This window comes from Arvicola amphibius, chromosome 10, assembly GCF_903992535.2.
Source record: "Arvicola amphibius chromosome 10, mArvAmp1.2, whole genome shotgun sequence".
Lineage (NCBI taxonomy): Eukaryota > Metazoa > Chordata > Mammalia > Rodentia > Cricetidae > Arvicola > Arvicola amphibius.
This window is the reverse complement of record NC_052056.1, coordinates 5,623,317-5,767,495: the sequence shown is the minus strand read 5'-3', so window position 1 is coordinate 5,767,495 and position 144,179 is coordinate 5,623,317. Positions and strand designations below refer to the sequence as shown.

Here is a 144,179-nt window from a genome sequence, read left to right as displayed (position 1 = left end):
AATATCCAATACCTGCAGCTCCGATCCTTGAACCACCAACGGTGGGGAATTGAGGCTGTTTCCTTAGGGTGTTGGAGCTAGAAGTCATTGCTACTGCATAGTAAACAACATTGTACCAAAAAGGTTCTGTCTGTTCTGTGCTTTGTACACGCATGCCGAATCTGCCTTTTATGAGCCACATACACACTCTCCCTCAGCTAAGAATATTGCTTGCACGGGAAAATGCAATTTGTTGTGTAGAAATTCTAAACTGTTGACCATTCTTGGTACACTTCCTGCCTATAATGTGTTGGGGCAGCTGGCCCAATCCCTGCGTTCAGGGGCGTGGCTGCTCCAGCGGGGTAGCATTGCCCTTTAAATAGGATTGGGGGCCGGAAGGCAGCCCGTTCTTGGCGCTCGCCCGTGTTCTCCTTCTGCTCCGTTGGACCCTCGGTTCTGTGAGTTCCCTTATCTCCCTTTGTATTAAAATTGAGTAATTATAAAAGGACTATTTTTGGTTATTTCCAATCTTCGCCGCATCATCTGGCGCCCAACGTGGGGCTCCGATAACTGGAGCCCGCACGTTTTATACTGATGCTAATAAATCAGGGAAGGCAGGCTATAAATCAGAAGACTTGAGTAAGGTGGAACAAAGTCCTTATGATTCTGTCCAAAAGGCAGAGTTATTTGCCATTCTTATGGTGCTAAGGGATTTTAAGGAACCTCTTAACATTGTTACTGACTCACAATATGCAGAAAGAGTTATCTTACATATTGAAACTGCCGAATTCATACCTGATGATACTGAACTAACCTCATTGTTTATCCAGGTACAAGAAATGATCAGGAACAGACTTTGCCCTATGTATATAACACACATCCGATCCCATACGGGTCTGCCAGGTCCTTTAGCACGTGGCAATGCAGATATTGATCAGCTATTGATTGGTAGTGTGCTGCAGGCTTCCGAATTTCATGAAAAGCATCATGTCAATAGCAAAGGCTTGAAAAAAGAGTTTTCTATTACATGGCAACAAGCTAAGGAGATTGTAAAGAAATGCCCTACTTGCTCTTTCTATAACCAAGCACCACTGCCTGCAGGGACTAATCCAAAGGGCACCAAAAGGAATGAAATTTGGCAGATGGATGTGTTCCATTTTGCAGAATTTGGAAAATTAAAATATGTACACCATACCATTGACACTTATTCAGGATTCCAATGGGCAACTGCTTTAAGCTCAGAAAAGGCCAATTCAGTAATCACTCACTTATTAGAAGTCATGGCCATCATGGGTATACCTGCGCAAATAAAGACGGATAATGGTCCAGCTTATGTCTCTAGAAAAATGAAACGGTTTTTTGCCTATTACAATATTAAGCATGTTACAGGCATACCCTACAATCCTACAGGTCAAGCAGTCATTGAAAGATCAAATAGGACGATAAAGGAAATGTTAAACAAGCAAAAGGGGGTGGAGAATACCCCCAGAAATAGATTACATAATGCTTTACTAACTTTGAATTTTCTCAACGCTAATGAAAAGGGGACAACGGCTGCAGAGAGACATTGGATAATGGAAAAGTCTGTTGAATTAAATCAACCAGTTTATTTCAAGGATGTGCTAACCTCACAATGGAAGCCAGGGGATGTGCTGCGTTGGGGAAGGGGTTTTGCTCTTGTCTCCACAGGAGAAGAAAAATCGTGGATACCATCAAAATTAATAAAGGTTCGGTTTGAAGAGGAAAAGCCCCTTGGAAAAGAAAAATAACAATTCATGCACAAGGATGGTGAACATACTGATGGTAAGAAACCTATAGTACGGGGGCAGGGTTCTTTTCTTATCCCCACAGGAAGACGCTCACCTGCAAAAGACCTGAGGGACCCTGCATACCTTGAATATTGATGAATTGGAACCAATTGCAACCCAACAAGGATCAGCATTAACATTGGGTAAGCTCGGTGAGTATAAAAAACAATTTTTGTATGTGTGTCAATATGCATTTCTTCATAGATATTCAGAGCTGGTTTCTTGGAGTTGGACTCTGGCCCAGTCCCTCTCCAATTCCAAGCTTGTTTATAAGAGATTTCTCAGAGTTTCTGTCTCAGGTTAGGAGTAAAATTATGAGACAGAATATTAATAACAATAATGTTGATAATGGTACCAATATATTTGCCTTCTTTGCCTTCATTCATATCTATGGTTGTTTTTAATGCACCTTTCATTGAAGATATGCACGTATACGTCTGTATGTGTCCTTGTAGATAATGCTTATCTCTCTCGCAACAAACGACAAAAATTTTTTTTTTCAGTAATCTTTGCAGTTTCCAGGATGAAGACGGGGCCCCGCAACATCAACTCCAACTAGTTATTATGACGTCATGTTTTAGTAGCGCTAATATTTGGCCTGTTTTTTGGTACCAATTGCACAGAACACTTTTGAATGGTGCACATTTTTGACAACGTTCTGGCCTCATTTTTCAAAAAAAAAAAAAAATTCAGAGGCTGGACACATTTTTCCTAGACGAAATGTTACCCTGGGTATTCTACCATCATTTGCTTTCACAGGAACCCCTGGGAAGAAAAGTCGCCCCTATGTCAGCTGGAAGCAATCTTGGATGACGACGCCCCCCCCCTCCCAACAAAGTTTACCCTCAGATTTAGGGACACTAATTGGTGGCTGGTATAGGGTGGTCGGGTTGTGGAAGGCTTTATATGGACTCAGGGGTATAATTTATGTGTATATCTATATGTATAAAAAAAAAGGGGGGGGGAGGGAGGGATTAACTGGTGATCTGAAGGAATAATTGATTTTTGTGAGTTATTGTTTTTCTTTTTTTTAAAAAAAAACTATATGAGTGTTGATTCTTGTATATTGATATATTGAACATTATATGAGAGTATGATACTACCTCTGTTTGAAACAATTGTTATATTGACATTGTTTACTATATTGCAATGTACATCTTTACCTCTGATATTATTTATGTAATGACATTGTTTACCATATTGCACTGTACATTTCTACCTCAGATATTATTTATGTAAGGACCCTGTTTACATTTTGGAAATCATTGTCTTCATTTTTTTTTGCACAGTTGTCTATTCTATTAGTCTTACAGTTACATAAGTGTTGAGAATTATATGTTGGTCATATTTATATTTAGGACAATCAGGTTTTTTAGACACATAGAGGTTGTATTTAGTATAGATAGCATAATCTTCAACCTCTTTGAAGAACTGTAGAACATGGCCTTTAATCTAACCTACAGTTTTGTATTTATGAGACACAATCACTCCTGGCAACAATGCTCTACTCCCGAGAGAACGTTGAGCACCAAAGACACTCCACTGGGAGTTTGTCTTCTACTTGGCAGAACTGGCCTTGGGGCAAAGAAAAGCCCATACCTCCATTACTGACTAAAGTATGAAATATCCATAAGTGGATAAAACAGAATTGTCTTATCTTGCCAAGACAGGATAGGATAGTTCTACTAAAGGTTCCTTGCCATTGTATAATGGTATGTCAGGTTTTTTCAGGCCTCAGCCAAAGTTGGTTGCCTCAACATTGCTATCAAGACTTCGTGTGGTTGCCCAGGTAGTCAATTGTCTCTGTCTTCTGTTGCACATTTTGGAAGTTTCTCGTTTGTGCTTCCTGGTTGCTTTGGTAATTTTACTCTCCTTCTCAGATCTTTGATGGGGTTGAAGATTAGATAATGGTAGCTACCTTCTAGATTATTTAGACTTCTCAAAGTAGAGTGATTAGAAAAATTCTTCGTTATATACTTCTCGCCTGATATTGTTTACTTTTTATAATTTTATATGATCTGTTCCCATTGTATATAGTTGTATTTGGTTTCTGAATCTGTCTTATTTAGACAAAAAAGGGGAGATGTTGGGGCAGCTGGCCCAATCCCTGCGTTCAGGGGCGTGGCTGCTCCAGCGGGGTAGCATTGCCCTTTAAATAGGATTGGGGGCCGGAAGGCAGCCCGTTCTTGGCGCTCGCCCGTGTTCTCCTTCTGCTCCGTTGGACCCTCGGTTCTGTGAGTTCCCTTATCTCCCTTTGTATTAAAATTGAGTAATTATAAAAGGACTATTTTTGGTTATTTCCAATCTTCGCCGCATCAATAATGCCAATCATTCCCTGTCCTGGGGCATCTCTCCAGCTTTCCCTGTGAGCATGGCTTATTAACCCCACCCCCAACTTGATTGTGTTTCTAGTTGCTGTAGGCCTGGGCATGATACTATGTCAGGTGAAGACTCATGACCCTCCAGTGACATCCCACCCTCCCACCTCCACTTCAGCCTGGCATCCTCAGCTCTGTTGATATCTTGACTTGTCCCAAGTGAGTCCCTATCTATTGCGTGGGGAGCCTTAGGAACTGCTTGTTAAGACACAGAGAAAGGAGAACAGCACCAAAAGAGGAATGAGGGAGAGAAGAAAGGGAGACAGACAGAATGAAAAGAAAGATGGAGGAGAACAGAAGAAACATGGTGGTGGGGAACACAACAAAATACCAGACTAGAGAGACAGAAGGAAAATAAAAGTAAACGGGAATGATTTTTACTAGTCTCAAGGGAAGTCATTTCTCAGCTCAAAAGAGCAGAAAGCGGGGAGTAAGGAAAGGAGTTTGGGCGTTAGCCTGACCAAGCCATGACTTGGCCAGCGTGTCCCACAGTGGGCAGCTACAGCAAGTACACACCATCTTCAGCAGATGGCGCTGTGCTGGGGTGAATGCTGTGGACTGACCCGAGCTGAGAAGACCTTCAGAGACTGGTGGTTTGGAGAGCCCCAGGGTTGGCACCACCCACAGTGGGCGGGGCCTCCCCATCAATCTCTAAGCAAGAAAACGCACTACACCTGGATCTTGCAGAGGCATTTTCTCAATTGAGGGCCCCTCCTCTCAGATAACTAGACTCTGTCAAGTTGGCATAAACTAGCCAGCACACTATTGCTGCGATGAAATGTCACAACCAAAAGCATCTTGGGGAGAAAAGGGTTCATTTGTCTTCCATATCACAGTTTACCAGGGGAGGAAGGCAGGGCAGGAACCTGGAGGCAGGAGCCATGCAGAGGCCATGGAGGGGAGCTGCTTAGTGGCTTGCTCCCTAGGACTTGTTCAGTCTGCTTTCTTACAGAACCCAGAACCACCAGCCCAAGGATGGCACCACCCACAATGGGCTGGGCCCTCCCACATTAATCACTAATTAAGAGAATGCCCAGCTGGGCTGTGGTGGTGCACACCTTCAATCCCAGCACTGGGGAGGCAGGGGCAAGCAGATCTCTGAGTTTTGGGTCAGCCTGTTCTACAGAGTGAGTTCCAGGACAACTGGGGCTACATAGAGAAATCCCATCTTGGGGAAAGAAAGAAAGGAAGAAAATGCCCTGCAGGCTTGCCTGCAGACTGACCTCAACTGAAGCTCCCTCCCCTCTGATGACTAGGGCTTGTGTCAACCTGACACAAAATTAGCCAAGACATTTCTATTTGTTTAGCTCATTCTGTTTTTAAACTCAAGTTCTTGGTTAGCATAAAAAGTCTCATTGTGGAGTTTCCCATGTGTCAACCCTGCTCCCTTTCCTCTTCCCATCTTGTCCCCCCTTTCATCCTAGAGTGTCCCCTTCTACTTGCTTATCACATGTTTGCCCTGAAGACCATTCTCCTGTGATGCTCTGCTTCCTAGCTCACGGTCCCCACACATAGCACATCTAGGCTGGGCCAAGGAGAGAACACGGTTATTTGTTTTCCTGTGCCAGGCTGATTTCTTTTGACACAATCAATTCCAGGCCTATCCACCTTTCTGCAAGTGTTGTGATTTCATTTTTCTTTACCTCAGCAAACATTCTACCGGGTACGCGTGTCACATTTCCCGTCGGTTCATCTGTTGGTGCACACGTGGACTGGTTCCATGTCCTGGCTCCTGCAAAGAGCGTAGCAATAAACACAGCTGTTCAGGTATCTCTGTGGTGTGTTGACTTCCAGTCCGTTGGGTACACAGCCGGGAGTGGTTGAGCTGGGTCACAAGGTAGTTCTATTTGCAGGCTTTTAAAGCGCCGCCATGCTGAACTCCTTAGTGGCTACACAAGTTTGCCTCCCATCATGGTCAGGGCTCCTTTCCCGTCATTCTTTTCAGGGCCCTTGTGTTTGTTCTTGATGACAGCCATTCTGACTGGACTGAGGTGAAATCGCAAAGCAGTTTGTGGGGTGGGGCTACGAAAGGCGCACAGGGGTCATGGCATGCATGTGTGGGTCAGAGGTCAAACTCGGGTGTGGGTCCTTACTTTTCACAGTCTTGTGTTCCAGAGCAGCTGGCCTGTGAGCTGGGGGTTCTCCTGCCTCCACCCCCATCCTGTAGTAGGAACACTGGGATTACAGATGCACCCCATTACATCTGGATTTGATGTGGGTTCTGGGGATTTTAACTCTAGTCCTCATGCTGTTGCTGCAAGCTTTTTTACTGAGCTGCCTTCTTAGCTTTTAAACAGTTTTCATTTGAATTTCTTTGATGACCAAGAATGTGGAGCATTTTTTTAGAAAACTGCTAATTCAGCTAGTTTTTCTTGAAAAACTATTGGGAATGATTCTGAGCTGGAAAATTTACTTTTCCAGAATTTGGAAGTCTGGGGTCAAAATCTTTTAGCTACACAGGATTAGGAAAGTCACAGACTCTGTGGATCTGTTATGCAAATGCAGATCAAGAATCTTCAGTCTGCTGGAGCTCCCGGCTAATAAGAGGGCACTGCAGATTGTGGATAACGCATTTAGCATCTTCCTTAGAGCTTAAATCAAATTGTTCATTGTGATCTTCCTAAAAATAAGACACCTCAGATGGGCTTCATGGGCTTTAGCTTGTGAGCTCAGTAATTGTTTATGAGAATATTTTTTACTGGACACAGTGATATGTGTGGCATTGGTGGGTGTCACCTTTATCCCTGGGACATAGAGCTGGCAAGGTCACGTGAGCCCAGTCATCAGAACCATGGGGGACATATACAGGGATGTTATGTGTATGTGAAATGTGTGCATATACACTCATAACGTGAATATAATAAGTAAATATTTACCATGTATATGGGCATGTGCATGAAAGCATATAGGAGCCTATATGTGTACACGCATATATCTATATATATATACATATACACACATAAACAGTAGATGCATTTTATATGCATATGCATGAAAATATAATTACAATAAATATTAATGTTATACATGAACATACATTGTATCTGTGAGTGTATAGACATGTAGAAGTAAAGGTTAATATAAAACATATAATATCTGTATGGATACACAAGTGTGTGGTATATGTATGCTTGTGTGTGGTCTGTAGGGTATGTGTGTTTTGTGGGTATATGTGTATGTGGTGTGGTGTGTATATGTGTGTGATGTATGTGTAGTGTGTGTATGTGGTGTGTGTGTGTGTGGTGTGGTGTATGTGTAGTGTGTGTATGTGGTGTATGTGGTGTGTGTGTGGTATGGTGTGATATATGTGTAGTGTGTGTATGTGGTGTGTGTGTGGTGTGATGTATGTGTAGTGTGTGTATGTGGTATGTGTGTGGTGTGATGTATGTGTAGTGTGTGTGTGTGTGTGTACTGAGTTCTAGGCAACACTTAGGAAACTGTGAATGCCAAGGCTCCACACGTGGTCCCTATTATCACTCTTCAGGGGCTGACACGTCCTTGCTTCTCCTTCATGAAGAAAGACAGGCGCAGGGAGCTGGTGCTTGGGTGAAGGCCACACAGCTGGCTAGAGAGGCGGCTGACCCCAGCTCAGGGGGCATTGTGATAAGCCATCCATGTAGCTTCCTGCGCTCTCGCAGCTGGGTGTTACGCTGTCTTGCAGGCGTTAGCTGGCCAGCCTGCTTTCCTTGGCCAGTGTGTCCTGTGGCTCCACAAGGAGAGCAAACGTTGCTGCAGAGGGCCCTGCATCCTGCCAGGGGGTCCAGAGTCCTGCCTGCCTGCAGCACGCCCCGCCAGGATGCCCTCCTTCATGTATGCAGTCTCGGGGACCTGTGCTCCATCTCCTTCAGGTCCAGCATGATCTGCAAAGGAGGGGGGTCTTACCAGCGAACCTTCCTTTTCCTGAGGTCAGTTTGGCGCACAGTGGAGGAAGCTAGGCAAAGGAGACAAAATGAAGGCTGAGAAGTCTGGTTCCAGAAATATCTCACTTCTGCATTCGAGGCCAACGGCAAGGGTCTGTCTGTCTGACCTGCTGCTGGTGTTCCAACAACCCCTGCCAGAAGAAGGACAGACAGACTCAAATGGCTCTGAGTACACAGAACACTAGCTAAATGCTAACTACACAGTGTTATCCTACGAAGGTCCTCTCTTCCCAGTTAACCTGTCGTGAGAAAAACACCTGATTTCAATTACTGTTCTCCTTTAAATTTCACCAATAAAAATGTGTGGATATACATTTTTTTGTTTTAGAAGGAATCATCTAATGTCCTTTATTTTGCTTTCTGGCCTACAACTCCTGGCTGTGTGTACGCATGCACATGTGTATGTGGGATATGTGAGTGTGTATGTTTATCTGTGTTTGGATGTGTGCATGTGTAGAGGTAAGAGAGTGTCCTCCTGTATCACTCTCTATCTTATTTATTTATTTGTTTTTTAGTTCATGTGTATGGGTGTTTAGCCTGCATGTGTGTCTGTGCACCACAGATATGCAATGCCCACAGGGCATGGAAGAGGGTCTCTATTGGAACTGGGGTTATGGGCTGTTTTGGGCCACCATGTGGGTGCTGGGAATCAAACCTGGGTCTTCTGAGAGAGCAGACAGTGTTCTTAACTGCTGAGCCATCTCTCCAGACAAATTTATTTTTGAGAGAGGGTCTCTCACTGAGCCTGGAGCTCACTAACTCCATATCTGAGACTTGTTGGCTCCTCCTGTCTCGGCCCCCACCTCCCCAGCGCTACAAGTGTGCCGCTACTACACCTGGCTTTTATACTGGTGCTGGAGATTTCCGTTCAGATACGCATGCTTGCACAGTGAGTGAGTGTGCTGAGCCATCTTCCTTCCCTCGCTTCTACAGAGCAATTTACTCACTACTCTTGGCTGTGCATTTGACCGACTGGACTGGACTGTAATGTTAAGGGTTGGCAGGACACAGACTATGACTCAGACTTGATAGGACTTGAGACCACCTGATTCCTAAGACCTAAAACTGTGAGCGACCAATGGTCCAAGGGTTTCTAGGGCCACAGAGCAAACAGTCCTCCTTGTAGGTCACTCCGGGCCCAGTGAACTCTGTGTGGCAGCAGCCTGATGACCCTCATACACAGTACTACATTCTACAATTCCCAAACAACACAGTCTTCATTGTTCAGTTAGGCAGCCCCTCCCCCACACCTTCCTTATACCCGTCAGAGTGGCTCATGGCTGGCACCAGGAATAAGGTGGTTGGCACCCTGCTACTTCCCTCATGACCGGGAGACTGGCTCACAACAGGCATCGGGAGTGAATAGTTTTAAAAATCTCACCAGGTTTGGGGAACAGGTAAGAACTGGTTCTCGGCTAGGGGAAAAACACAACAAATATTTTGGCCTGGGCCACGTGTGCTCTGTCTTGCTGGAGCTTGCAGCCTGCTTTGGAGGCTCTCAGACGGCTCTTAATTAATTGCTGGAGCCAAGTAGAGCAATCTTATGAGTGCCTCACTTTTGCTAATCTGATCCAGCCGAGCAGGGGGCGGGGACAGAGCTGGCCCTGGGTTGGGGATATAGATGCAACAGGCTGGGGCCTGTGGTTAGTGGCATGGCCCTGAAGTTTGGGACAACATTAGGAATGGCCAACCTGTTGGCCAAGTACCTGACTCTTCCTCCCAAGCAGAAAAAGTTCTCTTAGATTAGAAAGGAAGGACCCCGAGTCAAATCCTAACTTGGCTGCTAGCTACCACCTTGGGTTGATAAAGAGTTTCCGTGCCATGTTGTCACAGGCAAAGCAGATGCACTAATTCTGCATCTCAGGATTACTGAAGAAACCAAGTCAGACCCGGGTGGTGATGTTACAGGAATCCAGGTCCTGCTCCAAAGCTGCTGGGATCCAGAGGCAGTGCCGACCCTGGGCCATGGGGAAATCAAACGGGATCTCTAGGCTGCAACCCTTTCCTAGGGACTGCACAGACTCTGAGTACCGGGGGCCTGAGTGAAGCAAGGGTGCTGGAGGGCGGACCTGGGGCTGTGAGTGTCAGGGAACAAGCACATCCCTAACTCAGGTGGTAGACGATGAAGCTCCTTCCAGATAAAGCCTGGCGGAGCCACGGTTTCCACAGCTATGGAATCCACCATCAGGTGATCGAGATACCTCCCTTCCTCATCTTTCTTTTCAATCTCAAGGGTACAAGTGTGTAGTGACCATAGTCTTGGCATCGTCTCACTGTGGCCCCCTTTTATTTAGTGATTTAGAACAGTGATCAGAACAGTTACTTTATGAACAAATCCAGACTTTAAAGTGGCCAGGATGGTGTTTCATCAGGAGTGACCCTTGCAAGAGGGCAGAGTCCAGGGCCAGCAGCCTTTACTTGGAGTCCCACAGAGGTGGCTGAGCATCAAGAGAGAATGAGGGTGGGGAGAGGGCCAAGTGGGCCTCAGTGGGATCTGGATCAGTGCACCTGGGATTAGATCAGTTGGACCCGCTAGCCAGCCACTGCTGGCGCTGGACTCTTTCCTCCACAAGGGCCGGAATCTGGGCTCCGCCTTCAAGAGTTGCCTGTCACCAGGAGTAAATTTATTGTCAGCTTTGAGCTTCCCCAAGCAGGCATTCTGAGGGGCAGGATCCCCTTAGGGATGTGGCTATGAGCTATGTGTTAGTATTTGTTTCGACTTTATCGGCCAAAGCTGGGAGCTAGTGGGGAGGAGGCCTCTGAGGAGCCTGGCCACAGCTGTCGTAGGGAGAAGGACTTGGTGTCAGGAACCCTCTGATTTCCTCCATCAGCTGTGCTGTTTCCTTCATGTCCCTAATTGTCCTTCCCCTGTTGTCCTTACTCCCAGAATAAGGACAAGTCCTGATGGTCTTTGAGCTTTGCCAGGGCTGCCGTGGGTCGTCCCGTTTCAGGCCCTTTGAGTTTTCTTGTCGGCTTTCTCTGGTGGCGCATTTCAGAGGAAGAGATCAGTGAGGCCCTCTGGGCTCAGCTGGGGTGGGCTCAGCTGGGGTGGGCTCAGCTGGGGCGGGCTCAGCTGGGGCGGGCTCAGCTGGGGTGGGCGCCGGCATCCGTGTGAGGGCACTGCCTACACTACAGGCTGCGTTGGTGAGAGAAGTGAGCCGAGAGGCCCGAGCTGAGGCAGCAGCCAATCTCACCAACATGAACACACCATGGCAAATATGTGCAGCTGACATCCAGCATGCCACCAAATCCCTGCAGATGTCACAGTGTGGGCTGACTCCAGCGGGCTTGCCTCTGGGATTGGGTCCCCAGACATGCAGAACTTCCAACACTTGGGTTTTCATCTCAGTTTGGGCAGATGTCAATCAGGCCCCATGGCAAGGGTCGGCAGGTGCTGAGGTTGTTCCTTCCCTCTGAATGACCTTGATCTGGGACAGATTTGACCTTCAAAAGTATAGCTCGCCTCTTGCAAATTCAAATCCTTGCTCTCTGGCCACTGGTGGCACACACCTGTAATTCCAGGACTTGGGGGGTAGAGGAGAGAAAGTCACTAATTCAAATTTAGTCTGAGATGCATAGATACATAGGGAGATCTTGACTCACAAGAACAAACCAAAATTTACCTAAAACCCCAAAACGCACAAAGAAAATAAGTTGGCAAAACTCCAAGAAAATAACAATAAAAACATGTGATCTCCACCCCCCTTAGTCTATTGTGTACTGTTAGAACAATAGATGAAAATCTTAAGAAAGAAGTTTACCTTGGTCCGCCATGCTGGTGGCTGCAATGTCAACTCAGCATGGCCTTGGTGGTTGTTGAGGATCCTCAACAAACTTACTGTGGCATAGTGTAGGAGAAGCAGAAGGGGGCACGGTCGCATGTAGAAGGGGCCAAGCATACAGGATGACCTCACTTCACAGTGACTAACTCTCAGGAGGCCCAGCATGGCCTTGTAAGATGTGCATTCATTTTTTTCTGTGGGAAGAAGCCCCTTGTCTGAACACCCTTCCTCTAGGCCCTACCTTTGGAAGGCTTTATGACCTCGCCATCACATACTCGGGACAAAACTTCTACCACATGAACCTTATGGGGATAGAGCACAGCTTAACCCTCACAGCCTGCATGGGCCTCTGTCTGAGATCCAGAGGTTTGTTTGGGGACCCAGGAGCCGGGAACTTGACTCAGCTTCTGTATTCTATATTCTGGTTTCCCTACCCACGACCACCATGCGCTGTGAAGAGGGTTGTGGGGAGAATTAGAGGGAGATTACCTCCACCCCAGGAGTCTGACTTTGCTTTGATTTTGTGTGTTTCTTGGCCGTGGTCTTAGTTTGCCTTCTCCTACTGCGGTAAAATGTCATGAAGGGTTTGTTTCATCAGGGAAGCCAAGGCAGGGGCTGAAGCAGAGATGGTGGGAACGTTATTACTAAGCTTGCTTCCCACACATTGATCAGCAACTTTTCCTATACAACCTTTTCTGAGGTGGCACCGCCCACAGAGGGCTGGGCCCTCCCACATCAAACAGAAATCAAGGAAATGTTACCACAGACTTGCCTACAGGCCAATCTGATAGAGGCATTTTCTTTTTTTTTCTTTTCTTTTCTTTTCTTTTCTTTTTTTTTTTTTTTTTTTTTTTTTTTTTGGTTTTTCGAGACAGGGTTTCTCTGCAGCTTTTTTAGAGCCTGTCCTGGAACTAGCTCTTGTAGACCAGGCTGGCCTCGAACTCACAGAGATCTGCCTGCCTCTGCCTCCCGAGTGCTGGGATTAAAGGCGCGCGCCACCGCCGCCCGGCTAGAGGCATTTTCTTAATTGAAGTTCTCTCTTCCTGAATGACTCTGGCTTGCATCAAGTTGACAAAAACAAAACAAACAAACAACAACAAAACAACCATCACAGTAGTATGTCAATGCAGTTCAATCAAAATGTGTAGACATGATCTATATAGGGCATAGTCTCTGCCCTGATGGAGCTGACATTTGTTATAATGCAGAGAGAATAGAGACACCAGGCAAATGCCAAGTTGTGGTCCAGATATGAGTTTGAGTGCTTCTGAGGGGACAGAGAGGATGCCCAGAGAGCGTTCTTGGAGAAGGCGGGATTGGTAGCCAGCTTTGAGGGTGCTTCCTCTGGAATAGCCCCAACAACAACTAACAGGAAACACACCACTCAGCGTTGACAACACGTCACAGGCTCACACAGTGCCAGAGGACTTCTTCCTGCGGTGTGCTGCCACCCGGAAGCAGGCTTGATGGACGAGTTCCCAAGGCACCAGCTCTCCCAAGCGGTCTGCAGCTCACACTGGAGAGCAAGAGGAGAGACAGACAGTGCCCACAAGACGCTGACTAAGAGCTACAGGTGTGATTGGGGGAGCTTGACATGCGCAGCCAACAGATACATGAAGATCAGGGCAGTGCAAGCTGCCTTGTGCCGACTGTGCTGTGGACCAGAGACACGGACAGAGGGGATTGGTGAGCCAAGTCCTCCAAGTGCACCCACTCCACAGCACACTAGTTCCACATGGACAGGACTCCACTCTCCATCTCCCTCAGTCTAAGATGACCTTGAACTTCTTCTCATTCCCTTGCTTTGATATTCTGAGTGTTGGGATTCCAGGCCTGTATGATTGTTCCTGATTCACAAAATGCTGGGGATTGGACCCAGGGCTTCCACAATTTCAGCTGAGCTGGGAAACACATGCCTCCAGGTATGTGGGTACATAAAATGGGCATACGTATAAAATAACTACTGATAATGAATCATAAAGAACTTTACTTCAAAATAATTCTTTGGTTTACATATAATTTTATCATTTATTAATAATGAAACCAAATTTGCATACTAATATAGGTATACATGCTTGTCTAGCCCAATCCAATCCAAATGTATTAATTTGATAATTACATGCTGAGGACCAATCATAGTGAAAGAATAAATATTTTTGTTTCCCATAATTAAACCTCTGTGGTTTCCTTAGGAGTAGAAAACTTTATACGTACAATAAAAGCATTACAACTTATAAGGCACGACTGTCTTGAATCAGAGCCAAGACATAGGCTTTTTTTTTTTTTTTGGCATTGTATGGAGTGAAGGCACACAGAGTTGAGTGTTTCTAGAACTAAGACTGAAGTGAAGTCCCACAATGCAATTCAGGCAAGCGAGCACCACCAGAGATGAAGCAATGTCATCATGTGTTGTGTGATTTTGAATTGAGTTTTGATTCTTGCGTCTTCGGAAATCTTTAACTATTGCCATTCGTGGACTCATGATCCACTGTTTAAGAAGTTTTAACCTATTGAACTCTGCGAACTGGGAATCTTGCTGCATGCGACATAACATTCAACCGCTATTTGTTCTTACTCACTTGAGCATTTATTCATGGGCTGACTCATTCAAGACATGGGAGCTTGCTTCTCAGGGAGGCAGAACAGTATGCAGGTCATGAGCATGGGCCTGGGAAGACAGGCCCTTGATGGAAACCCTGTCCTGTTCTTCATTAGCTGGGTGACCAGAGCTGCGCATGTTGCTTAATTTCTCACAGATTAACGTGAAAATAATAATCAAACCTACAATATAACTGTTTTCAAAGTTAGATGAGAGAGATAGTCCACTTAGGGTGCTTCATAAAGGAGTAGAAACAGAGTTAGCTCTTGATATGTCTGCTGTGATGGCCGATGGAGGGGATGGGAAGTCATGCAGCATGTGCCTGTCTGATTAATGACCACAAAGAAGCTGGTTCATCTTCTGTTGCCGCTGCTGTATTAGATCAGCCCAGGTGTCCCTCCGTGCCTACTCCACAGCCATGGTGGAGCACAGGCAGGGTATGGTGGAGCACAGGCAGGGTATGGTGGAGCACAGGCAGGGTATGGTGGAGCATAGGCAGGGCAGTGGCTGGGGTAACTGGGAAGGAAGGACAGAAGCCATGGGACTGAGTGTCAGTTATTTGAGGCACCAGGCTAGGCATTGCCCAGGATATATTCTTTTGCAATAACCTGCTGAGTTGGTCTCATCTGTCCCATTCCTAGGTGAAGAAAGTGACATTTTAGTGAAATGAACTGTACCTGAACTTCACACGGATAATTTATGCAAGGCATGGCCTCTCTCTGTCCCCAGATTTGATCAACTGCAATCTTCTATGTTCTGCTTGTTATGGCCCAACGCAATCATCTGCCGTTAGGACATGAAGGGAAATACAGGGACAGTGTAGTCATGTCTGTGATCTCACCAGAGACAGCGTGGTCATGTCTGGCAGCTCACCAGGGGCAGTGTGGTCACATCTGGGAGCTCCCCAGGAGCAGCGTAGTCACGCCTGTGAGCTCATCAGGGGCAGTGTAGTGACGTCTGTGAGCTCACCAGGGGCAGTGTAGTCACGTCTGTGAGCTCATCAGGGCAGCATAGTCACGTCTGTGCGCTCATCAGGGCAGTGTAGTCACGTCTGTGAGCTCATCAGGGGCAGTGTAGTCACATCTGTGAGCTCATCAGGGCAGCATAGTCACGTCTGTGAGCTCATCAGGGCAGCATAGTCACGTCTATGAGCTCACCAGGGCAGTGTGGTCACGTCTGTGAGCTCACCAGGACAGTGAAGTCACCTGAAGGAGACCTATTAATTTGGAGTCCAAGGCAAGCAGGTGGCCATAGTTCAACAATGCTGGCTTGTTTGGCTGTCGGCTAACCTGGCTTTGAGCTGACGGCTGTATCTCCTAGAATGAGTCACTGGCATTTTCAGGATCTCATTTCTCTCCCAGGTACAAGGAGGGGCACGACGTTACGTACGTGTGCACCCCGAAGGGCAAAGTAGAGCACGGGCATGTGCTTTGTCTGTAAAACACTGGGGAATTTGATTTGGTCTGAGCTGGATGACCAAGTCTGGAGTATCAAAGTGTCACCACCTTTGAACATAGCTCCACTATTCAAATAATACAAATTCAAAAAATAAATGTGTTTTTGCTTTTGCATTGAAGTACATATGAGCACAGAAGAATGTATGTCACTCTAGTATTTAGCCTGACCTTCAGCCTCTGGCCAGGTAAGCCAGTGTAATCAAGCCCTTTTGGATACACACACAGTTTGTGAGTTCTATTGCTGGCTGCAGACACAGGCACCATGGCGCTCCATCCCTGACAGAAGGGGTGGTTTGGCGCAGGAGCATGATTTGGTGAAGTCACTGGTTGTGACACATAGTCTGTGATCATCCATGCATCTCTGAAGAGAAACATGGGCACTGAGGAACTGAGCCTTCTGCTCCTAGCCTGTGAGAGACTGACCTCAGAAGTCAGCTCTTCACCCTCAGCCAAGTGTTCACTGAATGGCCGCCCTGCTACCTCAGCAATGCTACCAGGGAGTCTAAGCTATTGCTACCCAAGAAAACTCCTGAGCTCTTTATCCTAGATACTGTGGCACATAGAAATTCTTGTTTTAAGCTGCTATGTTTTGAAGTAGTTTATTATAAAATAAAATTTAAAAGTCTAAAACATATCCATTGCCTTATTTAAAATCTTATTATTCTGTTGCTGTGTTAAAGATTAACATTCTTGGGCCCAGAGGGATGGCTCGGTAGTTAAGAGTGGATTTTGTCCTTGCAGAGGACTTGAGATTGGTTCCCAGCACCCTTGCCAGGTGAGTAACTCTCGAGGATCCAATGCCTCTGATCTCTGTGGGCCCCTGCAGTCACATGTGTGTGTGTGCGCGCGCGCGCGACACACACACACACACACATACACAACACACTTAAAAATAAGATAGAAAACAGTTTTAGTAAACTCTTTGCAGTTATTCTGGATGGCACTGTGCATCCCATGCGTTCAGACCCAATCACTGAGGGATTTTCTCACTGCTGGGCGGTGTGCACAGCATGGGCACACTCTACCCTGTTGACTTCCCGTTGCCTGGAAGCAATTTTCTCACAATTTCATTAAGCCTCACAAGACACTTAGTTCTTGACGCCATAGCACTTGCCATTCCCGTTTCTTTTCCTTGCTTCCTCCACTCTACGTCTCTACACGGAATCCTTTTTCTCCTCAGCAACATCTATTTGCGTAGATGCTCTTTCTCGAAGATCTTTTGGTGTCAAATCCGGCGACTTGCCTGAAGCCACTTTTCTTACGTCTTCGTGTGAAGATTCATTCCACTGAGTGGAGTTGAGCTTCAGTCATTTTCTGTCCTAACCCTGAAGACTCTGTTCTGCTGCTGTCTGGTTCCTCCTTCCCGTTTAGAAGCCTCTGCCCGTGTTGTGTCCTTGGAGGTGGTGTGTTGTTTTTCTCTCTCTGGCTCATTTTAAGAGTTTTTCCTGTTTTGTTCATTTCAGTTTTACTATAATATTCATAGGTGTGGCTTCCTTAGTGTTTACCCTGCGTGGTGCTTTTAGCAATTAATAAAGCTATATCTTAACTGCCTTCCATTAATTCCTTAGCAGTTAGCTCTTAGAGCATTACCTTCTACTTCCTCTTTTCTTCTCCTGGAATTTTAATTCCATTTAATAACCCATTATGCTCTTCTCTCTACATACATTCAGTGTCTATATGTAACATTCAAAATTATATTTTGCTCTATTTTTCCTGATTTGTATTCCAGTCATGAATTAACTTTTCAATCTTCCTCCCTCCCTCCCTCTCTCCCTCCCTCCCTCCCTCCCTCCCTCCTCCTCCCTCCCTCCCTCCCTCCCTCCCTCCCTCCCTCCTCCTCCCTCCCTCCCTCTTTCCCTCTCTCCCTCCTTCTCTCCCTCCTTCCTTCCCTCCCTCCCTTTCCCTTCTTCCCTTCCTCCTCCCCATTCTACCTCCCTTTCCAATGTCAGGTATTTCTTTTTTAACCCTCTTTAGTGCTACCTCTATGTGTGTGCGTGTGAGACCCTTTGCCTGAGCATGGCTGTGAACCCCTGAAGAACACCAACGTTCTGTCTCCCCGAAGTCAGCTACTAATGATAGCTCCTCAGATGTTGATGGAACTTTCTGAAGCCCTTTCATATCCATGCTGTGGTTTCTGCTGGACTGATCTTGTACGGCTCTTTGTGTAAAGTTCCAGCCACTGTGAGTCCATGTGTATAACCGTGAGCAAAATCATCCCTGGCAAATCCCCAGCACTGGGGAGGCAGAAAACAGAAGGACTGTGAGTTCAAAGCCAACCCGAGCAACATCGTGAGAGCCTGCCACAAACAAGCAATAAATGAATGAATGAATGGTAACAATCTATTTCAAATTCACCATTGCATTTAAAAATAAACTTTGAGCTAGCTTGAGTTTTTCCTACATGGACCAAGATCACCATAGAACAGACAAGAAGACAGTGTGGAGGATAAGGAAGTCAGGTGCAGAAAGCTCTGGGCTTAACCGATGTGCTCACTGAAATCCTCACATACGATTCGGCTTTCAAAGGCCTTAGACATATGCCAGGAAGCCTACTCTGAAATTAGCTAGTTATACACTTGATCTGGGACTGTCATGTTTTATAAGTTTTCTCCTTCCATAGTTGATGACAGAGATCGACACACCTACTAGGAACAATTTCTAAAACCTTCCAAAGGTGTGTGTACACATGTGTGTGCATCTATGTGTGTGCCCCCACAGTGCTGGGATTATAGGTGTGTAGCATCACCACACCCGGCCAAATGGCGAATTAAAGGATGTTGTCCAAAAGCAAAACCAAATAAACCACGGAGTAAACATGTATGGGCTGTGACCATTACACAGTGAAGCCAGGCAAGTTGGACCCCAGGCTACGCATACCTCTGAAGTCATTACATCTGCTTCTAGTCCAGGCAGCGCCGACAGGAATAGCCATGTTCTGTGGGATCTTGCTTGTGTCCTGACTTTGGGTGTTTTCTGTTGTCCGTGTGACCAAACACTTTTGAATGAAAACTGGGGCACCTTACAAATTGCACATATTCTGAGTCACACCTGTTCTTTTAAAATTGATACATTGGAAGTGGAGCTGAATATTCTCCATTAAAACTACTTATTTAGCCAACGGCAGGATGCAGTGTGGAGACAGATTTGAGGATACTAACAGACCGCGCTAGGAGAACCACCCGTTAAGTGGTAAATACAGTATGTTTTAAACTCGTGACAAATCGTGGCTGAAATGAGTCTTTGATCTTTAAAAGGCTCATAAACAGGGCCGAGCTCTCTAGCCCGCATTTATGTATTCAAGTATCGGGAGGAAATCCAAGCAGAGTCTCGGGCTGCAGGAGCTGGCGGTTTAGACAAAAAGCAGGGCGCTTGTTTGGCCTTGTTACACACGAAGCAGGCTTTCTCCCTGCCAGCCCATGAACTAGGGGCGTGGAAGGCGTTTACTGTTTATGCGACACTGCAGCCAACCATTGCGCAGATGCAGGATGTCGGCGGAAAGAAAAACCGACCACTGAAACCAAAGGAAAGAATGCTTTTGCTTCCGGGTTGCATCTGTGGTTGGTGTCCTTGTTTGCTTCGATGAGGGGCCTTTGACTGCCTCTTCGCTTCAGTGCCGCCCCCCCCCATATCCCCCTACTTTTTCATGAGCTCATGATCCACATCTCAACCGTTAATTCATGGACAGCTTGCCTCTGGCTTCTTTCTCATGTAGCAAACGGAGCAGGGGCATGGTGAGGGCTTTGGGGGCAGCGGTTGTTAAGAGGCAGTTAAAGGACTCAGATACCTAGGTGACTCACACCTGTAAATAGTTCCATGCTGCTGTTTATCTTCTTCTAATTCAAAATGATCTAATCTGTAAGAAGAAATACATTCTCCTTTGAGTGTAAGAGTCACAGAAACTAAAACAGAAACGTGACCGTGATGCCAGTGGCCGCGTTACCTTTTACCTGGTTGCCATGGCAACCACAGGTGTGTATTGGTCACATGACTGAGTGGCTTCCGAGATTCCAAAGGAATTATGGGTCAGAGCAAACTCAATGAACAAAAAAATACAACTTTTATCCTACTAGCGTTTCACTTAAACCCCGTTCTATGAATTATGATAAAATAAATGTGTGAATTTTCATCTTCTAAGCTAATTAAAAATATACTCTAGAATCCTTAATGCAGCCCTATCCCACAAACACAACCAAACATATTAGTTAATTTCTTGTTATTATACACCAGAGACTAGGTACTTTATGGAAAAAAGAAAAAAAACTGAAAGCTGAAAGTCTAAGATGGGGTGCTCTCATTGGCTGGTCTAAGATGGGGTGCTCTCATTGGTTGGTCTCTCCTTGGGTGTGCCAGGACACTGCAGACAGCATCATGACAGAATCCCATGTGACAAGAAAAGATCTCAGCCTGAGACAGGAAGCCAGAACAAGTCCAGTGAAGGGCCAGGCCCACGCTTTTATCAACTTTCTCAGGAGAACTCAGTCATGCTAGAAGGACGGTATGTCTGAAGGCCGCACCCCAGTGTCCTCTCCTCTAAGGAGCACGGTCCCTCTCCTCACCCACACCCTGGGAGGTGCTTCAAACACGTAACCCTTTGGAGGACACCCAAACTCCACTCAGACCATAACACTGAGCAGCCTCAATCAGCACCTCAGTTTCTGTCCACACCTACATGTGTGCCCCCAGAGATACACTGTCGTCTGGTTGTGCGTATTTCATATGGATAAAATCATATGCTAGGTATTCCTATTGTTGCGCGCAGTGCTCATTTTCACCCCTGTGTTCTCATCTTTCACATGAGAACGAACAACGTGTTTACCCTGTAGCTTGTCAGCCACAGACAAGCGGGTTCCCAGCTGTTACAGGAACCTGGGGCATATGTCCTGCTACGGTGAAGAGAAACTAGGAGGTTTTTATTCCCTAGTGGTGGGAGTATTTGGACTCTGTCCCAAGGTGGTTCCATAAATTTATATTCCCGAGTGTGGTGCCAGGGCTGTAACCACTCCTCGTCCTCCTCAATTACATTCCAATATTTGTTATTTGTGGCAGATAGATACACAAACCTGCAAATTTAATGATTGTTTATTGTTGTTATTTTAAGTCAGGACTTCCAGAGATATTGAATAGTTAAAGAGCAAGAAGACAAATTACAAATAAGAATGGGGCACTGGAGAGAAAGAATGAAAGAAAAAAACGTGGAGCAAGTTCCCTGAGCAACTCAGGGATGAACACAGACATTGACCATCCAGGGGCTAGAGAATGCTGCGCAGACACTGTGCTGGGCTCTCTCTAATGCCACACCATCTTCACTGCTTGGGACGCTGTGTCCCCGACCTAACCCTCACTTCTTCGTTTTAGAGAGGAGGACCAGGAAAGGGTAAAAGATAAAGATTAGAGCATTCACAGCCACACACATTTAAGAGAATTCCTGGGAGCGGCCACACCCTGATGCTTAGATAACATTGGCCAGAAACTTGTCATGGGGAGCAATAAGCCAGACAGAGGCCAGGACGTTTGGTCTTGCTTCTAAGCAGCCGTGTGCCCAAGGGGAGGCTGCTTACTGAGGTAAACAGATACCAGACGGCTGGCAGTTGTAAGGTCCCCAAAGTTCTCTAACGGAAGAAAGGTGCAGATGTTTAGCTACACGAGCCCTACTGCTCTGCAGGCTTTAACATGCAGGCCATTCTGCCCAACAATAGCGGCACCACAGTCTTGGTGAAATCCACCCTCCATTCTTAAATGCCAGCTAGTTGCGGGAGAGGGTGGTGCCAATCCACAGGCCACTGCTGAGGGTCGGGGTGCCCCAGAAATAAGGACAAAGGAAGAGAAAATGTCTCACCTGTTATATGGAAAGTAAGAGAAACACATGGAGGAGCATTTAGAGCTGCACTCTCAGAACCGGCTTCGCAAAGTGTCAGCCCGCAGTCACTAGAGGCCTTGTTGGGAGATGGACCCAAGGCATGGCCCTCCATCCGTGTTCCTACCCGCCAGTCTTAGCAAATTGCTGGTCACTGTGCTTCTGCCTAGATGGAGTCTCCAGCATTGGGTCTGGACAAACTAGCAAAGAGTGTTTAGTTCAGTCTCCCTCCTTCCTGGACCGCTAGCTTGGGGTCATGAGATAAACTCATCTCTCCTCAGACTTTCATCTTAAGAAATGGCCACTTCATCACTCTGGTTGCTCATGCTAAAGATAACCCATTTAATCCACTAGCCAACCCTCTCTACTTTCAAAGTGAGTTCAGAATCCGTCCACTTCTTACCACCTCTAATGGCAGCTTCGGACCACAAGGATGGGAGTTTGAGAATGAATGAGAATCAGAATACATCTTCCCCTACGGTCTGCAGAAAGGGCCAACTTGGTGGACACCTTGAGTTAGACTTCTCATCTCCATAAATAAGTTCCTGTCATTTAAAGTCATCATATATATTGATATATATCGATAGCCTGGCATGGGATACACTGCTCATCAGTTTATCTGTCTTATCGCTAGGAGGGAAGAATGGTCATGACCATGCCTTTGGTGGCTACTGTGGCGATGGGCAGAGAGTGGACACTACAAATACTTCCTGGAAAAGAATACAAGTTTATTCTGCTGGGCCTGGCACGGAAGGCTCTCCCTCCCACCAATGTAGACATTTTCTGCCGCATCCTCCGTCTCTCCCATCCACAGTGAGTCACTGTCCCATCTGTGGCAGAGGGGCTGCACTTAGGGCCTGACATAGTCCCAGGCTGCTGACAGCTCAGAGCCTTCCCAGGGCATCTTGCTAGGCTCTTCACTTTAGAGACGTGTTTCCCGGCTCTGGGACTAGGACTTAGAGTGCCAGTTACTCTAGGGCATTGCTGGGACGCGATGGTATTGGAATGTCCCTTCACGGACACAGAGCATCCGATAGATGGTACCTGAGTAGACCGCTAGAGAGTGTTCCTACACCGCGGGCAATGTACAAAGAGCCTCACAACAAAGTCATCCCACTTCCACAGCTTTGTAAAAGGAGGCACAAAGATATTTTGTAATTCACCCAAAGGACCCCAGGGAGGCTGCGGTCGACTCATAGTTTGATAGGGTTCAGTCTCTCTTGCTTTTCCATCTGCACAGATAGTGATGCTTAAAGGGCAACTCAGAAGGAATCCGCTGGGTGTGGTCAGATACATCTTTAGGAAGCAAGAAATCCAGGCAGAGTGTTGGAACGGTTCTCCCTGCTCTTTCCAACACATCACACGATTCTTGCTTCCGTTCTACAGATTTATCCTGTGAACTTCTTAGTGAACCTGGTCTTTTATTTGCATTCTCAGGGTACCCCGACTGATGGAGAGAGGTGCTGGGTGACAAAAGCAAGCCAGACAGGTTAAGCACCTCTGATTCAGTGGGTGGATAATCTACCCTGAACCCTGGAATTGGGAGAGCTGAGATCACACTCCTTCCCATGGGACTCTTCTTTGGGAAATAAAACAGGTGACAAACAGAATACTTAGACTCTGGCGTCAACCACGCGGCACACTCTGTGCTCTCTGCATACAGGGAGTAACAGAGGATGACGCTCACGCTCACAGGAGGCATACTCAGCTAGAGTCTCTGGGGCCCTGCTGTGGCCTTTGTTAGCCAACGGAAGGACAGTCCCATTATTTCATTCATCTTCACATGCTTTCCCTTGCCAGTATGCATGCACTTTGGGTCCATTTTCTTTTCCTTCCTTCCTTCCTTCCTTCCTTCCTTCCTTCCTTCCTTCCTTCCTTCTTTGTTTCTTTCTCCCTCCCTCCCTCCCTCCCTCCCTCCCTCCCTCCCATAATTAGGACTGGATAAGAGGACCTCTGTCCTGCATCAGAAGTTCATCTTCACCAGATCCAGAGCAGCCTCCTTTCCCAGCTAGGTCACACCCCGAGGTGCTGAGAGTTGGAACGTCAACACTGTGGTTGAAGAGAGAACACCATTCAGCCCATCCCAGGGTCATGTCTGTGTGTCTGCTGTTGATCACACTGCCTTGGACTATGGCTGAGACAGCGGCCTGAAGCCGGAATGCAATGTGAGGCCCTGGGATGGACTAGAGCAAAGCCTGGGCTTCCACAGGAATTTAAATCCTCAATTTGTCATTTTAACCTAGCACATCCAATGGCTCAGATGACCTTGGTTGTCCTAGTCTGGGGCTCTGAGCGGCTGACCCATGGGCCTGTGTGTGCATGTGTGCACACATGTGTGTGTTGTGTGCACATATAAACGTGTGCACTTAGTGTTGATAACTGTCTCTTCATTGCCTTTCAGATACAATCCTCCTCCTTTCATTTCTCCTAAAAACTTTTTTTCCAATAATACATTCTGGTTATGGTCTCCCCTCCCCCAGCTCCTGTGAGATTTCTTCTCCCTCCTTTTTGACAGGGGCCTCACTTTGTAGTCCTGACTAGTCTGGAACCAGGCTGGCCTCAGACTTAGAGAGCTCCTCCCGCTCCTGCCCTCTGTGTGCTGGGTGGGTACTGATACAATTATTCTGACCTTGACCTGTTCTGGTATTTTCTCCTCCTCCCCTCCCCTCCCCTCCCCTCCCCTCCCCTCCCCTCCCCTCTCCTCCCCTCCCCTCGCTTTCAACGTGTCCCCACAGCTACGCATGCGCATGTGGAGAGCTTCCTGCTCAAGGCAACCTCACCATCTCCCCAGATCCTTGATTCCTAGGAAACAAGGCTTCATTAGATCACGCTCAAGTTCAGATCGCCCGTTTCCTGGTCATCACACTGACCCGTCTGTCCGTCTGTCCGTTGGAAGCAAATGGCTCTTGTGAAAAATCTCCCCCAGTGTCCTCAGGTTGAGCTCTCCAGTGCGCAGAAAAGCGTTTCAGGCCGAGCTCTTGCCCCACCTGCTACCCTTTGATGGCTTGTTTACCCGTCTGCGAACCTGCCGGCAATCTAATTTGTGGGTCTCATGCAGAATAGAAACATGGGGCCTCTTATTAAAAAGTTATTAATAATTTCAAGACGGCAACAGAAGACTAACCAGGTGTGACTCCCCTAGCAGTTTGGCCCTTGCAGTTGGCCTTGTCTCTGGCTGGTAATGGAGGTGGGCACTCTCAGGTCTGTGATGCCTGTCGCTCTGCAGACATTGACTGAAGAAATGAATCAACACAAGAGTAAGCTGGATGAAAGTCAGGCATGTTGTGCGAGACAGCGCAGGTTCACCGAAGCCCTTTCTCAGTCGCCGCGGTGAGAACGTGGCGGTGTGCCGTCATTTGTACTAACAATCACACCCGTGTGCATGGAAGACCGCGCATCTTCAAAACATGAACTAACCCTGACAAGAGCACCGGTGAAACCGAAACCGAAGGAGAATGCGAGGCATGCAGACTTTAATTACCGATATTAAGAGCTGGCACCGGGCTAACACTCCCTGTAGCAGGAGAGCCAACGCGAATGCTGCTCACAGTCCAAAAGGAGGAGAGCATGGGTCCTTATTTCTAATGTATCGGTGAAGAAGGAAGGAATGTTGTCTTCAGAGAAATCTGAAGATATGTGGTGTGTGTATGTGTGTGTCTGGTTTGTGTGTGTGTGTGTGTCTGTGGTTTGTGTGTGTGGTGTGTGTCTGTGATGTGTGTATTGTGTGTGTCTGTGATTTGTGTATGGTGTGTGTGTGGTGTGAGTGTGTAGTGTACATGTGTGGTGTGTGTATGGTGTGTTGTGTGTGTGGGTGTATGTGTGCGCATGTCAAAGCATCTGAAGGAGGGTTTTATTTACTCACGACTTAAGATCCCCAGGTTTTAAGTCCAGAAAAGGTGGTCATGAGAACAGGATGGGTTCATTTTTAACAGAAAGAAGACCAATTCTGGGAAGTCCAAGTTTAAGCTCAGCCATCTCTGCTGGACCAGAATTTGTAAAAGATGCTCATAAGTAAGGTGGGATCTCTTGGAACTCGGAGCTGTATTTGGATACCAGGAAGGAGGACTCTATCTCCATCACGGTAGCGAAGGAAGCTTGGACGGGGACAAAGAGGGCTACAGGCACAGTGTGACAGACCAGGGCAGCTCTGTTCCTAGAGCTGGGAAGCAGGAGAGAGCATGCCTGTCCCCCAGTAGCAGAGGGGAGCCTGCACTCAGGAGGCTCTCTGCTCATGCTGTCTCGGCTGGACAGAGGGGCTGCTGGTTCAGGCTTTTCTAGTCTGAGGGGAGGGGCATTCAGCTCCCCAGAGCGTAGACGAGGGCTGTGCATAGGGGTGTTCTTCACAGAGGACACTACAGGAATGGGAGGAACCAAGTGAGTAACTCCATAGAGAAGGAGCTTGGCAGACTCTTCCTCGGCCAGGTGACAGAGGCCAACAGGGGTGTGGAGATGGCTCTGTCACCAGTTTAGTTTGAAAACCCGACACACAATGTGAAAACAGTGGCCCCTGGCCAAGTCCCCTTCTCCTCCTTAGAAGCCACTAGCCCCTGTAACCTGGGCTCCTCACCATATCCTGCCAGTGCCCACAGGCAGCCAGGTCTCAGGGCAGCCTTCTTACCACCCCGATACATTTTGGCTCCTGGTGTTCTCTGTAGATGTCCCACAGACTAGTCAAGGCCAGTCATGTGTCCCACTGGTGGCTGATGTGCAAGAGGCTCTCCAGGGTGGTTCGTGCCAGGACGGCCATCTGGGCCACGTAGAGTCAAGACTGAAGTGCTAATGACGGCTTGCGCGGGGAGAGGGGAGGAAAGAACTAGTCTTAGAAATTTCTCAGTCACCACCAAAGCCCCCCTCCCATTTGCATAAATGCAGGCTGATGATGGCTGTGGGTTGGGCATATATTTTTCCCATGTCATGCTTGCAAATTCAATATTCTTCCCTTTTTCCACTGTCATGTATGTCCAAGTGTGTATGTATAAGTGTGTAGACTAAGGGACAACCTTGGTTATTGCTTTTTAGGCTTCTTCTATCTTTTATTATTATTATTATTATTATTATTATTAGTAGTAGTAGTAGTAGTAGTAGTAGTAGTAGTAGTAGAAGTAGTAGTAGTAGTAACAGACTCTCTTACCATCCTGGAACTTGCCAAGTGTCCTAGGCTGGCCAGCCAGAAAGCCTCTGGGAACTGCCTGTTTTCATCTCTCCAGGGTTGAGATTGTAAATGCACATCAACACACGCGGGTGTTTTGGTTTTTTTTTTCTCCAAGTTCTAGGGTTCTAGGAGTTGAAGTCAGGTCCTCATGTTTGTGTCCCAAGTGCCATCTCTTTCTACACTCTTCTTGTGTTTTAAAGAGGAATTATGACATGCCTCCAAACTCTCTCATACCTACAGAACCCATGCTGGGTGCCTGGCCCTACTCCGCATGCCTAGACCTTAGCACTCAGGGCTTGAAGGGCCCCAACCTTGAATGTAAGTGATTTGTGGGAACTATTCCCACAGTGTGCTGTAGAGGCTTCACTCTGCATTCGTCTCAGGAACAGACGGAATCGATGTGATGGACAGAGGCACTTGTGAGATGGTTTATTTGCCGTTCACACTGGTTTTAGTATTGGGTAACAGAAGAACACTGCAGTACACAGAAAGGAAGATCCTGCTGTGCGTGAGCCCCCAGGAAAGGAGCTGGCTCACCATGTGAGTGCAGTGGGCAGTGGCAATGCAGTGCCTGCTTTCCTGGGCTACCGAGAAGGGTTCTGGAACATTCTCTCTTCTCATGAAGAGATGTGAGCTTGACGGAGCCCCTTAGGAGGTGTTCTGTGTTTGAGTACCAGGGAGAAAGAGGCTAAAGCTGTGGCTTTAGGACGCCTGTGACCACAGCCTGTGACCACATCTAACGGTCGCTACGGGAGCGGGCAGTAGTTGGTGGCATTTTCTGAGCTGTCCCCATACGTGTGCTTTGCCGTCATTTCAACTAGGAAGTTTATTTACTCATTTATTTTTCCCCATTGATCTTTGTAAATCCAGGGCAACCGAACAAGAGTTCATTTGGAGATTTTTTCTTTTCTTTTCTTTCTTTTTTTTTTTTTTGCACACTCATTCCTCCTAGAACATAAAGTGAACTTAAGAAGTTGGAACCATGCCGTTTATTAGCTGCTTATAAAAGTGAGCAAGAAGTAGCTTGTTTTTTTTCTGAAAGTCTAAAATAAACAAGCGGAGAGAAGCGTTTTTCTTCTACAATATTCAGCGAACATAAGAAAAGGTCCTTAGAAACGCACACAAAAAGTGAAAAAAAGATATTACAGGCATTACCAATATTTTATAAGGAAGCTTGAAATCTATTTACATACATAAATACAATTGAGTTTATTGATACAGCTTCTTCTGAAGGAGAAAATAAAAGACAAACGATCAGCTTTACCAATACTGACCCGGCGGAAAGAGGGAAGGCACCCCCAACAAATTACCAACCGACTAACCCCCCCAATAAATGTACTATAGAGTAAACAAAGGCATTTTGTTCAGGTGTGGAAAAAATATATTCTGAGATTGTTGTCAACTCATTTATTTTCATGTATAAAAGACCCTAAACATCTCATGCCCCCCAACAAAATTAAAAGAACAACAACAACCAAAAAAAAAAAAAAATCCCTATCAAAACCAAAAAATACCTAGGACTGAATGTCCCAGGGAAAAGGTATTTCAAGAAAAAAAAATCTGCAATCATCAATTGCAGGCTGTTGGAGGGAAACCGCTTCTCTCTTGCCCGTCTGAGCATGCTTGTTGCACAGGTGCTTGGGCAGAAGTGCAGCCACTCAGCCATGGGCTGTGAGTTTCGGAGTTTTCTGCTGCCGGATCTGGACAGCAAGCAGATCCAGGGCAGCTGGCAACGCCTCTGCTCTGCTGGAAGAAACGTGAGCAAGAGAATGGCTGACTCACCCAGTTCTTTATGCAAACGGAGTACTGGATCACCTGTGTTCTGGAACACTTGGTATGGGGTAGTGGTGTGTGTGTGTGTGTGTGTGTGTGTGTGTGTGTGTGTGTTTGCATGTGTGTGTGTGTGCGTGTGTGCATGTGTGTGCGTGTTTGTGTGTTTGTTCGTGTGTGCATGTGTGTGTTCATGTGTGTGTGGTGTGTGTGCGTGTGTGTGGTGTGTGTGTATGTGTGTGTGTGTTGCCTCCTTAGAAAGCATGCAAGAGGGAGGAGGTGGAGTTTGGAGGAGGGAGGAGAAAAGAGAGAAGAGATATTGGAGAACACAGAGGTTGAGAAAAATAGAAGGAACTGAAGTATGTGTTAAAATCATAAGTAGGGGCCGGAAGAAGCAGTAGAAATGGCTTATTCCAGCTTTCTTTTCCTGGACCAGTACCCCAACAGCCCCCACTAGTCTCGGAACTGGCTTAGGGTCTTACTGAAGACAGTGAAGGAAGCCACCCTGATGTACCTGAAGGCAATGAACACAATTTCTCAGGAGAAGAGTATGTGCCACGTGGAATCTCATCTCCAAGACAATGAGTGCCAGACTGCTTTTTTCTTTCTTTCTTTCTTTTTTTCTGAAATGACTAAATTCTGTGTATGTTGGTAAGGGTTTAGGAAGCACTGAATGGCTAACCAGGCCATCTATAACAAAAAAAAAATGAGAAGCCTTGATGCACGGTTTCTGGGGCAAAGATTCGAAGTGTGAGGTTATCTGGTCCCTCTCATAGGGCTAGAGTACCTTCAGGTATCAGAATTAATACGAGAAAATACAAATCTTCTTCCTTTATCTTTCCCTAGGATTTTCTTAGGCCAGATATGGCAACCTATGCTAAGAGGAACATCTGCTTTTGGAGAAATAAACTAACGGTCCTTTCCAGAAATTGAGATTTTATTTTTCTTACAGTTGACGACAGCATAGCTGTAGAATGCACTGTGGGCCAGCGGTACAGGTGGGGGAGCTATGCCCGCTGTAAAAATCTAATCGCCTTTCTCCGAGATCTCCTGTAGCTCTTCTCCAGACAGGGACAGCCTGCTAGCACAGGCTAGCCTCTTACCAAAGTGCTGTGCTCCGTGGAAAACAAAGAATCAATATATATATATTTATATATTTATAGATATAGATATAGATAATTCAAAAACAAGTTGTATTTTTAAATAAGTCCAGCTGTTTTCGCTGCCTGCAGCCGAAGATCTAATCTGAATGCTTAAATTTATAAAATAATAATAAAAAAATCCAACACTGTTCTGAAGTCCTGCTTTCAAACGCTCCTCGGAATTGACCTGACATCATTTCAACTAATTTAAGAGGTACATTAAAAACAACCAGATCAGTTTGAATACACAAATGTCAAAATCAGCAGTTAGGGTTTACACGTCGTTGATTGACTGAATTTTGACCAAGTCCTCCACTATAACAAGAGTGCCATGACATTTACAGTGACCGTGGTATCCATTTGAACCGTAGCATGGACTGCAGAGACACGAATCTTTCTTATCATGCTGATGCACAGACCCCAAAGGTTAGGGGCTCAGCCTGCTGGAAGCAACTCGGAGACGCTGGTGAGCGAGCAGCTTCCCATAAGCACCCTGCACGGGTTGACAGGGTGTATTCTACAACTGGCTCCTTCAGGTTTTTGGGGTACCCTCTCTTAAAACTCAGCCACTGGGCCTCAAAGGCACTATTACCCCTTCTATTTGGATCTTTGGGGTGCAGCCACAAGTTTTGGTTTTCGTCAATGAACAGGAACTAGTAGTAGAAGGCAATTAGAGGGTCATATTCGCTGATTTGGGGTCCTCCAGCTTACCTGAATGAGTTCCCTTATAAAGCATGCCTGGATCAGAAGGCCTTGGGGCAAGCATACCTCCAGGCCGAAATAAAATCCTCTTCAGAGCTATAATCACTGGCACCTCTCTGAACCCTTGGGGAGTTTTGCCTTTCTTTTTGAAGGGGAGGAGCGGGTATGAGGCCCTTTGTGGAGCCTGGCAGAAAATTTTGTACATCTGATCCTTGGAGTGACCCCCAGTGTCTAAAATCCAATTGAAAACATTGCTGCATTAGCTACCAACTTGTTTGAAAAACATAAAAAGGATTTAATGTAAACAGTATCTCCAGGTAACCAAGCCGCCACAACCCACCCTTTGTTTTTGTCTCCAGCCATCACCAACGCAATAACATTTAACTTTGGCTATTATAAAGGAAAATGTAGTACTTGATATTTTTCTTAATATAAGTACATTTAAATAATTAAAAAAGTATCAACACATATGCAAATGTTCAAACATCGAGATACATAAATATCTAGGGATTTCTTTGTGGAAATACAGTAGTTAAAAATGACCCAAAGTTGTAGCTGTATCTTTAAAAAAAAAAAGACAAAACAAACAAAAAAACAAAAAGAAAAACAAAAAAACCCCAAAATCCCAGCTACAAGAAAGTCCAAAAGTTAAATAAAACGTAGAGAAGGCAACCGTATTTCTTTCAGTTGGTCAAAGAAAGAAAGTAGCAAGCTCAGATCTATACATGTTTAAAAGTAACGACCACCAGATGCAAACACAGATTTTTTTGCAATTGATAAGGTGCGGAAAAGTAACTCCGAAATAAGAAATAAATGCCAAACTGGATGAGCTATGTCTTCCCCGCCCGAACCAAAAAATTCCACACTCTTTGGAATAAACAACGTGGTTAAAAAGTGAAGTCAAGGGTATAAAATCTTTCTTTTTATTCACAGCATTGCTAAATCAGAAGCATTCACAGTTTCCCTCCGGGAATCTTCCTGTTGGCCTTCAAGGGCCCTCCTGGCGGGGGTCTGTGCGTGGACGGCAGGTGCAGCCGGGCTCAGTCCCTCGAAGGCGCTCAGTAGGGCCGCCACACCGCCTCCTCCAGGCGCGCGGGTGGCATGTTGGTGGGCGAGTTGCTGTGGCTGCCCTCGGTCTCCACTACGTCGCTCTGGCTGGGGAGGCTGGGGTTGAGCAGCGCGGCGCCCGTGGACGCGTTGGTGCAGGGCGGCAGGATGCGCGGGGGCGAGCGCTCGCCGCCCACCATGGAGAACTGGTAGGAGCCGGCAGAGGTGCCGTAGTACAGGTGGTAGGAGGGCGAGCTGGTCTGGAAGGGCCCGGCCTGGGCCTGCGACGAGCCTGGGTAGGGCGGCGGCAGGTAGGTGTGGTAGCGAGAGGCAGAGCTCATGGCTGACATGCCGATGCCGATGCCCGACGTTACGGGCGGCGAGTAGGTGAAGGCGCCAGGGTAGTGCATGCGCGGGTCGGAGATGGACGGCAGCGTGGGGAACTGGCGCGGGTCGCCGAAGGCTGTCAGGTCCGGGGCTGCTATGGGTGGGTGGAAGAGATGGCGTGAGTCTGTGGTCTGAGAGGCAAAGGCGTCCCTCTCTGCTGGAGTGCCGCCGCCCAGGGAACGCAGGATTGCCAAGAGTGCCCCTGCCCACGAAGGGGGACCACTGAGTGCTCTGCCCAGGACACGCAGGACTGCCCAGAGTGTCCCGGCCCATGGAGGGGGGTCGACGACACTGAGATGGATATTTACCCAGAGGGCTGTTGCTTCCTAAGAAATGGGGCTACCTGGTAAGAAGTGGATTTGGCCCAGCATGCTGTCATAAATAGTGTGGGAACACAGAGTGACGGCAGGCGTTTTGTAGGCAGCCATGCGTCGTGACATGGCGTAGCATATGCATTTCATAAGTACCCAAATGCCACACACCTGGCAGTGTAATGTAACTGTGCACACATGTTAGACTCCCAGGTTGGCAAACTGTAGCCCATCAGTCAAAACTGACTGGAGGGAGCTTTGTGTGTCCTAGGAATTAAACATGGGTTTTACTTTTTCGAATGGTTGTAAAACTGTTAAACACACACACACTTCTTTTTTGCTTTTTGAGACACAGCCTCAGCCTGTAGCACAGGGTGGCCCTGTGAATCTGTTCGTGGTGCCAAGTATCTCCCACTGCCCTTAGGTGACCACGACAACGGAGTTCTCAAAGCTTGCCCATTTCTCTCTGGCCCTTGGCTGAAAAAACAAGCCTATCTTCTATTTATATTAAAATATTAATATTGATTAATATATTGGTAATATAATCAGTACATTGGCATAATGACATTATTATAGCAATATATAATGAGATAACATTACGGTAATTGAGGTAACGGATGCATGTTTATGCTACTAATAGAATATAAATAAATATAACAGCGGTATTCTGTCGTTATACACAGTGTTCAGGCTGGATAATAGAAAGCTGCCATTTTTGTAGGCTCTGACCCCTTGGAAGTTGGCTAACTTCCTCTTATTTGACTTAATGCATGCGGTGGTGATGGTGGAAATGTTGGTGATTGGCAAGTCACTTGTCTCCACGTCTAGCTTCTGACTGGTTCCACATCTGTGTACAATGCACACACGATTTCATGTCTTTATCTAAGACTTTGCTTCACCGTTTTCTTTTTGATTATACTTATGCGTGTCTGGGCATGTGCACGTGTGAATGTAGTGTCCACAGAAGCTGGAAGAGGGTGCCAAGTCCTGGGGAGCTGACGTTACCCATGGTTGTGAGCCACCCTGCCTGGGAGCTGGGAATCAAACTCAGGTCCTCCGAAAGAGCAGAGTGTGCTCTTACCCACCCAGCCATCTCTCCAGCTGCAGCTTCGCTAGGTAGTTTGTCTGTTTCACACAAAAGGGGAGAACTTGTACCAGCCTTTTGTGCACGCTGAGATCTTGTCAGAAATGACAAACCTTCCGTACAAGATTCATTTTGTGGGGAATGAATCTACACCTCTACAGACTGCCACTGGCTGTCCTCCTGTGGTGGTTTGCAGAGTCCCTCTATACTTTGCATGCTGCCTTTGGGGCACACCAGGGGGTGTGCGGGCCAGCATGGCTTCCCTTGCAGATCAGTTTACATAAGTGGCGCTGCTGGCATTTTTGCCCATATCATTCCTAGTGGGTGCTCGGCTTCTGATTTATTCCTTATGAGTTGTTTGGCAGCATCTAGGTCCTTTACCCACTGGATGCCAGTGGTATCTTCCACCGTGACATCCAAAAATATCTCCAGACATTGTGAATAAACTGGGAATGGGTGTAGGGGTGCACATTGCCCCCCCCCCCGCTAAGAGCCCCCGCTGTGAATAAGAGGGTGTTGTGGGTAGCTTGTGTCCCTTGAAAGGAGAGTTCTCATACCTGACCCTCCGGAAGACCAACAAAACAGCAGAAGCAAGAACTAAACACCCAAAATGTTAACTTCTCAAATGAACTTACAGAATAACTTTAAGCTCATGTGGTCTGGGCCCTTTTGAGCTGAGTCTGCTAGGGAGAAACTTGAGGGGAGCTAGAGAGCTTCCTCTGAAGGGAAAGTCTCTGAAAGGATTAATCCGTTTGTGGAAGACGCTGGCTGTGATCAACTTCCTTCTATTCCAAGCCTATTATTCCAGCGTGAGAGCTGCCGTTCTTGTTTCTCCCCCTCCCTCTCTCTCAATAATCTTTATTGCTCTAACACAGTTTTACAAAAGGAACTCTTGTGTACATTTGGGGTGAATGTGAGGGAAATAGACTCCTCATCAGAGAGGTAATTAGAGTTTATGGAAACAGCCAGAGTCTGCAGCAAATCCCGCTACTAATGAGGAAACCAGGAGTCTGATTTTCAAACAAACACTCCTGTTAATGTTTTCAGAGCGAGTCAGACATGTGGGCAGGGAAAAGGCTGTAAGCTGACAGTGGTTCTGGTGCTGCCCTGGCTCGGCTGGCTGCCCTTTAGTGTCTTCTACAGCCAGGCCACACCTCAGTCCACAGGGCTCATCCCTGCCCCCTCGCTGCGGCCATGTGGGAGCAGGCTCTCTGTCACTTGTTTTGCTTACACAGAGAGCCGTGACATGTTTGAGAGTTAACAGGAAGTTTCCCTCCATATTTTCCTCCAGTTAGATTTATACAGCCTAGGGAGAAGCCGAGGCCGGAGGGAGGGCGTTAGACAAACACAATCAATTTGTTGTTATCCTGATGCAATACTCTGGACACAAACAAATGACTCTGCCCATTATCCCTCTTGCTTCATTTGCCCTGAGACAAAAAGGTGAATCCACTGGAAAAAATGAATGAAAGGTCACCCCATTTCATAGCCAGGCCTGAACATGCTCCGCCGGTCCGTTCCAGTTACCACAGGGCACTGTGGGGATGGTACCAAGTTACTGGAATCCTGCGTGAGCCTGTGGTTCGTCATGGGCCCAGCACAGAGGTGGTGTTACCGCCTCAGCTGCTGGGGGCAGAGTCGCTGAAGATCTGAGATTACTGGTGCTATCTTTCTACACGAGGTCAAGTTCTACCCCCCACCCCTGTCCTCCCTGCATCCCTCCCTCCCTGTCTCATTTTTCAGTTTGTAATCATTGGAGGAAAAAAAAAAACTTAGGCCCTCTAGATATGCTCAGATTCAAATGCTTGTTTTCATTTACAAATGTTATTTTCAGTTATGTAATGGGTGTATGTTGGGTGTGTGTGTGTGTGTGTGTGTGTGTACATGCTGGAATTATGGGTGGCTGTGAGCCAGCTCATGTGGGGCCCGGGAACTGAACTCAGGTCTCCTGGAAGAGAAGCAGAGGCTCTTAACCACCAAGCCAGCTCTCCAGCTCTCCTCGTTCTCAATTTCCGATCTGGTTTGTGCCCTGTTCTTACAAACCAGCAGTCACAGAATCTGCCCACCATCACACTATGGCTCTTCTATCCTTTTGGCTGGCCTCCCCCACTTGAGGAGCTAAGGTGACGACGGTGCTCCCTCCCCAGGAGGAAGGTCTGAGGATTAGAAGGTTCAGGTGTTTTCACTGGAAGGGAAAGTTTTCACGGGATGGTGCTAACTATCTGCCATGGCGGAGCTAGTCTGGGCTCTCCAGCCCGACACCGACAAAGCCGCCCACTCCAGGCCCCTCCCACTGCCCCCAAAGGATTAAACAACCTGAGCAGATAATGGCTGCCTTAAAAGGATCTTCTGCATGACTCAGATTAATGCTGTCTGTCGCCCAGGTTGGCAGCTAAACATTAATTAACAAAAAGAAAAGGGGGAGAAAAAGAAAAGAAAAAGAAGAAGAAGAAAGGTAAACCTTCACGTGACAGCTCCTTCCAGACAAGGTGTGCAGTCTGTCTGCAAGGGACAGGGACAGACAGTGTACAGGAGAGGGAGGCCGGGTGGGGCTGAGAGTAGCTGAAGCCCACAGAGGGGTCAAGTTCGCTGAGCTGTGGGCCTGGAGCTTCCCCTCATGGGTCCCAGCCTTCTCCTGCCCCAGGTTTACCATGACACTTTCTAAGCCTGCAAGGCCTGCGCTCAGGGCTTCATGTCCAGAGGGAGCTTTGCCAAGCTGACGCTCACTCTCCCGCGCGGCGCCTGTTCCCTGCCACTCATGAGAGCTTGTTTGTCATTCTCTGGTCTTCCCTACGGGGCAGCAGAGGGCACTTTTGGGTCCTGAAATGGCTTTTCTCTCTCTCACATTCCCGTGCCATAAGCGCCCTTCTTTCTAGCTTGTGTTGTTGAAGTCTGTATCCTTAGGAACATGGTTGTGATGTGGTCCTGTCACTCATTTTAGCCGATGGTGGTGCTGGCTGATAGACTGCCCAGGTTATAGTGAATGACCCCACACCCATGTGTATCCGGGCAGTGCCACCTGGACTTGATCAATAAAAAACAAGTTAAAAATGTTTAAAAGACATGAAGTTTTGAGGGAGATGCTGTGGGGGAGCCAAGGGGAGGCATGGGCAAGCTGGCATGATCATATATGTCCCATACATGTCTGCAGTTCTCCAAGAGTAAATAAAAAGAGCCAGTCTGGCATGTGATCATGTGATCGCTGGTCAGCTGGTGGGGCTGCTCCTAGGTGCACTCTTGGGGAGGTGACCAAGCTGAAAGACTTATGCAATACGTTTCAAGGAACAGACCTACACCGGGGACATTTCCAAGGAAAACACTAAGTGTTTTAGACGCAGGCTGTGGCCAGCGAACAGAGCAGCGTCACTGACAGGAATCTGGGAGAGCCGACAGATGCTCCTGGAATCCAAGTGTCCCTGAGGGGACAGGCTTTTAGACACAGCCAGCTGAACAAATGCCATCATTCCTATGTTACCCCTCTTAATTCCTTAGACCATCAGCACCCATGGACGTGTTGGCATGGAGATCCGAAGTCAGGTGAAAGGAAGCTGGCTTTCGTAGCTCAATCCAGCGCCAGGGGCGGGTGAAGTTCAAGGTGCTCACTGCCCCCAGTTGGCACAAGTGGTGACATTTTGTGCATGTGTGTGTGTGTGTTTATTTATGGATACCCCTGTGTACAGGCACTTGTGCATGTGTGTGTACATGTGTGTAGAGAGACCAGAGGCGGCCTTGGGTTTTGTTCTTCAGCAGCGGTCCAATTCGTCTTTTGAAGCAGGACCTCTCCTTGGCCTGGACCTCTATGGTTAAGCTGTTCTGGATGCTTCCTTGCCTCCATGTCCCTAGTGCGGGGATTAGAAGCCTGTGACACCACACTTTGCTTTTATACCTGTGTTCTGGGGAATCATACTTGGTCCCATGTTTGCAACCCAGAGAGTCCTGGAGACTTCATTCTGATGGACATGCTGGGACATTTGCTACTGGCATCTAGAGGTCAAGGGCACGTCTGACTAATGTCTGGTGCATAGGACAGTTCCGCCCCCAATAAAACATGATGCACCCCAAACGCCAGTACCATTGCTGGAAGGGGGGGGGTGGGAAGACAGGCTACAGTAGCCGGGTGAGTTGGGGGTGATTTGTGATGGAGACTCTGACCCTCTGGTGGAAACTTAAGCAACTGGGGTGGTTGTCTGCAGCCTTTCACAACATTGACAGCGCCTGTCCTGACTCCACTGCTTTCCTGCCTGCCCCCTCATCTGTTCTAATCTTCCTTCCAGGGCCCCAAAGCAAAACCTGCCCCTCCCCCACCACACATACAAGTGCATTGCAGGCCTCTTAAGGGTGAAGGGCTCTCAAGTATTTCACAGTTTGGTTCGGCTCCAATTTCAAAGCCCCGAACAGTAAGTTTCTTCTTTAGCCTTCAACAAAGGAGTTTTTTCCTGTAACTCTGATTTCCCTGCCCAGGAGCAAGGGTGAGTGCCAAGCCCCAAGGGCTCATAGGTTAAATGACTAATATTTAATGAGCTCGTATTAACAACAATTATGCTAACCATGACACCTGAGCTCTCCACCTTGTTCCTAACCCTCAGTCTGAACAGCCCTTAGCTGGGAATGTTTATTTTGGGGCATATTTGTTCCCTGTTCCGATATGTACCATTGTGCTGTTCGCAGGAACCTGTGACAGTTCACCACGGCTGGGGAGAGCAGCCATGGGCTAGAATTCAGCTGGGAGGTGGATTCTTTTGCCAAAGATACACAATCCTTAGGCCACTGTGCCTTTCCAGAATAGTAGCCCTCGGCCACCACCCTTCCCTAGCAGACATGAGCAAACCCTAAATACCGAAGAGATGAGCGGAGACACTTCTGTCTCCTCATCTGCTGCCTCTTCTCATGTCAAGAACAGTCAGTGCTCGTCATGGCAACCGTGCAGACGCGGGTGACTTTGTCTTTGAACCCTGTTCTGCTCTTGTATCCAGCCCACTCAGTCCCTTTGTCTCCTATGCTCTTCCGAACCTTCCCCTCCAGCCCCATTGCAGATACATTCTCAAGCGGCTTACTTGAAAGTCGACTGGAGAGTTCCGCAGAGAGGCTTGTCATGCCGCTGGCACGGCCAGGTGAGATGGGCGTTGCAGGGTGCACGGAAGAGGAGGTGATGGATCCCAGGTACTGGTAAGACTGGTCGTAGGACCACGGTGGGGATGGCTGGATCTGCCTCGCATCTGCAGAGAGACAGCAGCGTTGGTGGCAGACGGAGCGGGGTGGCGTTTTAAAATGAAGAGGTCTTATAATGATAACTAGTCAACATTATTTAAACGATTATACATGTATGCACATAGCTTGTTTATAGAATCCAAGTATTTGATGCCCCTGTGATGTGGTGGCTCCCCTTAAAGAGGAGCAGTTCATGTGGGATTTTAGATTTTTATTTCATAGTGCTTCCTTCTAGACGTGTAACATTGCAGGTTATACTGGACTCTAGTAGTACTCAATGACTTTAGGGTCCAAACATGACCTAACAGCGCAGCAGGGCCGGAGGGGAGCAGAACCGACAGGCTGTCCTGCAACTCATGTTACCCCAAGTGTCTTGCTCCACGTGTGTGTGTGTGGGGGGGGGACACCCAAAGTCCATACACTTAAATATTTTCTGCAAGACATGCTTACATTCTCACTACACACCCTTACCAAATAAGCACATACTATTCAGATGTTTTAAATACTTAAAAAGCAAACAAAAGAGGTTCTAGAACCATCACAAAGGCCTCCGGGGTGCGAGCTGTGGTGTAGTAATCCGCTGTGCAGACAGCCTAGCACCCCCTAGCCCCACGTCTGAAGCGACACTAAGCATAAAGTGTTATGCTGTGATTCATGCTCTGCCATGCTTTACTGCAGTGGGAAGAGTCAGGCTAGGCCTTTCTAAACTCGTAATTAAGCTGTATAAATGTTGCGTAATATTTCATAGCCTTTTAAAAATATGCTTTGGTAAAAATGACCTGTACGATTCGAGCCTAGGTTCTCTGTTTTCTTTGCTGCTGTTATTGTTATTGTTGTTGTTGTTTTAAACACAGGCTGTAGATTCAGCATCATCTTACTTCCCACTGCGGTTCAGTGGGGATGGCACCACATTACACACCAAAGCCATCAGCCCATCAGCCCTCATTTCTTCCACCACAAGGAACCTCCGTGGGTCCTTTGCCAGTGGTGGGCCAGCAGGTGGTGAGCCTCTCCGAGACAGTTTTGGGTTGTTTTCAGTCTTTTGTTTGAGCCAACCCCCCCCCCAACAAAACAAAAGCAAACAACAACAAGAAGACGCGACAGTACAGTGCTCTTCTGTGTTAGTGTGAGAGGTCTCTTTCCTTCGCTCTGATGGGAGTGGGAGCGGGGCCACCATGAACACAGGAAAGCCCTAGGCTCATCTGTCGGATCAAACCTTCATACTCCACTCTGGAGTGAGATGATCTCTAAAAACCATCTGGTGGCGACAGGTCAGGGTCCTGGCTCAAATAAGTCTGGCTCAGAATTTCTCTCTTTAACTTATGTGTTGTGAGAGTCAGGGAGGAATCAGGTGGGGGCATGTGAGTTGTGGCGTGGTACTTATGATCCTAACGGGGTGGATTCTGGGAAGTGCTAGCAGGGATTCAGTGGGAGTTATCCAGAAAAGACCTCAGCCTGAGAGAGAGTCACTGTCAGGCATTCCACAAAGCCCAGGTGAGATGCTCGTTCTTGAAGGAGCTGCTTCGGGTAAGTCCATCCATCAAAGCAAACACAAGCTGACTCAGCATGAGTTGTGTGCCAGACATGTGATAATGTGGCCAGTCATGGTGGTGAAGAGGCACAATGCGGCCCCTGCCACATTGGGACTTTCAGGGCAAAGCTTCTAAGTGCAATGCTTGGAAGTCTCCTTTCTCATGTGCCTGTCACCACACTGAGAATTCCTTCCTTCATCCATCCATCCATCCATCCATCCATCCATCCATCCATCCATCCATCCACCCACCCACCCACCCATCCATCCATCCACCCACCCACCCACCCATCCATCCACCCACCCATCCATCCATCCATCCATCCATCCACCCACCCACCCACCCATCCATCCATCCATCCATCCATCCACCTATTCAACATTTGCATATTCATCAGCTGGTAGAATTATTCACTGGTTCTGTCATTTATGTCTCCACACACAGTTTTGTCACTGGGGCCCCTTGGGTAGGGCCTCACTAGTAAATGGTTTTACGGTCTCTGCCTTCTAAGAGTTCCAGCCACTGGAAGATCGAGAGACCGTAGAGACTGACTGCTAATTTACGTGCCTAATTTGGACTTGCAAATGGCTGCTTCCAAGGCAGAGGGAGAATGGCAGTGGTGTTTGCACCCTGGTTACATTCTGCTCTGGAGAGGAGCAGAATGGGAAGATACTGGGCATGCGTCGAACAGATTTGGGCTTGAATTCTGCCTTTACTGGAAACTAGCTTCAGCAGATCTCATCTTCTCCTGTCTGTCAAGGGTAGAATCAAGGAAGAGCCAAGCTACCGGAAAGGAGACATGTCACAGTGTGTGACCATTGTAAATGCTCAGTCAGCCTGATTGACTTCCATGATTGTATTGCTAAAGGAAATGTGGTCCCGAGGTATAGCTGATGCTTGGTGGGAAAGGCAACACCCACTTGCACTGGGGTGGGGCCCAGGCAATACTGCTTTGCTTGGGGTTGAGCATCTTGAGAGGAGCTAGGCTCTGGTGAGTGAGTAAGGAAGCTAGAATTCTGTGATACAGAGAATGCAGGAATTCAGTATTTCAATCAATTCATGCTTCTGTTTTTAAAAGTTCCCAATCAGAAAATTTAAACTTGGACCTTCTATATGTTGGTAGTTTCTGTATGCTCATGATTTCGGTGAGATTACATGACCAAGGCCATTACAAATATGGATAAGAGGGGCTCCCTCTCTCATCCCTGAGCCTTACCTCTTTCCATCTGAAATGGAGGTGAAAGACAAGGGAGTAGTAGGGAGACAGAGTAAAGGAGCATGGCGTATTTCACTCAGGAAAAGAACGTTTTCAAGGCCACAACATCAGAATGTCTTCAGCGTCTATCATGACCTATGAAATAATTCATGTCAGGGTGGCCGCTTTCTCCCACTTTCAGCAGCAAAGTGTAAAGAGCTCAAGAGTTACCATTCTCGTCCTTAGAACAAGGAAAATGGTGAACAGAAAAATCCCTGACCTTTCTGGATCTCCCAGGGAATTCTGGCAGTAAAGCAGGCCTCCACCCCAAAGTCTTGGGAGGAAGCGAGCATAAAAGACCACACCAAGGAGACAGAAGCCTATGGGAGTGCGGTGTGGGGACATCACAATGGTGAAAGCTGAGCAGAGATTGATAGGAGAATACAAGTCTGGAGAGCCACAGTGCTGCCCAGAAGGGATGTGCTGTGGTCCAGGGACTCCACTGGGTTCTCATAGAATCGATCTCACTGTAGACTATTGATGGAAGGGCTGTAGGGAGTAGAATAGGAGAGAGAGTTCACGGGAAGCTGAAGACCACAAGGACCCGAGAGGGGCAGGACTCCTATAGTTACACTAATTCACCCTAAACCAACCCCTGCCTGGATGAGAACAGAAAACTCACACCAGAGGTCTGGCTGTGTCAGTTCGTGTAAGGGATACACCGTGCTCAACTCTGAACGCATTACAAGATAGGGAAGAAACGTATGGCCCAGAAAGACAAAGCGAGCTTTGAAAAACTCAGATGGGACACAAATTTTAGAATTACCAGAGAGGAAATTTAAAATGGAAATTGTAAGAAAGTCTCAAGAGAAACTCTGGAAATGAAAAAGAGAAACAGGAAATGTCTTTTATGAGGTTATTAGTAGGCAAGCCATGGCCAAGGGAAGCCAGTGAACTTGAAAATGTGTCAATACCAACTTGTCAAACTAAAAGGTAAAGAGAAAGAGAGAGAGAAAGCACCAGAAAAGCTGTGGGACTGTCTCAAAAGCTATAACCCATGTGCAATTGGAATACTAGAGAAAAGTTCATAGGCGAGGACACTTTGAGATACGGACGACTGACACCATGCTGGGGACCTCTAGCAGCAGAAACCCCAGCTGAAGGAAAAGCTCTTTAAGGTAGCTAGACGGAAAGAGCACCATCTTTATAGAGAGAAAGCGGGATGGAAATTAGGCCAGCATTCCTTTCATTGATCATGTATACCCAAAGGGAGAAAAGTGAAATCAAATGTGAGAGATAAAATTCACCAAACTAGAGTTTTATACCCAGCGAAACTACTCTTCAGATGTGAAGGAAAAATCAATACATCATCTGATGAAATTGAGATCGACAGACATGTTCAAAAGGCCACAGACAAAATGAAAATGGTGCAGACCAGAGGTTAGACCTACAGAGCAAAGGAGATCTGCGAAGACACACTTCAAATGAAATAAAGACGTATTTCTTTATTTTTAATGGATCTGAGAGGTAACTGTCAAAGGTGACAATAACCACAATGCATTGGACAGTTACAGTGTGGAGATCCAGGAAATGAATGGCAGTAATGACAGATAGGAAAGAAGTGACATGTAGGGTCAGAGAGGTGACATTTGCTGCCAAGCCCAGCAACTTGAGCTTGATCCTCAAGGTCCACATGGTGGAAGGAAAGAACCACTAGTTCATTCATGCAAGTTGTCCTCTGAGCTCCGTACATATACTATAGCATGTATGCTCATGCACGCACGCGTGTACACCCACACACATACACACATGTACACATGCATGCACACACACATCCTACAAGTTGTCCTATGAGCTCCATACATACACTATAGCATGTACACACAACATACACACACACACACACACCTTACGAGTTGTCCTCTGACCTCTGTACATACACTATAGCATGTACACACATGCATGCATGCACACACACACACACAGATGAGAGAGAGAGTTGGTGAGCAAGAGAGAGACTAAATATATAAATAAATAAATGTAAATTTTGTGAAAAGTAGTAACATATAACAAGTATCAAATAACATTATTTGATTGTGGACTAGAACAATCACTAAAGCAAATTTTTAAAGATTCCATTGATTGACTGATTGACTGATTGGCTTTACGTGTATGGGTGTTTAGTTTCATGCATATCTGTGTTCCTCGTACATGCAGTGCCTAAGGAGGCTAGAGGAGGGTGTCAGATTCCCCTGGGACTGGAGTTAACAGACAGTCATTGGCCACTAGTAGGTGCTAGGAATCAAACCGGGGTCCACTGGAAGGGCAGCCAGTGCTTTCAGTCTCTGACCCATCTCTCGAGCCCCCCCCTAAAGGAATTTTTTAAAAGTATACTTGATATGTGAATAGATGAGCTACAGTGGAATCATAAAATGTTCAGTCACGGCGAGAGGAGACATAAAAGCAGGGGGCGGGGCAAAGAACCACGTGCAGCAGGCATACATGTGAAACTACGGCAGATAATAATCCAGCTCTATCTATAAACAGTTGAGATGTGTGAATTGTCTGCATCCACCGCAGAAGCTGCCGGAGCAAGCTACAATAAACTTAACTACCTGACGCATACAAATGGCTCATTTAAATACAGACTCAGGCCGGGTGAAAGGGGTGGAGAGAAATTATGCTAACATCAATTCAAAGAGTGCCCGACTGGCTGTATTAGTTTTATACAAAGCTAATTGAAGATGGAGATTTTCAAGGATAAGAGATGAGTTACATGATGATAATATGGCCAACTAATAGTACGTACTCCTTAACAGGTTCCCGTGAACACAGTGACAAGTCCTCAGGCAAAAACTAATTGAAATGCAAGGAAAAGCAGACAAATGCATCATTCTGGCTGGAGATCTCAGCATCCCTCCTCTATACCGACACACCATGCAAACAGAAGTATGAACTCCGCCGACCTGGACAGTATCAACTTGACCTAACTAACATCTGTAGGCTAATCTTCGGAAGCCCACACAGTGCACTCCCCGAGACAGACTACATTGGGGGTCATAAAATTCTGCTTGATCTTAAGGGCATAATCATACAAAATGTTATCTTGGGCCACAAGGACTTAGACTAAAATCAAACGACCCCTTCTCTGCAAACAAAACACAAAAACCAGTAACAGAAAGATTATTAGGAAAATAATCAGAAATTGCTGATTATCTGTAAATACCATAGGGACCAAATAAAAGATCTCAAAAATATTTATAATACTCATCTTTTAATGAAAATGAAAGCAAGCAACATTCAAGCGACAGAGTGGGAGCAGCATTGCAGGAGAAATGTCTAGTGCAGGAGACATTTGAAAGGAAAGGCCCAGAATCGATAACGAAAGCTTATGAACTGAGAAGGGGAAGGATGCACTCCGTACCCACGGCAAAGAGAAGTGAACACGCTCTAAAGCAGAGGCCATCGACACTGACTACAGACAGCTAGAAGGAACACGCCTGCTTTGAAACTCCAAAGCTCATCAGTTCATCCTCGCGCCCTCTCTGGGACATCCAGCCTTATTCAGATGAACCTTTGGTGGTGGCCCTAGCACCTGACCTCATAGCCTGGGTTTCCGGGGGCACTTAGAGGAACTGGGGTGGCTTCTAGACACCTGGGTCAGGTTGGCAGGGCTCCATGTCTCCGGTGTAGCCAGAACCCCTTTCCTTGATCATTTGGGGGTGTCTCTACAGCAACAAACCTCCTGTTCACCTTTGATCCGTTAAACACAAACAGCAGGCCATCCACCGGAGGCCTGTCTGCTTTGTAAAGAGCAAAAACTGCTCTGTGAACATCTAAACCCAAGGGGCTTGTTCCGGACTTTTCCTTAGAGGAGGTCCCTGCTCTGTGCAGAAAGGCAGTGGGTCCTTTGTAGGGTGCCCTCCCAGGGTGCCTCGGTCACGGGTAGCTGGTGTAATGCCCCCTTGGATGCCTCCGAGCACACAACAGGATGTGAGTCAGGACTCAGATGTGAGTCAGTTTCCAGGGTGATGTGTCAGGGCGAGCCCCAGGGGAGGTGTTCATTTTTCATCTTCTCCTCTGGGACCCTTGTGAAGAAAGAAAGGTCCAGGCTACCTTGTGTATGGAAGAGGTGGTGCCCCCAGATGCTTGGACAACTGCCCCCTCTCACCCCGAATTGTGCAATGTCAGCTTTTATAGCCCTGATGTTGGGCAGGTGACTCCCTCGGAAAGCCTGTTTCCCCGAAGTGTCTAGTGTTTTTGAGAAGCAGTGCTTCTGGCTTCTGTGGTGGACACTAAATCCACAACAGCACCCGATGTCAGTCGGGGAGCAGAGCACCTCCCCACCCCCCAGGTAGCTAGCATTGGATTAGCATAACCTCAGCATTATCAGTGGAACCCCGTGATAACATGAGTCAGTTCCCACCAGCCCTGGATTCTGGAAGAAAGGAGCGGGGTTGTGAAAGAGCCCTGGGATTTGCCAAGCATTTGTCTCCCACTGGCTGAGGACGCTTTGGTTAGTCATGAGCGGCTCAGCTGCTTTCGCTGTTCCGGCTTTGAAGGGAAGCATCCACAGAGCCAGGACAGAGACCTGCCTGGGGATGCTGTTCCAAAGGCCTTCAGGGGCTGGAGGCACCCATTCTCCCTGACATCCGTCCTCCCCGGAGGTGACAGGCTGCTTGGGAAAGGGAAGAGTTGTGTGTGTGGCTCCATCCCCACCACTCCTGCTTCCAGTCCAGAATTCCTCACTCCTCACTCAGCCCTCCCCTCCCCGGAGGTTTTGTGACTTTGTGGTCAGGATGCTATGAATCTGAAATGCTACTCCTAACCCTGGTGGCTCACCCCAGAGTCCTTTTCCTCTCAAACCTCTGTTTCCTCATCTTTTAAACTGGGGGGCCGGGGGGGGGGGGTAACTAGACTCACCTGCCTCACAGGTGTGAGCGTTAATTAATGTTTGTGGTACAGCTTTGAGATCCGCAGATGAAAGGCGCTCTATAAACGCAAAGTGCTATTCCTCATTAGGGCTGCCAGACAGTTCCCAGGGGAAATAGTTCAGCCCTCACCACGAGGCCGCTCCCCGCAGCCAGATCAGTCTGAGACACGTCTGGAAAGGGCTCTGTATTTAGGCAGAGTCCTCCCTGTGCAAGGGTTCAGGGATAAGTCACCAGCTCCTAGAAAAGGCGGGGCTTTCATAGCATGTCTCATCTCTTTTGGCACCGTCTCTCCACTGTGGACAGAGAGGCCTTTCGTGTCCAGATGGCAGAGGGACTGTGGTTCTGAGGGCACCGAAGGCCCCCGTCGGGTTTCTGTTGTACCCTTTCCTGCAGATAACTTACTTCAGTGAATGCTGTTGAAGAAGCGCCCCCCCCCCATAAATGCCTCCTCTGTACGGACTGTCTGTACCCTCACTGTCTACACCTCTGACCTCTTCCGTTTCCTAGGCCTAGAGGAGCCTATAGTCAGGCTGGATAAAGTCCCTCGTGTACCAGTCCTTCTATGGGCTCCCTGGCGAACTCTCCTTTCTTCCTTCCTCCTCCAATGCAGTCTGGAAAAGCTGAGGCAAAGACATCTTTCAGCACTCCGGCCCCCAAGGGTCCTTCTCCAGTGTCTTAGTCCTCTTTACTCTTCCTCGAGTCCCGGGTGAGGGAGAACTTCTGTGTCAGGTCAGAAGTCCCTTGGCAGCTCGGCGCCCAGCCCTTGGTATGGAGGGAGAGGGCTCTCATGGGACACTGTAGGCCAGAGAACCTCGGACCTCCTGGGACTGCTCGCAAGGTAGAATGTTCTGGGGAGTGTCTACTGACAGTAGTGCACGCTGCAGATTTTACCCGCGTAGCTCGGATCAGATGCTAGAGGCTGCTTCGAGCTGGCTGTGGAAGGCTGCTTGTTCTGCTCCCTGCTGCTGGTGGGGCTCCAGGCCATCCCAGAGAAGTGTCCACTGCGTCTTCTACTGAAAACTAGATGCGGTAGGAGCTGTCCCTTGCCGAGGTCACTTTAAGTAACAGGACTGAGAGTTTATGGGGGTTCTTATAATGAATGCCTTAGGGCAGTGGCTCTCAGCCTTCGGGTCACAACCCCCACAGGGGTCATAACCCCCATGGTAGATATCCTGCATATCAGATATTTACATTATGATCTGTAACAGTAGCAAAATTACAGCTGTGAAGTAGCAATGAAATAGTTTATGGTTGGCGGAGGGGTCACCACAACACGGGGAACTGCATTAAAGGTCACAGCATTAGGAAGCTGCCTTTGGGTGACTGTAGACACCAGGAAACGAGAAGCCATTTTCTTGGGAACCTGCAGGGTGTAGATGATGGAGCCACTGCCCCGCATGTTGTCATTACAGGATAATTTGGGGCTCCAGGGCTTAGCCGAGAGTAAAGCCTGGCCCACTGCAGACTCTGTCATGCCATCTGGCAGCCTCGTTTCCTCTGGGGATGATCCCTGTTCCCTGTACGGCCCCCAGAACTCTGTGCTGAGGGCTGTCACCGAGCCAACACTTGGGACCTCTGGTGAGAGCCGAGGGACCCTCCGCCGCAGCAACCAGACCCTCCGTGTTCTCTCTGCGTGCGTTCTGAGCTGTAGCCTTGAGTTTTGTTCTAGTGTGGCAGTGTTGTCAAATGTTAGAATTGCTTGGGAATCGCTAAGGTAGCTTGAAGGCCAGGATTTAGGCTCGGTCATCCTGTGTCATCCTATGACCGGGGTCCTGATTCATTCTTATTGGGTCCTAAGTACAGATGACAGCTTTATATAGCAGAGTCTGAAATGAAATTTATATTCATGTGGCCAGAAGAGTCAAGACCACATCCTCTAGAATGCTCCCCAAAACAAACAGAAGGTACTCAACTGTGTCACAGTCTGTGCGGGCCCCACGCATCTCTAGGATTGGGGTACCTCACCTCTGTGCTGTCCCTTCCCCCAAACCAGCAGCCCTTAGACCACAAGAGAGCATGGGCATGACTTTCAGGTCTGAGCTATTGGGATGGAGACACTAATTGTCAGGTGTCTCACTGTGTTGAGGCACTGTGCTACTCCCTGAGGACGTTTCCCCCACCTGTGAGGAAGGTGATGGCATCAGCCTCCGAGGTTACTGGAAGGGTGAAATGGGACCCTGGCCTGATCACTGTCAATTCAGTAACTTGCACTGAGAGACAAGGTAACGGTGTCCAGAGTGAGAAGTGCTTGGCCGGTGCACAGTAGAGATCCCTCATCACACTGCCGGTGCTCCACATAGCAGCCGGCGGTCAGGCCCCATAGGGCTACTAGGAATGAGACTTGCCTCAGCCAGCCAGAGTTCCAGGGTGCAAACCGTGGTTTCCGCAATGATGCGTGTGTGGTTCCGGTGGCTTAGTGCCAGCGCCAAGACACGGTGCAAGCCCCTCCTCCCGCACCACCGTTCCACAAACACTCTGCACAGCCTGGCTCAGGGCAGGGTGGCACGGTCCCTGCCAGGACACAGGATCTGAAAGCTGAATAGCAAGTCAAAGATTCATTGTTCTTTGTCTTGAGAGGTGTGAGTCATGTCAAAGGGGTGTTCTTTCTTTAAGAGCCTTCCTTCCACACTCCCCACTCACAGAAGAACATTCCGACACAGGGAAATCGAGAATTCCCCCAAAGGTGAAGTGCCTAAGCCCCCTTTGATAAATGCTTACAAGAGAAATCCAGTCGGTATCTGCCCCCATGTTTTCTTCATGCTTAGTGTGTTGGGGCAGGGCCGTGGGGGGGGGGGTGCGGGAATTCAGGTCTGGTCTTACAAGACTGTTCTCTTCCTGCCTGAACCCTGGCCACTGTCAAATTTCCCTCACCTACATACCAGACCTGGGTTCTTAGAATCAATTTCTTGAAGTGGAGCCAGGAGACCAGAACTATGGAGAGCTATGCATTGTGGGTGGGTGGGGTGCTCCTCTCCCTCTCCCTCCCTCCCTCCCTCCCTCCCTCCCTCCCTCCCTCCCTCCCTCCCTCCCTCCCTCCCTCCCTCCCTCTCTCTCTTTCATCTTCTAGTCAGGCTATGCATGTGTCTCTCTCCCCCTGTGTTAGAGGGATCTTTAAAGTCCAGGGTCTGTCGGAAGGGAAAGATGAACCTTGCATGATTCCTGGCCATTCTCGTCTGGGTTGTTCCAATCCATCCATCCTTTTACGAGAACTGTCCTGTCTGTGCAGTGCAATGGACACTGAACGCTGCACTTCCATTTGGCCTTCCATGGCCTCTCCTCCCTGCTAGGTAATAATGGTCGATCTGAGAAGTATGTTTGCATCACATAAGGGAGGTCGTGTCCTCTGACTGGAGACACGTACCCCTCACACACCTTACCATCCAACCATCCCTCCTGCTGGTGGCCTCAAAGAGACGTGGGATGTGTGTCTGGGATCCCGGAGCTGACCTCCATTCCTGAACTACGATGACCCCATCCTGTGCACCCACCAACTCCATCCCGTCTTCCACAGACATGTCTTTGGAAGGAGCGGTGCTTATCACATATCATAAACACAAGGCTGCTCCTCCACAGCCAGTGAATGTTCTCAGAAACCTCTCTGTGCCTCAGAGACTGCTAAATTACTCAGATACTCACCATCAAGAACAGGGTTGGGGCAAGGAGGCTGAGGCTCTCCCCTCCCCGTTCGCACACTTCTGCTCGAGTTTTGGGTTGGTTAGAGCTATTGAACATTGCCGCTATCAACCACCGAGGGATGCACCAGACAATTCTAGCTTCTCCGCTGCCTGGCTGTAATCCCTCTCTCATTTTCATGGGAGAGCCACACGAGGGGGACTTGCTCACTTGTGTTTGTGGCCCTCTTGCACACCCCGAGTAATTGACCTTGATGTGAACTAATTGGGATTGCAATAGATTAATAGCGCGGGTTGGTGGGGGTGGAGTCTGTCGTGCAGAGGATACCTTTGAAGATAAGAGCCATGCGTACTTTCATAAACTAATCCCTGACGCTCTGAACAAAGGACTTAAACTAATAAAGGCAGACGCGTCTGGGGGCAATCTACACTTGTGCTGCGATTCAGAGAGGCAAACGGAAATCTGCCAGAATTCTTTTAAACTCTCACACAGATCTCGATAAAAAAGACACGTACCATTCAGAGGAAAACTCTTGGTAATCAGCGCAACTCTGATGATCTAAAGATTCTCAGCTTCATTTATTGACATAGGGAAAGCAAATGGCATTTCAAATACAACCTTCATACTTGAATAGCTGAGGTCACCCTGAGAAAGGATGATGCCAGGCTGAGCCCAGCGGTGGGAAACCTCCCTCCAGAGAGCGCCTTTGATTTACAAGGTCAAGGCAACCCTTCACACAGATGCGATGGGTTTTTAGTGGCTTGGACTCAGATGGAAGAGAAGAAATGTATAGGCTGAGATAGCGGGCGGTCCTGAAACAGCTGCCTGCGCAAAGCGGATTGCCAGCAGAGGACGGAAGCGCCGGGGCTCTGCAGACCTGACTCACACACATTGACTCACAAGCTGACCTCGTGTGTGCACAGACTAGACACTCAGGACTTCCCCACGCTGGTGTGAACCAGCAGCAAACCCTCCTCTGCAAGATTTTTAGCCATGTCAGAAAACAGGCTTGATTAGAGTCAGGAAAGCAAGAAAGAGACATTTAGTGGGTAGAGCCCAGGGGTGCTGTTTACTATCTGATAGAATACAAGAGGGTCCCTAACAGAATGGTTCAGCTCCTAACGTCAAGGGTAACTAAAATATCAAGGGAAACCTGACCCAGAGAAGGCCGTACTGACTCGGTAGTTGGGCCAACTTCAACAACAAAGCAGAAAATGGGGCCTGGAGAGGCCGCTCTGACTGTAGGCAATGTAAGTTAGCACTGTGGCCTTGGGGGAGCACACATGAACTAAGGGGTGAGAGGTGGGGCAGCTGGGAGTAGCCTGCACCCAGGGAGAATCCTGTCTCCATACTGGAGCCTGGGGCAACTGTTTTCTCAGTCTCAGGGCGGAAAAACCCAGACTTGGCATCGACTGGTGGCTGAGTCCGGCCCTGGGAAAGCCACGGGTGTAAACGGCCAGCCAGATTGCCCCTGAGGTGACTGCTGGCTTTGCCACCTTGGAAGGGACAGGCCAGCACTTGCCCCTCCTGGGTTTCCTGGGCACGAGTCACACGTAACTAGATAGCCATGTGGATCAGTGTCAGCAGCTCTGAGGTCTCATTCCAAAGTCTCATGGAATGATGGAGCAGAAAGCAGCCCCAGAGACTCCCTGTGCCAGCTCCAACTCTGAGAACACTGAGGCCCAGGATGAAGAGACTCTCTCTGTTCTCTGCAGAAGGTTGGTGGTGGGGTCAAAGCTGAACTCCTGGCTATCTGTAGACCTGTTACCTCCATAAGACTACGGAAAGCACCCCTCCTCCTATCTAGGGACCGTATACTGGCAAAATGGAAAGGCTTAAACTTCAAAAGCTATGCAAGTAACTGCCAAGTATCTTGGTGGGACTGCACTGGGGAGGAGCGCTCTTCCTGATAACAGGTCTGCAGGAACTGGGAGCTGTTGGGTGGGGTTCCCTCAGAATCCTCTCTTACATTCATTCCCTGGAACCGAACCCCGATCTCAAATAAAAGTTGGTATCTGTTGCTATCATCCTTCACAAAATAATCCAGAATAAAGGGCAGGACAGGAAGAGACCATCCTGGGGTAGTCACAGGGGGGAGCCAGGCTTCCTAAGCCAGGGGGACAGCAACCGGGGGAGTCACATTGTCACCCTTCGCCTTTTCTTCTAATGGCTTTAAGCCGCCAAGCACTGCGCTGTGCCGACTTGAAACCCTTTTATAGAAAGCGCCGTCCTCTTTCTGTTCACGTCACTTAGAATAACGAGTTAGCTGCGCTTGTTTTAGTCTGTCTCTCAAGTGGATTAGATTCACAGGCTCGTTCCCCTCCAGTCTCGCAAGCTTTGGCCTGGCTGTCTGAACCTCCAGATTAGACGGATGAGCACAGGCCAGACAGCAATGAAACGCAATTACCTAGGCAAACTTTTGAAGGATTTGAGCCCTGGGGCGCAGGCTGTTTACCAGCGACTGAAAGCGCCCGTTGTACTGAGCAGGACCAGTTGCTGTGGTCGTTTGGATCCTGCCTGCCACTGGACTCCAGGCAGGATTTCTGGGGGCTGATAACATCAGTGTCTGTCCGCACCTCAGCACCTCAGGGTCTTTCTGTGTTCAACAAGAAGACGCAAGCACCAACAAAAGCCCATTATAATATCTCCCTTTGTGTTCGCTGACTCTCTCTCACTGGCTTAGTAGGGTTTTTTCTTTCATTCTTTCTTTCTTTCTTTCTCATAAGTATTGTGTACCATCTTGAAGGTAAAAAAAAAATCCAGAAGCCATTCTATGACTGACTGGCTCTGTAACTAGGTTCTTTGGAAGTGAACAGCCTTTCTAAAAAACAGGAACTTCCTGTCTTCTTTTTTTCTTAAAAAAAAATAAATAAGAATCACAACAGCTTATCCAAAGCACTTCTTCCTTGAAAAAAAGAGTTTCCAAGAGCACCCAGGGAAGGTGCATCCCAAAGGGGATGAGTAGGCCGGGGGGCCAGAGGGCCTCTCTGTGGGGTTACAAGCTGACACTGTTTCCCATGCCAGCTGGAAGAGAGAGACAAGAGAGTGCATTTCTGTCCAGCTGGCAGAGTACTCTCCTCTGATCAGAGAAAGGAGGATACGAGGGGGACGCCAGGGGGGTGTCCCTGGCTTCCCAGGTTGGTGGGAGACTCCTGTAAAGTCACCAGAAGGCAGGGACAGGACCCTGAAGGCCCCGGACCTAGAAATGGGTCAATTATTTTTAAAGAAAAGATTTCTTGTAGTTCAGACTGGCCTTGAACTTGTTGTGTAGCTGAGAGTGGCCATAAACACCTCCTGGATGCTGGGATTACAAATGTGCACTGCCACGCCCACTACAAGAAGGGCTTGGGATCGAATGTGGGTTTATCCATGCTAGACAAGCGCCCTCCAACTGAGCTACAGCCCTAGGACCTGGAAAAGGACCTTTTTTAGGTGAGGAAGGCAAGAGGAATAGAGAGCTGAATCAAATGTTTAAAAGGATGGATATGAAGAAGAATCTCGGAATGTGGTCTGGGAAGGAAGCAACAGGTAGGCATGACTGAAGGGCAGGAAGCAGGAGCCAGGCTTGTAGGAAAGACGGAGCAGTGTGGTAGGGGCTGGGATCTCTAGGAAGTTGTGGGTAAATAAGACATCTTATTTCAGGGCCCAGGTCTCTAATTAAGCATGTGAGGCAGGTTCCAGTATGTGGAAGGCTGCCTTGGGTGAGCCTTTGCTATCTGCAGAGGAAGGAAGACAGGGCAGGGTGAAAGGAGTGTGTGTGTGGAGGTGCTGTGGGGCCCGAGGCTGCATGGGTGGGGCAGGTATCCAAGGGAGTCTCTGCTTTTGTGAGCATAGCCATGGAAAGTTCGGGGCCAGAACAGCAAGGAACAGGGGCTCGCCATGTTCTTCCTTGCATTATTTCCTGCCTGGAACTCTGAAATGGGATTCAGACCCCAAAATGGCCTACTTTGCCCCTGTGGATATAAGATCAGGAAAAAAAATACTTTTCTAGGGATTACTAATGGCTCCTTTACCTAAAGACGTGGACTTTCTGAGACCCAGAGAAGTGGGAGAGAGGACTCAAGGCCACTGAGAACTCTACCAACCCTTGTGCAGGTCTCAGAGCCCAGATGTGTGTAGGAGGAGGTGCTGGATCACATGGAACCTGTCCTCCTGCTAGCTGGCCACCATTGTTGACCACCCTGCAGCGCTGAAGGACATCTGGGCAGTGAGGGAAAGGGCAATGGGCCCTACAACCTCTCTGGTATAAACAGAGAGCAGATGGAGGGGAGGAGGAGGGAAAGCCACACTAAGGAGGGCCCTTAGGTTTAGAAGTTAGGGAGAGGATTGAGCTTGGCCCTCGGGGAGAGGATGTCCTGAAAGATGGGGCACATGAAGTGTGCTAAAGAATGGGAGGGCGCTGGAAGTGGTGGGGAGCGAAACAGGCCTGGCCACAGGTATTCACTTGTCAGAGAGGGAGGCAGGTAAGGAGCAAGTAACTCATAATCAGTTAGTGCCTTGGTCTCCTCCCTGCTCCCCTGCTTAGTGTGAGTCATTCCAGGGCTTGGATGGGCTAGGGAGCCATGGAGAGACCCTTGCGGCCTGGACTATCCCAGGGAGGCATTGCTTGAGAAGGGATTTAAAATGGGCAGTGAAAACAGACTCTGGATGCCAAGTCTTTGGCCTTCAATTGGCTTGAAAAGGCAGTCATGGCTTCTTCAGCCATGACCTTCTGAAGGTTACATGGTCAGACTTAGTGGGCCCAGTCAGTGGCACAGGACCGAGAGGGGTTTATAATGAGACTCCCCGAATGCAAGGGTGGCAACAGGAAGCCACAAGGCTCCTCACTTGTGTTGACTCTCAGAGTCACACAGGTGGCATACACACCGAGGTCAGAGGCCTCATTGTTCCTGTACACTATGGCCGTCCAGCTGCTGCTGAAAAGCTGTCCCTCTGGGGATGTGCACTGATGGCCATCTATATAGAGACACAAGGATGGCTGAATTAACAGTGATTTATGCTACTAAAAGGACAGCCCAAACTTCAAGTCTTGTAAGTCCTCAGTTGCCAGTGAACTAAACAGTGTTTGTATTCCCTGTGGTACCTCCAAGGAGGAAGTTCAGAGATGGGCTTTGGTTGTAAATGAGTTCTTTGTAGCTCTCACAAGGATGGCCACAGGCACCTAAGTCTGGGCAGGTGGCTGGGAGACTGGTGAGCTCTCTGGGTCCCCAAGGCATGGTGGCTACCCGTGGGAGAACCACCAAGCATTGCTATATGACTTGGTCCATGCTCTGGCATCATAGGATGCCTGGGACAATTGCATAACCCTTGTTTTGCGCCCGTGCCCTGCAGAATCCTGCGAGGATGTGTCTGTCTCTGACTGACTAATACTCCTTCAGAGCCATCAGCCTTGAGGGTGCCAAACCCGACCTGGACCCACTGCTGTCTGAGCCTTGGGGACGCTGGCTCTGCTGCATTTACAGAGGGTGCTGCCATGGCCAGTTCTGTTGACCTCGTGGGACAGGCAAGCTGAATCGGAATGTGGGGGTCCCATGCTTTGTCACTAAATGAGACATGGTGGGGGGGAATATCCCCTGCGGTTTCTGTTCCCTCACTAGTGCCAGCAGAGAAAAGGAGGAAAGGGAGGGGACACAGGGGCACAGCCACCAGGAGGGGGATGGGCTCAGGTTCTTGTACTGGGTGGGTGGGATAAAGGTTACACCCCCTCTTCATTCTGCCTCTCTACTGCCTGCTGTCCTCACCATGGCTAGAAACCGATTGTCTAAGAGGGCCCTCCTTATGCAAGAGAACATTCTTCCTAAGGGGGCTGCTGTTGGTATTATGATTTTTTAGTTTCTAAATATAAAGATAAATTTATAAAATGGGGGAGGGGATAGAAGTGGGCAGGGAGGAGGGTCCTGGGGTGGGAAAGAATCCAAGCGTCAGCTGACCTCAATATTTCCCAAGTCTTGCCTTGGCCTCTCCAGTCTTCCCCCTCCTTCCAACCCCTCCTCCAAGTTCTGAATATGAAAAATAAGCAGCCTGGGCCGGGGATGCGTCTAACAAGGCCCTCATTGTCCTAGACAGGTGTGAGATTGGACTTGATCTGTGGCCAACACCTCCAGCACCAGAGCCAGCCATGGAAGCTGCAAGCGTGCCCCAGCCCTCCAGTAATGCCTCTGCAGCCAGCCAGAGACTCAACAATTTAAGGCTTAACACGCACAACATAAATCAGAGGAGGATGGACCAGCCGACCGGCAGCTTCTTGGGCAGGTGCCTGCAGACTGTCTGCACATCAGACCCTGCCTGTTTGGGTTATTTGAGACTTCTTCTTCTTTTTTTTTTTTAAAAAATATAATATAAAGATGAGAAACTGGGTGGAGCTGTGCGTACCGGCACACTGGGGTTTGTCCTATCTTGTCCCAACAGCCCCTCGTTTGCCTGAATGGTGTTTTGGAGGGACTTCTCAGGACGGTTCCCTGTGTTACTCCCAAATCCTAGGAATGTGCTCCAGCTATGGAGACGGGAGAGACAGCAGAGGAAAGCTGAACACTTGGATAACAGTGTGTGTACCCGGGCAGGTCACTTTACCCCTCCAGGCTCCCGTTGCTCATCTATTTCAGGAACAGCTGCCCATCCCATTCTGTGACACTCGTCATCACTGTCAAGTTCAAAGTCGCCACAAGTCTGTTCAAATCGGGTGCAGTCACTATGGGTGGGAGATACTTTCACTGGATGCTAGGGTCCAGAGCGGATCGTTGGCATTTCCCAGCACACCCTTCACTAAGCTAATCTTATCTTCGGAGACTTGTGTTTCTCAGACCGTGGAGAGGCAAGCCCAGAGTGCAGGTCCCCTGGGAGTTCGGTCATGACTTGTCAAGAGCACACTCCGTGGGTGGTGAAGGTGGAGATGACAGGCCTGCGGGGCTAATTAGTGAAGGGAGTTGGGTCCCCATTCTCTTTTAAAAGCCAGTTAACTATTAAGTAAATACCATTTGAGGGCCAGAATGCTGGAGTCCTCATCTTTCGCAGTTAAGGAAGGGGGCCAGAAGTCGCTCGTCAATGCGGGGCTGGGCTCTCTGGCATGTCAGGGAGGATGGTGGCTGATCGTTACAAACTCTGGGGCAGCTTTTGATCTAGCCATTCAAGACCTGACTCTGAATTCATGGGCAAAGATCTGGCTGTCATAGGGACGCCTCTACACCCAGGTCTCAGGTCACTCCCTCTCGTGGCTACTTAGTCTTCTGGGAGTAAATGACATGAGATTGGCAGCCACATTCTGAACTGGGTTGAGGGGACTGTCACTCAGCACCTCCTACCCCTCCCAGCCTAGGGCCTGCCAGAGTGGCTGGCACTCCCACAGCTGTGGCCCAGCCACCCCACACACCTGTTTGCTGTCCTCCTCTTGGCCTGAAAGCCTGGGCCACAGTGGCAAGCAGGCTTAAATTTAGGGCAGGGCTTTTGGGGGAGGGGAATCGGCAGAGGGAGGTAGTTACTTAAAATCGCACAGGGAGATGAAACCGAGTTCAAAGGAATCGTTCCGTAGATGGTTCATTAAAAGCACGGAAGAGCCGGTCCATTCACACACAGGGAAGCAAAGGGAAGGGGGAGGGGCAGCCTCTGCCCACTGCTCACGTGGTCCCTGGGTTCAGGAAGTGACCTGTCAGCTTGTGGCAGCTGTCGGTAGGGCTGGTACTATGTGTTTGCACCGAGGAGTGTGAGAAAGGCTGTACCCTTATTCAGATAAGAAAAATATAGTCAAGTCCCTTCTTTAAGAATAAAATTCAACATTAAGAAAAGAAGAAAAAGGATCATAAGAAACTAAATCCTATCCTCTCCCTAGGCCAAAAATACATTTCAGGGAAAGGCTGAGTAAGGCTGAGTAAGAACAGATAGCTGTTCCCATAGGACAGGCTTAAATACAAAGGACAAACACGTGCTGAGAGAGAGACCTCAGCTGTAGATGGGGCCCACAGCAGAAAGTCTCTGGGCCTTTAGAGGGGTGGTGGGGGTGGGTGTAGGGGGGAAGAGGCCCCAAGCAAAGGAATCTAAAAGTCCTTTCAACCTTGATATTTTATATTCTCGTATGGCCTTGTGGGATATAACTATGGATTGTCCCATCTGAGTTTATCCAAGGAACCAAAACTCAAATCACATTCCCCTCTATTCTCACCAAAGTTGCCACTGCTTCTGAGGACTACTGGGAAGAGGTCATTGTCATGGAGTGGCCGTGAACCTCATAGGGCAGGTCTGACGTGGAACCCCCAGACAAGCCACCAGGGCCAGCGGCGGGAGCTGGAGTAGTAATGAGAGTTACAGGAAAGACAGGAACATCTCTTAAGAATTCCAAGTGCACTGGGCGCTATGGTCAGCACATCCCAGAATGCATCACAGCCTCAGGGAAGGGTTTGTGCAAGAATGAGAGAAAAGGCTCAGTCGGGCCGCGTGCTGGGCGTCCAATGCTCTGTGCCTGTTGACTTAGTCTTCAAGAGCATCCAAAGTCAGTGGCTATGCTCAGGCCATTTTACAAATAGAGACGGTGGCACAGGGACTCAAGGACTTCCTGCAGGGTCATATGACTAGGAAGGGCACAGCGTGGGGTCTGAATCCCGAAGCATTATGGATCTGCATTAATTAGGCTTTGCTAACATCATAGGCTCCCCTAGGCCCCTTGTTTGTTTTGGGTTCTCTCTGCTGACTAGATATGAAGACTGGTTCTGTGCTGGCCCATGCGATGGACGGACAGAGGGTTTGGTATTTTGCCTTGCCATCTCCAGGCTGGTGTTTTCTCCAGAGGAAGCCATGGATAGACAGGGAGAAAGTCTAAGAGTAAGAACTACAGGACAAAGGGCCTCCATAGCAGTGGTTCTCAAACTATGGGGTCCCCTAAGACCATCAGAAAACAGGGATATTTACAGCACTATTCATAAGAGCAGCAAAAATACAATTATGAAGCAGCAATGAAATAAGTTTATGGTTGGGGGGTCACCACAACATGAGGAACTGTACTAAAGGGCCACAGTATCAGGAAGGGTGAGAACTGCTGCCCTGTGGTGTCCTCCTACCCCAGGGTGGGAAAGAATCAAATAGGAAGTCCGGAAAAGATGCTGGCCCGGGAATAACAAGGTTCCCTTCCGCTTCCACCTGAACTGGCTACCCATAATTTTATAGAAATCCAATTTCAAAGTCATGCTTTGTAATTTATGGAAAATCATATTAAATTAGACAGATCTATGTCTGGGCAATGACTTCTCTCATTTAACAACATATGGTGCCTCAGAGCCTCTGGGAGCCTGGTCACACAGCAGAAGGTATCATCTCCCCCCTCCCCCCAAAAAACTGTCTGTCAATCAGGAGGGTGGGGGCCCTGGAGCATCTCAATCAGTTTCCCTGAAAGTGTTAGGGGTGACTGTAATTCCTTCAAGATACTGTATTCGGGATTACAGAATGTTTAGGACCGACCAGTGACTCACTTGCATGACAAAGAGGCCTAGGACACTTAAGAAAAACAGTGGGGGGGGGGGGGCGGAAGACGGTCAGTCAGCCAAGGGTTTGCCTCACAAGTGTGAGGTCCCAGGCTGATCCTCAGAACCCATATAAAAAGCAGGTGTGGCGGCACAGGACTGTAATGTCATGTCAATGATGCTTTCATGGGACATGGTCGGTGACATGGGAGGTAGAGAGAGGAGGATCCCTGAAGTTTGCTGTTCTTTAGCCTAACCTACTTGGCAAAGCTCAAGGCTAATAAGAGACCCTGTCTCAAGCAAATGTGGCAGTAATTTGAGGAATGACCGCTGAGGCCATCCCCTGACCTCCAGACACCTGAGGCTGTCCTTTGACTTACACACACACACACACACACGTGTGCATATCCCTGCCCATATGCATCCTACCGGAAAGGTACACATGGAGAGAGGAGGGGAGGGGAGACAGAGAGAACTGTGTCAGGTGACAAGACAAGGCGCTAACCCAATGGAACCTTCTAGGTCTGTGGTTCTCAACGCGTAGGTCTTAACCCCTTTGGAGAGTTGAGCGACCCTTCCACAGGCATCTCCTAAAACCATCTGCACATCAGATTTGCGACAGTTGCAAAATTACAGTTATGAAGTAGCAATGAAAATGATGTTATGGTTGGCGGGTCCCCACAACGTGAGGAACTGTATTAAAGGGTTGCAGCAGTAGGAAGGTTGAGAACCTCTGGATGAGGTTTCCTCTGTCTGCGACCTGTGCCAGAGTATTGTTGGTGGGCAGTAACCAGACCACCCCTCCCGGTCCATTCTACCAACATAAACTGTGATGGCTCTCCTGCTGCTTTCCTCATGATCATCTTTGCTGGCTCGACGGCTCTGACAGTAATCAAGCCGCAGGTGCAATCACCAACCTACGCTGCAGTTTTCAAGTTGAGGGTGGGAGTGGAGTAGGATCAAGTCTGAAAACTCTGGGCTTCTTCTTAAGATAGCAGCCTGGCTGGAAAGCCCTCAGCAGCGCATACTCAGATTGGGGCAGCTGGGGTTGGTGTGTGGAGTAGGCGGAACTGACCTTGAGACAAGACGTCTAAATAAACCACTTAGTGGGCAGAAAAGCCGAGTCAAGCCCTTGAGTGTGGGCTGACTTTTACAGATATTTTAATAACTTTATCATTCTATAATTTGCCATCTGATATGTGCAAGAGAGATGTGCTAATGGAGAGAGAGTGGCCGCAGCACTGTGGGCGTCCCGTGAGACTTCAGAAAGCAACCATGTTCTCTCCCTTCATAGGAGCGGCAACTCCGAGAAGTGCAGCTTGCCCGTCTCATTAGCTCCTGTTCCCTTTTTATCTCAAGATGTTCTCTTAAAGCCAGTAAAGAAGCCCTTCAAACCATGCGAAGGGGGAAGCAGCCACGGTTTAGCTTTGAGCCTGGGCTCTGGCCTTGGAATGACTCAGGGGGAATGTGTGGAGCTCTGGGGGAGACTCCTGCCAAAGTAGGTGCTGAGAATTTATGAAGCTGGAGACTGCCCTAAGGGGTGTGAGCCACTGCACCCACGAGAACAGGGCCTCATAGATCTTCCTTCCCTGGGGAAATTCAGCTTTTATTCCACCAATGGGGTCTTTCCTCCTCCCAGGAACAGAACAATTCTAACATATCCTCTACCACACTCCCAGGACTGGCTGGTCACCATACTACCCAAGTCTTGATAAGCATAATTGTGTTAAATTCTGGAACCCCAAATTCAGTGACCCAAGTCTGTAGTGATATTATATTTGTCTTAATAAATAAAGCTTGCCTGAATATCAGAGGGCAAAGCAGCCACACTAGCCAGCCATACAGGCCAGGCAGTGGTGGCAGACATCTTCAGTCCCAGCAGCCACACTAGTTCTCCATAGAGTCCGGGCAGTAGTGGGCACGCCTTTAATCCCAGCACTAGAGAGGAATATAAGGGGGGAGGAAACAGGAGCTCACGCTCCTTTCAGTCTGAAGAGCTCTCTAGTAGCCTGGCTGCTCTGCTTCTTTGATCTTTCAGCTCTCCCCCCAATATCTGACTCCAGGTTTTTATTATTAATATCAACTAGAATTCATGCTACACGCGTCAGACTGCGTAAGAGAGATAAGATGGCAGGAAGGAACAAGGGATGACTGGGTCTCATGCCATCCCATAGCTGTTGGATGAAGTGGAATGGGCATGCCCCTTCCACCCGCATGATTCCCTTAGAGGAAAAGCCCGAGTTGTGCTTAAAATGAAGACCTACCCTTCCACAACTGTGAGGTCATGATCCACGGAGATCAGAATTGGACAGTGATAGTTCAAATCTTGCAAATACATCTGGAAGGTTCTAAGCCTTGTGTGAGCCCAGAGGGTGATACCAAGTAATAATGATGCCCAGCGCGGCAACATTTCAACCCGAGTCAGAGAAACAAGTCCCCTCTGGCCAGCCTGTCCTACCAATGGCTTAGTGGCTCGATCTAGCACCTGAACCATGGTTCTGTTTGCTCCTGAAATGCCTCTACTTTTAAAATGGTAAGCGCTGCCCAAAGGAGCCTGCATGGGCTGGAAGGTAGCCTAAAGACCCTCCATCACTTGGAAACAGAAATCAATAGAACAAGGAAGGAACATGGTCCCCACCCCCTTCTTTCTTGCTCTGTTCCCAGGCAAACACAGAGAGGCAGAACATAAACCTGACTGATCAGTGTTTGTTTTTAGGGTGAGTCCTATTCTATTTCATTATTAGTTTGTCCTATTGACTGTGGCTCATAACTGAATCACTAGCATTGACACACAAAATGTCCTGCCAGGAGGAGATCATGGGAGATGCAAGGTTTGTCAGTGATGACCGTATTTGCAGGCTTTCGGTGATCCCTACCTTTAATCTCCATAACGATCAGCCCTTCTGTGGCTCGGCAGGCATCTGCTTAATAATAATATCAAAAGTCTCTGTGGGAACAGAGAGTGTGGAAGCAGGATAGACACCAGGCACTAGGCAGTTGCCTTGGTCCATAGTCCCTGGAGTTCGGATGGCTGTCCTGAGAGGGAAAGAGGCCAAGGCAGACTGATGAAGCCTTGCGGAGTCCCGTGCATTTGAAGAAACCTACAATAGCCAAACTGGAGCAGGCCTGCGCTTACAAAGCCACCACTGGGAGAACTCCTCGGTGGCCAGGCTATGGCTCGTCTCAGCTTCACAGGGTTCTCTTGGGCCAAACTTCTGATAAACTTCGTAAGACTTCACAGCTATGGTCAAAAACTCTTTCTCAAACCCCCAAACTTGAAAGGCTACCTACCTGTAAGTGATTTGTGACTTGGCATGATGAGAGATTCAAAGGAAATCAGCGTCCTTTTGGAATGGGTGTCTAGTTGACAATACCCTGTGCTAAAGCCACTTGTTGCTTCAAAACAACAGGGACATGTCTGACCGCGGCATGGCTTTGTCTAGAGGTCAAATTCTTGAGTCCATCCCAACTGGCTGGTGTTGGTCTTCCTGGCATTTTCATTTCTCTGCTTGCTGCTGTCTCTGCGGTCACTGGATTTTGGAGGCTAGAGTAGGAGGACCCCTGTCTCCTATATTCTGATCTGGCATTGAACCCCACATATTGGAAAAGCCCCCCCTTCTCCACCACAGTTGAGCCTTTGGCTCCATCTGTATAGGTGCTCTAGAAAACACTGGGAAAGAGCTGATCTTCTCTAGAAATAAGAAACTATACTCTCCTGCCTGGGAGCCAAAAGAATCATGACATTGGGCTCCAGCAAATGAAGGGCTGAGATGCCAGTGTCCAGATGACGTATCTGGAACACACGGGCGTGAGCTCATATTTACCTGAATACCAGGTCTGCTCTGGGGAATGGATAGGGAAATTCTTATTGAACTGATCAAAATCCACTGATTGATGTTCTGATAATATCTATATTTTAGTGTTGATCTAATGGTGGCATTAGAAAAGACAGAGTCATATTCTAACCTCTAGATCGTGACTAGAATCTTATTTGGAAAGGAGTGGTCTTTTACATATGTAATTAAGTGAAGGACCTTGATGTTTTTGTGAATGACTTCGGTATAAATCCAATGATGTTTGACCTTTTAAGAAGCATAGGGAGAGGGGTTGAGGGGTTAAGAGCACTGGCTGTTCTTCCAGAAGACCAGGGTTCAATTCCCAGCACCCACACAGCAGCTGAACTGTTTGCACCTCCTGTTCCAGGGGATGCAACACGCTCACACAGACCTACATGCAGACAAAACACCAATGCATGCAAAATAAAAAATAAATAGATTATTTAAAAAAGAAGGAAGAAGCAGAGGGAAAGACAGAACAGAGAAGCTCAGGTAAAGAGAAAAACAGAGGGGAGAGATGCAGCCATGAGCCAAGGAGTGCCTGGAACTGGCAAGAGCTAGAGGAGACAGAAAGAGCCTTCTCTTGGACCTTCAGAGGAAGGGCCGTCACATGCTGCCTTAATGTCAGAACGTGTAGCCTCCAGTCTTGAGAGAATAAATTCTCATCGTTTAAAGTCACTCAATCTGTGGCCCAGGTGCCGTGTCAGCCGCAGAGGAGCAGCTGAGCTGCCACTGTTGACACCGACTGTAACAGTGATCAGTCACGGGTGGCATTCCCTGCCTGGTGTTTCTGCGTCCTCAAGACCCACAAGAACACCTCCCACTCTTGTTTTGCAAGGAGGAAGATGGAGACTTTAAGAGGTCAAACTTCTTGCTCACGGTTCTAGGGTGTCTGTGGTCGCCAGGCTGTGCCAGTTTGTGGTGGTACGCCTTTTTCCTAGCAGCTGAGAATGTGTGCCTTTCAAAGCCTCTGCATTTTAACATCCCTATTTAGGAGTGCACAGACGGCCACTTTGTAAAGTTCCAAGGACACCATTTAATTCACCTGTGCGCAGCCTCCAGATTCATTAGTGTCAGGGAGAACTTCAAAACCTCGGCAGACCGGGGAAAGAATATTTGATCACTGAGACAGAGACCCACAGTAAATTATTTCCCCTTGTAATCAGAAAAGGTGTCCTCAAGGGACTAGGAGAATCTTGAGAATATGGGTGGACCTCTCTAAGTATTGCTCATGAAACGATTTGGAAACCAGGTCCTATTAAACCGTGGTTTTGGATTACAAAGGTGGTGTCAGTTTAAGTGGTAAGTGATTCTCTGAAGGGCTGATTACGTATTTGGGGGCAAGGTCAATACATAACACATCAAGGTCATGCACACTGCATTGTTTTAGGGACCTTGGTGCTGCACCTGTGCCTATCCTTGAGGTGACAGACTGTTTTAGCCATCTCGTGCTCAAGAGACGAGAGACCAGGAGGAGAGGATGGCAAGCCCAGCTTCCGCCCGTACATGCATTCCCTTTCGGATATGCTCAGAAGCACAATATTCCAATTGGATTTCTTTTCTCCCCATTTTAAAAGATAAAGTACTTCCAGAAGATGACACAGTAAGGCACCCAACATAGGGCCTCATAACGCCAGCATTGGCATCAACATCTAATTATAATGCAATGCCTTCGATCCGGGTCTCCTATGGGAGTGGCCCAGCCCAGCACTTCTCGACGTCTGCCAGAACTGTAGCACACCAGTCTCCGAGCCGGGCGCACAGGCTCACCTTTCCCCACTACCTTACTGCATGCACCTTCAAAAAGGTCTGGATTTAAGTCCATCACTTACAATGCCGGACATGGTAGGAAATGTTTAACCTCTGAGCGGAGAGTTCTGCGTTTCTGTCTCTATACCACCCCACAGGATGGCTGAGAGAAAAGAACATGCAGACGGGGAAATCTGAGCTGTGCCCAGACACATCGCAGGGAGGCCAAGGAAAGTTATACTTTATAGCAAGAGGCTTAGATTGCTGGTCTGCTAATGTCTCTGGCTTGGGGGTTTCTGTGTCAGTATCTTTACACGTCATCCCCATCTCCCAGGAAAGGCGGAAGCCATGCCATCTTCTAAACCAGAATCCGAGACTCCACATGACTCACCGGGTTGCCCAGAGTCATCTCTGAGTGGGAGGTCTGAGGGCGCAGGCATCATTACCCCAGAACTCTAGTCTGTCCCCTCCCCGGCTGTAAAAGGAACGTAGGAAAGGCCTGAAAGCTGGCGGGAGGCATTAACGATGGTGTCCTGACTTGCGTAAACCACGACAAAATGTAAGCCATGACAAAATGGCTCTCTGTTCCACTTTTAGGCCTGCCCAGATAGGAAGTTGAGATTAACCTCAGCTCTTTTAAAATTAAAACCACAACAAACAAACAGTGGTTGGGTGGCATGGCAACCTTCCTCCCCCCCCCCCCCCCCCCCCCCCCCCCCCCCCCCCCCGTCCATCCCGCCCGTCACTGGAGAGGTCTATTGGGTAAGGTAAGGAAGGGTGATATTCCATACCCACAATCCTCTGCGGGCAGAGCAGAGGGGTGGGGGTGGGGTGGCTCTGGCCTGGCAGTCCCTGCCTCTCCATAGACCTCTGGCAGTCACGGGCATCTCTGTGAAGCTGGAAATCATTCCTGTGTCTTTACGGCGCTCCTCAGCCCTGAGCACTTCTGGGACTGTCTCAGAGCGCCATGAACCGTGCTGTGTGGCTTAGGTAGACATGGGTGCCCTAGGGCTAAACCTGGGCATTAACTGTCTTTAATGCCAGGAGCAAAGTAAAGGACTGGGCTGTTACATTATCCCTGCGAATGTTTGGATTTCAGGGGATGGGGGAACCCATTTAAGGTCTACTCAAAACCAGACTTGTATAAAATAGTATTTTCTTGTAGGGAAAGAGAGGAGAGGAAGGGGAAAAGGAAGGAGGGAGAGAGAAACAAACAGTGGGCATGGTGATGGAGAGAACACAGGGAAGGGTTTTACATGCTATATCGTGAACACAGGCCTGAAACTGTGTCTGCCATGGGGCAAGTAAATCCCTGCATATCAAATTCATATACTGCAGGGGGAAAAACAAAAATACAGTCCACACATTCTCTGAGAGTAGCAATCAGGCCTCTAGAACACTCTGACTCTGATATCAAGTTACGATGTGGAGAGTCACAGGCACCCACCACCTGCCCATGGCCATGCCTCCCGTGCCTGAGTGGGCCGCTCCAAAGGCTCAGGACACTCCTGAGCACCCACCACCCTTGGCTTTCGCTAGGGAAGGGCATATAAGACAGTGAAAGCGGGTCAGGTTCACCGAGCCGGCGGAGGCGACACTTTGAATTTGTTCCCACATGACTTGGTTTTGCATTGGCTTTAAAAAAAAACCCTTTCTTGTTTGGGTTTGGCTTTCTGCACGCAAAAGGCCAATCTCATTCTCCAGCCACAAGTGGTGAGTACAGCCACCAGAGGCCACGAGAACAGAGCCCTCGCCTCGGTTTTCCCACATGGACTCCCAGAAAAGACACGTGGAGCCAAATGATTGCAAACACAAGACAGAGGAATCTCCTGGAAAATTTCATTCTCCTGGTCCCCAAGACCGTCTGTCTCCCTAAAGTGTCACCACAGAACTACTCTGTGGGCTCTCTGGGAAGGTAGTGTGAGTGTTCTGAGTGACTAGTCATTAAGCACCAAGAAACGAAGGATTTTGTGGGGCCCCCACACCCTAACGACAGCCTAACTCTTTGTTCCACTCACACAGAGGAGAGGCACACTATGTGGTGATGCTGACCGCATTACGTGCAGCTCAGGTTGGCCTCAAGCTATCTAGATAGCCAAGGCCAGCCTGAACTCTTGACTGCCTACACCTCCCAAGTTCTGTGAGAGTTGGCCTGCACCACCATACCTGGGGCATAGACTATTTTACACTTTGGAAAGTGTGAGCTTTTGTGAGCCCTGCATATGTTTCTTCTGGAAGAGAGCAATTTGCTCCGAAGCCCTCTCACATAGAGATTGCCTGTGTGTCCCATCCGGAGCACAGGGGAAGCTAATCTTTGCTTTCTGTGAGAAGCGGTGCCCCACTCCTGCTGCAGGCCCTCGGTCCCTTTCTGCAGATTGGCCGCATTCTTTCCTTTGGGGCGAATGAGCCTGCATCTCTGCAGGAGTGTTACTGCAAGCATATCATATCCAGCTGTGTCCCACCTGGCACAGGAGGAGCGCCGTTCAGATATTATAATGGTATCTCTGAGCAAACAGAGCCGGCGTCAGCAGCCCTACCGCGTAAATGCACCGTGAGTGCTATCTAACTTGGCGCAGAGGGTCTGTGCAGCTATTGCATCTTACAGGTTTGTGCAGTTTTTGCAGCTCACAGTGCTTTTGCAGTTGGTGACTGCCCCATGGAGTGAAAGGAACTCACAGCCCTGATCTGAAAATACTGTGTTGGATACAGCCACACGCATGCATGCCTCCCGTCCTTTATAGTGTGCAAAGAACAAATATTAGATGCAGATTTCACATATGATCAGAAGACAACAAGAACTTGAGAACTCCTCACCTTTACCTTTCTAGATGTGTATATGTGTGCATTTATACATACATACAAAAGTGTATGGCTTCAATACTAATGGGTAGGTAAGAAAACAACATAACTTAAAACCCCCCATCTGCTTATATACATATACAAAGGTAGCTCATTGTATCTGCAGGCTCTATAGCTAAAGACTGAACCAATGGTGGTCTGACAATAGTTTTTTAAAATGTACACATACCGAAAATAAATTTTTGTTATGAATCCCTAAATGATACAATTTAGCGGTTGTTAACTGTTGTTTCTGTAGTTTTGTATCGGTAGCATACCAGATGCCGGCAGCAACGAGGAATGAACTAGAGCCTCCAGGAGGATGCACACTGTGCTAGGACCTATGATGTAAGTGCCGGGGCACTGTGGATTTGGGTCCCTGGAACTGATACTCCACAGGTACCAAGGGATGCATGTGTACATCCACTTACACACACGGATGGATGTCCATAGCCATGGTACATCCACTAACATACATGATGGATGTTTATAGCCATGCTCAGTCAAGAGAGAAACTTCTCAGTCGAGAGAAACTCAACAGGTGAAACACCGAGACTCGGCTTTTCTAATGAGCTCCCACTGGAGGCGTGGCTTTCAGGAACGCCCTCAGAGCGCCCAGGGGAAGCCCTGGCAGCCTGGGTGGGCTCTGTGCCCGGGACTTCAGCAAGGACCAAGGGCAGTGGGCTCCACGGGGTACTTACCCTGCATCTGACTCTGAGGCTGTGGGTTAAAGGCAGTGGAGTGGTTCAAGGAGGCCCGAGGGTTGGGCGTGGGGGCTGGGTGGTGCGGGCTGACCCTCATGGCCGTGCGCCGCAGCTGCTCCAGTTCACTGAGCCTCTCGGAAAAGGACAAACTCCCGGGCTTGGTTTCATCTAGTTTCTGCCGATGTCCTAGTGTAGGGACCGGGAGGGGAAGGGAGGAGGAGGGAAGGGAGGTAGGGAAGGAGGGAGGGAGGGAAGAGATCAGAAAACGCATTGTGGAGGGGGTCTTTTCTTATCTCCCCCCCCTCCCTTCGCTCCCAAGGTGAGCTTGTTGGAATTGCCGCTTGGGCTGGGGGCCCAGGGCCATCCTTCATCACACTGGCCACTGGGCGTTCCCTTAGTCTGGGACTCCGCATGCACCCAGCTCTCTGCGCGTCCCAGGTGGGCAGAAAGAGAGATACTAGGGAGTGGAACTGATTAGAGTGGCCTGGGAAAGAAGCCCATTGCTTGTTGGCTGTTGGCCACAGGCTGAGGGTTAAGCCATGGTAGCCAAGAAAGGTGGCCTCCCCTGGGGTCATGAATGCCCTGACGTCTCGCGAACCCGACCAGAAGCAGGTCTGAGAGGTACCAGAGTGGGCCATGGAGCTCAGCAGCATGCCCCTTCAACAGGAAATTGGGTGCAGCTGCAAACCCACAGACTAGCGGGGAGATTTCCTGTTCCAGGCAGGTAGGCACAGGGCAGCCCTGTCCCAGACCCTTCCTCCTTCATACAGGCTCCATGAAAAGCATCCTTTCTTCTCTGAAGCCCACTTCCCTGGACACACCCCTAAGAGGGAAGAGGCAGAAAGGTGCAGCCTAGGCCTGTTCGGATATTCCTGGTACGCCCGGCCCTTGGGAGCCCAGAGGGCGTGGCCAGTTGGCCTGCAGAGCTTCCCAGGGACCAAAGAGTGAAAGTGGACTGGGGAGACTGGCTCTATGGGCAGTAGGTGTCCCTATCACCACGGAAGAGCAAGCAGGGGCATTCACGTGGTCCAGCAGGGAGGGCTGGGCCTCCAGGTTTCCCTCGTCCCATCTAAACTGTTATTAAACTAGAGATTATAGCAGAGTCCGGCCTCCCACACAGGAACGAACACAGCCACAGATGACTTGGGAGAGCCATTCTCCTCAAAGAGGCCAGCTCACCCTGAGGGTTTATTTGACTGTGCCACAGCTCTCCCCGCCAGTGGTCACACAGCCTCAGCACAAGACAGGAGAAGCCACTGACTTCTGCCCATAGAAAAGGCTGCTTCTGGTACCCATCCCAACGGGAAGCTCGACAGAGGACCCTAGATAGCATTCCCCCAGCACAGGGGAGGAGCAAGGCTATGAACGGTACCCTCCCTGTCCCCCAGTTCCCAATTGCTACAATTATAAAATTAAGTTGTAGAAGTTGTGTTATGGTTTCAAATCCCCGTGGCTTGCCGTCTCTTCCTGCTGCGGGCCCCCTTGGCACCGCTGACACAGTCTCAAATTCCAGGCCAGAAAAGGGGCCTACTATATTGCAGTGATTTTTATCACTAACAAGACCTGTTTGGCTCCAAATGGAGGAAAAATGCTCCAGAATAATATTTGTGTAGTTCACACGCAATGTTCCCTCCTTCCACGTATCACCAAGGCAAATCTGGACTGTCATTCAGAGAGGCAGCTCTCAACACTCGCCTCAGACACAAACACCCTGAGTCACGCAGGCTCAGACGGCGTACATGTGAGAGGCCTCTCAGAGGCCGAGTATTTTAAGCTCTGTGGACAAAAGAGGCCAAGTCCCTGACTGCTTCCTTCATCTTTTTACCAGCAGAAGTACAAAAACTTCTTTTTCTAGAACCTTCTACTTCAGTCAGCCATAGCACATGCCATTTGATGTGCAGCCTTCTCTGGCTCTTCCCTCCTCTTTGGTTGTGACAGAGTCCCACTCCTCACCATACTGAAATGCCTCAAGCTCTCTCACAGGGAAACAATCCCGGCTCTAAAGCCATTAAAGCATGGTGTGGCCCCTTGGTGTGCCTACTACGGTCGGTTTCATGCCAGTCAAGGACTGAGAATGGGGGAAACATGACTCGGGAGAGCTGTACCGCCTAAGAAAGAATGTGGACCAACAGGGCTTCCAGCAGGGTTTGTCCAGGTCTCAGCTTCACATCCCGAAGGCACCTAGTGGCTTGCTTTGAACAACCCTGTGAAGGTCAGTGTGTGTGTGTGTGTGTGTGTGTGTGTGTGTGTGTGTGTGTGTGTGATGATTCTGAATTCAGAGCACTTGGTGTGCTGGTGTCTCTGGACAGCCTTTGATGAGTGGCTATTGGAGGACCTGCCTCTATAAATGTGGGGACCAGGCCAGGCAGTGGTGGCACACACCTTTAATCTCAGCACTTGAGAGGCAGAGGCAAACTCTGTGAGTTCGAGACCAGCCTGGTCTATAAGAGCTAGTTCCAGGACAAGCTCCAAAGCTACAGAGAAACCCTGTCTCGAAAAACAAAAACAAAAAAACCCTACAAAAACCAAACAACAATAACAACAACAACAACAAAAAAAAAGAAACCAACCATTCAACTAACCAAACAAACAAAAAACTTGGGGACCAGGTCACTGAGAACCCAAACAGGAATAAGCCATTTGGGGCAAGCCACTGTGTGGCCAACACATGTGACATTATTTATTTTTATTTCTCTCCCTCCATTACTTGATGGTTTAAAAAAAGTTCTAATGTGTGAGCTGTTTTGGTACGAGCTGACACCTGCCAAAATTGTAGTCATTTACAGAGATTAGCTGATGACTGTCTGCTTTGACAGGAATGCCGGGGCACAGCTCTCCGAGCTCTGCCTAAGCCCTGAGAGTCTCACGCTGGCTTTAATGCTTAGGTTTGGGGAATAGCTCATTCCACACTCTCCCCATGTGCATTCTGGGAGTCTGTAAGAAAGGTGCTGCCTGGGAGGAAACCTGACCCCCATGTTCCCAGGGAGTTAGAGAGTTATAGCACCAGGACACGTGTAAAGTGGAAGACATTGTCAAGTTCAAGGTGTGGTCCTGATGCATTTACAACAGGGAGTCCAGGAACACCTATTCTCTCCTGAAATCATCAGGCCTCATGTGCCAAACAGCAATATTTTTGTGGAATATAGGAGCTTCCGATAGAAACCTTCAGGCTGGGGGAAAATGAATGCTTTATATCTCCAGTTTCTGGAATCCATGTGCCATTAAAATATCAATTTGCTCCTGAATTCTAAACACAGGAGCATGGGAAATGCCCACTATGAAATCTGCTCTCCATTCTTACTGATTACTGGGCCCTGGAGGAAAGCAAGGCATTCAGTACTGGAACAAACCAGCGTGGACTATGCAGATCTAAACCCACACATGCTGGTAGCCTGGGTTTTCGAGTTCACTGGGAGTCAGGTTCTAGAGTGCGGCTTCAAGCTGTGGCTACCTCAAGACTAAGTATGAGTGCATTTTACTGATGTTCACACACAGAGCTGAAAGGGACTCACAAATCTTCTATTAATATTTTTTTTAGATATTTTGGGAGAGAAATACTTCTCAAAATGTTATCATACATGCAGAGTTATCGGAAAACAGCAACAATGGCAAAAGAAACACATAATAAAATAAACAAGTACCCTTTGGTGCATTCGTTTGATCTTAATCAGATCTCTGTGGTTCCCTGAGGCGGCTGTGTCAATCAGGGCGGGCCTAACGTCATCATATTTATGACAGATAGTGAAGTCAGCTGTCACTTTTCTCCTGTTAAATCTGAGTGGAAAAAGCACACATAACTCTCCAAACCTCGGCTGCCTTTTCCAGGCTGCCACTGTGGTCTGTGGCTGTAACTGTAATACAGCCTCTGATCCTCTGTGAAAGGCAACAAGGTTGCCACCTTTTCCTGGAAATGTTTGATTAGCCAGTCAATGTCAGCTCCTGGTCTGATAGGAGCGTAGCGGTGTTCTTGATGGACTGCATGGTATATAAAAGCCTTGTCATGACGATCGGATGGGAAAAGTTTGTGCAAAATGACCACACTGAAGATTCTCTCTCTCTTCGTGTGTGTGTGTGTGTGTGTGTTTGTAAATTGTGGTTCTCCTAAAAGAAAAGTTGAATATTGTACATTCACTAAGATGACATCTGCATTTCAGAAAATATTTTCAGTCAGTCCAACCCTAGCTACATGATCTGGGTATAAAAGGCTTATCCTGCCTTTGATTGGCGGCAGTGTTAGGACTGGGGATAAGCAAGCACAGCCAACAGTTCCCCTTCTTTGTGTCGCAGCCGGTGGCTAACTTCCAGGGTCATTACGGTTTTAAAGTAGTGGCACTGAGTGCAGCGGTGACCCTTCCTTGAACTGTCTTGCAGGTAGCAAACAGGCCTTCTCTCCAGCGACCCAGCCAACTTCCAGTTAACTTAACTGTTGAGAAACATCATCTAATATTCCATACCCTTCAGATATTACAGAGCATAGGGATCTAGCTCAGTGAGAGACCACTTACTAGCGTTCACAAGACCCTGAGTTTCACCTCTAGCATTGCAAAAAGTGAAAAGAAGGAAGAAAATGTTCCAGTTTAGTAAACATTTAAATTAATTAAATTACATTGAAATCAATTCACATACTATACATAAAATACGTAGTATGTATGCTAATATAGATCCTAATGCATTTTATATATGTGTGTCTTTATAGATTGTCTAATGGCATATGAACAGAGATAGTTTCATTCCCCCCCCCCCAATTTCCTCTCATGCCATAGTGCTAAGATAACAGGACACAGATGCCACACTGGAGAATCAGAGATGGGCCAGAGAAATCTGTCATATTTTTAAACAACAGGTGACAAGCCAAGTTCACAGAGGTGATGCCATTTAGCCCATGTCACACAGTCAGATGGAGGAAGAATGTGGGTACATAAACATCCCCAGATCCCCAGATCACACCCAGAATGCCAGTTCAAAATTTTGGTTTTGATGATCCCATCCCTGCCCAAGTAAATCAAGAAAAGTGACTCACAATCCAACAGCTTCTAGGTCACAGGCCATGAGAGGGCTTGGGCTCCTACACTCTGTCTTTGTCCCCAGTTTGCCCAAAGAATAAGGAGGGCCAGAACAGCACAGCGGTCTGCAGCCAGCTGCGGGCACTCCACTTCTGGAGCAGGTTTCGGAACCGCCCTGAGGCTCTCGCTAGGTGGGTGGAGAATAAGGTTCCTTAGAGCTCCAGTTTCTAGAAAGATCTGTGCGCTGCTGATGTTGCTGGTATTGGGCGTGAGAGAGGGGAGGAGGGGCTCCCCTGACTGGCCTGTAAACGTCCCAGGAGCACCACTATTCCTCTCTGACAGGCTTCTGATCTGCTGTGGGCCGGAGAATAAAACAATTACGATCTGCCCTCAGTGTCTGTGGGGTTTTGATTGCCTGGCTCCGGTCAATTTGCAAGTTCGTGCTATTCTTGATGTAAACGGCCTCACGTTTATACCTACGGCCCACACAATCTTCCTTTACTCTTGTAATCACCTCTAGGTGATTTCCAATACCTAAACAAACACAAATGATGGGCAGACTTTGTAATGTTGTAGCTTTTGGGAAACGACAAGAAGAAAAGTCTTCATGCTTAAGACAGCTGCATTTTTAAAGAACATTTTTATCCGCCTTTGCATGAATTATTATGTGTAGCATAAACTAGCCCATGTAGCATGACATAGCGTGTGTAGATACCAAGGCTTGTGGTAGTCTAAGCTCACGGGCACTTGTGATGGCCTTGTTTGGTGTGAAAACTGGTGGCCCTCCGGTTTACTTTAAAAGTTCTTCGATACTTGCAGAGAAACTCTTCCCTGGTGACGGGAACGTCATGTGCAGCTGTGAATAGACACCTTTGCTCAGAGCAGTGGCTCTCAGCCTGCCTGACGCTGTGACTCCTTAATACAGTTCCTCATGTTGTGGTGACAACAAACATAAAATTATTTTTATTTCTCCTTTATAACTGTATTTTTGCTACTGTTATGAATAGCAATGTAATTAATTTCTCGGAGATAGAGGGTTGCCAGGGAGTCGCGACCCACAGGTTGAGAACTCCTGGGATAGCCGCTTCTCAGAATTCTTGAGGAAGCAGCAGCCTTGCCATAAGAGGGAATGTGGGGAGAGCAGGAATCGCCATGGGGAGCTCATTCTATTCTGGAAAGGCAGCAAGTAAGACTTCCAGGTGCCCCTGAGGACCAGGGTGTAAATGTAGCACGATAATCCTTCTCCCCCTGAGAGGCAGCCTGGCACCAGGAGACATTGCTGCCTGCCTGGCATGCCCCATTGCCCAATCTAAGTCTGTGCTTCCTGCAGACTCTGCTGCGGGTAGAGTGGGTCTCTTCATTGCTCCGGCTCCTTATCTGCAAGCCTGGAATTAAAGGACTAAGGTGGATTACTCCCAGGGGCTCTAAAAGCACCTGTGGCCATTGCATCTGCCACCACCCTCTACTCAGCCGGGTCTTGTTGGTGACTCCAAGGGTGGAGTTTCTTCACAACTTCATGGGACACCATGACTCAGGCTTCTTAGTTTCTTTCAGGTCTTTAGAGCCTATCCCCAGTCTGACCATTAGGACGGTCTTTCGAACGCTGACTCCCTCTGTGTATGTGCGTGCGCGTGTGTGTATGTGTGTGTGCTTTCACATGCCAGATTGTCATGTAACTCAGACTTGTCTTGAACTCACTACATGGTAGAGGATGACCTTGAACTCTGTTCCTTCTGCTTCACCTCCCAAGCACTGGGATGGCGTGTGCATGCCACCACACCAGGTTTACACCCTGCTGGGACTTGAACACTGAGCTTCTCCACGTATGCTAAGCAAGGACTCTATCCACTGAGCTCCACCCTCAGCCTTGGCTTTTCTCACACCCTCGCTGTGTCACTGCGGTGTGTCTGTGTCCACTGATCCCTGAGTCCATGGAGACGCCATGTTACTCCCCGTCTTAGGACCTAAGGTGCCTGGCACACTCTCGGCTCAGGGTGAATGCTGGCTAACAACCAGCTAACTCAACACCAAGAAGCCCAGAACTTCCGCAGTCAGCGCCACCCACCCTTCATTCCCTGGACTTGAGGAAAGCAGGGCCCATTTGGGCAAAGGAACCAAGAACTAAATTGTGTAACGGCGGTGGGACTGCTAAGGAGCTACCTGTTGAGGCAAACTGTCAGGCCAAACGGTGGAGCTTCCTGAGGAACCGTCCTGTCAGAGGGAAATCACTCAGCAAAACCCATCCACTTTTCCTTTCACCACCCCGAGGAATAAGACAAGTCCTCTGTGCAGAGCAGAGGACAGCACGCTGGTGTGAGCCAGCAGTAGGAGTGGCTGCTGCCTTTTCCCTGTAGCGAGTACCACACACACACACTTACACCACACATGCACAGACCACATACTTATACTATGTGCATTGTACACATCTATATACACATCTGTACAAGGCAAGCCTACACATTTCTTTCAACTCATATATTCACTATGCCTGTATAGAGTAATACTTCTATCACATCATACATATTTGCCACATACAAACATACATGTGTTTATATATATGTATATCACATGTATGTAGTACTTGTCTACCACACAATGCATATAATAGTAATATAATGCTATATATACACATGCATGTATATTCTATGTACCTATATCACTCATACATATACACATAACACAGTACACATATACGTGTTCTATATATGCATTATATACATTACATGCAATATTATATATAAATCACATACATATGTAAATATATAAACACTTTTTCCAAGACACAAAATATCCTGTCACCCACACATTGAGCAGTAAAACTAGCTGAGGCCAGATCAAGAGCAGCAACTAACAGTCATAGGCCATGGGCTGACAGGGTCTTCTACTCTTCCTTTCTGGTCCTCCAGGATTCCTCTCTTCCTTTCTGAGCCCCCAGGACTCCTTTCTCCCTCCATGAGTCCCCAGGTCTCCTCTATCCCTCTCTGGACCCCCAGAATTCAGGGGACAAAAAGCAGATGCTATCACTCTCCATTCTGGGCTCAGTGGAACAGACTTTAGTGTTGTGGCTCCCATGGGCTCCTGATGTCCTGCACCTTCCTGAGAACAATTGCCTCTGTAGCCATTACCTCCTGCTCTGTCCGGTGACCAGAAGCTGTCTGGTCATCTTGTGCACTTGACCAGAAGTGGTCTTCTGTGGGGGTGGGTGGCAGGGTCAGCCTTGTAGGAGGGGTGCAGGGAACTTACACATGGCAAGGCTGTCTCCTCGGCCAGCCCATAATCTCAAGTGTTATCAACTCTCCTTCATGCATTGTTCCTGGATCCTTCCATAAAGCATAATTAAAAAGTAACCTGATATAACTGTCCATATCTGCCTACCAGAGTAGTTCTGACTCGACAGATTTCAGGGAAGGCTAAGTCTGGGTGGCCAGGCAAAGGCAACATCTGGAGAGGAATGTGGACCTAAAATGTACCTCGAGAGTCTGATCTGGCTTTGGACTTCATGCCTTCAGCAGGGCAAGTCCCAGGTTGCACAGGCCTGAGAGGAAGGAGAAAACTTCCTAGAGGCCCCAAGCTCTACCACCACGCTTTGTGCATGGCCCAAGCAACTCTGCGTTTCTCACTTCTCTGAGTTAGCTGTCCTTCTTCTCCTATCCCAGGAGATGCGTCACATGATGAGCGCCGGTACCAAGCATGTTTGTACAGAACCCACATGAACCGAGGCCCCTCATGACTGAGTGATGTCTGTAGAACCTGGCTAGATGAGGGAGTGGAAGCCTTTCTCTAGGATTCTGAGCAAACAGCATCAATGATGATTTCTGTCCTTCTGTGCTTAGGACAAAGGATAGAGAAATTCCCTCTGGTTCGTCCAAAGTCTACCCACCAGCCCCAGGGCTCTCCATGGCCAGCTGAGACTTCTGACTGTCTCAGATCATCAATACCAACGGGAAGCTGGGGATGTAGCTCCATGGTGAGTGCTGGGCTAGCATGTGTAAGACGTGGGGTTTGCTCAGTCCCTAGACCTGCAGAGAAAAATGCCAACTGGGGTTCTAGACTGGCCAAGGAAGTGGGACCAAAGAGCCAGCACACAGCCAGATGCTAGGCAGAATTCTCTAATAAGAAAACCAACAGTTCCCTGTGTGTGTGTGTGTGTGTGTGTGTGTGTGAAGCAAAACAGCTTTCTGTCATACTTCAGGCTGTTTGGAGCTGCCCCCAACTTTCAGCCTCTGTGGCCTATGGCAGAGGAGGGGGAGGAGGCGTAGGCAGAATCCTGTCTACCAATCACCACAAGACTCCATCCACAAGTGGCCACGGACCTGTACAGCCCCATAAGGAACATGCCGGTTCTGTATTGGCCTGGTGACATGAGAAGGGACAGTTCTAATCACCACAAGCCCCAAGTACCCGCTCAGTCCTACGGTCACCGCAGGAAAAGGGCGAGGGGGAAGTATGGCTGTCTGCCTAGCAACCCTGGGCAGCATTCTCCCTCTGAGCCTTTCCCAGATTTGACAGTGGTGGGCCTTGTTCCTGACCACCTAGGGGCTGTCCTATTGGAAGCTGGTCTGGTGGGACCCAGCTCCTCTCTCTGCTGTCTTCAATAACAAACCCACTTTTAAAATGAGCTTTTGGGGCCTTTCTCTTTCCTGCATCTCTTCTCAGCACTCCAGTGAGGGGATAAACTTGGAGCCTAGCAAGAGAGCCCCAGAACTGGGCAGAGCACATTGTTGTCTTTTCCCAGCCCGATGGGGCTCCGCCCCACTCCCTTCCTGCTCTCCTCCCCCCCACCACGCCCGTACCCCCTCCTCCACAGCTACTTCTACTTCCTTCATTTTCTTTGCGGCTGTGGCTGAGATATAGTAAGGCTACTGTACAGGACTTTGAAAGCAGGGCCGCCGCGCAGGGCTTTCCAGACTCCATACACGCCAGCTATTCTCTACCTTGTTTTCTTTGGCTTCAGGTTAAGCAGCGCCGAATGAGTCAAACAGTATTAACTTTCAATAGGGAAGTGGTGTGGTCAACCAAAGCTGTTTGTGGCTAGATTGTGAAGATAGGTAGGCCAGGTAATGAGGAACAGCCCGGAATACGTGAGGAGGCAGGAGGCAGGCAGCTCTGCTCGGCCACACTCTGGCAATTAACTCACCAGAACTCACACCATTTTTAATTTTTTTTTTTCAGTTGGCTGAGGAATTAACGCCAAGGCCTCTGACCGGGCAGCTTTGGGAAGTCGGCCATTAGGCTTGGACAGTTGAGCACTTTGTGGGTTTACAGATTTTTTTCTCCTTTCTTCTTTTTTTCTAATGCTGCCGAAGTCATGGGAAATAGGGTTTGGATGGTTTCCCTACTCAAGCCTCGAGCCCCTCCGCTCTGCATGGGCCTTTCTTCATGGCTCTTTGAGGCAGCTTGGGGTGGGTGGACGGATCCTCCCTCTGACCTGGCCCCTTCTTGCTCCCCGCTTGCCCCTCTCCCAGTGACCTCCTCTTCTCCGTCTCCTCTTAGGGACACAATCGCAGAGCAGATCCCGACCCGTCTCCTGCTAGAAAATAGAAGAGGATGCTTGGCAAATCCAGCTGCTACTGGGGACCTCAAGTCGAGCTTTCAAGGGCTCCTAAGTGCCTTAGCCCTCACCCCACTCCCTCCCAACTCTGTAGATGACAAAATTGAGGTTCCTGCAGACACTGAGGCAGGCGGCAGGGCCTGAAGGCTTTCCACTGGGCAGTGCCCCCCGCCCAGGGCTCAGGAGCAGTGCAGAGAACAGCCCCGCCCCAGACTCAGATTTCAACCGTTTCCAGTTCTTTCTCCCTGCCCTCTGCTACTTATTTATTTTGAGAATGGCTGAATCACCCTCCGGATAGAAAAGATTCTCTGATCCTGCCCCCGTCAGTGTGTCAGCAGATGAGCGGGGGCCAGTGGTCCCCAGGGCCTCAGCATCAAGTTGCTGCAGGTTTGAAACAGGCATCGAGTGTAGGGTGTACCATTTCACCTCCCTGAAACCGAATCTCAGACAAATGCCATCTAAAGAAAGACACCATATCCACAGCCACAGTCACACACAGAGAGACACACACACATACACAACACACACAAACTGATACAGACACATACATACACATGCACCACACACACACAGAAACACAGACACAACACACATAAACTGATACAAATGCCATCTAAAGAAAGAAGCCACATCCACAGCCACAGTCACACACAGAGAAACACACACACACACACACACACAGACATACAGACACAACAAACACAAACTGATACAGACACACACATGCATCACACACACAAACTTATACGGATACACACGTACATATACATGCACCACACACACAGAGAGACACACACACACACACAAACACACAGACACAACACACACAAACTGATACAGACACACACATACATACACATGCACCACACACACACAAACTGATACACACACACACACACACACACACGTTCATGCGAATATAAACTCAGAAGCAGTGATTTATTTGCTCCATGAAAGCTATAGAAGAAAACTATTTGGTTTTGGAAAAGAAAATAAATTAAAATGAAAGTCTCAATTGTTGATCAAGGTTGTATCTCGGTGTCTTAGTGAGTTTCTACATGGATGCCAACGGCAGAGGGTGGAGTTTCTAAAAGCACAGGTTTACATGTTGGCTGATGGAATGCCTCTTTTCCCTCTGTGTTCTCAGCAGTCTGAACAGACAGGACGAGGCAGAACCTATCTTTCAGGCTGGCGATGGCTCTGTGGCTTCCAGAACTTGTTGCTCTCATAGAGGACCAGAGTTTGGTTCCCAGCACCCACAGGGCAGTTCAGAACCATCTGTAACTGTAATTCCAGCTCCAGGGGCCTCTTCTGGCTGCCGGGGTGTCAGGCATGCATGTGGCACACATACATACACCCAGGCAGAACGGCCCTACACAGAATATAAAACAAGTAACTCTAACCAGACCAGACCAGACCAGTCCTTAAGAAAACGATCATTATTTTCCTTGCACTCCCCAAGGGTCTTGAGCAACACCTATAAAATAGTAACAGTAGGTTTTCAGGGTTAGTTTTTTATGATTATCTCATTCACATCTATTGTATTTCTATTACCTAGCTGACATATTACTAAGCCACACTTTGATATATACTGCCTCATATAAAGCAAAGTCCTGCACAGTAGAGAGAGCTCATTTGATACTCATCTTGTAGAGGATCCAGTAGAATGTTCTACATCTTAGGAGCTTTGACAGGTCACAGCAACACGGGTGCTTAATGTCCTGCTGAGAAATGGAGCTACCTATGATAAAATCTTTGTCTGGAAACACCCTCCTATTCTTTGAAGAGCGGACAGCGCATGCTTCATGCGGTGATGCCTCCCTCGAAAAGGCTCGGGTTTGTGAAGCTCTTGTGTGTCTGTATTTAAAGTGACCGCCAGGAAGACTTAAAGGCGAAAGGGCTGTTGTGGTATTACACCCCAAGGAACCAATTTGTTAGGGTTCCCCTGACCCCATTTTAAGATAATTTGGCGTTAGTATATATTTGGTACCCATTGGAGCAGAATTCCATGAGATTCCTTGTTAAATAAACCACAGGGGTGGGGGTGAAGGACAGCGACCTGCATGCAGAGTGTGTGCACTTACTGCTTAAAGGGTACTTCTGTGCAGGGCTATGTGTGCCACCCTCACGTGCATGTCTCCATTGTGGTGTTGCGGTCCCCATGATGGGCCGGGGTTATAAAGGCCTTGTCATCGCGGGGGAGGTGGAGTCAGGCAGCTCGGCTCTGAGCCTCCATTCCCTTCCCTGGTCTGTCTCCTTTACTCCCCACCGTCTCTTTGGAAGGTGGACATCTGGAAGCTCCTTCTACAGGGTAGAAGCTCGGGCACACAGCCAGGAGGTACAGAGGTAAGACCTGAAGTCAGTCTGGTCTGGTTCCCTCTGCCACTCCCTGGTGAGACCTCTGATTCTGTTCTGATACGCTGGGCCATGTCCCATGAGCAATGTCAGGTAAAGAGAAAAATGTTCTCTGTGTATTTCTTCTAGCTTTTGTAAAATGAGTAGATCAGAAATATCACGAAACCACTCACAGGTGAGTGAGAATGAGATACCTGGGTGGAAAAAAATTCCAGAAAGGGCCATAAAGTCATCCTGCACTTGCTTCAGATGGCCAGGATATGACTCACCAGCCACAGCGAGCAAAATTAAAAGCAAGACCCAGCAATTGAAATACCCAGTGTGCGACATTTCAGGGCAGGCTAGCACAACTCAACTTTCTTAATAACAGTGCAGGCTTTAGTCAATACTTGCTTTAATGGAACCTGGGCATATGGAATTCCTAGGAGCCCGAAATTAATGTACCGCCATTAACTTTCTTCACAAGGGTCTGGGGAGTTGCGGATTAATTCCAGTGTGCTACTTTAAGGGAGGCTGAGGGTGGGGGAGCCCATAGGAAAAAGACTTCCCTCTGGGTACTTGGGTATGCTTTGACCTTGGCTTTCACTGTGGACATAGATGCAAGAAGTCTGACACCCTTACAGCAAGTTTTCCCGGGGAAAGTCGCACACATGGGACTTGATGAATAGTGAGCTGTGAGGAAGGCGTTTGGCACCCGGGGAAAGGCCAGTGCTTCCACGGCCCTGATGGTGCTTGCAACACACACTGATAGATTATACCTAATTTACCTCTTTCCTAATGGCATCATTTAATACTGTCGTAGCTCCAAAGCCAGCAGCCTCACAAAATGTTTTCAGAGGCAAAACACATGAAAAGAAGAGGCGGATTCAAATTAGTGCCAGTGAACTCAGAGGCAGATCTAAAATGGATAGGATTTTACTTATTTAATCAAAGCTTTGGGGGAAATCCTTTTGAGTGTGTGTGTGTGTGTGTGTGCGTGTGCGTGTGCGTGTGCGTGTGCGTGTGCATGTGCGTGTGTGTAGCAGTGGCAGGGTCCTCTGAGGCTCTGGGATCAGCCTTTTACTAATGGCCCTTTCCCAGATACATAGCTTACAGGAAAACCTAAGCCCTCGGGAAAACTCAAGAGTTTGTTCAAAATGGAGAAGGGAAAGTGGTAAGGCCATGAAAAACCTGCAATTGCTTTTGGAAAATGGAAAGGTAGACATGTTATAATGTGTTCTGACAACAGGGGCTGCCAGCCACAGACCTTCAACAAGCTGGGGGCCACTTGTCTCCCATGGGATGGGAGATTCACAGATAGCAGGAGGAGTGCTTTCTCTTTCTCTGCACACACACACACACACACACACACACACACCACAGACACGTGCACATACACACACCACACGTACTACACACTCACACACACCACACACATACACCACACATACCACATACACATACACACACACCATACACACTACACACACACGCATGCAGATACACACACACACAAATACCACACAGACACATGCACGCACACACCACACACACACACACACACACACACACACACAGTGGGGGGCTCGCCAGAGACTTGTTTTGACTTCAGACCATCAATGACTAGCTTCTTCCCGTGTGTGCAGACCACGGATGTGGCTATACATTACAGTCACCCTAGTGTGATGAGCTTAATACAGTCATCCCTCCATATCTGTGGCTGGCACACTCTTCGGTTCAACCAACTTCAGGCTGCAAACCCTCGAGGAAGGAGAGGTGTGCCTGTCTGAACGTGTATAGACCTCCCTTACGACTCAGCCCAACGACTACTCATGCTGTCCTGTATCGAGTGTCTCAGTAACCCGGGGATGACTGACAGACTACAGGAAGACACGCACAAGTGATCTACACGTAATCTGCCATTTGATAGCAGGGGCTGAGCACCCTCTGGCAGAACTGGAACAAGTCCCCCAGGGACACCAAGGACAGACAGTGTGGAGGTTCTCCATTTTCTAGAACAAAGTGAGATTCTTGTGCACCCACTGAGGAGCACCCAAGTGTTAGATCTTGGGTGTGAGGCAGATCTCAGCTTCTATGCTATAGGGGCATAATTTGTCCTCAAGTTTTTCATAAAGTATGACATTTGGGGACAAGTTTGATAGAACCATGAGGGACTTAGGAACAGTGCCAGAGTGTTTTAAGGGGTCATATGCTAGAAGAGAAATTTACTGGGCCTAAATACAAAACAAAAGCTGAAATAAAAAAAATCAAAGTGCATAAATGTTTAATTACATCTCAAAAAATGCAACGTTAAGGAAACTTCATGAATTTTTAAATTTAGGATTTACAAATCCCCCCTTTTTTGTTGTTGTTTTTGTCTAGAGTTTCCAGAAGAGTCCAAGACTAAATACAGATAGCATCAGACATCTTCTAAGTGCTCATTGGAGCCCAGGAAAGGATTTGGGGGGTCCATGGAGGTAGTCTATCATTCAGCCTCTTGGCCCCATGACACTAATACAGACATTGTCCCTGCTAGACAGATAGCCAGATATCAGCACCCCAAAGTTAGCCAGGGTAAACATGGGAGTCTCTGTTCCCACGCATTGTCTCAAGCTGAATCGCAGAGACATGTGGGCTGCAGGACAGTGTGTTGCTGGTAGCTAGAGACTCTCGAGACAAATCACAAAGTCCTTTCAAAAACCAAGAGAGAGAGAGAGAGAGAGAGAGAGAGAGAGAGAGAGAGAGAGAGAGAGAGAGAGAGAGAGAGAGAGAGAGAGAGAGAGAACTAATGTAGAAGTAATGGTTGAGGAGGTGGAGGATGGTGATGTTGGGGGCTCAGTGGTGGTGGCCGATAAGGAGCCCCATTTGTGAGGAAGTCATATATCTGTTTTGCTGACAATATTTTGTTACCCCTTTTGAGTGGGAACTAATTTAGAGATTATCTCATCTCATTGCCTAGCTCGACCTAAGAGGAAACCAAGGCCTAAAGTACTTAAGATAATTGCCCAAGTTCACACCCACAGGTCTGATGGCGCCAGGTGAAAGCTCAGGTCCCAGAGTTAAGGGTCTCAAAATCTTTCCACACATTTAAAGATTAAGGAACAGAAGCCTCACTGTAGACAGCATTATATTTTTTTTTTTTTTAGCATTCATACAATCAATTCTAACATGGACTGCACATTTGCTTAGACCTCTGCTTCACTGGTGTGACAGTCTAAGGAGCAATCTGCTTTCTCAGTGACCTGAATGGGAAGAAAGACACATTCAACCGAATGGCTTCGCTTTCATCCAGTACACGGTTCTTCTGGTTCCCTTTTCCCTGCATCAGACTGAGAAGGTGTCTTGATCACGCCTTTGGACTCCTACTCATACCTGAAAAGAACCTGCTTCAGGTGGCAAGAGCCCCCTAAACCTTAGGACTTCTTCCCCCCTAAACCTTAGGACTTCTGACCCCCCAAACCTTAGGACTTCTGCACAGAAGCAGGACATTGACCAAGAGGTCACTGGGGTACTGTCAAGGCAGACTGTTGTGCACGCGGGGAGCGTCAAGGTAGATTACTGCTCTCCACAGAGGTGAAGCATGTTCCCTTCTGGGCCCTGTCACGTCCCAGGTACCCCGGGGACCCTGAGTCTGAATTTGAAAGTCAGGGAAACCTTGTTGCTCACCAAACTCTTCTAGTTCAAGTTTCATATTACTAAAATAATAAACAGGAAGCGATTCTAAAATTCATTGGAAACACTTAGGCATGGTTGTTATTAATGCTTATGAGAACTTCCTCTCTAAAATGCCAGGTAGTAAGAGAGATTAACAGAGTTGGAGGGTGACCCACCCACCCCTGAATCTTGCCTGAAATGCCTTCAGAGTGGGAAAGCAGATACAGAGTGGCCCCCTTTGACCCTCTGCGTTTCTTCTGCTTCACATCTGGTTTGGAAGGAAGGAAAAAACTATCTCCGCGTTCCTTTGTGCACCAAGATTCTATCTTGACCTGATAGACTTGTCTGATATTTAAACACTCCAAGGCTGAGAGGGAATAGATTGTGTTGGTGACCCAGGAGGCACACTTGGAACAAGTCCCCGTGAGCACCATGACTGGCAATGACTGTCCTAAGAACCGGTACTACTAAGTGCCCAAGCTTTGTGTAAAATCCTTTGCTAAAGCGGGATCCCCATTAAGACACCTGCCCCAGAGGCTGCTTTGGTCATTGTATTAATCTTTTCTTTGGGAGAAATACAGGCTTTGTATTATCTTTGGTTCACATTCCATTGATGCCAGGTTCTCAAGCAGACCTCAGGGACCACACAGCCAATTGCTGGCACATGTGTGTTGGGGGCTATCTGGGAAGTAGGTGGGAAACTCACTAGGTCTACTTAGAGGAAAGCTGGCTCCCTCCAGTCAAAGTGGCGATGACGGCTGCAAAGTTACAGGGCTCCAATCTCCAAGGAAACCACTTGCGAGTCACACCCACTTTGATAAGCTCTCCTTATCAAAGATACAGGAATCACAATACAATGAAGCTCAAATCCTATCCCTGTTCTCAGAAACAGACCTCGTTGTTGTCCACGGAGCCGAACACCTGGATCACTCAGCTTCCCTTCTGGCTGGCTGGCTGGCTGGGTGACCTTGGATCCATTTCTTAATTAGCTTTGGCATCAAACTGCCTTACCTGTTTCTTCCCAGATTTTACAAATTAATATGCCTGCAGAACTTTAAATGCTGCTGGGCAAATGATGGTGCCTGCATAATGTCAGTCTTTATAACCACTGGCTCTTCTTAATAAGAGAAAAGGACATGTTGAAAAAGACCTACATTGTTTTCCACCGTAGGAAGAAGCCACAAACGCTCATCTCTCACTGTTCTGGCGATCATGACTTTAAGTCCATTATCATCATAAGCTTACTTATGTCTTTCATGTATTTTCCCTTCTCACCTGAAACTACGGGGCAAATATAAAGACTCTATGTAACATATATGTATGTATACATATGCATGTCAGATATTTTTGTAATTTCCCATAAAAAATAAAAGAAGAAAATTATGCTCACGAAGTTGGGAATATGGTTCAGTGAGTAAGGTGTTTGCTGCCCTAGTATCAGGAACTGAACGTGGATCCCCAGCATCCATGTACAAAAGCTGGCCTTGGCAGTGCACGCCTGTGACCCCAGCACTGGTGAACGGGGACAGAGGAATTCTGGACACTCACCATCAGCCAATCTAGCCAGAATTTAAAGCTCAGTAGACTCCGGGTTCCGCGACAGACCCTGACTCAGACAAAGGAAAGAGTGGCTGGGGAGCAAGGAAGAAGACACGTGACGTCGACCTCTGGCCGCCTTGTGAGAGCACACGTGAGAACACCTACTTAAACATGCATACCTCATACCTCACTCTCACACACACGCACACATGCATGCACACACACACATACACACACACACACAAACAGGCACACACACTTACAGTCATGTGATGACTTCCACACCGTCCTTTAAAAAGCAGTTGACCTCTTCTCAGGGTGATTTCATCGAGGAGACTCGTCTGTGAGCCTGGCCTCCCGATGGCTTCAAGAATGGCTCTACCTTGCTCTCATCACTGAATCTCAGCGCTCTGGTGGTGACTGCTAAGAGAAGCTTTACAGGGGGCAAAAGCTGTCCCAGACACTGCCGGCATTTGTTTCCTGACCTTTCTGAATTCTAATGCAGTCTATTCCACATGTCACAGGTACCTGACCCATAATCCAGACTGCCCCAGGCTCATCTCCAGGATGGACCCAGCACACCAGACGTCTGACCTCCACTCTCCTAACCGCCTCAGCACAATGTCTCCTGTCACGCCAAACCAAGACACATATCTAAGCTGCAGCACAGACTGTACATGTAGAGAATGTATCTTGAAACACATATTCCCAAAGTTTCCTAAATTATAGACACGGGGGTTGAAAGCTGAAGCTTTCCATTGAGTTTCTAGAAATACTGAAGCTACAGGAAACAACTCTTAATTACTTTTGTGAAAAATCCTTGTATGGGGCATGAGAGCAGGGGAGATGGCTCCTGTTCCCATCCCTCCCTCCTGCCCATGTAAATAGCCGGGTGAGGCCGTATGCACGGAGCAGTGACCCCAGCGCTGGAGGACACGGACGTGCAGGTCCCTGACGCTTACTGGCCAGTTAACCTAGCTGAGTGGTTGAGCTACAGGCTCAAGGAGAGACCCTGCCTCAAACAACAAGGCAGACAGCAGAGGAGGATGATGGCTGACCTCTGACCCCCACAACACATACCACCACCACCATCATTTTTAGCGTCTCTTCTCAATCTACGAGCATGTTAACAAGCCATCAAAGGCTCTGCTTTTGCACCGAAAACAAACACCTGAGGGCACTCTTCCTCCCCACCGTTAAAAATTCTGGACGGCTTGGAGATGCAGACACATCCCGGGGAACACGTGAAAAGCAGTGGCCGATGATTACTGGAGAATGACCGTCTGCACTACAGAAAGGCGAGGGCTCTCTCTGGGGACACGCTCTACTACAGTTCTAGTCCTGACCATGTCAGCACCGAGGTTGCCATGTGTTCTCGCTTTACAACCTCAGCGCTGGGTCCCACGGGAGACATCACAAATGCCAGCCTCACGTTTCACGTACAGCATTCGCAAAGCCAGGAGAGAGGGGTCATGGGAAGTGAAGTGCAGCATGGCATGGATGGAACTGATGGACAGATGGACAGATGTGCGGGTGGGTAAGACTGCAAGGCCCAACAACAGTGAGTAACCCTCCTTCTCCTAGGGCTTCGTCATCCTGCGTAAATCTGGACAGGTTGCTTCCTTTCTCTGGGTCCAATTTTCCTTTTCTTAGAGGAATCAGAAGGGTCTTTCTTTCTGAGTCTTTGATTTCCTCAAGTGAATAAACTTTGCAGCCTTGCTCAGCTTGGCAAACGCCAGGGTTCTTGGCTAGACTCACCCAGAGTTCTCGATCCATCACTAATGAGGGGCTGGACAGAGCTCCTTATCTAGAGTGGCTGCAGCCGTCAGGCTACCCGACAAGCACACAGAGCCCTCCCTCACTTGCCATTGTATCAAAGGTGACAGTGGGCAGAACACCACCAGAAAGAGTCATACCCTGTGATGGCACAGACCTTTTAATCCCAGCACTCAAGAGACAGAGGCAGAGGACAGTCAGGAGTTTAAAGCCAGCCTGGTTTATATATCAAGTTCTAAGCCGACCAGGACTACCTAGCTAGAGCCTGTCTCAACTCAAAAGACTAAATAAATAAAAATAAATGGGAAGAAAATGGTAAAATGAGCCACTAATGGCTCACCCTTGCTTGTGGAGTTGGCCTGTAGTTACATTTGACTTTTGTTCTAGAAGCTTCTTGTGAAACGGAAGACTGTCTACCTGAAGCTACAATGACTCTTTACGACACACTTAACCTTATTCCTCCCTTTCACTCTTCCTTGATGTCAAGTTTCATCTGAGAAGAAGGCTGGGTACAGGAGGGGTTCCCTAGGCCCTTCTCCCAGGGTCTGCTCTCCTAGGTTACAGAATAGCAGGGGTGGCAAACACTTTATCTGAACACTTGATCCTCATGGCGGGCAGCGGTACTGATATGTGGGGCCATTGCCCTTCTCCCTGCCCTTTGTTTTTTATGTTCTGAATGTTCTGGAAAAAAAAATGTACAAGGTGAAATCCTGCATTTCTTACATGTGGAAGAATAAGGGACATAGAAGGCTTATCATGGGCCCCCATTTTAAGCTGTTTCCTTATGCAGGGCCAATGTCTTAACTCTCCTAGAGGCGGTGGCTGCTTTAGCTTTAGAGAGCCACAGACACCCAAAGGAGCCACCCTATGAGCTCGGTCACCCTCAGCATCAGCCTTGCTAAACCTTGTCCCTGACCTTGGCCCCACACTGAGCTGTCCATCACTCTGCTTGCTTCCTCTCCAGCCTCTGCACTGAGCTAAGGCCCTCAGGTGTTTCTGTCATGCTTAAGGTAGGTCTTCTCCTCAGTGGCCGTTTCTACCCTGAAAAACCCAAGGAGCACGACGGGGATTCCTGAGTGTACAACAGCAGCGTGTCACCTAGGTCTGTTGTCCACACATAAAGAAGAATCAGGGTGTGAGATCAAGTCCCTGAGTTCTCTGAGTCTAATCATGGCTGGAAAACTGGCGGGAGGTAAAACGGGAACAAGAAGAGCAGAGAGGAGGGGGTGACCAAACACAGCAAACGGAAGAAAAGGCGGTCACTGCGAAAACCATGTCCTGGGGTATTCCTGGTGCGTGTGGGTGGTCTCTGCATGTCCCCGCTTGGGGAAACTGGAGAAATGGAAGCAGGGAGATGACCGGTTTTCAAAGGTAGTCCAGACACTAGACGCCATTCCCATGACCGCGGGGAGGGATCCATAGCCACAGTGACCACTGGGTAGCCATAGTCGGTCACGAGGGCTAAAACCCCAGAATGCGGAGGATCTGCCCTGCTCACAGGTTGCCTGCTGGGGATCACACCCCAGAGCTGACCTCAGAGCATCAATGAAACTACCATATGGGAAAGGTCACCTGGAGGGGACGAGGCAAAGGCCCCTCTGCGGACCCCAGCTCATGCCGTGCACCAGGCACATGGAGTCATCTGGCTAAGTCTTGTGAAGATGCTGTCGTTATACACATTTTGTCGAAGATGACTGGGCTCTGGGAGGTTCTGAATCTTCCTGAAGGCTGAAGAACTCATTGTTCTAGGGCCTATGTTCTTAGCGGTTTCGTTCTCTTTCACCATAGCTTCTGTGGACAGGAGGGACCCCACTTTTCAACATCCCAGAATCTGAGGGTATCCTTTCCCAGGGACACCTGGCATGGTTTGGAGGGTCTCCATTCAGGGCTCAGCTGCCTACAGACTTGGAGCTCTAGTCCAGCCTCAGACTGTCACTTCTGTGTTAACTCAGTAGCCATTAAGTCACGGGGAAGACGTCTTTTCCTTCAGACTAAACAACCCCACTCCCTCTTTAAACAACTTCCTCACGGCAACTCTTTCAAGACCATCTTTCTATATTTCCCGGCTTCCCTGCAACACTCACCTCCCGGTCTAGTCTCTATTTTAAACAATTCTACACTAGGGAAGAAGAAACGGATATTTTCTCAGTTTTTATCTCTGGCCTTAACAAATTAACACTAGCATGGGTGGTAAGCTGCCTCTTCTGGTCCACTCCGCCCAGGTCTCTGTTGCTCATCCTGTATGTGGCCAATCTTCTCTTCACTGTTTCTAACCACACTGAACTCTGCTGTATGTATTATATATATATATATATATATATATATATATATATATATATATATATATATATTTGAGGGCCCGTTCCTTAGCCCCATGGAGCCCCAAACTGTTCTTAACTCATTTGAATCGGTCTCACTTCCCTTTGATATCTAAGACAAAGCTTTAGAAAGTTCAGGACACAGAAACAACCCTTGAGAAGCAAGAGGGTTGGCAAGGAAACTCCTCCTGTCTACAGAGGCCTGACATTCCTCTAGGAGAAATGCCAAAGCACAGATAGGTTTGTCAGACCCGGCGGGTCTTTAAGTACACCAGCCCAGAGAGTTACCAGCCCCAAGGGGGCCCACTTACTTCGGGGTTCTCGCGGGCCGTCCACCGTGATTTTGATGGCTCTGTGGTAGGTTGCAACTTGCGGCGGGTTTGTGAAGACTGTGATGGTGAGGGTGAAGCTCTTGCCTGTGAGGACACAAACAGGACAGGAGAGGGTGAGAGGTGGTCTGAGCGTCTACCTGCTGCGTTAATCCAGGCTCGCCGTCCCCAAACCGGAAAGGTGAGAGAGCTACAGCAGAGGGTGTGCTCCTGGTGGTCCTTCGGATCTGACTTTGTTTCCAGTCTGTAAGGCACGCAGTGGGTTCACAGGTGTGTGATCCATTGCATAGTCATGTGGCTTTAATTAAATCATTAATTAACAACAGGATTAGGAGATACCAGATCTGACTCCCACATTGGGACTTAGGGAATGGCCAGCTGGGTCACATAGCAATCCACTCCCACCCTTTGTCCTGCCATCCCCACTGTTTTTCCTGAATCCAGCCCCCCCCCCCAAAAAAAAAGCACAGAAAAAGAAGCAGCAGGAACCCCTTATGTCCCTTTTATCTTTGTACTTCTGAGGATTAGAAAACACAGACATTTTCAGGCCAGGCTGAGTGTAGCTCAGAGGGTAGAGCGGTTGTCTAGCAGCATGAATCTCGGGGCTTTATGCCAGCATTGCATAAACTGGGCATGATGTTGCCCATCTGCAATCCTAGCACTCAGAAAATGAAGGCAGGAGGATCAGACGTTCAAAGTCTTACTCAGATACATAGCAAGTTAGCTGGGCTACAGGAGACCCTGTCTCAAAACAAATGAACAAACTAACCAAATCAACAATGACTGAATTTCTAAGTGTGAAAACATGCTAAATTAGAAATTATTCTCAGTGCATATTAGACGTTGATGGTTAACGGTAAATACTATTTATAAATACCAGGTGACTAGATGATATGCAAACATTAATGGGTAGGGCAGAGCAAGGCCGTGCAGCTGGCAGATTGAGATTCAAATGCATAGTTCACACAAAACTGTGCCTGGCTCTCTCTGAACACCTCACATGTCTCCAGGAGAGGTCTGCTCTGAGTTAAAACAAACACATTACTTCTCCGTCACTTCAGAGAGTGGGTTCTGGGTTTGAATTCCCACTGCTTTACTCTGACAAGCCATAAGATCTTCTCTGTAGCTCAATGTTCTTGCATGAAAAATGGGTACAGGCAGCTTTTCCAAATGTATGAACAGTTTGGGGCTGAGGGAGGAACAAATGAGGCAAAGCACTGTAACAGGGCTGTCCTCAGCGTGCAAAGGCTCCAATGCTTACGTGTCCCTCTCCACCTCTCAGAGCTCCATACGGAATCCGAGTATCTGGCTGAGTGCGGTATTCAGTCTTCTACCTACACGTCAGTTCTTCAGTTCACACAAATCCTCGTCTTCCCCACACAGTACGCAAGGAAACTCAGACGAAAGGGGAACAAACGGTGCCCATTGGCTTCAACAGGCATTGGCGACTGTCAAACCTAGCTGACCTGAACACCCTCCTTAGAAGAAACACACTGTCCAGCTTAATATGGGTGAAGGCCACTAAGAAATTACCCGAGAATACAGCCTAAGGCCATTGATGTTCCATACACATATACTGTATCATATGTGCATATATATGTATATATTATATATTAAATATAAATAAATATAAATATAAATATTACATGTTCTTGAGACTACAATCTATGACCACAGCAAGCTGCACTCCTAATCATAAAAATTGTTCTCAAATAATCCTGGAGTGCCTGTCAGCAATCTGTCTATTAAAGCCTATGACAGAAAGAGCAGCAGTGGCAAATAAGGCCGGTGATGGAGTCGATTTTGCGCCATGAGTGGTCCAAGGGACCAGACAGGAGTGGTTTCTAGGGATTCTATGGCTCATGAGAATCATGAGTCAGTTGTACCTGACTCCCCCATCTCCTCAGTCAGCCCACAAAGGATGCTGCCATGCTCCAGGGATTGTCATCATCAGATACCTGCAGATACCACCAGGGCATATTCCATGTGGTTCTCTATGATTACGTCTAGCTGACCTAGAGGATGGCCAACAGAAGCCAAAGCTGCATACGCCCAGAACAGTGTGCTGATGTGGAGGCCTGAGGGAGCCACCCATCACCCCCTCCCCTTGTCTTTGGCTGTATAAACAGTCACGTGGTCCTGCCTCTATAAGGTAGGCCTCCGGCAGAGCTCACAGTGGGCTGACCTTTCTCAGCCAGAACCCACGATGGGCTACCCTTTGTATCACGGACATAGAGTCAGCTTCCAGAATCTTCTCCCTGGATTTACTCCCTCCTGAATCCCATGAGTTCAGCTCTGGAGCTAGGGCCTTGGGACCCTGCGTTTTCCCTAGCCACTACTACTTCCCCAGCCACCCAGATTCCCTTGCTTGGGTCTTCCCATCTTCAGAGGCCAGACAGTTGCAGCTGACCTGCTTCTCAGGTGACCTTCCCTGAGGATGGGTTTGCTTGTGACTATTTCAGATAGCTCCATAAATCACTCTTTACCTAGATTAATTAAGATGTCTGCTTTGACAGCATTTGTGATTGTCCAAGCTTAATCTGCCTGAGGGCAGGGACTATGTTCTCCCAAGACTAGCATCCTTCAGAGATGTCAAAGGAGAACAGGTGGAGGCTTAGGGCAGCAGAAGGTTGTAAAGTGGGGAGGGGGATACCAGTGACTGATGGTGGCGTGGCTTAGTCCTGAGCTGGCCTTGGGTGTGTGTGTTGTGGGGAGTGAGGGGACAATGAAATACGGTGCCTCAAGCTGGAGAGCTAGAGGATCTGGATTCTTCCACGTTTTTGCCTCCCTTGGTCCCAGTTCAAGGATACTTGTGGTATGGCACACAGCTCTCTGACATTGCCTTCTGAGCCTGAGGCAGTGGGATGCCGGCACTGGAGCTGGTAGCTAGCTCTCTGACAGCTTTCTTCTCAGCTCAAGGCTGTAGGATGCCTGTAGCATCTAACGTTCTCTGATAGTGTCTTCTGAGAAATGGGTCCAGCCACGGTCGCCTATAGTGTGTGTGGTAGCTCCCTGATGCTGTCCTCTGAGCCTGTGACTGAGCCCTGACTTTAGCCCATGGGTCACTTGTAGTGTGTGTGGTAGATCCCTGATGAAATGTTACAGACCTGTGTCTATCCAGCATGGCATCACCATGAACAGACTCGTGGTGGCCTATGACCTCTGATTCTTAGAGCTTCTCTACTGCAAATACCTCAAGGATCATTGAATTCCAGCAAACTTGGGGCTGATGCAATACAGTACAATGGCTTCATGCCCATACATTCAAGTTTCTCGCTGTTCTGGAGCCACAAGGCCAAGATGAAGGTGCCTTAGGCTCCTCCCTTCTCCTCCTGACCCCCTGAGATTGTCAGCAGCACCAACCTTCTGCAGGAACTTGTCCACTCAGTGTCTCAAGCTCTGACTCCATCTCGGTAGGGTACCCTCCTATAGGATAGCCCTTGAATCTCCCCATCCTTAGAAGGTTACCATGCATGGATTCAATACCACAAACCCTCCTCACTGCACCCGTGAATTTACTCTACATCAGAGCGTATTCTGAGAGTCTGGGTGGGCGCTGACTTTCAGGACACATTCTGCACCCCAGGCTTGTCATCGCAAGGGTTTCTAAACTGTGAAACAGTCCTGCTATCACCGCCCCCTAAACCACTCTCTCAACCATTTCCTAAAGAGCAACAAGGAGATTTGCATTCAAAATGCCGACACCTGTAGGTGCTGGCAGAACTTACAGTCTTCCCAGTACACTCCCATATGTGGCTTCATTTGGCTGCCACAACCGACTCGTGAACCGAGCAAGGCGGGTTTCACTATTCCTCAACAGGGTGCAAAGCTAAGACGGAGAAAGGTGAAGTTATGGTCTCAGAATCACTCAGCTTGGGTTGGCCGGATGGCTCAGTGGGTAAAGGTATTTGCTGCCAACCTGGACAATCTGGCTTTCATCTCGGATCCATATAACGGGAGGAGAGAGCCGACTCTCACAAGTTACCCTCTGACCTCTATAGATGTGCAACACCACACACACACACACACACACACAACAATGAATTAATCAACTAAGTTAAACACAGAGAAATGAATCCTAAGTTTTAGTCACCACCCTCTGAGTTCTTCTCACTGGTGTTAAAAGGGTCCACCTGTGCCAAATCCAAACTCAGGAACCTTTCACCCCCATCCGCCATTCCCCCAAAGTGAAAATTGGCCCTGTGACCCTAACGCGCAAACCCTTCTAGGAAGCTGCCTATGAACCCAGGTCAGGGCTCAGTGTCGGTCTCCTGGAGTGGACTGGGACTTTTAGAAGGCGAAAGCTTGCGAGAAATTCCTAGTTAACCAGAGACTGACTTAGGAAAGGATTCAGGCGCAGCAGAGGCCGGCGAGGTCCCTGCTCCTCGCCGTGGTTCTTACTACTTCACGTTCAACATTTTAAGTAGAGACTCCCACTTAGCCATGATTGCAGCAGGGAGAGTTCACCCCAGTACTGGGATTTACCTGGGAGGAGATAAACTAGTGGCTGCCCTCACAATGGGCTCTCTGGTTATAGCTGATTAGCTATATACATGAGGTCGCAGGTCAATCGTGGGTGTCATTCCTCAAGTCTTCCCATCTTGTTATTTAGACGGGGTCTCTTACTGGCTTGGAACTTGTGGATTCACCGAGGCTGACTGATGGGTGAGCCCTAGGAATGTGTGTGTCTCCACATCCTTCTGGGGATGAGACTCGGGGCATCACGCCTGTGAATCAGGCACCTCACCAATGGAGACATCTGCTTCTTATCTCTAGACCGTGGCGACTTTTTCCTCACAGGTGAGTGTGACATTTTTCCCTTGGGTGAAAACCTGACCTCCATTCCTTTGGATTTTTCCAGCTGAGCTTGGCACCATCCACCGACGATGGCCTCCAGGGAGCTAGAGGCACATCTGAGGATGCGCCAGATTACAGGAACCATGAGCTCCGCTCTCCACCCACCCAGGTCCATGGCTGCTCAGACAAGGCCCTGCTTGGCCAGCACCTGCAGACGTGGGAGCTGCAGCCTCAAGCACACGTGTTATTAGCCAAATTCCCTTATTAAAATGACCTATGGGCTTGGTATTTTAAGTGCGTGGGCGTGGGGACTGAAAGACTTTCAAGTGTTTTTCTCAGCAAGCTGCAGCCAGAAGAGGAAGGACTTAGAGGGGACCGGAGCAGTACCAGTCAGCAAAATAACACTAGCCACTTTGGTCTCTTCAGGACCTAAGGCAAAGGGGAGGCACTGGGCTCAGGTTCCTGTCTGCTGCCTTCCCAGAAGCCCTCACCAGCTGGGACATAGATAACCTTGGGGTTGATCTTAGGCACTGCTTGGAGGCAGAGGCTTTTGGCACTGGAGGGGCAAGCTGTAAGTCACGGATGCCCTGAACGTGAGTCACCCAGCCAGTGGGAGGTGCTAGGGAGAGAAGGAGGCGCTACACTCCTCCCTCTGTTCCTGGTACTGGATGCAGCAGCAGCAGCAGCAGCTCCAGGAGACGGTTGTGATCAGGGTGGACAGCTATGTGATCACAAGGGACAAGAGGGGTGAGTGAGAGAGAGAGGAAGACCAAGAAAGAAGGGCCGGGAGAAGGGGCTGCAGTGGACTCACCCTACATCACAAGACAAAGCTGCTGTAGGACTCTAGGAAATGCACAAGGAGAGGGCTAAGCATGGATGCTCAGCCAGCTAGAGGCTTAGCGAACCTGTGTTCGAATCATACTTGTTGCAAGTATGGGTGAGTTTCTTCACCTCTCAGGACCCAAGCAGCTTTGTTATTCATTAACCAACAAAGCAATGCATATACAGAAGGACCTCCGACACCACTTCTGCAAAACAGAAGGCAGTGACAGCCCTTCCTTGTCAGAGTCTCTTCCTGTGGGCTAAAGGAAAGAAGGGCTACGTGGGCCAGGTGCCCAGCAAAGTCTTGGCAAAAATGTCAAAGATGTGACAGCCCTTCTACAAAGAGAGCCCCAGAGATCCTGTGAGGAGGGCTTGGAAGAAGACAGTCATGGACACCTGACAGTGGGTAGAACTCCTGGAAAAGGAGGAACGTTCAACAGGTGACAGACTTGTTACTTGGACTGACTTCAACTTGAAGTTCACGGCTGCGTTACTGGGGCTGGCAACGTTCTGCAAGGCATGGCTGTGTGAGCGGCTGATCCGCTATATAAACAAGCCAAGACAGCAACATGTGGCGTCTCCCTCGACGCCAGTCTGTCCATCCATGGGGCAGAACAAAATGCGAACTGCTTTATTTAGTCGGAAAGAAGGTCACGGGGTGAGCCTTCCTGGACACTTGCTGCTGTGGTGTGACCTGCTTTACAAGGTCAGGAAGTTCCAGGGCCTCGGGGAAGGGTTCAGTGGTGACCAGCCACAGTTCTGAGGTCTAGTAAAGCCTTGGCTGGGCTCTGTCTCTCTGTCAGGCCCGAGACACGCTGCGCTTCTCCTCATATCTAGCGGATGACTAAACCACAGGATCGAGATACTATAACGTTGTGTCCGGCCTTCCTCAGGAGGGCTGAGGCGGGAAGGAGAAGAGTAAGCAGGACTGTAGGTGGCTGGAAAGCAGTTCTAGCTCAGGTTCTACACACCATACACTGCAGGCAGACCGTCGTCCCCACCCCAGGCCAGCTGCAGTCAGGGGTGGCCTTCTGTCTCTTGCTGGGAGCACGCTGCCCTTTCCTGGTCTGTGGGCGGGCTGCTCTACCCACCGTTCCTCAGTGGTTCTGTAACTCTCATTCTCCTTGGTGGAGGTTGGGACTCATGAGTCATCTTCTCCTTTTGGGGACTGTTTCTGGGGATGTGAAACTCGCCCTTTGTCACGAAAGAGAAGACTACACATGCAAAGGATCTTCTGCCTGGGGATGCGGGGTAGCCATTTTCCTTAAGCAGCATCCACAACACCCCATCCACTTGTGTCTCTTGCAAGAGAGCAGGCCTTCTCTGCTTGACGCTCCCCAGAAGACGTGAAAGGAAACATTCTGAAAATGCTGCCTTCAAAAAACCAAGGCAGCGAGGGAGGTCTGTTCTTCACGAATTCAGGAAATCCCCAAAGATTCTCAAGGGCTGCAGGGAGAGTTCCCCTTGGACTACAGATTATGCCATCTCTAATTCTGGCCACAAATAACAGCATTAAAATGTTTGGACCCAGGCCAGTGCCAGGGTTCAGTGAATAAAGACCTGTCCCTAAGCGCAGTCGCCTGAGTTCATCCCTGACTCCCACATGTCGTCCCCTGACCTCATACATATGTACACATAGACACATGTGTCTACACATGCACGCACACACGTCTACACATGCACACACATGTCTACACATGTACACACATGTCGACACACGCACACATGCACATACACTGTAGATATTTATTTTTAAGGAAGCGAAAGTTCCCTTGGACTCCAGGGATGACTTCCATGTTAGCAGTGTCATTCCCAGTGTGCTCCAAACATTTTCCCTCCTGGTTTCCCACCAGCACCTCCTGAGAGTCAGCGCTCACGCATGTCTCCCGTCCTCTATTTCCACCGTGATCTGTTGACAATGGAGCTGCAGAATCCATTTATTTAGGGACTTACGAGCAAGGCACAAATCACGTGACCAGCCTGGAGTCTCCTGGCTCCTCTAAGCTGAACTGGAAGATGTTTGTGTGTATATCTTATCTTGTGCAGAGAGCCCCTGTGTCCAGCTGGCCGGATCCTGCCCCATCTGGGTCCATACAGGCAGAATGCAGGCCAGAGTTCCCCACTCTTGGCACGAGTTCAAGCCTCCAGAGCCTAACTGAACACTTGAAATACAGAACTCAGTTTTCCATAGAAATAACCTTTGCCTGGTTACATGGAGCGACCAGAAACTTGAGAAAAGGCCATCTACTTGGAGAACAGGAACGCCACATGTTACGTCACTCTGAAGTTCTCTGGAAGTGAGTCAGCACATTCAGGGGCTGTGCTTGAATCAGATTTCTGGTTTCGGCTCCAAAGTGTTTTTCTTTAAAAAAAAAAAAAAAAAAAAAAAAAAAGGGCCGATAGGAAGGGGAGATGGCTCAGTAGGTAAAATACTTGTCGCACCAGCATAAAGACCTGAGCTCGGATCTCCAGCACACGTGCAAAAAGCCACCTATAACCTTGTTCCTGGGGATTGACAGAAGTTGGTTTGGGGTGGGTCTTGCCAGTTGAGATGGTTGGCGAGCTCCAGGTTCAGTGAGAGACCTTGGCTCAAAAACAAAAGTGGTAGAGAAATTTGGGTACCAGTCTCTGGCTTCCAGATACACCTGCACACACCTGTATGCACACACACGCACACACGCACGTGCACACGCATGCACGCACCTACACACACACACACACACGTTTGATAAGGTGGACCAACGAGCTCTGTTGACAGTCTGGCAGCTGTCTCTGCTTGGAAAGCATGGTGGTACTTTGGGTGCAGGGTTGAGTATGGCTTTAGGAAAGAAAGGAACGGGCAAGGCCTTCCTTCACTGTGAACACAATGGCTCCTGCCTCTGTGTCTCTGAGGGTCCAGCCTGCCACAGTTTAAACATACAGGGCAATGCACCCGGTGTGAGGTGAATATTGTTAAGAAAGGAGCTCAAGTGGATCACACACAAATGCTGTCTGCGTCGTTTTTTAATAAGGATGGGGACGAACGTCTACAGATTTTGCTATCTTATAGGAGGGGCCTTAAATTTGGGTCTGTGCCTCCTGTTACTGGACACCCACCACCCCAGAGCACCAAGACAGTCTCTGGGGACTCTGTTTTCTTCCCCCAAGTTGCACGTTTCCCTCTGTCTTATTTATTCATTTGGGATCCTAGCCACACGTTCTTCAGAAAACTAGCCTGTTTTGAGCCCGTACAAGATTCTCCTTAGGCTAAGACCACATGCTGCAGTCCAGCCAGGGGCCACACAGGGAAGAAGCCCAGAGTGGCTTCCCAAGGCTACCTGACTCATCACCCTGCATATACCTGTGGCCTAGAGCCACACACACAGCCCCGCACAGCCCGCACCGTGTGGAAGCAGCAGGGAGGCTGGGGTCTGGGTGCTGACATCAGAGGAGAGGTGGCATTGGGGTCCCCAGTCCCTGCTCACCAGTTTTCTAAGGAAGAACAGGTGGGCTGGATACCTGAGGCCCCCTGGTAGTGACACGTACTAAATAGGGGTGCTCGCAAGCTCTCCCTGCACAGGTCTGAGGGTGCCTGAGAGGAGAGACCATCAGGTTGGTCTCTTGGTACCCTGGCACCCTCTAAGCACTCCCTGTTCTTCACACTGCACCCTTAGTCTGTCGCCATGCATGTCTGGTGACGCAGTTCTTTGCTTGGCGGTTCACATGTCACTGCAGCAGACCCAGTGCCCTGGGCAAATAACATCCTCACCTCACCCTTCTCAAAATCCTCCAGAGCGGGCCACCCTAGTATCTCTTGGTTCTTCAACAGGTAATGTGTGACCGGTCCCTGACCCAAACACACTGTGGCCTCCTCAACAGGCTATGTGCCCCCCCCCCCAACACGCACACTGTGCTGCCTCCCACAGGTATCCACAGAGACGGCGAGCTCCCAGACTGCACACAACTTGCCTCCTGTCCTTTGTCATAGAGATGTCCACTGAGAACAGGGAGGCTTCACTGTTACCCCTCAGGAACCGCTGACGTGGATAACTGCTCTTCAGCAGACCTGTGAATCTGCTGTGCTAGCCTAGTGCCTGACAGGATACCCAGTTCATATGTGACGAGTCCCTGAATAGAGGCTGAGGCAGGAGGATTGCTGAATTCCAGGCTAGGGCCAGCCTGGGCTAACAGTGTTATTGTGTGCCAGAAAGAGAGAGAGAGTGGGGGGAGGGAGGGAGGGAGGGAGAGAGAAAAAAATGAAAGACAGAATGAATGAGATGCTCTCTTTAAATGACTTCAGGGGACAAGGTAAGCAAAGAGAAAGGATAGGATATTGTCCAACACACAGGTCCCCAAAAAGGATTAGTTATTTTATTACTGTTCCGCATGCATTTATTAGTGAATATTTATGGAGGTCCATTGTATCCCAGAACTCTCATTTACCAGGTCCTCAGCAGAGGAGAGATCCGGATAGAAGGAGGGGGCAGTAGGGGAGGGTTCACCACCCTTCCTAACTTCTGGACTCAGCAGGTTGCTCCTGCCGTCTCTTCCTCTTCCCACAATTCCCACCCCAGGAGCAAGAGCCATCACACCTTGTCTTCTGAGTCTCCTCGAAGGTCACCACCTCACTTTTGTCTTCTTAGCCCAGAGGAAAGGCATTGCCGTGCCTATTACACAGAAAGAAAAACCAAGGCCTGCGCATCTCGGAGTTGTGGCCGCTCCTCAGACCCCCTCACTGTCTTCCCAAGACCCACAGAATCATTCTGCATAGATACATACTTCTGTGGAAGTGCGATAAGTTAGAGGAACCGTAAGTGAGACTGGGTGGCTTTAGTGTAATCCAGAGCCCAGGAATTTGGCCAGAATGCAAGACAATCGTGGAGTCAGAGGCGGCTGCAAGCAACAGACTGGGTTCCCTGTGGCCACTAGAGAAAACCCACGTGTGACTATTAACTTGCAATTTATTAAAACGATGAGATAAGAATGACTTCTGGGGAACAGCAGGATGGACGGCCTGGAGCACCATCCAAAGCATGCACAGGTCACGCAGATGCAGAACACCCCTAAGCTTGGGTGGAACCAGCAGTTCCCACCCAGGAAGAATGCCATGCTGCTGGGTGCCAGCCTGCGGAGCTCTGCTATGGAACAAAGGGATTATTCTGCTTCATTGTCAAAATGCAGTATTTATTGTTAAAATACTCTTGGGAATTAAAAGGGGCCTGTATGAATCATAAATATTTGCATGCTATTAATGTTTGGACAAAAGCGTTGGACAGGCTAAGTTGGGAGAACGTCTTTTCCCATGAAAAGCGGTGCTTCGAATTACAGTCCATATTTAATTTCAGCTCGTCCATTGCTAATCTGAAATCTCAGTGCCTGCTGGGCATAACCCTTTCGGGCCCTCAGAGCTCCAGGAGGCTGGGGAGAATGGGTGGATCTGGAAGCTCTTGCACAGGACTCCTTACTGATGCCAGCCTCTGAACATTCTGCCTGTGGCCGCCACTGTCCCTCCCAGGGGTCCTGTCTCTGAAGAGACTGACCCAGGTGTGAGACTTTACCAAGGTTTTTATCCAGGGAAAGCAAAACCTGCATTTTATCTCAAGTAATCAACCGTCTCTGAGCCTCCTCCTCTCCAGGGACAAAAGGGGAATAGAGCCCCAGCAGACACACACCTCTAAGTGAGTTGTTTGCAACTTCTCTGCCCTCAGGGGAGGTTTGACAATGCCCGTGGATATTTCAGACTGTCATGACTGAGAAGGTGGGGGTGTGGGGGCGGTCACTGGTATGTGCATCCAACAATGCACAGCACAGCCACTGCAGGGTGGCTCTAAGTGTCAGTGGGGGACAGATGATCTGCTCTCAGTGAAAAGTTGGTAGAATCCACTGCCTGGTGGGAAGACAGCCCTGGAAGAGGGACTCACTGGCAGGGATCTAGGCAGTGGGTGGTTACTGGTCAGCCAGCCATTGGCCCACTGAAGATACCACTGGGCAGAGCCGGATTTCTGGTTTGGGGGAAAGTCACTGAAGCTCACTCAGGGCTTCTGGATACATTCTTACTGATTGATTGATTGATATTGATTGATTGATAGATTTATCTCCCCAACCCCACCCCAAGACCAGGCTTGTCTGGAACTCAATATATAACCTTCTGGTTATATATTGAACTTCTGGTCCTCCTGCCTCCACTTTTTTATTCAGTGTAGATATCACAGATTTAAAGTTTCGTAGATTTTCAAGGAAGGTAAAGAGTGTGAGGGAGGAGGGGCAAGAGAGAGATTCTTGACAACCGTGGAGAGTGGTGGGCCAGGTCGGGGTGGCCCCAGTATGGCCATGATTTTAGTTTTAGAGTTGGTTTCTGTTGGGGAGGGGATTCTGCACTGAGGAGGGTGTTTAGCAGATCTCTGGCCTCAACCTTCGGGTGCTATGAGCCCCAATTCAGTCTGTGATAATCAAACATATCTGCTGCCCTCATCAAATTTCCCCAGGGGTGGCAGCTCATCCCAGCTGTGAAGCACTAAGAGGCTCATCAACATTGATCACCTACTAGGAAAGGATGAAGAGGACCTGCCCCTGGGGTAGCAGCTCAAAGGACCTTTACCGTAGGTTCTGGAGGTGCCATTTAAGAAGACAAGCAGCCTTAGGAATGAACCTGGTTCAGATAGCTCCTCACCAATAATAGGGAAATGGACAGAAGAGTGAGATCTGAATACTGCACATACGTTGTCGAGCACAGTGCACACAATGCCTGACACAGTGCACACAATGCCAGACACAGTGCACACAATGCCCAACACGCTCCACACAATGCCGAACACGCACCATACAATGCCTGACACAGTGCACACAATGCCTGACAGTCCACACAATGCCCAACACACTCCACACAATGCCGAACACGCACCATATGATGCCGAACATGCCGCATACGATGCCAAACACAGTCGTGTGGACTGGCATTGTAGAAATGCCAAACACACTCCAAACAATGCCGAACACACGCCATACAATGCTGAACACACGCCATACTATGCTGAACACACACCATACAATGCTGAACACACACCATACAATGCCAAACACGCTCCATACATTGTTGAGCACAGTCCACACAATGCCAAACACAGTCGTATGGACTGGCATTGTATAAATGCAAAACACACTCCATACAATGACAAACACACGCCATACAATGACAAACACACGCCATACAATGCTGAACACACTCCATAAAAAGATTTCAAATAGAAAGAAAGATGTCTGGGAAGATCCATGGCCAGAACTCTGAGCGAATACTATGGGCTCAGGACTATGAATGGTCCACCATGAGGGGAGCCATTCTCCCTCCAAACGGCCCCTCCCTTCTCGCCTTGTCCGTGAAGATCTGATGAGGATGCAGAATTCTGTGTGGCTCCTTCCTTTGCATGAGGTGACTTGATTAGAGACACACACTTTCCTAGGGGACACTGGCCAGCCCTCTCATTCACTGGACCTGGGCCTCCTGGATCAGGTGTTGGGGAGGCAGGACGGCTGGGCCATGTGCCTCCGAGGAAGGTCTTACATCTCTAAAAGCAGGGAGCACTTCACGTCAGAAGATAAGCTCAAATTCGCTCACAACGTCTATGAGGAAAGCAGAGTTTAGGTGGCTTCTGAGAGACTACTTCCTCCCCTGTTAGGAGGTCACAGGAAACCCACTGGGAGTCCGGAATTATAACACGAGCCTCTCATAGGAGGCTGCTGGGATTTCTTTACACTCCATGCACCCATGCAAGCTGGCAGTCTGGTTGGACCAAATTCGGTCAGAGCAAATGGAGTTCCTAAATGGGACGGGCTGCCCAGTATAGGCTAATAAAGTCTGGGCAGTGAGCTGGGATCCCAAAGAGTCCGTGCAGTGTGAAACTAACCATTAACTCCATTCTCCCTGACTGGGAGAGTCACGGCAGAATCAGCCATGGAGGACAGGCACTGCTGAAACTCACCAAGGCGTGTTTATAAACACAGGCAGCGTGTTTATAAATGTGAGCAGCCTATGGGTCCCCACTCCCTGCCAGGCAGCTGTATACTGGGACATTTTCACAGACAGCACGCTCATCCATTCTTGCTAATTTGCTTGGCTGAGGCTTCATATGAGAAGATACTATCAGCATAGACTCAAGCAATCTTCGAGAACATTTTGATCCAAGAAGTCTCCCAAAGGAAGTATAAACACACGAATACAAACCCCTGGGTAAGGACCAACAACCGAACCTGCAGAGTACACACCACTGCACAGTTACAGCGGAGTAGGTCCCACATCTGTGGATCCCACGTCTGTGGATTCAAGCAATCACAGATGACAAACACTTGGGGGGAAACCCATTTGTACTAAACGTGTGGGCTTTATTTTTCGTTATTATTCCCCAAACAATGCCACAGCAACTACTTATGTGTAAGTGATACTCTGTTAGCTACCGTAAGTAATCTAGGCATGATGTAAATTATATTAGAGAGTGTGCAGGGTCATTTACAAAGGCTGCACCATTCTGTATGAATAGTTTGAGCAACTGCAGATGTCTGAACTTAAGGGAGGGGTTCTGGACCAACCTTCCATAGACACCAAGGGTGACTGCACACAGTCATTCTTAAACACCCCTTACTGTCCTCAGCTTGTTTGTATAGTCACCAGCAGGGAGGGACAATTCAGCAGACATTACACCCACCATCTCTGCTTCAAAAAAAAATCCTGAAAGACAGAATATATTCTTCCATAACCAGCCTCCTCCACCCTCCTTGTACCTTAGCAGCTAACACATGCGTGCGCACACGCGTGCACACACACACCACACACGCACATACCGCACACACACCACACACATACCACCCACACACACACACACCCACACACACATAACACACACACACCACACACATACCACCCACACACACACACCCCCACACACACATAACACACACACCACACACACACACACACATAACACACACACCACACACATACCACCCCCCCACACACACCCACACATAACACACACACACCACACACATACCACACACACACCACACACATACCACACACACACACACACACACACACGGAAGAAAGAAAGCTGATTTATTAAAATGAGCCACATTGAATAGCTAGCTGGATCACTGTTTATGTCTATGACGCTGTCATAACAGGAAGCTCTAAAAGTCACTAGACCATTATTTCTCTCCGAGGCACTTTCTGATGGGCAGGCAGTCTTCATTCCTGGCTCACTAAGAAGCCCTGCTGCCCAGGAAGGGCGGAGGACGGCTCCATAGAGGGGCAGTTTCTGCACCACAACTGAAAAATTCTATTCATGCAAATGACCTCAACCAAGAAAAGCTGCTGCATGACACACCATCCTGGATGCCTGGCATTTTGTTAAAAACCAGCAAGGAAAGTCTGACGGAGTAGAGCAGGTCGCTACTGTGTTCCCACAGGGATGAGCGCGTGGTGAGCTGCTCCTTCTTCTTGCTAAGGCTCTTCTGACCAACCCAGGCTTTCAGCCGGACGAGAAGAAGCTCGCTTGAGAAAAGTGTTGCTAACTCTTTTACTGTCAAATATAAAATCTTGGTCAGACAGGCAGAGTCTGCCTCAGTTCCGGGTGGAACTTGTGACCTGCCGTGGAAAGGAAGTATTTGATGGGGCCAGCTGGGGCTTGTTCTCTGAGAGGCCCTGGGTTTGTTTAGTTTTGTCTGTTTTTATTTTTATTTTGGCCTGTTTTATCCCATTTGTTCACAGATAAATCTGAGGGAAACGGACCTTACTACACGCGCTATTACAAATTCTAAATGGAAAGCCAGGAAGAAAAAGGGAGAAAATGGACATTTGATTTGAATGCAACTCATATATTCCCTTTTACTTGCTTTATCTAGGAGACCCAACTGCCAGTTTCTATTGCTTACCTACAATGTTCTCCATGAAACATCACTGGGGCTGGCAGTTGGATTTTTCCTTCTTCTAGTAAATGAATTGGCGATCAAATAAAGAATGATGTGGATCTATGATAACATTGTGAGTCACTCAGACCAGCTCTCCGGTAAAAGCCACTACATAAAGACGCCCCTCCCTGTTCAGAGGATAAGTACAGTTTATCCTTCCCCAAATGCTTCTCCACCACAGCCTTCCACTGAGCTGAGAGACAACATCCCCATTTCGTACCCAGAATCCTGCAGAAGGGGAACGAGACTGCCTTAAGAAACCAACATTACACAAATACGAAAGAGCCTAGATTGTGACAGGATAAATATTATGTCTGGGAAGACGTCCACAGCAAGAGTCGAGGAAGGAATTTCACTTCAGCAAAGGACTATTTTCAAAACGGAGCAAGTTCCGAGCTGCCGGGAGGTCAGGGTAAACAGCAGATCCCACTGAGAAGTGAAACCCTTTCCCGACAGAGCACAGAACACTTGGTTTCACGGTGAGTGCCACTACAGCCTGGGCGGATGGTCACTGGGGAAGAAACCTCACTGTCAAGGACAGAGGGCCTGCAATCCTGTGTAAGTGATTGCATTCACCCACATGCTAGGGCTTCACCGAAGGCCTGGATTAGCCTTTTAAATTCTGTAGGTTCCTAACTCCTACAAACCAGGTCCCGAGTCTACCGCGGTCACCAACATAAGAGAAGGGCACAGGAAAGTGTTAGCCGTGTGGCTCCCTTGTATATTTGTTTTCTGGGTATCTGTAGAGCATAAAGCTTGGTGCTAAGCTGGTGTTCCACATTCCCAATGTGCACATTTCGGCATCTCCACATCCCAGAAGATCTACAAACAAACTCCGGAAATTTCAGCGCGGCACACAGAAATCCGTGCACGCAGGAGCTTCTTTCATTCTCGGGAAGTCTTTCGGAGGATTTTCAGAATTATCTATGACATCTCCCAAAGATTAAAAATCACATTCTTAGAACAAATGTTAATTGGTCATGGTTTCCCTCCTCACAACACAGTTGTTGATACATTTGATAGTTGTGTGCTTTGGTTCCCAGTGAAGTCACTGAAGCTATATTCCCTGACGGATCAATTCATTGGCAGCTAATAGAATACTCTAGGAGGGAAGAGGCATTTTCAGACACTACTGCTAAAGTTCCTTAAAGGTCTTCCACCTCACTCTGTGGGGAGCGTTCTCGTCACGGGAACCTACTGGTGACAGTTGTAGACAGGGACAAGCGCTCAGGTATTTAACCTCACGGAGGAGCGTTCTTGTTGACCCTGAACTTGGAGGTGACTGATAGTCTCAGGCCCTGTGATTAAAACAATTGTTCTGACAACCACTTGTGTCCCTTCCTAACCTCTGGACTTCAGTAGGTCTTGCAGGACTCCCATATCTCACCCCACCCCCAACTGGGGGCAGCTCTCTGTGAAAGTCACTGCAAGTCAACAGGCAGATCGGAAACCAAAGAGAGAAACATTCCTGGGGTGAGATACTAGATCTCAGCTACCTGGACAGCAAGGGGAAGCAGGGGGAAGTCAGAGGCCAGGGAAGAAGCTGGAAGCTGCAGCCTTGGCCTTCAACAGTGCTCACAGGGCCTGTGATCAGCCTTGCCTTAGGAGCCAGACAGGCAGGTTCTCCCAGTCACCGGCTGAACCTGAGGTTAGGAGCTGTGGCGTTGGCCACCAGCCAGCACCAGACAGATCCATTTCTTGGAACAGAGAAAAACCCTTCCTTGGGTAGCTCTGGCAGTCTCGGTGGGGGTCACCAACACCCAACGTCTGGCATCTGACGAAATAAAGGGGGCACCCTTACGTAGATTCTCTACTTTTCACTCCACACCGAGCATCCAGGCTCCTTGGAGAACCCATCATTGACAACTCAAAACTGCCCTTAAGATGTGTGCATGGATAAAAAGCCAGACCTCTGGGTCAGTCTGTGAATGCCAAGGGCCATATTTTTAGACACATTTTAGAAAACAGAAAACGAAAGAGCCGAGTCTTAATATCCCTTAATAAAACATAATGAAACTTTAAAAGGCAAGGCTCAGCCAGAGGGATTAGGACTAATTGTTAGAATTAGAGAGAGCTTGGAAAGGAGAGAGAGAGAGAGAGAGAGAGAGAGAGAGAGAGAGAGAGAGAGAACAAGGTGGGGGTTGTCTACTACCAGGCTTTGATGATGACACAAAAAAAGGAAAATAAAATTAAATTTTGTGACTACAAAGTGAAATTATGAGGCAAAACTATGTTCAGCCTCCCAAGAGCTCACTTGTCTTACATTATTGACATAAAAAAATTTAAACCATAAAACTCAAGACCAGTGTTATATACAGTAACGGTAACTGGGTCAAGTGGTCAATTAGTGTTCCTGAGTTTTAATGATTTACTATCAGGCATGGCGAGGAGAGCCTGTTCAAATCGATTATAATCCTCCTTTTTTTTAATTTTGCATCTGATTAATTTTTTTCATTTCAGGGTATGAGAAGACAACCTGGCCTTGATGTTGCTGTTTTCTTTTGGGGGGTTTATGCAAACTCAAGTGCACACTGGCACGAATCAGGTAGCAGAATGTAAACAGCCCACACCTTGGGGAAACAGTCCGCCGTTCCTCAGGTAAACACCAGCGCCTATTAGTCACCCACTCAAAACAGAAATGACCAAAGAGAGATGGGGACCAGCCCTCGGCACCACAAAAGGAAGCATTGCTGCTTTCAAAACCCACTCTTCGCCGTCATCAACCTATTCTGACGGGTGTCGGAGTCACCACGCAGCTCCCTAATGGAAACGTCACTGGAACGGGCCAGGAAACAGTCTTCAAACCCCCCATAGCCAAGCAGGACAAAAAGATTCATAGACGCCTACGGGTAGAACCACACTTTCTCTGGCAACCAAGCTATTCCCAGCTAGCCGTTTCTAAACCGGGCACCTCCTAAGCCCAGTGAAGGTCACGGCTAGGCAGGTGGGGGCCTGGCTGTGGGGTCATTGCTTCTTCTTGGCTTCCCACCCTCTTCATGATGCTTGCTAAACACAGGCCTCTGAACCATAATGCGAGGTCCATTTGCTCAAAGACAGACTTTCGCTATAACAAGTGAACCCACTTAACGACACACGCTCACAGCATCACCGGCTTTCAGTAAGAGGACAGACGCCTCTCTGAATCACCCTATTATTAGCATAGTAGTGTGAACATTAATTTTCAATCACATTATAGGGGTTTTTTTTCCCAGCTGTGATTTCATTATGAAAATGGCCCGGACATCTAGGCTAGCAGCACAACAGCCCAGATGCCCATACACTTACCCTCTCCTGTCTCCCACTAAGAACAGCTTCTCTAGGTTTTCTGGACGCCTTTGTAGACAGGCGTGATGAAGACACCTTTGCCTGCGCTTTTCTACATTTGCCAGTCTGGTTGTTTTGTTTTGTACTGCGGACCGGACAGAGGGCCTTGCATATGCTGGGCAAGGGCTCTCCACTCAGCTGCAGACATGACTGACCCCTTCCTACTTCTTCTCCAATGCAGGAACTATTACTGCTACTGAGACATGTATCCTTCCTTTAAGCTAGGAATACCTCTGATGGCCAGGCTTGTTGAGCGCTACATTACAAAAGTGAAACTTTAAACCAGGTCCACTGCTCTTAAATTTTCACTACTTGTTGATGTTTGTAAAATATGATTTAGGTCCTAGGAAGAGAGATAAAATACAATACTTGAGAAGTAACTGGAAAGTAGAGAAATCTACAGTGAAACAAGATCCCTCTTTCCGCTCTAGTGCTTGATAGATGGTTAAGGGTGAAGGTCAATAAAACTGCCTGCCGACCTGAGCTAAGGTAATGGCTTCTTTGAATAATCAGGTCTCTAACAAAATTAACATCTGAAAGTTAAATGAGCCCCTTTTCTCCCACCAAACTGTAATAGGCTGCAAAAAGAATAAACACATCACGATGGCCATGCTGTTCTCGGTTGTGCTAATATGATTCCGTGTTTGTCCTAGAAATGTAAGCTTGCTTAAAACCATATCATCTAGTGTAAGGATTCCCCAAACCACTGATGTGGCCAGTTGAAACCCTGTCGCTTGTGGTAGAAGCCACAAGTACCATAGGCTGAAGGCTCACGATGCTCACATTGCCCGGCAGTGAACTCTCATTACATAGTCTTAGTTCTCATTATGGTGAGGTTCACTTTTCTCGTTTTAGAAAAATACTGAAGTGTTTTCATAATTCATGCCGGGCACTGGTGGTGCATGCCTTTAATCCCAGCACTCAGGAGGCAGAGGCAGGTGGATCTCTGTGAGTTCAAGGCCAACCTGGTCTACAGAGCTAGTTTCAAGAGAGCCAGGGCTACATAGAAAAAACATGTCTTGAAAAACCAAAACCAAAACCAAACCAAACCAAAACAAAACAAAAAAGTAATTCATTCATGTATTGTGTATTCCAAGTCAGCCCTAAGGCAATTTAGTTATCAAACGTGATAATATAAAATTAGATTCTTGCAGAAGTATTAAATTTCAAATAAACATATTAAAGTTTGATGCGGCATCAATACTAAGAAACTGCTATCCGGTAAGCCTGGGTTTGCTCCCAGGCAAATATGTTTTGGGCTCATCCGTGACAGACGTACCTCTACCACTCCGACCGACAAACCGGAGGTCGTTGAATCTTGCCACTTGGTTCTTCATGGCTGCCGTAGCGTTTCTCAGCTCCGCCGAGTAGTTTTCATCGTTGCCTGCCATGACGGTGACCAGAGTGCCATCCGGAACGTCCCCCAGCGCTACCACCTAGACATCAGTCAAACAAACGCGCGGACATCAGAGCTGCCGCAGGTACACGTCCATGCCATTGGCGTGACAACCGGTCTAAAGTTACACCTATGCTTAATGACACTTCCTGGTTTTCAGAAGAGTCGTTGTTACTTGCGCAGTAACAGGAAGGCTGTCTGTTAATTCCACAGCGCGTAGACGGAGGTGAGGAAGGCAGCGGTGGATCAAAACAAGTAAAGCCATTGAGGTCACACAAAACAGCGGGGACAAGACAAAAGGGGACAGGGACTCTGAGAAGATGCTGCTTCTTGTCAATGTAGTCATCTCTTAAGACCTCATGTTCGTATGTTTGTAGTTTATAATCTAATCCTCCTTTTTAAAAGGATTTATTTTGTTATTTTGAATTAATTGTATGTGTGCGTGTATACATGTAGTGCCCCTGGAGGTCAGAGATGTCAGCACACCCTGGGGTGGAATCGTAAGCAGATGTGAGTCACCTGACAGAGGCTGGGGTGAGCCGATTCCCTGCTGCAGTCTCCTGTGTTCTTTCCTACTGAGCCGTTTCTCCAACCCATCATTTTCTTGCTTGGACCTTCACTGATGTGTCTAACAGGACCTGGACTTAGCAATTTACACTTAGTTCTGTTAAACTTAAAGTTGACTTTTGCTACTGATTTTATTCTATTTTTCCCAAGACAGGGTCTCATGTAGCCCAGGGTGACCTCAAGCTCTTTGTCTAAGAGATGGCCTCGAACCCTGATCTTCCTGTCTCTGCTCTGCGAGTGCCTGGGTTACAGGATGTGTCCCCCACACGGGCAGCTTCCAGGGACCCCAGAAGGATTTAACCTGCCCGCTTGCGGCTGATGTCGGGCATCTCTTTCTGCTTCTATTGGATTCTCACTAGCAGTGGACTAGGAGACAATCCAGAAATGTGCCATTTATTTATTATTGATTACAAAGGGGACGACTTTGGGACAAAGGGGGTTCCAATTTAATTAGCCTCCTCAAACCAAATGTGAGACCTGTGAGCCTCAAACATGTACTATCTGCATTCTGAGGGATCCCATTACTGTCGCTGAGTAGGGAAGGGTTTGTTATATTTTGAAGACAACTGGTAGTTAAACACATTTCATATCCATAAAACAAAAAAAGCACCAATTTTAAATGAAAATACTCTGCAGTACGTGTCTTAAAATTACTTCACAAAATATTATCCACCGTGTGGCTGCTATTTGAATCTTTTTATTTTGTTTTAGAGCGGGGAGTCTCATTAGATGGCCTAGAATGGTCTTGAACTCACAATCCTCTCGTCTTTGCCTGTGAGGCCAGGGCTTACAGGTGTATACCACCAAGCCTGGCATCCTTTGGCTTCAGCAGTGATTTTGAGTTTTGACTTGATTACAGCTCACATTTGTGTGTTCCAATTTCAAAGTGGTCCATGGAATTCAAATCAAAATACCTCAAGTTCAGTTCCCCCCCCCCCCCAATCATTTCTGACCTATGCTGTCAGTCCGTAGTGAAGATGTTGTTATTTATCTGGTCACATGGTCATCCTTAGGTAGGGGCCCTCAAGCTGGCGGCAGCGAACATTTCTCAACACGCTGTTACTTTTTCAGTTATTTCCTGCATACTAGGTGCTGCATAATTTATTAAAGGAATATTTCTGTCTGTCTGTATGTAAAAAGGATGCCACAGATTCGCTAATCTGGGATCAATGTCCAGTCCCTTTGCCCGCCATCCTCGCTGTGTGCTTAGTCATCCCCCTTAGCTGTCCGCGGCCCTGCGGATGACTATCCGGGTGATTTTTTACTCATTGTGGCTGCTCTATCTCCTGGGCTCCAAAGAACATGCCAGGAAATGACCCCAGCTGCCCGGAGAACTGGACGGACAGAACCTAGGACATCACCAGGACACTCTGCTCTGGGTATTGGGTAAGTATCTTGTTAGCTCTTTAATTTTATCTGTCTTAACCAGCTTGCTTTGTGAGACAAGGAGGGAGCCGCTTGCCTCTGTTTTTAACCCTTACATTCCAATTGTTGGACATGCTTTCTACAAGCAGACTTTAAAACACCTATCCTGTAAGCCGTCTGTAATTAGATGTTTATATCCCACCGCAAGTGTTTGATGACCTTTAATTAAGATTGGTAATGTGACAACTCTTTTGTTTCACAGAACATTATTGCAATAAATCTCCCTGATCAGTTAATTGATCATTGTTAGCCTTCCTTTCTGCTCCTACAAAACTCTACTCCTATCAATTCTGCTGTTTTTATTCTCTTTATTTTCCCCCATTTTTTTTTCTATTTTCACTTCTCCCTGCACAATTAGCTCACAGTGTTGAAATGTCCTCCACGAAGACACTTCACTTCCTCAGCCTCATCTGACTGTGGAGATGTAGGCTCTTTAGTTCAATTCTACACCCGCTGGGCATCAGGGTACTGGGTAGACAATTGGGCTTCTAAACAGAAATCTTACTGTTGGGGCCCATATCTCTTAAGAAATTAAAATAAGTACATCCTGTTCCATAAGTGCCCAAAGGCATGCTGAGTCATGGCCCTCCTCCTTCTGTGTCTCAGTGTGCCTCAGTTTACCATCATTGCTCCAGTGCTACGACATTAGTGGGGGGTCAACCCAGGAGGCCCTCACGGAGAGATGCAGACAGAACAAAAGGGCCATGGTGCCTGTCTAAGAAAAGGTTGCTGATGTTGGAATTCAAAAGTCTAAAAATCAGGAGTTTAAATTTCATCACCCCTATTTTTAAAGGAAGTGGGAAGGGGCATCCTGGAACTCAGTTGTTACTACTTTGTCTTTTTGATTTATCTCCCAAGAGTTTTTGTGGGGAAGGGAAGGAGACAAATTAAATCCAGGAACATTTAACACTCTATTTCATCCAATGATAAGCAGACTTAGACTAGGCTAACTTTTTTTCTTTTTAGATTTAAAACTAAGATGTCTTCCAATTTGATACAGATTTTGTCCATGAGAGGTGATATAAAAGGAATGAAAAAAATCTAACTCCAAACAGAAATAAAAAGCAGCGTCTGCAATAAAAAGTTATAAACAATAGGTAAGGGAAGACAAACATTTACATTTAGCACAGACCAAACAGACAAGAAGGGACTTGCTGGCCAAAGATAGCTCATACTTTGTTGAACTTCTCCGTTCTCCAAGTATCAGGAAGTTGGGCAAAATATCAGCTCTCCTCTATGCTCTAAGGACCTCCCAGCCCTGTTCTTGGCTAGCCTGTTCATAATCGGAAACTGGCGTTTTTCCGACAACTTTATGGTTGAAGTTACAGCTACAATTCATTTGCTGCAAACTCCTTAACCGTCCAGAGTTTCAGAGTGGGCTGCGAATAGAACACAGAATTCACCTGAGATGGCATTTAATGCGTAGCTAGAGACCATGATCTTCCTGCCAGAAAATTATTTGTTCCTTTTTTCAAAAAAAAAAAAAAACATATTTCATCCTGCAGCAGCCAGGGTCTTGGAACTCCCTGTTGAAGGCATGCTTATCCCCTGTGTATCAGGACCTAAACACACCGCTCTGCTACAGTATTGCAAAAGCGGCTGCAATCACCTAAACAACTTTGTTGCTGCTGCTCCTGCCAATACAGCATAGCATGTAGCAGACTTCACAATTTCTCATCTGTGAAGGGTTTCTCCTGTGAAGGAGCAAAGAGGGGTGGAGGATAGGTGGGAAAACCAGTTAGGACAATTTAAATCTATTTTCAAGAGAATTCATGAATTTAAATCTCCTGATAATTCTTGAAGATTAAAGCAGAGGACTTAACAAAATTCCAGAAGCTTCCCGAAGATGTTATTCTCTGGGGATGGACTCCATCACAGCTTCACATAATCTGGTTTTTATCATGGGGAATAAGATAATTCCTACAGGATTAACCACTAAAGAGACTCCTGAGATATAATTGAAATCCAAATGGAGAGAAACATTTTGGGTGAGAACTGTTTCAGGGCGTTTGGTAGGGGCTGGTACACACAGGGACCAGGGAGGACGAGAAAATGAAGCTAGGATGCTGTTCTATTTTGAAGTCCAGCTTCCTCTTAAATGCAACCTGTACATCTCTGCCTCTGAAACCCCTATGTACCGGCTCAGTCCAGCCGGCGCTGAGCTCCAGAGGGGCCTTCTCTGTGGGACCGAGTGCTGACAGATATTAACCAAGTGGTCTGATTTTTCTGCTGCCCTGTCCTTCCCCCCATGTGCTCTCAAGAGACCCACTTGACTTCCACCTTGACCTTTGTCATGGCTACCGGCTGTCACTCAGGAACACAAACCGAGATTCTTTTAGAAGTGGGTTTTCCAAAATCATTTATAAAACGGAGCCTCTATGGCTGTGATTATTTTTGCTAAAAGGAATTTTCCGCGGTTTCTAAAAGCAGTATGCATGGTCTTTCATTCTTTTGAAAGAAAATAAACATTTCCATGTGGTAGCAAGCTCAAGAGTTTTCATTGCTTCAACTCTGAAGACAATTTTTAAAAAATCCATCATTTAGTGTCTTGATAAACTGGGGTCCCTCACAGTAAAAGAAAAGAAGCACCTTGAAAAACTCCGAGTACACCCCCAAGGAAGTCCCTTTAACTCTGCTCCGCAGGTAAACCTACCTTAAATGGTCCCTTTGTTGACTACAAAAAGCTTGATTTCTCTCTGCTGACAGTGACCTCAGGGCTGAGCCCATTCAGGTTCTCTCTCACGGTGAGCAGAAGACACCACCATCTAACAACGTTTCTCTGAAAGAATTGGGGTGGCTTTCCAAAGAACTGAAAGGCAGGAAAGCCAAGTGCCTGTCTGCCCTCTGACCCTCAGTCCGACCCCTACCATTTAAAAAGTTGCTTTCAAAAACTGATGAAAGCGGCAATTCTATAGACAGAGAAGATTGTGAAATCTGCTTCTGTAATTTTGAAAATATGGATGGTGATTTTAGCATAAAAAAGAATTTGGACAGCACTTTTCAAAAAAGTTAGCATTATTCATTGTAATTAATTCAAGGTCCAGCTGAGGCCTGGAACTACGAAAAACTTAAATTTATTTCCCTCCTAAAGGGGTCAGTTCTTCATCTACCCCTCCCCCCCACACACCACCACCACCACCACCACCACCACCACCACCACCACCACCACCACCACCACACACACACATAAACCCCAAACCCGGCAGCTCTGCTCTACAGCTTGGCTATTCCTCCTTTATCAGCCTTTTAAAAGAACAGGGCCTGACACAGCGGGTGTGATTTTCAGCTTTACCCTTTAAAATCCACCACCGAAGAAGACCAAAGAAGAGAATTTAAATTCCTCAAGCGCCCTGCCAGAGTAGTAGGGTAGTTGTTTTAAAAAACGCCCGGGGTTGTTTATACGTCGCTTCTGGCTTCTGAAGGCCAAGGTTTAAAAGCAACTCAAAGCTAGGGCAAGATCAGAGTGAAAAGTGACCCGAACCAAAGTGAGCTGCCCATTTAAAGTTGCCAGGTCGACATTGCCCCCTCCTCTAACAGAAAAGCCGCCGAATTGGACCATTCCAGGTGTCGGGAAGACACCCCAGCACCTTTCTTGCCCCGGGCTTAATTTTCTGGAGGGTTCCAGAGAAAGCAACAGGATTTGCTACTTGAGGCTTCTGGCAGGAGCAGGCTATAGGCTCAAAAAACTCCTTGGTACTTTGGCAAACTTAACTACGCCTGCAGTGGACTTTGGACATTCTGATTCCTATAGGGCAGTTAAAAAAAAAAAAAAAAGGCGCGCTGGGGATGGGGGTTCCCCTGGCGCTTTCCCTCGTTGCTTTATTTTACTGACCGGAAGGTATTCGGAAGGTATTAAAGCCTCTCTCTCTCTCTCTCTCTCTCTCTCTCTCTCTCTCTCTCTCTCTCTCTCTCTCTCTCTCTCTCTCTCTCTCTCTCTCTCTCTCTCTCTCTCTCTCTCTCTCTCTCCTCTCTCCTTCATTTGAGAATTTGAGAAACACAAAACTGTCTGGGTGTTCATCCAGAGGTCCGGGAAGCCTACGAATGAAGACGGATTTGTCCTCTCCAAGGTTTTTAACTTTTTTTAGTTTATAGCAAAAGTAGATGGTAGATGTTCTGGGATTATCTTGACTTTAAAACAAACACCACCACCAACAACAAAACCCTCTTGGATGCCTCTGTGGCTGACTAAGGTGGGTCCCTCCCAAGGGTCGCCAAGGCAACGCAGCATCCCCACATCCCAAACTCAGTGAAAAGGACCAGAGGCTTCCACAGGCAACACAGGTCTCTGGATGCCGCTTGGCCCCAGCCCTCTAGGCTCACTCCGAGCATTGGCCGGCCTTCTCCCAGCCTCCCACCACCCTCTCCAGGCCGGAGTACCTTGAAAGCGATGGGCAGGGTCTTGTTGCAGCGCCAGTGAGTGGGTAGCACGGAACAGAGGAAGTTGGGGCTGTCGGTGCGCACCAGCTCTCCCGGGTGGTCAGCTAGTACCTCTACCATACTGCGGTCGCCGCTCCTCAGTTTGCTGGCCAGGGCGGCGCCGCCGTCCGGGGCGCCCAGCGGCAGCGCCTCGCTCATCTTGCCGGGGCTCAGCACGGTGGAAGGCGGCGTGAAGCGGCGGCTCGTGCTGGCATCTACGGGGATACGCATCACAACAAGCCGATTGAGTAAGGACCCTGAAAACAGCTCCTACTAGGCGGCAACACAGGATCGTATCTTCTTCAAGCAGCTCCCGGGAGATCAACATACAAGTTCAGGAACCTTTAATACTACCGGAGGGCGGTGGGGAAGGAGGGAGACTAAATTACCAACAGTCCCGAACTGAGTTCTAGTTAGTCGGATCGGCCTCACCCAAACAGGGCTAACAACTGGCCAATTAGTGCATTAAAGAGTGGGCAACCAGAATCCAAAGACGGGTGCCCAAAGGAGCCTCGCTTTCAGAGTTGAAGTTCAGTCTTTGGCTATTACAAACGGTCCCGGAGGCAAAATTCCCGAACACGTTCTAAAATATTTATGCTCAGAACAACAACAATAACAACAAAATGACCAGCAAAAACTAGATTTGCAAGTCCCAGCAGGTAATTGCCTGTCAGTTTGTTTTTCTTTCTTGCAGGTCAGTTTTGTTTAAAGTCCCAACAAAATACAAAACTTAGGAGTGTCTTCCATACAGGGAGCCCCTCTTATCGTAAAAAACTCACTTCGGTTCTCCAAAGCAGGAGCTGCAATATTAAAAGATTGTGCTAGTAATGTATGTGCTCGTATATATAAATATATACATATGATCTACTTCATAAAATATTTACAATTCAATCTGTAGAGAATTTAAACACAACAGAAATCCATTAATGTTCGCTGAAGTCTTTCCTTTTTTTAAAAGTAGCCTTGAAAATCAGATTCAGTAGTTGATAGGCTGGGGTAGAATCACTTGTCGTTATTCTCTCAGTAAATTTTGGACAAATGGTCAGTGCAGAAAATTCAGTTTTACAAAGAAATCTATCTTATCGGGAGGGGGAAAAAAGACAAACTCGATGACGCTCAAGCTAGAGCTTCCCACATCTGAGGACTCAGGTTTGGGAACGTTGGTTAAGTTTGTGGCTGATCCTGTGGTTTGGTGGGAGCTGAGCCGAAGTTGGTTGGGTCACACAGGCAGACGCGCACACTTCGGAAGCTAGCCACTGTCTACATTGGTTGAGTGAGTCAGCTCAGACTCTGGCAGTAGCAAGATGATCTTCCTCCGACGTCGCCCGGCGCTGGCTGGCTGGCTGGCTGGTTTTTCTGCTGGGGCGCACAAATACCCACGAGCGAGCGAGCGAGCACCGTGTAACCGCAGCAGGTGGAGCGGGCCGGGGAGGAAGCGCCGCAGACCAGGAGGCTCGAGTTACATGCGCTCGCGCTCACTCCCACGCACCCTGCCACGCACACGCAACTTCACGGCTCTCCTGGAACCTTGGAAAAGAAACAATCGGAGAAAAGTTCACAGCCGGGAGAGAAGTTGAAACATCCGACCCCAGAAGCCAGTTCATTCAAAAGTGATAAAGGAAAAATAAAATTAAAAGAAAAAAAAAAGAGAAAAGAAAAAGGAAAGAAAAATAAGGAGGTCCAACGCAGATCGAGGAAGAGCCGCAAAGGGGGACTTCCTTGCGTCCCCGGGAGCTCAGGATGGAAGTGGCAGCCGCAGGGCCGGGCAGCGTGGTGCCCTGGCTGGGTCCGGCCGCGGGGCGCCCGTCCTGCCCGCCCGCGCCCGCTGGCTCTATGAATGAGAGTGCCTGGAAATGAACGTGCTTTTACTGTAAGGCCGGCCGGAGGAATTCCATTCCCTCAGCTCGTTTGCATAGGGGCGAGCGGCGCCCAATCACAGGCCTTTCCGGTATCAGGCTGGGCGCGGCCCGCCGCCGCGCTCCTGGAATTGGCCCGCGCGCCCCCGCGCGCTACTGTACGCAGCCCTAGCCCGGACTCGGTGGCAGCCCCTACCGCCCCTTGCTCCGGCACCCACGCAGACCCACGCACGCACATGCACACGCTGCCACGCTTGTCCGAAGCCCGGCCCGGGTGCAGACCCCACTCCCGGAAGCCACGCACGGGGCAGCCACGCTCTGGGTGGGTTTGCAGGGCGCAGTGGCGCAATCGGCGGCCGAGGTCCCGGAGACCCTGAAACAGGAATCAAAAGACCGGTCGGACTTGGGAACCATAAGCCGTTCCCGGAGAAGCCCGAGGCCTGGAGGCCAACGGGAAGGAGACGCCCTGCGAGCCCTGGACTCCTAGTTGCCATCGCGAGGCTCTGGGGATCAGGGTGGGCGTCCCGGAACGGTCCCCAGCCAGCCGTGCACTGCAGTCCTTGGGCCAAGCCTCCCAGTCCCGGGAGAACAGGGTGGGATTCGGCCGCAAGAGGGCCAGAGAGTTGGTGGCCGGGTAGGAGAGGCTCTGAGCGCCTCCCCCGGCTTGGCGAGCAGCTCAGGGGAAGTGGCACCGAGTCATTTAAATAGTATCAGTCGCTGCTTCGCCGCAGGAGTTTTGGGTTTTAAGCTTCCTCTCCTTGGTAGAGTTGCTTTATTTAGTGTCTTTTCTCTGAGTCTGGGCTGCGGCTTGATTACGCGGCGCGCCGAGTTCTGAGTGTGCGCAGCGGCTAAAGAGGAGTTAGTTTTCTAACCAAGGCCTCAAAGAACTCTAGACTGCAAAGAAAGTTGAAAGCATCGGGGCGGGGCGGGGGCACCCCGATCGCCCGAGCCCTCATCCACCCTCCAGCTCCCGGGGAAAGCCGGAGCATTCCTTCAGACGCTGAGCCCACTCCTCTTGCGTTCCTGCGCACTGTGGGGGCACATACCCCCCCACCCCCGCCATGTCCGTCCCCATGGCGCCGAGGGCATTTTCGCGGAGCTTTAAGGGTCTTGGTCCTGCCCGGCGAGCGGCCCACTGCTGTCCCCAGCCGGTGCAGCTGGCCTGTGCCTTCCGTGGGTCTCTTAGTTCTCCTGGGCCAGGCTTCCTCCGGGACTTCTCACCACCCAGTCCATGGAACCCGTTACTCTCCATGTCTGACCGAACCCTTCACTTCCTTTCTGTGCTCGGGTCTCTGGCTGGTCCCTGCGTGTGTCCTCCCTCCTCACGCATCCACGCGGCCTGGGCTCAGCGGAGGAGGAAGAGGCCGTGGCACGGAGGCCTGCTCTGGGCTTTAGGGCCGCTTCTCTTGCCCCAGGCGGGTGGAAGCTGGCGGCGTGGAACACTGGGCAGGCCTTTCGGGGACACGGCGGGGCTCAAAGCGGACGCCAGGGGGCAGCAGCGGCCCTTGTTCTGCGGCCTGGGAAGCTGAACTGGGCACTAGGCACGCCCCGGCAGGAGGGCGGCTCGGAGACCTGTCCCACCTTGAAGGCCCTGGGGTGGGGGGTGGGGAGTGATTTTCGGGGACAAACGTTAACAAGTGGCCAGCAGAACACACCAGAGCGCCTCCATTGCTCAGAGGTGGTAGCCGGCTTAGCTTGCGTGGGAATCTTCCCCAGGGTCTCTTCCCTTTGAAACTTCTTTGCCTGAGTTCTGCCTGACGCTGGTTCAGGACCGTGAGTTCTCCAGATGTGCAGCGAGCACCGGCAAAAGCGCAAGTGGCCTCGCATTCCCTAGCCTTCTGTACTTCCCCAAGGGGTCCTCTCCTCTTCAGCACTAGGATCGTGCGGGGAAGGGGAAAGCTCAGTGTTTCCCATGGGTTTTCCGGGGGTCCCGAACTTTGGGAAGACAAACATTCCCTGTGCTTTTCTTTTAAAATTATTTTCAGAGAAGTTCCACTGCAGGAGTCGACTCCCTAAATGTTCCTCAACACCCCACCTTGCCTGCGTGATGCTTGCTGTTGCAGTCTGGCACCGCCCAGCAGCCCACGCTTGCCTGCCGGGGGCCACCGCTTCCTAGGGTCCAGTCTCGGAGGTGCAGACTCTACTGGAGCGTTTGTGGCCAGTGGAAGCTAGACTCCCCTCAAATGCGTTTTCTAAGAAGCTGCTTCAGATCTAGTGCTCCTGGGGCCACAGGCAGGCGCATCCCCAGGGACAGACAGAGACAGGGATTGTGGCTGTGGCGGGGACAACAGAACAGCCTTTCGAAAGGGTTAAAGGAGAAGCGGCAGAGTCAGGCCTCCTGCTCCAAATCGCCAACCCTGCCTGGGGTTTCGGGTTGTCTCCCCGGCAGAAGCCAAGGCTACATATTTAGAGTAACACAGAACACACGCACCGAGTTTAGGTTTCAAGGTCAGGAGAGCTGAGTTAACTAAGTTCGAACCCGACGATCCAGATACTGCAATGAAAACTTCCAAACCCAGCCTCGGGCATCCCTGGACCTGTGCAGGCTGTCACCGCGCCACTGGGCGTGCACGTGAAAAACAGAACCAAACCAAACCAGAACCCTCTCCTTACTGAGGAACAGCGATCTGCCAGCGCAACCTCCGGGCGCCTAGAATACTTAGGGCGAAGTTCTGCCGACCTGAAGCGGAGGGAAAGGAGGAATTCCTTCCCACCCAGAGCGCCCATTTCAGCGACAATGAGCACTTCCCCAGCTCGCCTCACCAAGAGCTAAAGGACAGCTTTACAACTTTCACTTCCAGGCTTCCCCCTAGAGCGACACTAAAAATTTACATGCTAAAAAAAGGCAAGGGGCAGATTTGTTTAAACTGCTACCGTGCGACAGTCTAACAGGTTTGTTGCACGGGGGCTTTAAAGGTGTCCATAGCAGGATTGAAAGTTCTAGAGCGAATGGCAAAAGTAATATTTGGTTCAGTGGGAAGCAACCATTTCAATGGAGAACAGAGCGGTTCTTTGACTTATTTTTTTTCTGCATTTTTGCGGGATTTGCTCACTGTAAGTGGTTACAGAAAAGCTAAGATTTTGCGTGTTTTTTCTAAAAACATCTTCAAAATAAGATGTACTTAACAACAATTTTCTTACTATATTGTCCAAATCAGATTCTAAACGTGTAATAGCTCTGAGGGGATAGTTATTATTTCTCTTCCCTTTCCCTCCCTCCTTTTTTTCCTCCCTCTCTCCCTCCTTCCTTCCCTGCCTCCCTCCTTCCCTTTCCGTGTCTGCACCGTGTCTATGCAGACTTGTTGGCCACACTGATACTTGCACAGGCATGGAGCGGTTCTGGAGCCTGCCTGGCGATCGATATAAACCCGCGACCTGTTGTCCACACAGTCGGGGCTTCCACTCCGGAACTTCATTACCCTTTCCTCCTGCCTGAAGCACCTATGGGGTCGATTCACTTTTCACTTCGGTTTGCTAAAAGGACCAAACAAACCCTTGAATTCTTGCACCGCAAACTCTCGGGATGTTTCTTTGGGTTACCGTGGAGAGTGTGGTACCCCTTAACTCTAACTTGGGAAACCCTTTGTGAACCTTACAAGGAGCAAACTGAAAAACCTCTCTCTTTTTCCCCACAAAATTCAGGGTGCTTAGTAAACATTTTACCCTCATAAAAGTTTGCATCAGCACTGCTCCAGCAAATGTCATAAACTCTGTCATAACCGATAGAAGCCAAGCCGTATTTTTTCAGAGAGTCATACAGTCATTTAATAACAGCAGAATGTGTAAATGGTGAACGCCATAGAGCTTAAGGTATCATTTAAGATTTCATTGGGGTATTTTATGTGGTATGACAGCTACAATATGGATAGCTCCCTTTAAGTATATTTGAATCAGCGAAAAAGCTTTAATTATTTGGCAAAATGATATCATAAATTATATATATAGAAACACATCAATAGAAAATCATGTATATACATATATGAATGTATATTACATTAAAAAGTATATTTTGGAACCTAACATACCATGAGCCTCTCTAGAAGGAATCACTGCATGTATGCACTCTAAAATAATAAAAATTAAGAAAATAAAAATGGTCCCACGAATAAATTGAAAGTTACTGAATTTTTATTCTAATTACAATAAATGCCAAGTTTAGAAAGCAGAATGGCTACTGAAATGTTTTCCCTATTTCATTGCTTACCAGATTTTTTAGCATTGGGGATTTTATATCATGGTCCAAATAAATCCAGCATATTTGGCACAAAGATAAAATAGCAGTAAATCAGCAAATGGGCGAACTGTGATCTGTCTAGCATGCAGTTTTATGTGCTTTCTGCCTTTGCTAGATTCAAAATGCTGATTCTCTGTGTCATAGACCCTCCCTTTTTCGGCTGTATGCATGAACACATGGGAATTATTTACTAAAGCTTTGGGGATGACTCAGAACTCTAGGTGAGATTAAAACCAAATCCCAGCTTAATGCAAAAATGTTTTAAAATCAGTAACACGGTGGAGGCTAAGCATAAGCGGTAAAAATCATTGAAAGCAATTGATATCCTCAAAGCAAGTGTTTATCCGAATAAACAATTTGGAATACATTTTTAAAAAAAGAAGAAGCAAGCTGGTGCTTCTGTGTTCCCACTGCTTCCCTCCAGTGAAAGGCTCTTTCAGCAACATTCTCCCCTCTCTGGCTTCTCTGCCCTTTGCTGTTAGGAGGGAAGTTTGTTTACATTGAAACCATTTGTTCTTGAAATGACACAGCCTTAAATATTGTTGTGAATCATTATCATATGCTAATTTCCCAGGACGAAGCATTTTCTGTATTCTGCTGCATCTAGGGACAGGGAAGCCCACTGAGAAAGTCCTGCGCACCTGCTCTCTTTCCCTTGCTTATTTACACTTAGTGTGAGCTGGAAATTACCCCTTAGCCCTGCACAACGACAATGGTCAGCACCAAGTGACAGGAGGGGCAGATGTTACAAAGCCTCAGGATCTGAGAAGCCCTACTCTACAGCAGTATAAGATGGTTTAGCAACAATGTTGCAAAGAACAGAGCTAATTATTACAGATTTCCAGACGCTGTTTAAATAAGCAGAAGGACAAGATCCTCACCTCCCTAGTCATATAATTCTGCCAAAGCAAAAAAGAGCAAATAAAATAACAAAGGTTTCCATAGGACTGTGCTCTAATGAAAGATTGAGTGACTTAAATGTGTACGGCCTCCAAGGAGCACCCTTAAAATGATTTTAAAAGATCATAGTTGACAAGTACATAAAATAGCTCTGTAAATTTTTTTAAAAACAGAGCAGGGGCAGAATAATTTGCACTAATTATTATTGATAAGGTAAGAAATAACAAATGAAACTTGAAGTTAAAGCAAGCTCTGTTCTAACAGGCAAGGATTGGGCCCAAGAGATCCACACAGCAAGACCAACCAGGCCAAGTAGATTTATTCCAGAGACCTAGTAGAACCAAACTCCTGGATGTTCTCAGGAGGCAGGAGACACTTTCCCATGTCAGGCTGAGAAGCTGGGAAGGCAGGCTAGAGAGCAGCTGCATGTGTATACACTCAATACTTCAACATTCCGAGAGAAAAGCCGAAGTTCTCTTATTCTAACAACCATGGCACAAGTGACTGTGCTTTGAGAGGTCTGTGTGTTATGGCTAAGAACTTCCTTAGCCTCTGTGACATCAGCCTTGAGAACAGAGGGAAGTCCGCTAACCTCAGGGAAGAAGTGAGCTGATGTGCAAAGGTAAAGGCAGACCTGAAGAACTGTGGAGGGATCTTCCAACCCTAGGAGCTGGGTAGGGGCTACCCTGGAGCCAGGAGAGAGAAGGGGCTGTGTGCCCACCCTGGAGCCGGGAGAGAGTGGATGCTGTGTGCTCACCCTGGAGCAGGGAGAGAGCAGGGACTGTGTGCCCACCCTGGAGCTGGGAGAGAGCAGGGGCTGTGTGCTTACCCTGGAGCAGGGAGAGAGCAGGGGCTGTGTGCCCACCCTGGAGCAGGGAGAGAGCAGGGGCTGTGTGCCCACCCTGGAGCAGGGAGAGAGCAGGGGCTATGTGCCCACCCTGGAGCCAGGAGAGAGTGGATGCTGTGTGCCCACCCTGGAGCAGGGAGAGAGCAGGGGCTGCATGCCACCTTGGAGCAGGGAGAGAGCAGGGGCTGCATGCCACCTTGGAGCAGGGAGAGAGTGGATGCTGTGTGCCCATCCTGGAGCAGAGAGAGACCAGGGGCTGTGTGCCCACCCTGGAGCAGGGAGAGAACAGGGGCTGTGTGCCCACAAATGAGAGCTGAATAAGGCTGCTTTGTCTACCACGCTTTTCCTTCCTTTCTCACTGCATGCCTTCATATGCCAGGCAGTGATTATACAGTTGCCCAGGTTAATCCTTGGAATGCCACCAGCACTCCCATTTTACAGATGAGAAGCTTCCCCTTTGGGAGCTTTGGAAACTTGCCTTTAAACACGAACACACATGCATTGACACACATACATACTCATACTTGCATGCACACACACTCACACTCCAGCACACACACACACTTGCTCACCACACATGCATACACAAACATACATCTAGTGCACACACACATGCAGAGGCGCACACATGTACTCATGAACACTCATACTCACACACATGCATAAACACATGTGAAAGAGCTACACTTATGCACACATGCAAACACACACTTGTACACACACACGCACACACAGGCACACACAGGCACGTGCCCACAGGTTTGGGTCAGCTAGGTTTCTTCATAGGTACCATTGGTAGAGTGGGGAAATTTTAACTTTTATCATGTCATCTTTCACCTCTCTCCTATCTTCATTAGAAAATATCTCAGAAATTCATCACTATCCAAATCTCAAACATCCCGTCCTGAAGTCTCTTCCTATCCAGAGAGTCTGAACAGGCAAGGACTATTCTGGTTGAGAGGTTTTGAAATCCTTATTGGATTTTTTAGTCTTTTCTGACCTCTAGTCTTTCTGAATGGCAACTCTGAGACTCCTCCAGAGTATAAAGCATTTAGTGTTCTTCCTTCCAGGCTTCCTGTAAGGGCCCCTATGTGTCAGCCAAGGCTCGTTGGTGACAGAGAACACAGCTGAGGGGTATCGTGGCTAATGACAAGCACACGGTGCAGAGTCCAGAGAACTCGAGGGAAGGAGCCAGGGAAGAAGGGGCCACCAGGGGGCTCAGAAAGAGACTTTGTTCCTTATTCAGGTGATATGTGATTGGCTCTTAGAAGATGGGTGGGGTCTTAGACTTTCCAAACCCTAGAGGTGAGGATGAGTTGGGAGAAGGATTTCTGGGGGGAGGGGCAATCACAGAAAGCAAAGGCAGGAACTTGTGGATCCGGTCCACCAGTTCCAATTCCAGAAGACACGGAGTGGAGTGTAGGTTTGAGGTCAGCTACTGGAGGGTGGGGCAGCCCACACAACCGGAAATGACTGGACCTCAACATGAAGGCCGTGTGTTCTAGTAGAGCCATGGAAGCTGGGGGAGTGATCTAAATATGTATTTTAGAAAAAGTAAATCCACTGAAAATGTATAAGTGACTGGGAGCACAGAGGGAGCCAGGAGTTACCTCAGCTGCATGACAGGGAATCATGGCGATAGGAGTTAATATGTGAGCAATGGAATAAGGGATGAAGGGAAAGGAGGGGAGCAGATTCGCCCCAGTTTCTGAGCTGGACCCCAGGATTTAGCTTTGGGCGTTTGAGTTAGAATCACACAAGCAGTAATACAATGTCTGAGGTAGCTTCCTAATGCCCAGAAAACTTGCAGAAAGAATAAGCAGATCAAGTAAGCAGTGGGCAGGGCTAAGCCAAGAGGCAGAGCTAGCAAGAGGAAGGTGAAGGAGGTCTTAGACACCGCAGGGGAAGACAGGCTTTTGCACAAGAACATTGCATCCCATAGGTCCCAGAGTGGCCATGAGGATGGGGATCAAAAGACGACATTGAGTGTCATCTACAGGGAGACGCCCATGATCGTGACCTTGACCAGGAGAGATTCCTTTTAGGAGGGACCTCAGAAGCAGAGCAGAGAGCCTAGGGATGAATGTCACTCAGGGAAGGGAGGCGGGGCTTGGGAAGAAGAGAAGGAAGTTGGTGGGATGGTACTTGCCCTGTGTGTTTCCTGCACAGCAAACCAGCCTTTGCTGCTCTCTCTTTCATGGTAGCTACTTCCAGTCCCTGGATTTGAACCTGTGGACTTACCTTTGGTTTCATTCCTTTTGTGGCCATATGCTGTGCTTGTTACAACTTCTCTCCCCACCCCCATCTCAACCGCTCCCGCCCCAGAGCTCATCCTCTGACCTCTTGTCAGATTTCTTGCAGACATCCCCTGAAGAGGGGTTCCCATAGCATCTCTAGAAAAGTCCTCCTCACGGGTTCCTGCTAACCTCATCTATCTGCACCCCCTGGACCCAGTGTGAGCTCTTTAGCTCAACCCCACAGGACTAACAGTGCCCCTCCCAGACCTCATCATGGGGGGATCCGTCAGGTCTCTTGCTCAGGCTAGAGTCTCTCTCATGGATCACCCGCACACTTCATCACGGTCTCCTTGCCTTCCACCTGACCTTTGAACTATACTTGGTGTCTCGGCTGTGATGGAGGGTGGGGCTGCAGAGAGGCCACCTTCCCCTGGCTTCAGGTTTCTAGGCGGAACAACATTCCTCAGGGTGCAGTCGCTGGCCCCTTTCCACACACACATCCATCCTTTACCGTGAAAGATTCAATTACCTAGCCAGCAACTCAGGAAGCAGAGTGAGATATATGGGGAGAGTCCTAAAACAGACCCCGGGATTATCTATTCCAGTAACAAGCGGTGTGAGCTGTCTACGGAACATGGAAGAGAGGGATTTTCACATGGAGTGAAGCCTGTTAGTCGGATGGTTTTGAGTTGGCCAGCAGAGATTATCCTAGTAGGTACAATGTAGACTATTAAAAATGGCTGAGTGTTTTCTTGGCCCGCTACTGGAGTGAAGCCAGCCGTCACTGTCAGAGTTGGAGAAGGCTATGTGTAAGAGTGAGAGAGCCTTGCTCTGGCACTCGGTCAGCAAGGAAGCAGGGCCTGCCACTTTCTTAGCTTGTGGAATTGCATTCTACCAACCACCTGCACCACCTGCATGACCTCGGAGGGACATTGCCCCCTAAAGCCTCACAGTAAGGCTTAGCTTGGCTAACCTTTTGCTGGAGAACCCAGGGAGACAAGTGTTCTTGTCGTACTGTGAGCTAATAACTGAGTGTTCATTAAACCTGGGCTTTTAAACTTGTGCTTTGACAGCAATGGGCAGCTAGCACACTGACCCACAGTTCTCTGGGCAGGCTGGGGAGCTATCTCTATGCCCGGGCGAGTAAGTGGATCCACTTCTGAGCACCAGCAGTGGGAAGCCACACACCAAACTACATTTTTCAAAGAGTTCCGCTAGTGGTAAGCTGGCTGTTTTGATTCTTCATGCTTTGTCTACCACACAGTTGGTTCTGAGTCCCTGGGAGTGGGAGTCCTTTATTGAGACCCTCCAAAGCCACCGTACAATAACATTCTCTCCTTGGTCATTTTGCATGCACACTTGACCCCTGCATGTCTGAACACCTTGCCAGAGAAACTGTCTAACTCACATTTAAATTTTCAGGCACCACCACACAAGCTAAATGTTCTGGGAAGCCCAAGGGTTCTCATCAGCTAGAGATTCTGACATAGCACCTCCGGGGAGAGATCCGAGACTTCATTTCCAACAGGCTGCCAGTGACGTCACTGTGGCCTCTGGCCCAAGACCCACATACCCAGATTTGACAAGGTCCCTGGAAGCTGTTGGGTCTCCAGCCAAAACTGTGTCCTGCATAGCCCTTTTGACAGACCACTGAAACGATTTGTTTTTGTTTGTTTGTTTTCTCTGTGTAACAGCCCTAGCTGTCCCAGGACAGCAGGACAGAAGGATAGACCCACCTGTCCTTGGGAGGCAGAAGTAGGCATATCTCTGAAGTTGAGGTCCGTATGGTCTACATGGTCCAGGCTAGATAGGACTTCAAAGTGAGACTCTGTCCCTAAAGTAAGTCTCTCTCTCTCTCTCTCTCTCTCTCTCTCTCTCTCTCTCTCACACACACACACACACACACTCTCTCTCTCTCTCTCTCTCTCTCTCTCTCTCTCTCTCTCTCTCACACACACACACACACTTTCTCTTTCTCTCTCTCTCTCTCTCTCTCTCTCTCTCTCTCTCTCTCCTCTCTCTCTCCTCTCTATCTCCTCTCTCTCTGTCTCTCTGTCTCTCTCTCTCTCTCCTCCATTCTTCCTTCTGCTCCATTTCCCCCTCCTCCTCCTCCTCCTCTTCATCGTCATCCTCCTCTCATTCTTTTAGACAGGGTCTCACACAGCCTTGGGCTCACTGTATACATGCTCCAGAAGATGAGGCAGAAATGTAATCATAATTTATCTTATCGCCACTGCCTGACCCTTCAGAAGACTCCTCTAGGACACAGCCACAGCCATAAACTGACCACCTGGGACATGGAACCTTGCAGACATGCACTGTTGTGCCCCTGGTGGCCGTCTATAAACCGGGTGGGAATGACTTCTCATTTTGTCGAAAGATAATGCACACATGAGATGTAGAATTTTCTGGTAGATGGCATTTTTTACTTTTGTAAAGAAACAGGTGGCATTCACTGAAACACCTGCTAGTTAAGTAGTAAACGCATTTGTATATGTGTGTGAGAGCATATGTGCCCAGCTTGTGTGTGAGCATGTGTGTGAGCATGTGTGCCCAGCTTGTGTGTGAGCATGTGTGCCCAGCTTGTGTGTGACCATATGTGCCCAGCTTGTGTGTGAGCATGTGTGCCCAGCTTGTATGTGAGCTTGTGTGCCCAGCTTGTGTGTGAGCATGTATGCCCAGCTTGTGTGTGAGCATGTGTGCCCAGCTTGTGTGTGAGCATGTGTGCCCAGCTTGTGTGTGAGCATGTGTGCCCAGCTTGTGTGTGAGCATGTATGCCCAGCTTGTGTGTGAGCATGTGTGCCCAGCTTGTGTGTGAGCATGTGTGCCCAGCTTGTGTGTGAGCATGTGTGCCCAGCTTGGGTGGAGGTCAGAGAGCGACTTATGGGAGTTGTTTCTGCTTCTTCTCCTCCTCCACCACATGAGGCCTGGAGCTCAAGTTCAAGTCCCCAGGCTTTCAGGCTTGGCAGTGAGCACTGCTGTCTACTGAAGCATCCTGCCAGCCCAATGTTAACATTCACGATGGTTTACTTAACCGAGCCCATTCAAAACATCCAGTAAACTTGTTATCAATACAAAATAGGTACTTTCCATCTTTTTTTTTTTCATCACATCTTTAAAAGTCTATGTGAGTTTAGTGCCTACAGACACCCCGGTTTGGTTTATCTGCCTGCCAGTGCCCAGCGCTTGTGACTGGTGACAACCTGTACTAGTTGCTGCAGTGCTGTGTGGACCCTTAACACACAGGCAGCGCTGACCAGCAGCTTTGGACCCTTAACACACAGTCAGCGCTGACCAGCAGCTTTGGCACTTTCTGTTGAAGCTCCAGGGAGCCATTTCTCCCCTGCTGTAAGTGAAGACTGTGGGCTTCCCTGACTTAGGCTTTCCTCCTGAAAATGCAGTTTGTGTTTCTTTGTTCTATTTATTAATAGTTTTCTTAATTCCTCCTACATTGTAGCCCAAGCCAGCCTCAGCATTCTGGCAGTTCTGCTCCAGCCTCCTGACAGCTTAACTGGAAATCTTCACTCCAGTAACACATGGTTGAATCAAGGGCAGAAAAACGTGTGCTCATGGCTACAGCGATGGCCGCCCAAAGCCTGCTCCTAGGGTCAGTATGCACCTGTGTCTCCCAGACCAGGTAAGCCATGAGTTAATGGCCTGCATCCTTCACTGTCTCTAACGCCCACAGCTATGATGGCTGAGCCTGTAAGTCAAAGCTTTGGCTTCCTTAGCGCACTGAGCTGGCACCACAGGAATTATTAAGCTAGCTCTCTATAACACTGATGGGTTGAATTATTTTTTAAAACAAAAGATATGCTATGTGAATAGGTATGCTGTCTGCATGTATGTCTGTGTACCACATGTGTGCAGTGCATGCAGAATCCACAGGTGGATGTTGCATCTCCTGGGACTGGAGTTACGGATGGTTGTGAGCTGTCATGTAGGTGCTGGGAACCAAATCTGGGTCCTCTGCAAGTGCAGCCAGGGCTCTTTACTACTGAGCCATGTATACAGTGCCCATGGGCTGTATTAAACACTAGCTAAGACTGGAAAGTTCTGTTTTACGTATGTTATGATTTTAAAATTGCCAGTGTCCTCTTTCAAGCAGGAAATCCTACAAGTGTGCTCTGGGAAAACAGCACAAAGACATTTTCAAACTGCCACTCTGTTAGGAAGCACCAGGGGACATCCATCCATGCCTCCAGCCAGTGTGGTAGTTTGGTAGTGTGTGGTGGAGACTTTGTAGCACCGTGGTGCCTGCGCCTGCCTTATTTGTGCATCTGGACTTTTCTAGTGTGCTCTGTCTATTCCATGAGACCTAGCAGGAAACTGGTTTCTCCTCCTCCTCCTCCTCCTCCTCCTCCTCCTCCTCCTCCTCCTCCGCCTCCTCCTCCTCCTCCACCTCCTCCTCCTCCTCCTCCTTTTTCTTCTTCTCCTCCTCCTCCTCCTTCCTCTCACTCTCCCCCCACAAGTATAAGGACCAGAGTTTGGGTTTCCAGCACGAGTATAGATGCCTGGAGGGTGTGGTAGACTAACTGCAATCTTAGCTTCATGGAGGTAAAGACAAGGGATCCACAGGACAAGCTATCTAGCTGATGAGTCTGTGAGTATTGGGCTCAATGAATGAAGAGGCATAATGACAGCTGATGTCAACGCCCTTTCTACACACATGTGCACATGTAGTGCACAGATATGTTCTCATACATGTAAACACATGCACATATGCTCATACCACATACACATGTACACACACATATAACTGCAATTAAGTGACAAGCAAGTCACTCATGTTCTTTATCTTCTGGAAAATAAACACATTGCTCTGTTCTATGGGTTACAAATAGGTTGGGGCTACAGGGAACTGAGTCATATATAGTTATGATAATAATTTATCAGTGGCAAACATATTAAATATATTAAACTTAGCCTATTAAAATTAGCTTTTCCACTAATTCTTTTTCCCTTATATCAGCTGACATAGTAAGGCTTCACTACATATCATATTCAAAATAATAACTTAATAGTAATAATATGGAGGCAGAGAAAGCGGTTCTCACTGAGGTGGGCAAAAGCAACTGCTAGCAAGTTTGACAGCCTGAGTTTGATCCTGGGACCCACAGGATGGAGGGTCAACTCCTCCAAGCTATCGTTGGGCGTCTACAAGTGCGTGTTTGCATGTGCATGCCTCCAGACAAGCAAACAAACACAGAAACAACAATGTGAATGCAGTGGCCCTGTATTAGCAACACAGTCCATATCTCTAGGGTGACCAACTGGGAACTTTCCGGCCATTCATTCTGTCACCACCATCAGAGGCTCCGATGGGTGCCCTTTGCACGGACTTGACAGACTTGGAGTTGTTCTTACCTCATGTCACTGAGGCGGAACCGTCCCACGAACAGCAGAGGCCATTAGGAAGGGCACTGGCCAGCTAAGACAGAGGTGTCACTGAGCTCCCTGTCTGCTTAGGAGGAGAGAGAAGGAGGCTGTGGAGCGGCCCTAGGGCTCCTACACTGCTCAACTAAACACTGCTTCGACCAGAGAAAACAAGACACGAGGGGAAGGGATGACGAAGGAAGACAAAAGCATTTCCCAGAGCAGATCTTATCGGGAGCCCTGGGAGCCCTGGGAGCCCTGGGAGCCGATGCTCGTGCACAGTACAGGCGCAGCGAAAGCAGTCCACAGAAAGGAGCTCAAAGCGATTAAAAATGGTGAAATCCAAAAATAACACTTGAAGAATTTTGCACTTTTTTTTTCCAGAGTAGGTAGGTTTTTAAAAATAGCCACAGCCAGGGAACAGATGTTTGCCCACACATAACCACAAATGACCCCAAACTGAATTCAAGCTCACGTCTAGTGTGACCATTGGCCAAGCAGAACCCAGATGTTCCGCTGCTGTCTCACGGTACCATTTCCCCCCCATATCTGTCTGATTACTTTAACAGTTTCAATGCACATGAAGACAGCCACTTTGAGTGGTATCCACGTGCACCTTTGGTTAGCACGGCACTTTTGTTTAAGTTTTCAGAGGGAGTTGAAACAAGATAGTTGTAGAAATACAGATTTTAAGTTTTTTTATTTTATTTTATTTTTTTAGCATTTAACTCTAAGTAGTTCTGCAATTGTCAGGCTCCCGATTTAGGGGCATCTCACATGCCAGGGAATATTCTAGACGAAGTCACCCTATTCCTTTTGTTCGCTGCTAAAGGGTCTCGTGCAGCTCATGCTGGGCTGGTGCCTCGCAGCTGGGGATGACTTTGGATCCCTGTCCTCTTGCCTCTGTCTCCCAAGCCTTTTCTCTTAGAGCGAAAATGGTATAGTAGTCTTGTTTAGCCAACACTCCCGTTCAGTAGACATCGCTCAAGTCCTCTCAGAAGCAAAGAAGAGGGCTCTTTATCGCCCGTGGGAGTGGGGACTCCACGTAGGTCCTGAGCTGTGACTGAGGGGTGATCCCTTCTTAGCTGAAGGACAGAACTGAGCAGTGGCATGAAGTGACAGGGGCAGATCCCCTCCCTGCACTAACAGGGCTCAGGGCTCACCTCTTTGCTTTTGGCCTCAGGCATATATGGGATGGCACTTTTCATCCCATGACTGAGATGATGTGCCCTTTCCTTCCCCCTTGCCCAAGCAGAGCGGAACCAAGACTCCAGGTTAAACCCACTCCTTTCTAAGAAGGAAATAAATCTGCTTATGTGTGACCAGTTTTCCTGACCCACCAGTCTGATCACACTCTCCTTAATGTCTGTCTCTAGTGAAGACGGATCCAAAGGTGAGGGAACCAGATGAAGTCCCTGTGAGTCAGGACGTCGCCTGCTGCTATTGTCTTTATTCTGTGTAGACATGTTCTCCACTGGGAGGCTGAGGCGAGAGGATGACATAGAGTTTGAGGCCAACCCTGGTTACAAAGGGAGACCCCCATCCCACCAAACCAAACAACAGCAATTCAAGAATCTGCCAGAATATGTCTGAGTGACACTAAGAAATCCAGATACAAGTGAGGAGGTTGTATCAAAGCAGCAGCAAGAAGCGCACGGACTCCCACAGCATAGAGAACGCAGGGCAAAACAAGGGGTTCTTTTCTCGGTTTTCAGTCAGTTTGCAATAGTGGGGATGAAGGGGAACCCAGAGCGTTAGGAGATGTGTAGAAAGTGCTGTGTCACCTGAAGCTCACAAAGGGAAAAAATCCACACTCTCCCCCCGCCCCCCGCAGAAGCTAAAAATAAAACTTCTATAGCAAAAACATCCTGTCCTTATCGATTTTTTTTTTTTAAGATTTTGGAACATTCAGGTCCTAAGTACGTGCACCTTAAAGACTCCCCAGCAGTAGCTCGAGAACAAAGCCCCTCTTTCTGGGAAGGTGTGCTTTGTTATGAATAAGTAAGGGGGCTTCAGCCTTCCCTCAAAATCTAAATTCTCCTCTGATGTAAATGTTTAGATACTCAGGAGTAACCATGGTTATTTTCTGTGTTTTGAAGGTTAATACATAAGTACATATACCATTGCCTTAGCAGGCCAAGGAAATAATTAACTTTTCCCACCACCAGAGAGCCTGGCTAACAGGACAGGGGGTTCTGCCTGTCCTAGCTGATGCTGGCCTGTGATTGGTTGGGGTTCATAAAGAAAAGTCTGGGTCATTTGACCCTTAACCTTGGGAATCCCATCAAGTGTTCTAAGAAGACAGAAAAATCCTGGAATCTCAGTAATCAAAGCCTTGTTTGTGTTGATGCGGGTTTTGGCAGCCAAGCAAATTTCAGCGATCAAACACCAGAGATTTTCAGTATTTTCTGGGCTATTCTGAGCCCCAGAGCTGTGACAAGGGCCTTTGTCACCTCTCCCTGCTGAAGTTGATAAGTTTGGAATCAGTATCCCCTAGGCCAAAAGATGTTAAACGGCTTGCCCAGGGCCAGGGTGAAGGATGCTCGTCTTCCTGTGTGTGTGTGCATGCATGCTCATGTGTGTGCCTGTGTACATGTGTGTCTGTATGTGGAAGCAGAGGGTATGCCAGAGCACCCCTCAGTTGATGTCCTTATTGTTTTCAAGACAGGGTTTCTGAGTGGCCCAGAAACTCAGAGTGAGCCCAGGGATCTGAACGCTGCCCACTTCCCCCAGAATCAGTCATACACACACCTGCTTCACATGGTGTGGAGACTGAACTCAGGCTCGTCTTTTGCTCTCAGTAAACACAGCAGATAATCTTTGAATTGTGTGCAATTTAAAGACCACATTCTTCGATTTCTTATTCCAGAAGCTTCTAGAGATATGACCTTCTGGGGAGATTACTTTGCTTCTTGGGGACAGCCTCCCTCCAGGTGTCGAGGCTGTGCAGACAGGCCACTGACCTGTGTGGCTGAGGAAATGAGCTGTTTAGCAGCAGCACAGAAACCAGCAAGCTGGATAAATATTTCAATGACGCTCCAGAATGGTACTTAAGGAGCAAGAGCCATCTCCACTTGGGTTTGAGCCCATGGCCTTATGGTTTAAATATAAAATGCAATTACAGCTCTTATTTAGAGAGCCATATGCCATTTTAGGGAGTAGCCCCACTCTCCCTCTGACTTTAGGGGGAGGACAGTGCAGACAGGTGTCTCGGTACTGTCATAGTATTCATTATTTATTAGGTTTTGATGGTGGAGTCAAAACCAGCCAGGAGGGTAAGGTGCACCTCAGTGAAAACCTCAACTCTTAGGACAGGGATTGAGGGTGTGACCTTTGAGGGCCCTGATGGGGGGTGAGAAGAAGCCGGAATAGGTCAAGCCTCCAAAGCTCCAGGGCAGGGAGAAGTAGGGGACTTCAATTTGTAAATCAACCCTAGGGTTTGGTTTTTGTAAAGAAAAAGTGGGGCAGGAAGAAGCTGTGCACTATGACCACAGGCTCCACAGGGAGTCACAGCTGATTTTGCTTTCCTAAAGATCTCTCTGATGTTGGAAATCAAGGCCAATGACTTTTGGCTGCTGGTCACTAGACAAAGAAGTCTGAAACCCTCTGACCCAGAGGGAAGTTTGTCTGAGAACCCACTCTGTCACATGAGTTCCATGGCTATGCGTGGTAACATGGCGTGTGACTCTGGGCAGATCCCCCAATGTCTTGGTACCTTACTTTCCTCCATGGCCAAATCTAAAATCATACCATTCTCAAAACATTATAAAGAAGACCCAAACTGAGCTGTAACTGCTGGAGCACCTGCAAATGCCAACGTGGTCACCCAAGTAAAGGGTGGCTTATGAAATACGACAGGACAGGGCTGCTCCAGTGACCACCTCCTGCGGAAGACACTGCTCAACGTTTTCCTTGAGATGGGCACTGGTATAACTTGTGCATTTTTTTAAGAGAGCAAGGGGGCTCCAACGAATGAGTGGATCTTTCCCAGCTCCCTCCTGCAGACCAGGGCCCTCTCCCCGTGAAGGGTGTCTCACCCTCCTTTGTAGCCTTGGGCCTCTTCTATCCGTCATTGTGCAACTTCCCTAAAGTCAGGAGGGTCTTGTGAAATTTTATCTAGAAGAATTTTATAATTTACTCCTGAAAAGTTCAAATGAGCATCTTCTCTTTCAAAGCAGTTTCCTAATAGCAATCCCATAACTCCACAGTCCCATTAACTCTAGTCTCAGGAAGTTGCAGGAACCAAGGGTCTCATCTCCGGAAGAACACATGTGAAGAACTTTTGGAAATTCTTGAGATACAGTAGAATAAGATGGCCAAAGGAATCGATATTAACCTTCCTTAGGATCTCAGCTGGATTTTTCTCTTATTTCTTTATTTTAATAATTAAAAGCAGAAAAGGGAGGCTTACCCAACGACCCACACTGGACAAGGGACAAAGAAAACCATCTTCTTGGACATTTTTAAAGTAGCACTGGAGGGGAAGGGGAAAGGACATTCTTTCTTTTCCTCAACGTCCTAAGCTGATCTAGAGGAAAGAAAGACACCCAAAATATCTTTGTCTTTCCCCGGAGAAGTGTCTTAGCACAAAGAGGGCCGCTGCAGCGAGGGTGTTGCTCAATGTTGGGTTACAACACCATCCTAACTGCCACGGAGGGCCTGGATGGCGGCTTCGCATCAACCCCCCTGCAAGGTGTTTCCTGGAACTTTGCAGAGGGGCTGGGGGAGGTTGCAGCTCTTCTTGTGAAGGCAGATAATGCCTTCTGCTCCCTGGCTATCTCCTTTCTACTGCTCGCCCTGTAGATAACACAGTTTCACTGCCTGAGCCCCACTTTCCCAACTCGTAGATCTACATTGATGGAGCCTTTTGTGTGTTTTATCAGACACAATTTTATCACCTCTCCCCAAAAGCCCTCTGTTAGAGTCAGCCTTTGAACTTTTGCATGTTTATCAACTGGGACCAATGATTGTGAAGATATAAAGGCTGGTCTTAATTCTGAAGAAAGAGGAACCGAGCCCTGGATCTCTCTGCTAGAACAGCTCTTTAGGGGGTTGGTGGGTGTGTATGTGTGCACGTGTGTGTGTGTGTGTGTGTGTGTGTGTGTATGTGCGCGTGCGTGCGCTAACACACATGCATGCATGTTTGTAGTTGTACATGGACATAGGGTGACAGAGGAAGACAGACAGCTTTGTTACTTGTCTTTGGGGCAGCGGAGTGACCTATGCAGACAATGTATGCATTTTGTTTTCCGCGTCCTGGGCTCCTTGTCTTGGAGCAGGTGACTGAGCTCATCCCCAGATGCCTTGTGCACAATAAGGAGCCCTGCATAAGGGCCACCTGGCCCTGCTTTAGCTTGGGGAATCTCTGAAACTGAGGAAGTCATCTCACATGCATGCCAAGTATTTTATTAAGGCGAGAGAAGACTGAAGGAAGCTTTAGGAGAGTTACATACATCTTATAACCTCATTCCTTCCTTCTCTTTTCTAGTTTCCCCCTCCTTTCTCCCTCCCTTTTTCTTTCTCATTCTTCTATCAAATTCTACTCTGTAATTTCAAAAAAAAAAAAAAAAAACTAGGAAGAAGGGTTGGGGGGACAGATTAGCAGGTGAGGCCCTCCCTGTGTGTGGGGGGGCACAGAGGCTCCTGTGATGCTCCTAACAATATGGGGGTGCAAGGAGGAGAGGAGTAGGAAAAGCGCCACTTTGAGACCTGGAGGGAGCTGCAGAAGGAAGTCACCATCCCAGAGTCCAAGTTCCTCCATCTGGCTCCAGCAGGGTTATTCTACTGATGCAGAGGTGGCCTAAGAGCACCATGGAAAGGTGGCTTAACACAAGACAGAGACGTGACCTTCAGTGGTTCAGAGATCTCTCATCAGGTGGTCTCAGCTATTATATCCTCCTCTACCTCCTCCTCTCCCTCCTCCACTCCCTCCTCTCCCTAATCCCCTCATCCTCCATAGTTATTCCCTTCCTCTCCTAGCTGCTCCGTTCTCTTTTCTTCATCATGGCCTGCCTGGCTGCAAGCGAGCCCCTGCAGCTTTGGTGAGGTAGCTGGAGGCCAGTCTGGCCCTCAAAACAAGCCAATGCAGTTACTCCTAATCAAATCAAAAATTTCAGAAGCTGCTCTGAGATTCTCTTCTTCCCACAGTCAGCCATGTCCATGGCTCAGCTCTTCCTCTGCTGCCCTTGGCTGAGGTCTTAGAGATACCCAAGTCTCCTTGTTGTCTGGCCTGGAGCACATTGCCTCTCCCCACCTTCCAACACTGTGGGGACTCTCAGGATTCTGTCGGACCTTAGTTTTCTTATTATGACAATTTCCAGATCAAATCTGTATCAGTGGCAGATCACTTCAGAACTTGATGATTAATTACTATTCGCTCAGAGAGTTCATTTAGGCTTCTGGGGGAAACAAATGAGTGGCCTTCTGAAGTCAAGAACCGCACACTGAGTGACAAGTGCAGAAGTGGAAGGCACTGCTATTCTGGATCCCTCTTTGTCATCAGCCCTAGGGGTGTGTGTGTGTGTGTGTGTGTGTGTGTGCGCACGTGTGTGTGGGAGAGAGAGAGAGAGAGAGAGAGAGAGAGAGAGAGAGAGAGAGAGAGAGAGATTGAGATTACAGATCATTTCCCTTCCTTATGGCACCCTATAGCCATCAGAGTCGGACACTGCCTGCTGGGTGGCCACCACCCTCAGCCTTCACTCTTTGATCAACACCTGGTCCTGGGTTGTCCCCATATTGGTGCTTTATGTAGAGACAGCTTAGTTTTTCAATATAAGCTCTATTCACAAGGGCACAGAAAGCTTTTATCAGAGCTCTTTGGGGGACAGTCGGAGCTGTGAGATGAGGGGATCAGGTCACATCTTGATCCAGGCTATGAGCCCTCATGGTGGAGCAGGACCTGCAGATGCTGGCTGACTAACACTGTTTGCAACAAGCATCCAAATGCATTTGTGGGATATTATAAGAAACAGGGATATTAATGAAAATAGCTACAGTCTATCACTGGAGGAACCTGGACCAGACGTCCTGCTCCTGACAGGCCTAGGAATTCTGCATCCATGAGACAGAGAGGGAGGCCTGCCAAGACAATTCCCCTAACATGTCTGGACCTGTGTGTGGAGAGAGAATTAGCCTGCCATTGACTCCTGCTGGAGGGTATCATTGGGAGGAAGATGATGCTGTTTTTCCCACCAGTCCCACAGGGCTGCTGTCTTCTCAACCTCACTGTGGAATGACTGCTTGATCATCCTGACAGATTCTGCCCCAACTTTCATTGCAGTCACATGATTGCAGTCACATGATCAGAATACAGGAAACTGGACAGTCTCTCCTCAACCCAGACTCCCAGGGTTTTCCGGGCACCCTTTAGAAAGCTGGCCCAGCCTCCACTTGACATAGATACTACTGTTTACTCAGCTCTCTCCACCGTGGTCTGTATATTGCCCTCAGATACATTGATCTCGTCCTGCCTTGGGGCCGCTTAACATCTTTCCTTGTGCCAGGGCCACTTCCCTCAACCTCCTAGTTTTTGTGATGGCTGCTCAATTGTCACCTTGTAAAGTATGAGCTGAAATAATCTTACTTGTTAGCCCTGGTATCCAGTCACTGGTCCCATCCCCTTCATCGCATTCCTCTTATGAAATTATGATTTGCTGTTTATCCAGACCTCAGACAGAAGGAAAGGCTGTCTCTAGGTATTTAGTCATTTAAAGGGGAAAAACAAAAACTTGTCTCTGCCGCTAGGCCCTTTGACACTGAATGACACTGGATCCACCAGCTCCCCATGTTCTGCCCCTCCTGGGACCTGCAGGGCTTGGAGTTAGGGAGGCAAGCAATGTAAGGAACACCTTGAGGCCACATCTGTGTTTCAGCCATTGTGTGTTAACCACTCATGGCCAGCGGTGACCTCTTCTCCACACTCATGCCTGGTTTATGAAAATGTGAGTTTTCTCTTTGACAAACATTTCTGGCAAAAGCAAAACCAAAGGAAAGGATTAAAGATGACTTCCTTTCACCTTCATTGCTGTTCTTTTGGCACGGAGGTGGAGCCAAAATAAGTTTGGCGTCTCTATATCTGAGGAAGCCCTGTCTAAGGCAAGTCCTGAAACTTCAGGTCACTGTCAGAATTCTTCCCAGATAGTTAGGATGCACATAGTGAGTGGAACCCAGGTAAGCAGTCCACATTAGTACAAACCAGGGTGTAGAGGGTAGAACTCAGGTAAGCAGTCCACATTAGTACAAACCAGGGTGTAAAGGGTGGGACTCAGGTAAGCAGTCCACATTAGTACAAACCAGGGTGTAGAGGGTGGGACTCAGGTACGCAGTCCATGTTAGTACAAACCAGGGTGTAAAGGGTGGGACTTCCTTCCTCCTGGAGGGGCTTCATCCTGGGCCTCTCTACCACTGACTCTGACAGAGTGAAGCTCACTTCCCTACAGAGCTCTGCAGGCATCTAAGGTGCCCGGGGAGCACGCTGCAGCACTTGGAAGGTTCTGGATGCTGCACATGGAGTGGCCACCATCCTCAGCCCTCACCCCCCTGGCCCCTACTGAGCCCTGGGTGGGCTTGCTCTTGATCCTTGCAGCAGCAGGACTTGCCAGAACTTTCCTCGGGAAAGGAGCAAACCTGGGGGCTCGGAGGCAGGCTACCCACCGGAAAATGAAGGAAAGCATTAACAGAGAAGCAGACTGCCTGTGGATGAGCTATGTAGCTTGCAACCTGAAGATGGGAGCAGCCTCTCTGGGGGCAGCACTGAGCAGAGCCGCTGACCCTGCTCCCACCAGACATGTGCGTCTCAAGCCTTGCCGCTTCTCCGTTGTTATTACTACAACTATTATTACTTTTGTCATTCAAATTGATACCATTTTCCACGGGGACCCATGACGGTACAGGCATTTTGTACAGCCCCCACCACTGGGTTTTAGTTAGGGGCAGGCGTGGGGACCCTTTACATCACATTCTTTAATAATTCAAGTGGCAGAACTGAAGGGCTACTCCTAACTGCTTCTTAAAAGTAATTAATTGATTTTCTGACATATCGGTTAACAATGTATCACTCTGACACAAAGCTGTGTTTCAGCTCTTGATTGGAACAGAGTGCTGTATGGATTAAATTCAGCTCAGAGTTTAGCTTGGGAGAGACTAAAAATATCCCTCTATAAAAAGAAAAGCTTTTTACATGGAGTGTTGTCTAAAAATCTAAACCATACGTTCTTTCCGGGGATGTCAATGGGGTGACGTATACATGCAAGTCTTTGCGGCTGTTCAGGCTTGGAGCATTCGAGAGGCATGGGATAACCTACTGTGACTCAGTATGCTCTGAGATCTAGAGGAAAAATCACGCAGGCTGTGCTGAGGGCCATAGGAAGCTCCCTGTCCAAACATGGCTTGCTCAGGGCACTAGGGAAAAGGTGACGGCTGTTTCTGTCCTAAGTGTGGTTGTCTTCCAGCTGCTAGGTCCTTTCTGTGACTGTTCACCATTGGTCTGTGGTGGGAGTCACACCCACCGGGAGGATTTCCCTCCAATATGCAGACGTTCTGAAGGGGATCATTGAGACCAATGTTTTAAGTGGCCTGCCCTAGGTCACGTGGTGTGGTCAGGATGTCATGATATCTTGGCCTCTATAGAGACGCATGTGCAAATTTCTTCAGCGAGGGAGGTAGCATATCCACCTGGAACTTCCCGAGTTTATTTAAATACGCACTGGGCATTCTTGATACATCCATTTTTGCAGCAAGGTGTTTCTTCCTCGATGTGGAAGGTAGAGAGCCCACGCGTTACTCAGGCTCTGGCACACGATTCTAGCCACCCTTCACTTGGTGTGTGGTTAAAATGGTGAAGGAAGGATCGCGCAGGGAGCTCATTTCTCCTTGTCCCTCCTTTGGGTGGTAAGGTCTGCTGTTTGGGATGCAGTCTGTCTTCATGGGCCGTGTTTTGCCGGCTCGGCACTGGCTCCTGAGCATGTAAGGCCCAGGTCCCAGACAACACAGCTGAACGCAGACACGAGACTGGAATTCTGACTTGTGTGTATCCCGCTTCTTTCTGATTGGGTCTGAATCGACCCTTTACCCAAGAAGGCAGCCCTTCATCGAATGTCCTTCAAATGTCAGCACTTCCAAAGAGACCTGGTCTAAAGCGGTGGGGGTGGGGGCGGACGAGCATGGATGGGGAGACACGCCCATTGGAGGGGAAGAGTGGGTGGAGGTCTTGCTTGCTCCGTGTATCTCATTGGCTGGCCATTTAGTCTGTTTCTTCAGTTTCAGAATGAGAGCTGTGATTCCTAATTTGCCACCCGCTATGGTGACTAAATGGCGCACGCTGTGAGCTAGCATTTAGAACACGGTTACTCTTTGCAGTTCCTCAATTAAGGGAACGTGAGCTATTGCACGTTTCTTGTGAAAGTACCAGAAGAATGATGGGGAAAATTGCTGAACAATATTACAATGTTTTTATAATATGTTGGTTTGATTTTCAACATTTGAGAACATTTTAAGTTCTAAGACTTATCAGGAACGGGCCTTAATGGAAAGAGCAGTGAGCAGGTGGGGATAAGAGAGACTTTAGGGACCAGCCTGACAAGCGAGGACAGGCTCCAGCAGGGTCCCTCTGAGACTGGTCCCTGACTTCCCTAGGATGAATGCGTCTCTTTTATGCCTTGCCTATTCTGAACCTATGAGGGCAGCTGGGACTCTTGTTGCTCGAGGATGGCTTATAAACTGTCCTTATTACTATTACTATGACCATTTTGACCCTGTCTATGGTCCTACTTCCACTTCCTTGACCAAACAGTGTGGGCAGGCTAGAGAAAGGAACACGAGCCATTAGTAATGTTAGTCACTCATAGCCGAATTCCCCAGAATAGAAACATTTGTGCACTCGATTTCTCTAGGCTGGTGTTATTTTTCTGAGACAGAGTACAAAAGTGAACAGTATAAAAGTCTGTAAAAAAAATAAAGAAGTCCTTGGGGTCTGAAGTGTGGGGCATCGGCAGGCGATCCCTTCCCACCTTTATGTCTGGAAGGAAAAAGCTTCTGTCCTGAAATACAGGTTGACTTTCCTCATCAAAAGCATGGTGACCAGAGATCTGAGGCAGAG

At 48.3% G+C, this 144,179-nt stretch overlaps 1 protein-coding gene across 2 annotated transcripts; it reads right to left on the bottom strand.

The window, feature by feature from the left end:
• Positions 1 to 30,814: 30,814 nt before the first annotated feature.
• On the bottom strand, positions 30,815 to 118,932 carry Runx1 (RUNX family transcription factor 1). 2 transcript variants are annotated; one of them, XM_038345490.1, is made up of 6 exons: positions 117,596 to 118,932; positions 111,110 to 111,266; positions 90,931 to 91,035; positions 68,442 to 68,630; positions 38,427 to 38,588; positions 30,815 to 32,071 (listed from the first exon to the last, which is right to left on the bottom strand). In XM_038345490.1, the coding sequence occupies exons 1-6, from the start codon at positions 117,863 to 117,865 to the stop codon at positions 31,602 to 31,604; spliced, it is 1,353 nt and encodes a 450-aa protein (XP_038201418.1). In that variant the 5' UTR covers positions 117,866 to 118,932; the 3' UTR covers positions 30,815 to 31,601. The 2 variants fall into 2 exon arrangements, with proteins under 2 accessions (XP_038201418.1, XP_038201419.1); XM_038345491.1 differs by lacking the exon at positions 68,442 to 68,630.
• Positions 118,933 to 144,179: the final 25,247 nt, after the last annotated feature.

What these genes read in the sequence shown, in the direction of transcription:
- Runx1 (XM_038345490.1), bottom strand. Translation starts at nt 117,865, where the DNA reads ATGCGTATCCCCGTAGATGCCAGCACGAGCCGCCGCTTCACGCCGCCT. An exon ending in CGGCCCGCGAGAACCCCGAA is followed by an intron (nt 68,631 to 90,930) that starts GTAAGTGGGCCC and finishes TCCCTACACTAG; the next exon opens with GACATCGGCAGAAACTAGAT. An exon ending in GCCTCAGAGTCAGATGCAGG is followed by an intron (nt 38,589 to 68,441) that starts GTAAGTACCCCG and finishes GTCTCTCTGCAG; the next exon opens with ATGCGAGGCAGATCCAGCCA.